Genomic DNA, 144,179 nt, shown 5'->3' with positions numbered 1-144,179 from the left:
TTGTGTGTGTCAAGATGACTGGAAATTATTTTAAACAATGTAACACTATTGGATAGGATGCAGCACTGATTCCACTTTATATTTCACTACAAAGCTTTGAGGGTTCTTGGTTGTGGGTGTTTGTTTATTTTTTCATCTAATATACAATGGGCATAGTTAAGAAGTTCATTGATGTTCACAGGTTGCAGGCTACCAGTTCTGGGACTATTCTGCATTTTAAGGGAATCCCTCTGAAACCTTTACTGCCTCTGAAACTAGAATGAATTTTCCAAGTCTGCCAATTCTATACCTCTTTCTCAGCAAGAGATGCAAGTTATAAATCATGAGTTAAAAAAATAAAAACGCAGTAAACTATCTTTCATTGAAAAGGAAACCACAGTTCTTACAGAGATATTGCTAATCAGTATATTCTTTTTTTACAATAGTCCCTGCCCCGATGAGTTAATAATCTAATATGAGCCAGCGCTTGATCTGGGACTCAAGAGACCTGTGTTTAATTCCTAGTTCAGCCACAGACTTCCTGTGTGACCTTGGCCAAGCCATTTAATCTATCCTGTGTCTTATTTCCCCATTGTAAATGGGGGTAATACTTCCCTTCCTCACAGGGGGTGTTGTGAGGACAAAATCCACAAGTGCTTTGTGAGGTGCTCAGTTATGGAGAGAAGAACCATATTAATACTTACTAACTAGACGATGCAACAAGTCAGCGAAGAGAGATAATGTAACAGTAGGGAAAAATTGATAGAGGGAGCAAAAGCATTGTATGGATAGTCACTGTAGTCATGTGCACATCTTGGTGGGTCAATAAATCCTATGTAAGTGGGCCCATTGCATTTAGTTATGTAAGTAAACACTTCTCAGCATGAGTTGCAGTAGTGGGCCCTTAATAACTGCCTGAAAATAAATGAGGACTAAGAACCTAATCCTGCAAATCATTACTCGTGCAAATAGCCCCATGGAACTCAGTGGGATTAACCTCTCCCTTTAGATAGTAAGCTTTTTAGGGCACACCTCATCTCATTTATCATAGAGTGCCAAATTATAGGTGGGGTGTTAGACAATTATTTAATGACAGTAGATGCTGAGGTTCAAAAAAAAAAAAAAAAAGCTTTATAAACCGTTAAAACACAAATTGTCAACATCACATGCCAAAATATACAAAGTATATAACCTTAAATCAAATTCTAGTAAGTTTTCAAGCAGCATTTGTCTTACTTTGTCTATCTGTAAATTTTGATTAGTATCAATGGAATGTGTTTTCATCCTTGTGTGTGTGTACACAGTGAAATCGACATTTACCGATAAAAATAGAATGCTTCCAAGCTTAGCTACATGGAGGAGTCTCAGGCTGGAGCATGCACTGTGCTGTGCCACTCTGGCTTAGTCCTAGATTCACCTGGCAAGCAGCCATAAAAGGAGCAATACTGCGCACAGATAGGCAGAGATAGAATAGGCTTAAGGTAACAAGACATTCATTGACTGGTCATGTAGCTAGTTAAGGATGGACGTTTGCCAGCATGCCTAGAACAGCAGAACCCCTAGAGACAGCCCTGCCCACAGCTCAACATGCTCATCTATCTATGAGTTGAAACTATCATATAGGTTGCTGGCTGCATCTGGTACATCTTTTTATTGTGCAGCATTTCCCAGACCTGAAGAAGAGCTCTGGGTGAGCTTAACAGCTCATCTCTCCCAGTAACAGAAGTTGGGCTAATACAAGATATTACCTCGCCCATCTTGTGTCTACTGTATAGTTACTCATACAAGCTTGCCTCAGTGTATGATTGCCTGAGCCAAATGCTACTGCTAATGCTTTCTTCGCTTCTGATTTTGTTTCTTGTCAAAACAGTCTCCTAATAGCAGATAGTCTTTGCCAAAAAAGGATGGTTAGCAGCTAGAATTCAAATCCAGGAGTGAGGGTACAGCATGCACCTTAAGATCCCTACACATAAGATTGGGATAATTGGTAATTGATTATTAGTCTTCCACCCCTTTCTAAGGAGCCTGAAATACTGTCTCCCCAGTCTCCTCAGCAAGTTGCAGCAATTCCTCTATAGTAATGCTTTGCAGTGGGCATTAGGGGCAAATGCAAATGTAGAATACCTATGGTTAAGCCTTCTCTTGTCAGATGGACTTTGTAAATAGTAAATAGTAAAATTGTGTCCATTAAGTAAAATAGTAGTAAGAAATTGCGTATGTGTGCACATGCTGCCACATCAGCAGCATCATGCCTTTGCCAATCTGTTATATAAAGGATTTGTTTGTCTGTAGCGATATAAGAAGTGGCATAAACTATAATCAGGTGCAAAACCATGTACGCATGTGAGCTTTCAGAGTAAAGCCAACAAAAAACTGTGACTACTGAAGCAAATTCCTTTTCTGTTCTGCTCTGCCAAAAGCAACTCAACCCTCTGTGATATGGTGGATTCAAGTCTCAACCAGTGTGGTCGCCTTTAAAGAGCAAACTTTTGGAAACATCCTGCTTAGAAACAATTCAGCCTATAGCACCAGTGTCTTCTTACTGAGGATATTTGTATGAAAGAATGTGGTTTTTTTCACTAAAAAAACAGTACATATCTAGTCTTTTTCAATGTAAATGGAAACTGATATTAATTGATTGCTGAGACTGAAAGGTACATGCAACTGGGCTCTATTGTTGCAGAAACAGAATGGGGGGGATTTTAAGATTCCCCACCCCCCCGGGGGGGGGAGATACATAAGAACGGCCATACTGGATCTAACCCAGTATCCTGTCTTCCGACCATGGCCAATGCCAGGTGCCCCAGAGGGAATGAACAGTAATCATGAAGTGATTCATTCCTTGTCACCCAGTCCCAGCTTCTAGCAAACAGAGGATAGAGACACCATCCCTGCCCATCCTGGCTAATAGCCATTGATGGACCTATCCTCCATTAATGTATCTAGTTCTTTTTTGAACCCTGTTATAGTCTTGGCCTTCACAACATCCTCTGGCAAGGAGTTCCACAGGTTGACTGTGTGTTGTGTGAAAAAATACTTTTTTGTTTGTTTGAAACCTGCTGCCTACTAATTTCATTTGGTGACCCCTAGTTCTTGTGTTATGAGAAGGAGTAAATAACACTTTCTTTTTTCTTTCTCCACACCAGTCATGATTTTATAGACCTCTATCATATCCCCCCTTAGTCGTCTTTTTTTCAAGCTGAAAACTCCCAGTCTTATTAATCTCTCCTCATATGGCAGCCGTTCCATATCCCTAATCATTTTTGTTGATCTTTTCTGAACCTTTTCCCATTCCAATACATCTTTTTTGAGATGGGATGAATACTGCATGCAGATGTGGTCAAGATGTTGTTTGGGGAGATTTTGGAAAACCAGTAAAGTGCCTAAACCACTATTGTGTATTGCTAACAGTTGTGAAGTTAACAGGCCATACTGAACCATTCTTGCTTATTGCTAACAAAAATAGCTAAGTCAGTAGGTCGTAAATTGGTCATGCAGCGGCCTCAGTGTAACCAGACAGGAGGGGCAGGGGTTTCGGGTGCCACAGACAGGACAGCTTGATCCTGCACCCTTCCTGCTAAGAGTGTTAAAATTGCTGATGCGTGTATTGTAAAAAAACCAAGAAGTCTGTTTATATGTGCCCCCGGGAATGTTTGTCAGGGCCCAAAGTCATGGACACTCTGAAAAAGAAATATCTCTAGTTAATTGGCAATCATAAGGAGTCTGACCTTTTAACTCTGCTTGCTTATCAAGTTTTCTTTAAGGGATATGTCATCGTATTACTAACGTATAATTAAGGGGAAAAAGTTTGAGGTAATTGGACTTCTCAGGAGGGGCTCTTCAGGGACGCTCCCTCTGGATGCATCTTCGGGTCCCCACCGGCAGACGGAAGCCTGGCCAGCTGAAGCCTGTCACAGTGCCACTCGAAAGCCACACTCAGGTTCGGTAATTATCGAGGGTTGGGGGTGTTTCACTAAACTGTTGCGGACGTGTGTAAGTGCTTGAGACTAAGTAAAGTTTAGCTTTAAGTAAAAGCACTCTTGTGTTGTTCTGTTTGTGCCAGCCATCGATCGGTCAGACGGCCGTGTCGCCCTTGATTTATTTCCTAATACCGCCTCGCACAGAGTAAAAGTTACCAAGAGCTTTGGGTTAAAACAATTCCGGGTAACAATGTGGGCATACCATGGATTTAATACCATGGTAGTTAAATAATCATCTAACTGATCCTCCCCAAAAATCTTTAGGTCAGCCCTGAGGAAAGCACTGTGATCATTATGGAGGGGAACTGGTTATGTTTTGGGGAGAGGCAGAAATAAATGGTTTGCAACCCACCCAAAAAGGCTCATGGCAACTCTGCTTGTTAAAATGTTCAGCTCTTTCCAAGTATACCCTATTGCAGAGCTGAAATCAGCTGCAAGACCATTATTCCCACCCCAAGCCCACAGGAAATGTATGATTTATACATTTAATTGCTTCCAATTTATTTTCCAACGGTTACCAATAATCACTTGTCATTATTTAACATTAATTTCTAAAAGTTCTATTCTCTCACAATTTCACTACATTGACACAAAGTACAGATAAAATCTGTAAGACGCAGCTGAAGTGAAAGTTATGCAATTTTTAATGCACTGAATTTATTTTTTTGTAAAAATATAATAGTTATAAGTGAGGCATTTAATCTTCATTAAAGTTTGGACAGAATATATAATCAATGTGCAGTACATGTGGTCTAGTTCTTAGAGCCAGAGACTGGGAGTCAACTCCTGGGGCCTATTTCTTGCTCCTCAATTAACCTACTGTGTGAGCTTGGACAAGTCACTTAATCTCTGTGCCTCAGTTTACCCATCAAAAATGCATATAATATTTACATGTGCTCTATCTCTGTGATTCTTGGATGAAAGTACAATGCAAAGCTTTGCAAAATTGTCCTGAAAATGTATCAGCCCAGGCACAAAAATCTTGTTGCCCTTTACTTTGAGGATAATGAACAAACAATAACTTAATTGCCCATTTAAAAAAATACTTACCCTGACTGTGAGTGGAAGTACAATTTTGCAAAGCTGCAAAAGTATTATTATTAAAACTGCTATCTAGGCACCTCAGTGCCTTGCTGCTATGAATTATATGTCCTTTACAAATATCTAAACTGCAAGAGAAATCGGTTTTAACACACACAGAAAAACAAAACAAAAAACAATCATTTTAAATCTATTTTGAAGTTTATTATCCTCAGCAATTTTGAAGTCAAAAGTACTGTACACCGTGAAAAAGTGCATAGCACTGAAATCATCACTTTGGCCAACACAGCTCAAAGAGAAAAATTAGAAGACTTTGCTTTATATACATCTTTACAGAGTTTGTAACATCCATTGGTAACATTTGCATAGCAATCTATATACAAATAAGGTCTACAGCATCTTCAGCTACACCAAGTACAGAGCATTGCATGAAATACAAGTCAGAAATTGCAGTTGTTTTCTTTTGCTCTTATATACACTATATAAAATCAGAGGCAAATCTAGAACGGTATGCAAGAAGTAGATCGGACCAAACTTTCAGTAACTAAGAATTTTACCAATACTCTAGAATTCTATTATCTTATCAGCATTTTTTATCCTGTACCATTTTGATAAAGAAGTTGCACCAAGATCTCCATGTTTCTGAACAGTATTCTTCAGCCACCTTTTGCTGATCAATGTAATCTATATCTTCAACGCAGTCATTGGAACTTTTCCCTGGCTGATTTTCAGGTGTAATAGCAGGTGCTGAAGTCTGTGTGATCTCTTTTCTATGGTGAGCAGTCTTGCCTTTTCTGGAGTTTTGTAGCGTTATCAAGCTTGAGCTGGTCAAGGTGAGATGGGCACTTTGTGGCCCCTTCTTACATACTTTAGATTTTAAAATACCTTTTGGGTCTTGACAGATATTCTTCTGTTTCTTTAGAGATCGGGAGATTTGTTTCCAGTATGGTTTTTGATTTGCTGCAAATTGAGGACAGGTGGAAGGACTTCCTGAAAAATCACACCGGAAGCTGCTTTCACCTTTCTTGCATTCTACTTTTAGGGTAACAGTGTCTACTTCAGTTACTGCCCAGGTGCATTCAGAATTATCTTTGGCTGTAAACTTGCCTTTAAGTGAAGATTTACCTCCTTTGGATTCCTGTCCCTTCTCATTCTCTTGTTTAGTTCCAGTTTGTTTTTTTCTACCTTTTCCACCGTTTTGTCTTTCTTTTTTTCTTTCCTTCTGTGTTTCACCATTGACTACTAGTGTCTGGGAGACCAGAATCAACACACAAAGAAGTGCAAAACTTCTGATGTTCATGATCTCCGCTTTTCTTGTAACCTATTTTGAAAATAACAATTAATAAAAAAATCCACACACAATGTTGGAGTTCATCCAGTTGCTGCATTTTTAAAGTTTTTAGGAATAATAGCATATTGCTCACTGACAATGGTATTAAAATGACACGTTACTGGTAAAATCTACAAAATTGTCTGGAAATCATCTCAAAGTAAGTTCATATTGTATTTGAGGAATAAAGCTATGCATGGGATGTACCCATTCACACCATTTAATTAATCCTTTCCTAATGGGCAGCACATAAAAAGCCTTAACCTCGTTCTTGGGAAATTGGAGTCTGATCCTGCAACTCTCACACAAAGGAGTAGTCCTATTTACTTCAATGTGACTACTAGAGTAAGGGCAACTCATATGAATCAGGGTGGCAGGATTGGGTTACTAGACAGTGGCTGTATCATGAATCATTGGGTCTTTACTTTGGAATAAGAAATAGATCTAGTTTCACTTTTGAATATGTTTGCAATATATTGAGTCAATCTAAAACTACTCAAATCTAGAAAATATAAATTAATTTATTATGCATAACTTCAATTTTAAATGTAGATGTCCAGCAAATTCAAGGTGGGCCAAACACAATTTTAAAATTAAAGTCCATATCCTGCAAGCTGCTCTGTATAGCTGGATCCTGGCATCTGCACAGAGTCCCATTCATTTCAATGAGGTCCAGCTATATTAAGCAGCTTGCAAGGTCAGGACCTAATGATATGATGGAATTTACCATACGTGTAGGTAATTTATAATCTGGTCTTCAATGGATGCGATTCCTAGATGAACAGTTCATATACTTGCACCAGACCCCCGTCCAGTAGCTAAGTTTCCATGTGAGCAAGCTAGATATTCTTGGGAGGGCATTCCATCAAGGAAGGTATTTCAGCATTTACTTATCTGTAAATACTTAAATTTAATCCTGCAGATTTACTCATCTGAATGTGAAGACCCCAGAATATGAGAGAAGCGATCACTTTTGTACATCTCTTCTTTTCCTTGTCCCATGCCTAGATACTACAGAGATTGTCACGGTATGAAAACCTATGATAGCTAGATCTCCATAGAAAACATTGCACATTATTTACAGCTCTAATACTTCTTAACAGGCAAATCAAATGATGAAACCCCCAAAACCTTGTTTATAAATTATGTGACATTAACATTCTACTGCAAATTTAATACTGAAAATGTAAGATAAGTAGAACACATACCTTGCACAGTGCTTGGATTTATCCAACTGCAATTCAAGTGGAATATTGGCTCTTTCAAAAGTGTCATGCTTAGTTGTAAAGCAGTGTGCTATTTATAAAGGCAGAGACACACCTTTATCCCTCCAACAAGGTTATTACAACACAATTGAATGCTTCAGTGACTTATTCATTTACTCTTGACACACCTTCTTGAAAAGATGCCAGTGATTGCTTATAGCAGTACAAACGAAATCAGCTACAGTGGGGTGACAGAGGTGTGGTTGAATAAATTAGATGTTACACCAGCCAAGTCCTTACCTTTTCTCATATAGTAACAAGAGTTTTGTTAAGTCTTTAAATAACCTTTCCCTATCCACTAAGGGCTGGATCTTGCAAGGGGCTGAGTACCCTTAACTCTCACTGAGTTCAATGGGAGTTGGGTGCACAGCACCTTATAGGATGAAGCCCATCATGGGCAGGTTGCTACACTGTTTGTGGTAGTTTTTATAATCTATCAACCAAAGGCTTAAAATATGCATTTAATAAAAGAAAATGTTTCAATGTAATGGGTAGATATTATCTTTTATATTTGAGATCTGAATCTGGGAATTTGGATCAGCCCATTAGGGAGAGCAAGGAGTCACAAAGTCCAAATCTAAAACTTTCCCCTAAATCTTGGGTCATTTGGTTATGGAGTTTCAGTATGGGCCACATCTCTAATTTATATTAATCTGCAAAAGAATATGAAAATAAAGTTGTGAGCATCTGACAAATGCACAAAAGCAAATAAGTTAAGAGTTAGGAATGGGACTCCATCAACGCTATCATAAAGAACAGACAAAGTGGATAGTGGGCACTCTAGCTGGAATGCTTCATGGAAGCTTTTTTTGAATGGGCAGAAAGGCATTTGACATATAGTGGGAAGCAGGTATTTACAAGGGTAAAAAGTAGCATGGGTGATGGGATGAACTGGGAATTGGTGTAAGGGACAGGAGGCATGTCTTCTGCTTCCCCTCCTCACCTTCAGGTGCAAATAGAATGGGAGAATAGGAGGAGATATAGATCAAGATATAGGTGGGGCCAGTGTCTGAAGTGGTTTGAAGGTAAGGACATGTTTGTGTGAAAAAGGAAGGAAGCCAAGGCAGAGATACAGAAAAGGGAGAGACGTGGGAGTTCAATTTGCTTAATTTTTTGCAGCACATCAAAAAGAAACTGGGGAAGGGGACATGTTACAGCATCCCAGCTGTTAGCCCCCAACTGCCTGCCAATGCACCCACTGATATTTAGTTACCTTTGGTACATCTTTCTGGCCCCATTCAGCCTTCGGAGCTGCAAAGTGCACCTCTGAGGGTACGTCTACACTACCTGCCGGATCGGCGGGTAGCGATCGATCTCTTGGGGATCGATTTATCGCGTGTAGTGTAGACGCAATAAATCGATCCCTGATCGCTCTCCTGTTGATTGCTGAACTCCAGCTCGGCGAGAGGCGGAAGTAAAGTCGACGGGGGAGTGGCGGCCGTCGATCCCGTGCCGCAAGGACGCGAAGTAAGTGATTCCAAGTCGATCTAAGATACATCGACTTCAGCTACGCTATTCTCGTAGCTGAAGTTGCGTATCTTAGATTGATTCCTCCCCCACCCCCACCCCCCCCCAGTGTAGACCAGGCCTGAGTTTGATGAAGCAATTGGGAAGCTAATCATACCACTTAACTGAAAATGAAGTAATCAGAAAGGTTTGTGGTTAGTGCTGAATTCCCAACAAGAGTTAATGAAATGAGGCGAAGTTAGGCAGACTCACAGAACCAGTTGAGATTGTGAAAGTAGCTGGCACAGACTGGGAATCAGAAAAAACATAGGAAATGACAGATTAGAAGCAAGGAAAAGGTGTGGTTTGGGAATCTCACTTGACCTAGTTCTCACTAAAATAAGTTATACTCTGGAACTAAATAAAAACATGGCAGATCTGGCACCTGTAAAATCAGTCAGTCATTCTCTATAGTCCTTATACAAAGTCCATTGCTAGAGTTGACCTTTGGGGCCTGCAGCCCCCATGGCCACATCCACACCTCCCCCTAATTCAATGATATACACATATCATCATGGTCTAGTCTAGTGGACTAAGCACAGGATTAAGAACAAGGGATTCTGCATTCTAATCCTGTCTCTGACACTAATTTCCTCTGTGGCCTTCATCAAGTAACTTAATCCCTCTGCCATATTTCCTTCAGTCATAAAATGAAGGTAACACCACTTACCTCACAGAGGTGCTGTGATGATTAATTAGTGGGTATTTGTAAAGAGTTATTTAAATGCTAAAACTCACCAGCTTGTAAACAAAGCCCCCAAACTGTTTGCTGATTTTGACAGTTTTCCCTGTCATGGAATAAGTTGTCATGGGATAAGAGGGAAGATCCTTTCATGGATTGAGAACTGGTTAAAAGACAGGGAACAAAGGGCAGGAATAAATGGTAAATTTTCAGAATGGAGAGGGGTAACTAGTGGTTGAACAGTTTGTTAATTGCAACCTATGGGTTGTCAGCAAACTATACACTTTGACTATTTCCTGATTACTTGTGGTGTCACCTACCTGACATGCCATTGTTCCTGTTCACAAGTGGATATGTTTTTAAACAGGAGAATAGCAAATAGTGAATAATGGATGTTTTTGTTTGAGAATGCATGAATTCCTTTAACCACATGCAAATATTAATTTTTATATGAAGAACAGCTATTCCCCAATCATTTATGCTGAACCTGCCCTCCCTGCCATTCATGCAAATATTCACAAATAGCAAATTCAAAGGGACACAAATGTGAGTGAAGTGAACAGCCATTTGGAAGTTAAACGAATGTCCACGAATACTGTTTTGCAGCATTTGAGCAGCTCTAATGATGGCACAATATGGTCTGTGTGAGAGTTAGTCACCACATAAGGTGTCTGTTTCAAGGATGTAAAAGGAAGCTTTTACTCTAACAGGACGCAAGGGGCAGCTTCAGGAATAGTCTCTCTACCACAAAGCTTTCCTTTTAGTTTAACAGGTTTGCATTAGGTTTACTTGAAGGCATGGGCACCTGGGGCGATATATTTTACAGCAATGCATGGAGGTTACGCACCCAAATCTTGTTAAAAGAGAATGGAAATGCACATATACAAGTATCTCCTACACATCACTTTAAAATATACAATAAATCCTAGTGTGTTTTTAAAATTTGTTGAGTGACCAGAAGGAGGAATGACATTCAGAACTGTACAATGCATCCCAGTGTGCCTTTAAAATTTATTGGACTGCCTGAAGGAATGACATTAAGCAGCTGTCTAATGTTAATGTCAAGATTTTTTCCAAAGTAAATAGATTTAATTTATATTTGAGGCACACAGAAAACTGTCCTTAGAATACAGGCACTGTTATAATATGTGGAGCCACTATTAATGTCACAATTAAAACAGGCTAATCTGTTCATGTACTAGTAATTAAAGGGGTTTAATTACTCAGTCAAGAAGGGTGCACTACTCCACACCTATCTGCTGAAGACATTTACAGAAAGACTAAGGCTGTTTATACTTTACAAATGCCATTGGTATGTTTAAATCCAAGAGCAATATCCTTCCTATTGTGGAAATGTATGGATTTCTGGCATCTCTCCCACCCTGCTCAGTAAACAAGTTTAAAACAAAAAACTCTTTTTTTCTTTTTATTAATTCAAAGAATTTAGTAACCGTGACAGACACTGGCTTGACAACCCTAAAGACTGAAACCCTCTTATCTGGCCTAAGAACATAGTAAGGCTGCTAGCCTCTCCCCTTGGACCCAGGTCTCTTTCAGGCCCTTTCCTCAGGGCACAGTTTTATTCTTTAAACATAACACTTAGACAAACACCAAATCGAAGCAGTTCCTTGAGCACTATGAGCTACAGGTCCCTGCGGTGTTTCCCAGTGCTGAAAGGACACACCCTTTCCTTCAATCTCCCTGCTTCAGGGCCCACTACAGGAACTCATCTCCCTTTTGCAACTCTCTCAGAACTTTATAGGGATCGTCTGACCCCTTCACTTCTGGATCTGATAATTGAACAAGCTTGGTTGGCCCCAGACCTCTAAAGGGGCAGACCATCCTGTTACACATGGAGGCAGCAGCAGCACAAGCTTCTCTACATTTCCATATTGATAAGGAACACTGCCAAGATAATTCAGACTCCATGGCTGATTCTGCCCATTGTCCTATCTGCTGAAGCTGCTAACACAGGAGTTAATTAGTGTCAACTGTGGTAATGACTTTGTACAGGACAAGTGTCCATTAGTAACTGCTTTAAAATCAAGGATACATTTCACATGGAGACCACAGAAAAATCTTCAGATAGCAACCATTTTCAGTCACTTTTGATCTGGGGCTGGATTCATATTGGTAACATAAGTCAAAAAAGACTCTAGAGCCCATTGCCAATTCCCTGAGCCACCAGTCCCTCTTAATTTCTCTTTAGTCATGTCCACACCTTTCACTAAATGACCATAAACTAACCAACCGCCTCATATTTTCCAGCAGAATGTCATACAAATGGAGAGGAAATAAAAAGCAGAAAATAAAACAAAGACTTAGGCTATGTCTACTCTAGAGAGCTTACAGTGGCACAGCTGTACCAATGCAGCTCCACCACTGGAAGAGCTCTCGTGTAGCCGCTCTGTGCCAAAGGGAGAGGGCTCTCTCCTCGGCATAATTAAACCAGCCCCAATGAGCGGTGATAGCTATGTCAGCTATCTGCTGCTCACATAGCGCTGTGCATACTACCACTTATACCAGCGAAACTTATGTTGCTCAGAGGTGTGTTTTTTTCATACCCGAGCAACATAAGTTTTGCCAACATAAGTGGTTGTGTAGACATGGGCTTAGTAGTTAACATGTTTTCTAACATGATTTTACATGAAGTAAGCAAGAGCAGTTGTGTTTTTAAAAAGTTTTTGATGGTTGTGGTGAACCGTAAGAGACTTTAGGGTTATCAATAAATCACAACCAGCTAGGATTAACTCTGACCCAGCTAAAGCATTTAAATATGACTGTCCTTGTCTTCACTAGCTACTAAGTCATGTCTAACATGCTAGTTACCATGTTTACTAACATTTGTATATCCCCAGTGTAAGCATACCCTAACAGCCTTGCCCATCCTTATTTGCATTTGATGATGCCACAAGATCACTGAATTTATGCTATAGTAGGATGCAGCTACTATAGTTCAGAGCTTTTTGTTTCAAAATATGAAACAATGTGATATTTGTTCAGAATGGTATTCTCTAAAGTGCATCTGTTTTCCCTCCTCAGGAATTTAGCAGCACTGAGCAAGAAGAAAGGACACTGAAGTAAAAGTCATGTGCTACAGATAGATGTAACACAGAATTTCGAATAGATTTGTTATTATTTTCCCATATGTAATTGGTTCTAATTTTAAAATCTCCATTTTTGTATATTATCTTCAGTTTGGACTCTGGTGGCAATTGTGACCTGATAATACATTATTTGTTTCATATATGACTAAATATTCTCCAATTATAATAATTTTAATGTCTTATAGGTTTTATTTCAGTGACCATGCTGCTTAATTTGTTAGGATAAGTTTACCATTGTTATGGCTCGCTTGAGCTGTTTTGGCAGCCAGGGGAGATTAACTGTTGACTAGTTGCTATCTGAATTATTTAGTCTATTGAGATTTTTATGGTTTGGTGCAACATGGGTGACAGCCTGTCTGACCAAAAGAGCCTTATGGCATAACTTCTCTATATGACTACAGGCTGCATTTCGAACAAAGTCGAACACTTTCACAAAGTGTACTAAAAGAAAGAATTATAAAACGGACCAGAATAATAAATAAATAATAAAGGCTAGACAGCTGGAGAGTGCTGTGTCTGCCCCCAATGCCTGCTAACTTGACTATCTGACTCCTGTAGTTGTCCAAAGAGGGTCGTCCTCCAGGCACCTGAGGCTTGATGGTTGTTGATCCATATTAGGATTCCCTCAGCTATTTGAGCCCTAACTGTTCTCCCCACTGTTGATGAAAGGTGTACACCTAGATTCACCAGTCCCAGATCCAGATACTAGATGTTTAGCCCAGATGAGTACCTATGGGAAAGGCAGGGGTGGCCTCCAGGGTGAGGCTCTAGGAATGGGATTTCCCCTTCCCCAATGGCTCTCTGTTGGATAAACGTGATAGCGTCCCAGAGCATGCATCCTGATAGGCCCCACAGGTTGCACATAAAACTATTCTGCATGGACAATCTACTAATATCAACAGTTTCCACCTTCCCAGTACCTCACCATCATCATTCACCAACCCTTAAAAAAAGACTCATGGCATTAGTTTCGTAGGCAGTGCCGACAGGCCTGAGAAGCTGGAAGCCGGTAGCCAATGATCTTCACATAAGCGTCCTAGGTGTGATGATCGCATGATGCTCACTGGGACCAGGGCAGGCCCCACCTGGCTCAATCCAAGGAGGCCCCTAAAATTTTTGGGGTAAAAAAGGCTCACATCTCACTGACTCATATATATATGGGGGGGAAGGATAGCTCAGTGGTTTGAGCATTGGCCTGCTAAACCCAGGGTTGTGAGTTCAATCCTTGAGGGGGCCATTTGGGGATTGATCCTGCTTTGAGCAGGGGGTTGGACTAGATGATCTCCTGAGGTCCCTTCCAACCCTAATAATCTATGATTCTATGACTCCTGGATGGTTTTCCACAATCAGCGGGCTCTCCATTTCTAAGTGGGAGAAACAATCACAAAAACGGACAGAAACTGACAATCGGATGTTGGAACGTTTACATACTACTCAACTCAAAGGAAAATTGAGCCCGCAGAACTGAATTAGTAGCGAAAGAGCTACACAGCTATCAAGTAGATATTGCTCCCTATCCAAGACTAGGCTACATGACGGTGGCGCACTAGAGAAAAAGAATACACTTTCTACTGGTCAGGTTATAAGGTAGATCAAAACACCAGCCTACATAGGATAGGTCTCACAATAGAAAACTCCATCACTAATAAAATTCCGCAGCAACCTGTGTTAATAGCTTAGCGCCTAATAATATTGCGGATACGACTGTCCCACAACAATTTTCTGACAATAATAAGTGCCTATGCCCCAAGGCAACTTGCTCCCGAAGAAATGAAGAGACTGTTCTATAGCCAGTTGAGTGACACTCTAAGAAACATACCCAACAATGACAAAATCTTATTACTGGGTGACTTCACTGTTCACATTGGACATGGTTATACCACCTGGAACAGAGTCATGGGGAAATTCAGACATGGGTCTTTAAATACAAATTGAGAACTACTCCTAACACTCCGCACAGAGTTTGATCTTGCTGTTACAAACATCTCGGTCAAAACGATGGCACCTTCTACACTATGTCATCACTCGTTGTAAAGACCTGAGGGATGTTTACATTACCAGAGCTATCATAGAATCATAGGACTGGAGGGACCTTGAGAGGTCATCTAGTCCAGTACCCTGCACTCACAGCAGGACTAAGTATTATCTAGACTATGTAAGGTACAGAATGCTTTATGGATCACCAGCTTATCCATACTAAACTGAATATCAGGATTCATAGTTCTAGAGTGAAAACTGTCTGAAAACCGAACTGACATGTTGATGTTTTGAAACTTTGCATGGAAGAGGGGAGACAGTAGTAGGGAATGTAGACACGAACTTGTTCTGGCACAGCTCCTGAACCTTACACGTGGAAACTGATTTCCAGTTGTAGTTTTCCTTGAATATGAGTGACAGGCATTATTATTAATTATTATAATGAAGGACTTGTGCTGAATTCTGTCCTCAGATTGGTACGTGCAACCACTATTGACTGCAAGAACAGTTGCATAACATGTCCCTTATTCTCAATAGAATCTGGCCCATTGATATCAATGAGTTGTGGATCCCTGGTACCTCTCAAGACCAGGTACCGGGTGCAGTAGCAACTTCATAGAGCTTACTGTGGAAACAGCATTAAATTTAATTATGTGCTTTTTTATAATTAGAGCAGGGGACTGGGACCCAATGGGCTGTACTGCTACCTAAGACCCTGATCCTGCAAACACTTGTGCAAATACTTAACTTAAACATTGATTTCATTGGGAGCACTCCTGTGAGGAAAGTTAAGCACACATGTAAGTGTTTACGTACGGCAGCTCACCCTCCTTGTACCTCAGGTTCCCCTCCATAATTAGTACACATAACGTTTCCTCACCTTTGCATTGTGAGGCTCAAGCTGATGTTTGGAAAGTAAGTTGAGATGCTCTGTTGAAAGCACTATAATTTCAAAGTATAATAAATATCGAAGTTTTTAGCTATATTATGGGCAAATGGCTTGCACCATTTTAAATGATGAAAAATAGGTTTTTGAAAGACCCTGCAGTGAATAAATGAAAGGGAAATGAGAACATTTTTCTTTGAACTTTTCAAATATGTCCATACTGAGATATTCCAGAATTTGTTAAAATAAAGAAAAAAGAAAAATTACAAAAAATATTGCTGAGTAAGGTCATGTTTTCCTAGTTTTAAAGCAACTTGTTCTGACCCATTAATAAAACTTAAACAACTCCCCCTTCTAGAGTTTGTAACAGAGATGCTTTGGGTTTTCAGTTTCAGCTCACTACAGTTATGGAAGTCAAAGCTGCTCTTTTGTTATAATGTTTCTTTCAAATTGATTAACAATTTTTTTCTACGATCATTTTTAACTCTACAGCTCCTTCATGTGGAGACCATTAACAATCAAGAAATGAACAGTCACTCACATAGTCCTAAATGTTAACTTACCCTTTTTTTTATTTAAGAACATAAGAACATCCATACTGGGTCAGACCAATGTCCATCTAGCTTGGTATCCTGTCTTCTAACAGTGGCCAATGCCAGGTGCTTCAGAGGGAATGAACAGAACATGTAATCATCAAGTGATCCGTTCCTGTCGCCCATGCCCAGCTTCTGCCCATCCTGTCTAATAGCTATTGATGGACCTATCCCTCCATGAATGTATCTAGCTCCTTTTTGAACCCTATTATAGTCTTAGCTATCACAAAATCCTCTGGCAAAGAGTTTCACAGGTTGACTGTGCGATGAAATACTTCCTTTTATTGGTTTTAAACCTGTTGCCTATTAATTTCATTTGGTGACCCCTGGTTCTTGTGTTATGAGGATTAAATAATACTTCCTTCCTTCCTTTCTCCACAACAGTCATGATTTTATAGACCTCTATCATATCCCCCCTTAGTCATCTCTTTTCCAAACTGAAAAGTCCCAGTCTTATTAATCTCTCCTCATATGGAAACTGTTCAATACCCCTGATCATTTTTGTTGCCCTTTTCTGTACCTTTTCCAATTCCAATATATCTCTTTTGAGAACTGTGACAGTGATATGAGATCAGTGGGAGTGTTTCATTTTGCTACAGGTGTAATATTTTTAATTTGCAAGCCCTTTTCCAACATGTACTACTCTGCATTTGTCAACATTGAATTTTCATGTTCTGTCACGTTGCCCCACTACCTAGATGGATTAGGTCCTCCCAGGCTTCTCCTGTCTTGAATTATCTAAATAATTTTGTATCATCTGCAAACTTTGCCATCTCACAGCTCACTCACTTTTGCTGTTTATTAATACATTTACTAAATAAAACCGCTTCTAGTGCAGAAACTTGCCCAAGCTGTCCATCACTGCAGTATCTGGGTGTGCAAAACATGAGCTAGTGATGCAATGCGTTCCTATAAAGGGAATGAATGACACTTTCCTTCCCTCCCTCATTCAGAAACATACATAAAGGCAAGTTATTCCCTGGCACAGCCATTTAGGAAGAGGGTACAAGGCTCCCATCGCCACACCTCTGCATGGCTCCATAGGATCCTAGACCTGGGTGTGGGGTGGGGAGAGCAGGGGTTGCACGCCCAGTATCTTTCACAAAAAAGCAAGAGATCATGGGGTGGGAGGTGGGAGAGGGCTAGTTGGAACCCTTCTCCTACATAGTTGTGCAGAGATTATGAGGGGGATTTTATGCTTCATCTGGTAAAGGGATGACTCAGCACATCCCCTCTACACACTGCCCCCCCTTACCCCCTCCAGCAGAAAAGGGAGCTCCAGAGGAACTGTGCCTCAGAGGCAATTCCTTCCCAGTGCTCTTCCTGAGGCAGCAGGACTATACACCATCCCCTCATCAGGGGTGAGCCTAAAGGCACGATCACCTTTAAGAGAGAATAGATCCATTTGCTGGATTCATATTGCTCAAATGATTCAACAACTCCTCCTCCATTAGGGGGAACCTGAGCCATGAAAGGTGTCCTGAATGTGGTAGGCCTCCAGCTCAGCTGGGTGTCTGGGGGGAGTGACTTCCAGCCACAGGCCAGCCTCAAAGAAAGCCTTAACCTAGTCCCCTCACATTCCATCCTGTGAACCAAGAGCCAAACCATCCCCAGTGTCTTAGCTGTCAAGATGGGAGTAGAGAGAGAGAGTTGATGTCTGGGGTAATGGCGTGCTAGAACATTCGGACTATAAATAACTTGAATTTGACCTGCATGTTGATGGTGGTTGAGGGCATGCAGCCCATATGAAAGGAACTAGAGAGACAACAAAACTGAAAGCTCTCTGACTCCACAGGTGGAGATTTCTGGAGACTAGCAACTACCAATCACAACCTTCTGGGATCCCTCCAAAAGGAAGATAATTGGTTTAAAGAGACAGTTCAGCCCCTACCAATTCCGGCAGGTGAGTTAGAAATACTCCATGGTCAGCATTCTGAATGGCTGCCCAAATATCTAATGATAATAGCATGAATATCTGACCTCTCTCCATAGCCGTGAGCACAATCAATTCCAGGTCTGAAGCTAGATAGGAAAGGATACAGATGAAGGTAGGTGCTGCTGGGGTTGTTGGCCTGCCACTAATGCCTCAAGAAATTTTCAGATATTATATAAGGATAGGCATGATTGTGGACAAAGTTATGGTTTCTTGAGCCTGGGCTGGGCCAGCCCATGTTCAAATGCTAAACTTGTCCTCTCTCAGCAAGGCATTAACGATCTTCAGATGCAATGGTCCCAGGCACTCCTCACTGCTTTTTGACCAACCAGCAGGGCAAGAATGCATTTCACATGCGATGGAACTGACTTTTCCCTATTACTTCCACAGTGTCTACCTGTGTGCTAGACCTCAGCACAGCCAGGGACAGTGACGGAATTAACTCTTCCTGCTCTGATCCTACTTCCATTTGTCCTTAAGTTTTTCAAACATATTTATCCAAGTACGGTTTTTCTAAAGATAGTATTTAATTTGTAACTTCAAGGGGAGAGGAGTTCCCAATTCTTGGCAGATCCCAATTCTTGGCTGTTCTGGTGCTTTTTCATTTTGCTAAAAGCCTAGAGTCGGAGGAGCTGGCCTCTCCCCACAGGAGGAGTGCAGTGCTTACTGGCTCTGCGCCTCCCCTGCTGCTGTGGCCAGAACATCTCGCAGTCCAGCAATACCCTGATGATTGCTCTAATTTACTCCAGGGACCAGACTAATGCCCAGGCAGTCCCAGGATTGGAGGAGTAAAAAGGGTTCAAAGATGAGCAAAATTACTCAGTGGCCTCTCAAAATATTTTTTAAAACACTAATTTATTATAAAGGTGCTAGATACAAACAAGAATTACTGTGAAGGGCAAGAGAGATTTAATCCTTTGATCCCTGCTCCTGGCTTCACATGTACAGTTTAGATATAGGTGCATACTGTACAGTCACAGACAGCATTGTTTCTTGGCTTTCCTTACAACTGTTGTGTCAGCCCATCAATACTTACTCTGTTTCTCTAACCATCCCAGAAATACTAACTCCTCAATGTTTGTACAATGGTTGAAAATGTAAAAAGTAGGTCTTAAATTTTATTATTACTTATATCCAGTCCTTATCAGCTTGTTTTTATACTTCAACATATCTAAAGTAATGAAGGATACTATAGGAAAAAGGATCAAAGGGTAAATGGTTTAATTAAATATAAACACCACTAACCCAAGAAAACACTGTTGCATTCAGATACATGAATTACAGTAATTTATATGCTAGCACACAGAAGAGTTTGTATGCATTGGGCATACTGTATATATCTGGCTCTGCTTTGCACCATGACAGATTTACTGTAGGAAGAAAGCATTAATGAGATGGAGAGAGAGAGGAGAACTGCAAACAGATGAACACATGCTTATACTTAAAAAATAAAATTATAGGCAGCAGGACCTGGGGAAAAAAACGGTGCTTGCGGTGCAGAATTCCTCTCTCATTTCTAATGTGCACAATCCATTGATTATACTATTGGCACAGTTCTGAACTTATCTTATTTTTTTAAGATTTCCCCTCTATGGAAGAATAGCACAGACACAATCAGAAGTTAAGTACTGTAGCCCTTCATCTGTTCATTCTAAAACAGAAGTGGAAGGATGTTTTGTGGCTAAGGACTAAGAGTGAGGAGACAGGAATTGTCGGACTGGATCAGACTAAGTTCAATGTAGTCCAGTATCCCATCTCTGATGGCAGCCAGTACCAGATGGCTCAGAAGAAGATGCAAGAGCCCCACAGTATGCAGATGTGAGGTAACTTGCCCCTCACATAGGTCTAATCCTGGTCTCCATATCAGATCCTATTCCTAGCTCTGCCAGAGAGACCATGGGTAAAATCCTAGTACCACAGAAGTCATTGGCAAAACTCCCATTGATTTTAACAGTGCCAGGGTTACATCCCCATGTAGCTTTGATTGTCACTTGTTTCAAAACATGGCCTCCACTGGAGAGCCTGCAAACAGATGCTCATTCATTTTTTTCCAGCACAATCATCTTCACATAGAGGCGATGTGTTCTGCTTGAGTGAATTATGTTTGTCCACATTTGTTTGCATATGCAAGTTCTGTCACCTGTGTGTATTAGTGAGAGAATCTTTCAGATGACAGTGCTCCAAAATGTTTATGCAAATATTTGCATGTACTTAAATAAAAGCCTAGTTGAGGTCCATTTAAAAATGTGGCTCTTAAATTTCTTTGTTCCTTGGTTTCCTAATCTTTACAATGTGGATAATATTCACCTCTCTCATAGGGGTATTAAAAAGCAAAATTAATTACTGCTTATAAAATGCTTTGAAATATGCAAATACTATAGAAGTATAAGGTATTGTTATTAAAGGCAATTTCCACAACTGAGCAATACCATCATCACCATAATACCATCATTGTCCTATTAAAATTATTCTCTTACCCTCTTTTGGAACTACAACTAAAAGTAATGTGCTCATAACAAAGCTATTTTCATAAAGCAAAATAATATTAAATTGTTTTTCTCCAGCAACAATGTACTTTTGCATTATAACTGAATTTGCTGAATAACTTTTGCATTATACTAAAATAAACAACAAAGAATGAACAAATACAAAATCAGTTACCTGATTTCCTTATTGGGGCCAACCTCTTCCCCTACCTGATATATTTAGAGTGTGCCACTCTTCCTGCAAATACTGGAGGCAGCGCAATCTTGCCCACGGGTTTCAGTGCTTATTCTTATTTGAAGATTAAACAAACTTGTAACTAATTCATCAGTCAAACATATTTAACTATATACACACCTCAGAAAAGGCCATCAGATATACATGAATAATTTATTATGTGGGTGTGGGTGTTGCGGGGCGGGGGAAAAGAGTAGAGGTCAATCCCAAAAAGAAATGATCAGGAAACAATTTTCCATTCTAGATCCTGATCTCTTCCCAAATTGGAAACATTTGCAATGTGGTGAGCAGTAAAGAAAAACTAGCAGTGAGGGAGAGCAATAGGACAAAAAAATAAGTAAAATGTTCTCCATTCCCTAAAATCAGTGCTGTTAATCTATTATGGACTTTTGCATAGAACAACTTCCTGCCAAAGGATGCTGCTGCACTGAGGATTGGAGGTGCAGCCTATAGTGCTTTATAAAAGGTGTTTAGGATGCCCAAGTGACAGCTTTGCAGATTTATGTGGTAGTAGCTGTTGACCCTTCTGCTCAGCAGCTGTTTATGCTATGGTGATAACAGCAGCATAAGCAACTCCAGACAAACATACTTCATAGATGTCAAGGCCAGAAGGGACCATTGTGATCTAGTCTGACCTCCTGTACAACACAGGCCTTAGAACTTCCCCAAAATATTTTCCAGAGCAGATCTTTTATAAAAACATCCAATCTTGATTTAAAAATGGTCAGTGATGGAGAATCCACCACGACCCTTAGTAAATTGTTCCAATGGCTAATTACCCTCACTGTCAAAAATGTATGCCTTATTTCCAACCTGAATTTGTCCAGCTGTAGCTTCCAGCCATTGGATCACATTATACCCTTCTCTGCTAGATTCAAGAGCCTATTATTAAATGTTTGGTCCCCATGTAGATACTTATAGGCCAACAAGAGGCTAGGAGGGCATCTAGGAGGAATGCTGAAGCAGATCCTGCCAGCTGAGAAGATGAATTGGAGGACTCCGGGATAGCTCTGCCAGGTCTGACAACCACAGCCATCATTTTAGGGTGTCAAGAATGACTGTCTTCCTCCTTTTCGATCTTCTGAATCACTCTTCATAGTAACAGAAGAGGAAGGAAAGTTTGAAGAGGTTGATTTGGCCATCTGTGAGCCAGAACATCCATTCCCAGTGATTTCTGGTCTGCTTCTCTGGTACCTAAGAAGTTGTGTTTCACATGTTTGAACAGAACTGCTTGGGAGTAGTCCAGCTCACTGACTACTGGAAACTTCCTGCTTCAGAGACACCCAGCGTGGTCTGTCAGTCTGCTGTGTGCTCAGTGTTGCTTTTATGTGGGTTGCCCTGTGGAGACTGAGTGATATTCCGACTAACAGAAGATCTATCTCACTTCAGCATTTACACGTCAGCTTTCTGTGCCTCTGGAGGTATTTCACAGTTTTGTGTTGTATCAAGATGTGCTTTTTCCACACATGAGCCTGGAAGTCTTAGCATGACCAATCCTCTCTATAGGAAACGAGCGTTCTGAAGCCTCTCTAACCTTGACCTCATTCCCTGTGTACTGTGGTATATCAAATGAGCTCCTCATCCATGGGCAGGAATTTGGGGTATGGACTGTGAAGAGAGGATTCTACTATTAGATATGGGCTTTCCATCTCCACCCAATGAGAGACTGTGTCACTCCAAAGGATATCTTCACTGTGCTTTGTATCTCATGTTGGAAATGGTTCCAGGCTCATCAGAGCAATCCCTAATGTACCTGCACATGCTGTTTTGTCCATGGAACACTCTTCTATGCATTATACTAGGAGACCCATTTGCGGCAGGTAAAATGGATGTATGAAACTGTGGGGATCAGCGTCTGGATATTGTTAAACCTTTTCTGTTACAGGAAGACTCTGGCCTTCCTGGTGTCTCTTGACTCATAGGTGGAAAGTTATCTGAAAGGGGAAGATGGATCTCTTCTTTAATCTTATCAGAAACCCATGTGCCACCAGAAGCATGGAGAGGACCCAACATTATTACATGCATAGTGCAAGAAGAATAGGGGGGAAATCTCAATTTACATGTTAATTTTTACTTGCAGCAGCAGTCACGAGTTGACAGCCTTCAAAATCGTAATGGACTAGCTTAGTTTGTGAGGTAGCCAGTCCTAAAAAGGATTCTTTGTTCTCTTTCTTGACTATAATCTTTGTAGGTCTAAAGGAATTGGAATTACAGCTTGACTACATACTGCAAGTAGTTTGTTAGGCAAACTGTTTTATAACATATTTCACCAACAGGCTCTGGGCTTCATAATTCAAGCATCAGCCTGATTTCCTAGCTGCCTTATACATACAGTAGGGTAACTGTTCTGAAAAATCCATAACTGGCCTCTTGCCTAACACTTACCCAATAAACTTTGTATATGCAAGCCGTGAAGAGTTTGAGAATAGATTGTCAGCACAACAATTTCTTTCCACTAGCTGACAATGGAGCTGTTTGATGATACCTATTGTCTCCTCTGTGCTTTGTCCCTAGTAGTGTGTAATTCAGCACACAACATGCAAGTGCCACTGTGAAAATGTATTTGTGATCTGAAAAGAAACAGCTGAGGCATTTTTGTTATTTATTAGAGAACGACAGATATGGCTAAAAAGTCTCTTGGGCTATATTCTATTTAACCCAAAGAAACAAAGAAAAGTGGGGAAAAAGCAACTGCATGACAGAGGCACGTCTAAACTACAAAGTTTTGTCACCGTAGCTATGCTGTGAAAAAACCTCACATTCCTTAGCCAACATAGCTATGCCAGCAACACCTCCAGGGTAGATGCAGCTCTCCTGACAAAAGAGTGCTTCTGTCAGCATGGCTGATATTGTTCAGGGAGACAGTGTTACTATACTGGTGGAAAAACTCCTTATGTCATCATAAACATTGCATCTATACTTGGGGGCTATACTAGAATACTGTATTGACACAGCCTGTGTAGTGCAGACTAGACCAACTGGAAAGAAAACAGAAAGCAGCAGCAACTGGAGACAGAAAGGAACATTTTCCCCAACCCCGCTTTCTCACACTTAGTTTCAGGGTATGTTTTGCGGATGGAAAAATGCCTTACTGGAAACGATAATATCAGTTGAAAAATTAGACATACAAAACACAAGCTTGTAACCTGATCAGCAGAAAAAGGCTGTGACCAAGAAGAACAAAATTAAACATGTCTCTCAAAAATCACCAAAGTGCACTATTGCATAGGCAAGCTAATTTAATGGCTGCTTAACAGAAAAACAGCTTGAAGCAATAACATGTTATCTAGGCATACACTTGAGCTGCATTTTAATATGAGGGGCCTAAGCACTGGCAGGCCCTAGCTTGAGAGTATGAATTGCCTCAGTGTTTGAATGCCCCATTTAAGAGAGCCAAGACTTAATTTCCAGTGGTGCTCAGCACCTGAAAGCCCTGCTGACTTCACTAGGATGTACAGATGCTCAGTACCTCTTAAAATCAGGCCCCGGTTGTGTCAAATTAGGCACCAAAATTGGAGGCATTCAAAATTAGGAGACTTTTGTAAACATAGATATTAACACCCAAGATCACATGAATGAGTCCATAGAACCGCACAGTATGGAACCACTGAGATAAGTGAAATTGAAGAAAATCTCTCCCCTACTCTATTCAGGATAAAACAGCTGATCCAACAAGTTCTTTGTGAATACACACAGATTGACAGAGGAATTCAATATTTAATAAGTGGAATCTTTAAACGCTCTCATATTTTCTCCACTTCATTCTCAATTACGTGTGTAATACACATATCCTTTCTGGATATTTTATTGTGCTTTTTAAAAATAGTTGGCATTTATTGAGTGCTTTACCGTTTCAAAATACTGCAAGTCTTCATGGCACTCACTCATGTAAGACTGTTACCAACCTCATTTTACAGATAAGGAGACACCCAAAGGTCACATAGCTTGCCTGACAACTCTGAGTCAGTGGGAAAACTATGTCTGGAACTCAGGTCTTCCTGGTTCCCAGCACTCTTCAGTTGTCTGCCAAGAAAATAAAGAGACTGCATCTCCACTTGTGTGGATTTCCCTGTCTAGTGTGGGGACCAACAGGTTAACTTAAAACAAACAAAGGAGGGTTCATTCATTCACAGAGTACTTGCAAACTGCACTGAACTTATAGCAAACAGTTTTGAAATGCTCCTTTCATGAATGAATGGCACTTTTATACCAAAATGGTAGCTAGTTTCATAACTGTGCATTTGCAGTTTTAAACACAAGCAATTAAATGGAAATTTATAATTGATACAATTATAATGCTATTAGAGAATGGAACATGGCCAATTAACAGCCAATTTTATAATGTTTGAAAGCAAGATTATAATAATTACCTGACTGCTGTGTACACGTACCATTGCCTAATGTAATCTAACTGATTGAAGGTGCCTACCACCTGGTATCAAAGTGCCCTCTGTTTTTCAGAACAAGGTGTTCAAATGTGTGTCACAGGCCCTACACTGTTTTACATCACACAGATCATGTGGTAGGGGCCTGTCTTGTCCTCCCTCCTGTTCAATGTATACAGGGGGAGAGAAGGCTTAATAGCATTACGGTTTCTTTGGTGAGTTGATGACACCCAGCTCTCTTCCTAACCTCTCAGGGTAATGGAATGTTCTCATGGAGATTGGAATGTGGATGTGGCTAAGAGTCCATCAGAAAGAGGTGGAGATTGCTTACAGACAGAGAGGGCAAGAAAGAAAACAGCCCCCCACCCAAAAGGAAATTTCATCTGCACCCCATTACAAGGTTCGTAGCCTGAGAGTCATCAACCCCCAGCTCCTTCTGGATAAGAGGATAGCTACAATTCCCAAAAGTACTTATTCATTTGCACTTGGCAAGAACAAGTTGCATCCTCTTCTTGCTGTGGCAAACCATGCTAGAGCTCTACATGCCTCCTTCACTACAAAGCTAGACGACTGCACTGTGACCTATATGTGGCTACATCTTCAGACCAACTGGAAACTGTAGGCCATGTGGCATTTGGCAGACTGCTTATTAATCAGTGTTTTCACACAAGCATAATACACTTATGAGCTGCACTGGCTGCATGTTGATTTCTAGATGCAGTTCGCTTTGACCTATAAAGCTCTATATAGTTTGGGCTTCTAGCTCCTTGTAGGACAGCCCCACCTCTCTAGATCAGATCCCAAAGCCATTGAAATTACTTGGAACTTCCATGGGCTTTGGATCAGGCCTTCTGAGCATACCACCATAGCAGCTGCTATCAATAGAAGTACTCAAACTAACAGGCCCACTTGCTTAATTGGGAGCATGCTAGCAGCAGGGTTTTCTTCTGTGAAGGGCTCCTGGCCGCGGAGCTCACTTTCCCTCCTACTTCAACAGAAGCTAGATTTGTTGACCCTTCAAGGCACTCTTCACTCATCTGTTTTTACTTAGACTTCTTCTATGTGGAGTTGAGGGAGGAGACAAAGGGATGAAGCTGTTGTGGCACAGGCCAATTTTTAGTAGATAGATCCTATCATCTTAATTTGTTTAATTTATTGATAGAAGTTGGTGCTTTTACATAGCCGTATGAAGTCTAGAACGCTCCATAGGAACAACAAAAATTCTATTCCAGAGCAGGGGACTCTCCTGTAGCTCAGGTGGTAGCAGCTGGACCAGAACTCTATTTCACTGCTTCTTTGAAGCTTCAAGTGGCCATCATGTCCAGCATAACTGTGAAGTTTTAGGAAGCCAGAGGTTTCATACAGTGCCAAAAATAATGATAATTCCAACTAAGATTGTGCAGTCCTCTTTGATTTGAAAGTTCAGTTTTTATTTGGACTCCTCTAACATTCAGTGATGGGTTCTTCACCCATTTTGGCTGGCTGGGATCTGAAAGGCAGACTATATGGAGTCCCCTCTGATTTCCACTTGCAGTTTCTTACTGGGACCAGCACTTCCTTTTCCTCTTTCCCTCAACTCTCACACTGGCATCATGATGGCATCTAAGCTCCTCTCAAGATGTGCTTGCTCAGCCAACCCTCTCAGAGTAGTTGCCAATGCTCTTTTGTAACCTGGACAGCCATCCATTTTCATTGTCCTGCACACTAACACTTCAGCTCTGCAGTTGGTCAATGTCATATTCACGCAGGAAGAAAGCTTCCTGAGAATGTGCCTGCAGCCATTAAGTCTGCAAGCTAAAGTAAAATTTTACACTGTACAAAGGGAAGGATGCCTGCCTTGCTAAAGAAAACACATTAACGTTGACTTTGCAGGTAGCAGGAACTTGGGGAGATGGGGGCAGAATTCAAGTTGCAAAGCTATAATATTAATATATATACACACATACACATTTTTGAAGACCACTTGTGGAAAGTGTTGGCATTCCCAGACTGCCATTCATTTCAGAGCAACTGTTCCCTGATGTCCCGCTATTTAGAATTGACAACTTTCAATTCATTCAGGTTCTTCTGCTCCTTTTCCTGGGCCTCATTTCTCGACCCTTCCACCCATCCTGTACCCCCACATTTGCATATATTCACATACAGAATCACTCGTGTCAAACACCTTGCTTGTTGGAAAATTCACACACATTCCTGGAATAGTTCTGCTATGTCTAAATATTACTTGAGAAGAAATGGAAGTTATTCTAGAGAGTATATATTGTTTGAGTACAAGCAGCCCTGTGCAGTCTCCAAAAAAAGTTTTAAAATATGATAAACACACTGCAGCCTAATTCTCTTTAAAAGATCATGTTTTGTTTCTTACCAGAGTTTACTTATATATTTATAAGTCTATTCTCCTAAAAGATTGCTCTGTATGGTGGCTCAAACACCGAGTAATAGGCAATAAAACAGTTTGAGAATTGGATATAAAACTGCATTCACCTCTCCCCATGTTTGGAGGTACATATCAGAACGCCCCTCACAGGAAGCAGAAAGCTAGGAAAGATAACTGAAATTACTGGTGATAGTTACAACGTTAACTTTATAACGGAGATCAAATGTAAGCTTCCTTGAGCACCTGTTTTATCAGAGTTCAGATCTGGCACATGCATTTACATCAAACTATTTGGCAAATATTTTCCTCCTTCTGTGTACTTGCTACTGTACTAATCCTGTACTATTAAGGATTCTCTCTCAATTTTGTCACTTGTTTTTCTCTCTCCAAAACTCTCCCCTGAAACATTAGTTAGCATTTCAGCATAAGACACATTTGTGGAAGTGCTCAGGTAAAGTTGCACAAGAGGCTAAATATTTGCAGAATCCGGGTATGAAACAAAGCTTATCCGCTTTTCCAGTTGTCTCTCTCAGACTCACGTAGGGGACCAGGGCAAAGTGGGGTACTTGTTAAAAACTATTTCAGAGGACTAATAATAGAGTAATGTGTTTTGTAAATTCTAATAGCCGAAAATGAAGACAAATTAATGCTTTCAGCATTTGGCTGGGTTTTTGACATTGATGTTTGCGTGGAAGTAATGTGTAATTTTGCAAGTGCACAGACCTGTACGTTTGCGAGAAGCTGAATATTCCATTATCCCTTTCCAAATCCTTCCTGCAAGTTCAGCATTTGGAGTCAAGAACAAGTGAAGATTATTCATTACATGTTCATAATAGCAATGAATTAAAAAAAAAAAAAAGCATCATTCTGTGGGCTGCCTCTGTTTTATATTCTATTTTGGACTATATTTATACTTTAATTTTTCCATTCAGTTTTTGCAACTGAAGTTTCTCAGCATCATAGCATGGGCAAGCACTTGCCACCTCATTCTGAGATCTGTGGTTTCCTCCTCCCCAGATATCTAACCCAGTCCTCAGACACTGGCATTGATATTATGTAAATCACTGTTTAGACACAGATTGCAGCAAAACACACAAGGACATTTTCAAAAATCATTCTTTTATTGGTTGCATAAACTGGAGCATTATTTACAGCTTTCATCTCTCTATAAATGCTCATTAAAATAAAGTTGCACAAATAGTAAAATGTAGCAAAGTACAGCACTTTAAAACCAAGTTAACCTGGCATCTCAGATTAAATGCAGTCATGTTCCTATATATTATATCTATACCTAGAAGAATCAAAGAATTTATCTAGGAGAATTTATCTTAATAATTTCAGTACAATCATTCCAATTTCATGCATCTTTGGTGATTGCCTTGAAAACTTGTTAAAATGGTTTAATTTTAGAAGTGCAAAGGAAAAAAAGTAACTACAAGATTTATAGCTATGGTACCATTTTGAAACTTAGTCTAAAAGAGTATTAAACAGAAACTCCAGTAGGGAACTCTTCAGCTGTAAGAAATTTGTTCTGCAAAATAAAAAAAGAAAATAAAAATTAGTCATTTAGCAATTTGCCTTATTAAGCACAGTTGGGATCTTCAGCAGTCTAAGCACACCTAAAATTAACTAACTTTCTGTCTCCGGCTGTACACATTTCCATTCCTGTGGAAAGTTTGTCAGGTTTTGTAGCCAGCTGTTGGTAGTCTCTAAGGTAAAATGTAAGTGGTACAACTCTGATTACTTCTGTGACGGCTTTGTCTTTACGCCCAAACTATAGCAGCAAAGATTTAGCATGTAATCACCTCTCATTTCCATGAGAAATATTCAAAGAATTGTCTGTTTTGGTTTATGTATGTAAATTAAGTAACTTTTCTAAACTCCATAAAATAGTTTAAAAGTTAATATTAATGAGTAGTTTTGGTTAACCTTGTGTTCTCAGAATTTGAATGTCTCTTTCTCTAAATTGTGCTTTTAGATGCATGCAATACATTTAAACTAATCAGATGGCATAATTTTTTAATCAAAGCAGCATGCATTTTGGGGGAAAAATAAATCCAGTTTATACAAGTGGAATTGATGAGCTTCTGGGTTAAGAATTGTATCACACACAGAAGTATACGGGAAAGTAATTCGGAAAATAGTACTATTTATTATTAACTAAGACAGCAGGCACTCTGTTTTAATTCTTACTAAAGGCCCATTCTTGAGGGGTACTAGGGTCCCCTGACTCCTATTGACTTCAAATGGGAGATTATGCTGTTCAACACCTCATGGGATTAGGCCCTAAATCACTTAACAGTCAACGAGTTTAAATCTTCAAGGTGAACAAATTCTTCCTATCTGATAGTTTCTGAATTAATTACACAATATACTACCCCTATCTATATCCTTTAAAGAGCTCTGAGCTTAATTTAAAAAAAAAAAAAAAAAAACGACTTGAAGAGATTCTGTTATGGCTGTATATTATTGAAGAGGGAGCTTTACCTGAAGCAATTCTTAACCTTTAAAGATGCTGATGATGTAGGAGCAGAAAGTGTGCAGTGATTCCCAGCAGTGCTCTCGTGCCAACTTCATTACTTCGGTATCATTTTCAGACCCTTGTCCGCGCTGTGTTGGTTTTACAAGAGGTAGTGTAGATGGTTTAGGTCTCCCTGCTTTTTTGGCAGAGCTTTTCCCTACCTGGGTTTCTTTAACTTGCTTTAGAGAAGCTGAGGGTTTCTGGATTGATTTCCCCTGATTGGCTGTATCTGCTTGCTGGCTAGGATTCTGGTTTGGCTTCATGCTGGAAGCTACTTGCTTCATGTGAGCATCTGTGGGAGCCTTTTGGCACATGCTGGGCTTCAGCACTAGGGTGGACTGGCAAGCGTTTGGGAGTTTTCTAAGTTCAAGGGCAATCTGGTTCCAATAAACCTTTGGGTTGTTATTGAAAGGACGACAAATTGATGGTTTGCCAGTATATTCACACCAGTAAGACTTTCCTTGGTTTTTGCATTCAATTCTGAGTTTCATTTCCCCATTACCACTCATGTTCATTGTGCAAGCGTCTTTGACTTTAGTCTGAAAATGGATTTCTTCACCATTGCTCCTTTTCTTTTGTGTCTGTTTCTGTCCCAATCCTCCCATGCAACAGACCATCATTAGAAGAAGGATGACAGTCTTCATGGTGAAACACAGACTAAGATCCTGAAGCAACTCAGTCCAAAAAAGCAAAAGAAACAAGCAACTGTCTGCTCACAATTTAAAGGTTTCGTGCACAAAGAAGTCTCTCTCTCTCTCGAGGTGGCCTGTATTTTTTTTTTTTTTAAATAAACCACCCTAGTGTAAGCATATGCCTATAATTTATAGCTCAAGGGAATGTCAAATAACCTGTGAACTCCCAAGAAGGTAACAAGACGCATCTTGCAGCTAAATAGAGCACGATAGTTGTATAACTTAAAAGCACATTCCTACCCAAAATGCACACATCAGCTTTGATTTTAACAGATATTTTCCACTCTCCCGCTATTTTATAGCTGTCTTTATGCCAGATATTGTATGACCACATGGAAGTAGTCACAAGAAGGTCAGCCAAATCAAACCTATGAGGTTTTGTCTAGAAGATTAAAAATTATTCAATTAATAAAAATGGATTTGTGGTACCCTTATGTTTTTTGTGGATGTGCACTGGCATGCATGTGGCTTTTATATTTCATTGTGCCAATACTGGAAACATGGAATACTGTGGAAAATCAACAGCACATTCCTTAACTAAGGAAAGAGTTTAGGACACACTGGGTATGTCTACATAGCAAAGAAAACCCCATGACTGGCCCGTGCCAGCCGACTTGGGCTCACAGGTCTTGGGCTGCTTCATTGCTGTGTCGATTTAGGCCGGAGGCCGAGTTTTGGGATCCTCCCACCACGCAGGATCCCAGAGCCCGGGCTTCAGCCTGAGCCCAGAAGTTTACACAGCAATGAAACAGCCCTGCAGCCCAAGTCAGCTGGCATGGGCCAGCAGTGGGTTTTTCTTTGCTGTGTAGACATACCCAGTGTGGCCAGGGGGTTTATGAGCTTCCCCACACAGGTTCATCAATGTAATCCAATACCTCTCATTCTATTTCTGGATTTCTCATCTTGCTTGGAGCCAATATTGTCAATGAAGTCCAACAGTACATCAGTTTTTGTAAGGAGGACAAAACCCATTTTCCAATGTGATCTTAGCCCATATCTTAACCCAGTGTGCCTCCTACACTTCTCAAACACACTTAAAATGAAATAAAATAGTGATTTATGAATCAAATAGAGATTACTTAACCAAGTTTTTGTTTATTTAAATGGATTGGGAAATTTTTCTCAAATTAAAAAATAAACTTTTTAAATTCTACAATTCTGAACACGCACACGCACACGCACGCTACATATTATCACATCGAAACATTTCCATTTCTGACCAAAGAGTGAAAAACGTACAATGTTATTCCACATAAAACTGGTATTGCTGTTCAGTTTTGTTTTGTTTTATGTTTTCAAAGGTTTTTGGAATTATCGTTATTTTAAGCCAAATGAACCTTTCTGGAAACATAGTTAATATTGGTATATAATCAGTTTGCTCTTCAGTTCAAGATACCCAATTCTTCCATCTTTCCTATCCCCTGTGCTTTATTTTTGTAGTGTAGACCTTTACAGTCCTTTAAGCGGATTTACGATGTCTCATAATCCAGCAGCACAACTGCCATGTCTAAATTCAAGGCAATACACTAAACTACAGTGATGTAAAACAACCTTCTAAAAGTGTTCAAATTCCTGTGTAGAAAGTTTAATTTAAAAATTAGTTAGCAAAAATAACCACTGCCTGTTTAGAGAACCACTGACATTTATTAGGAACTTGGTCTGGAGATGAAGTATTCTAAAAATTACCAACTTTATGACATCTCTCATGGTCTAATTAGAGCATCACTCAAACTCCAGGGAGCTCCATACCCTGCCACATACATAAAAGTTGTAATTTTAAATGAGTCTGTCTGCAAATACCCTTTTAGATCTAATACTTAATACATGATGATTTTTAAGTAACTCAAAAAAAGGGAGAAAAACCTTCAACTGAATTAATTTTTCAGAGACAGGAGATACTGCATATCCTGTACATTTAAAGTTCAGTCCAAAGTGGTCGTCCAAGAGCACCAAAAGTCAACACTGAACATGCTGATAAATTCCTCTGTGAAGTACATTATACAATATCAAAAATTTAGCTAAAACACTTTTAAGCTTTAAGAAAATGTATATACAAGAGACTCTGTATACAAAATGTATTATTTATGCAAATGTGTATATACTGTATTTAACACATTCCCAACAAAACGGTAAGGTAAGAACTTGAGTAATCATGGTAGGGCAGTTAATTTTAAGCAAAATCTGTGTAAGCCACATTAATATACGTACTGTGATGTGAAATAGAAACCCCAGTGTAAAAAAAGTAAAAAACAGAAACCACTATAGTTCAAGTCTTAAACAGTAGTGAACAAGAGGAAGTGCTCTGGTATTTTGTACAATAGTTAATGACATAACATTAAACACTGTTTTCTTGATTCAAGACTGATTTACTGTACAAGCCACATAGAACAAGTGGCATGGGATTTGGATGGTGAATTCAGATCCCAGTGTGGTTGGAAGAATTTCATGTTTCCTGTAGAAGAATCTTGAGCCTCATTTCTATAGGCTGAAAATAGATCACAAGAAAAAGAATCAGTAAAAAATTGATTAAGGTAGCAATATAATTTAGATAGAACACTATAAATACATGGTCTTCATGTGAAAGTCATGGGTGTGTCAACAGATAAACTTCTTTACCTTACCAACAATCATGCTATTATAAGTGTACAAGCCTTTGTTCTTTTACATTTTAAGAAGCAGATTTTAAAATGGGAGGATGTGCTGAAATAAATTTTAAAAGCTCATTACTTACCCCTGATGTTTCCAGTATTGGCTACCACTGTTCCACAGAGCTAAAGAGAACACAGAAATATATTTTTCTGTTGCTAACAAAAGAACTGAATAAACTGACTTCATAACTACAGTGCATGGCACTGTCAGCTGTCAATAGTGTGACCAGTTATCCCTGGGTCTGAAACCTATTAGTGCTATATAAATAAGTCCTGAGTCTTCTTGCCAGTTATTGAAGTTTTTAATTAGAGAAAATTGGTTTAATTTATTTTTAAGACTTGTTTTGGGGTGGAAGGAAATGCTCAGATAATCAAACACCATAGACCTGAGTTAGAAAAGGTCTTAACCCAACCTCCCATTTTGCTCTCACAAATAACTATAGATGCATTTGATTTTTATTTATCTCTCTAACTACCTGATCGGGGGAAAATAATCAGGTAGATTTCTAAATGCAACTGCAACCTGCAATTACTTGCATCCATAACACTGCAGGTGCAAAAGGGGAGGCTTCCTATTCCTGTCACTTTAAAAGGATATGGTTTCACTGCTAACAATCTCACTCAAAAGATGCTACAAATACTTACAGCCAACTAAAAAGATCTGTAGGAACTGAGAAAAAGTAGGGTAGCAGAAAACATGAAAATGGTGCAGTTAAGAACAGAAAACAAGAATCTACTAGAGTGGTATCCCTGGATTGTGGTAGCCCTGATCCAGTTTTTCCAAACTGTGTCTCAGGTATGAAATCATCAAAAAGAAGCAGCAGTTTAGAGTAAATTCTAATGTTAGTTATGGGGGGGAGGGGACAGGGAGAAGGGCAATCCAGAGAAAGTTCACTGACAGTAGGACAACTGAAATCAGAATCTAGTCCTTAATATGTTTGTGTCCATGTGGAAAGCTAGTGTGCTTTCATTTAACAGAGTATTTTTTATGTTAATGATTTTTGGCTTATTTCCAAATATCTTGTATATTCAGCCATTGAACAAGGATTTCCTTATAAAATTTTTTTTGAAATACCACACAAATAATGTGCCATACAGCTCAAGAACATTGAAAATCAATGTTAAAAAAGTCCAAAGATCAGAAAGTGACTCTAAAGTCTGGACGATTATTGGTTCCCTCTTACGGAAAATAACAAAAAAGTCTTTAATGTGGAAGTTCTCTGATGTGCCAGTGGAGTTGACTCTGGAGTCAAATACCTTATAGATTAATTTAAGGAGTCCCAAAAGCCTACAGTGTTATATAGGCTATGCCAAAATAATGAACATTATAACACCACTAATACTAGGGTGACCAGATGTCCCGTTTTTATCGGGACAGTCCCGTTTTTTGGGACTTTTTCTTATATAGGCGCCTATTAGCCCCCACCCCGTCCTGATTTTTCACAGTTGCTATCTGGTCACCCTAACTAATACCACTGTTATGAAATACTTCCTCCTAAAGGAAGCATAGGGAAGATACTTGGTTAATAAAATAATCAATGCAAAATAGACTTTTACTCAACTGATACGGCCCTGAGGGCTGTCAAAAATTTCGACTTCAAGCCCCATCAACATAGAACACCCCATCCATGACCCAGAGAGCAATAAAAATTAATTCTCTACCAAACATTCAATCTAAATGTGTTCTATATAAAAAAAAAAGTTATGTGGCTCACTATTCCTTATCTTTGTGAATTATTTATATAGCTTCTCATTCAAGGAACTCAGAAGTATGTTACAAAGCCTACTGAAATCTCACTACAGTCCTGTGAGGTGGATTGCATCATCCCAGGTTTATGGAATGGGAATCCAAGGCACTGAGGTTAAGTGACTTGCCAGTGTCTCATAGCAAGTGAGCCGCAGAGACAGGAGAAGACCACGCAACTCCCATCTTCCAGACTTGTGACTTAACTATTTGGTCATATAGGATTAGACTAATTTCAGAGGTGCAGTAACATCCATCTTCCCCGCTACCCCTTCCATCCCCCTGGCCCACTTGCAGCCTGCACATAGCAAACTTTGCCTTTCTTCAGATGTTTAAAGAGCTGCACCAAAGGCACAGGTTGGAGCAATTAAACATTACGTTAATTTGAGAGGTTACTGTAGCTACTCATTGCTTTTGTAAAATATGAGATTTTTTTGTTTCTTATCTTTCAAATCTCTAGTCCTGCTTGTTCTATGTAGCCTACTTCTATGCATTCGCATGAAAAAAATTCTAAAAACCAAACTAGAATTTAAAAAGGAATCATCTATTAATGCCCCAGGTTACAGTCAAAGTGGCATTTATTAGGTATCAATTTATAATTGGTCCTACAGACCTTTTTATAAGCATGAAGGAAAAAAAAACCAGGAAAAAGTGAACATGCACCCCACAGCCTTTTAATTTCTATACAGAGTACTTTAATAACTTTACCATTTTAGGGCCACCATATCAGAGAAGTAATATGGAATTATGTGGCTTTTAAGCTTACAAAATTCCATAGTTAAATGATTGGATACTATTACAATATCTATGGCTATGTAGGCATATTCAAAAAAATTAAACATACAGTACTTGTTATAGTGAGCAACCATGCAAAAAGCAAATAGAAAATTAAACTATTGTCGGAGAATAACTCTCTGCTTCCACACTATTCACTTTAAAACATGCAGAAAATTGGATAGCTAATTAGCATAGTACGCTAAACAAGGAAACGTGAAGGCATGCAGTTTCAGACTTGGTTTACCTTGTCATAACAGGATTGTGTATACCATATAAATGCTCTTTATGATAACCATTATTACCATTTTCCATACTGTAACAAAATAAATACACCAAAAAAGACTATGTTAACTATAAGATGCAATATGTACAAAATGGCTACAAAGACATGTAAATGGATGATGGTATTGTATGTAAAAATAAGTTGGGTCTGTTCAGTAGACAATATTCTTTAATTTTCAACCATACTGATACTGTATAATATCAAATACTTCTATGAAGTCTTATTTTAGCATGCTCCAATTTTCAATTATTTAATGGAGATATTTGTGTTCAGTTGTACCCTAACATTATAAAATGTAATTAAACCAAAATACATTTGTAATTCTTTTAAAAACTTTTAAAATATAAACCCTCACTCCTTAGTAAAATAATTTTAACAAATATCAGTAAAAGTATCTTACTTTTTCATGGGTATAGTTTCAACACTAAAAAATATAAAAAAAGGAGAAGCAATCAACTTAAAACATACTAGTAAGTGAACATTTGTCTTAGCAGTACGTCTTGCTGCTGCTCTATTCATTTGTGAATGTACAATGTAAATTGACCAGTGTGAAATAAAATGATCTGAAAAAAACGAAGTGCACAGGTTTACTGAACAACAGCTAAAATAAATAGGAAAAAATAGTCAAAATGAAAATAAGTAAAAACAGTTATCATAAAGTAAAATGCCAAGTCCCTGAGACAGAGGAACTGCAAGTGAAAAGGAAAGACTGGTTAGGGATAATCAGGATATTGAGCAAAAGAAGGAAAGAATTAACACAAGGAAACTACAAAGCAGGTACAAGTTATCTTAATGCTATAATTGAGCAAAGATGATCTACCCGAAATTGGGAATATTTTTAAATAAAGGTGTAAGAAGTTCTAAAGCCCTTAACCTGCAAAGAGCTTCTCATAGGCAGACCCTTCTACACCTGTACAGAGCCCCACTGAATCAATGTACGATATGGAAGTCCACCTACGTGGCACATATTGACGTATCAGGGCCCATACCTGTACTCTTTCAGAAGATACTGTGGTACTCATTTTGCCAATAGTGAAGGTTTAAACAATGCACCATATATTTCATGTAAAATACTGTGTTATGCAGGAAAGTATTCGTGTCCACTTTCTTTTTAGCCTATTTAAGATTATATACTTACTCATCATACACATCCTCTGTATCCATTCTACGATAGTATTTGGATAGTTTTATAGCACAAATTATTGCAGGAATTAAAAATATTGAACAGCCTCCCAAACCAAACCAGAAGGTATTCTAGAAGACAAAAATCAAGAAAATGACATTCAATAAAATACTGTATCAGCGTTTTAAACCACTGCTAGTTTCTTCTCATATTATTTCTTAGAACTGACCCCCCTTAGAGTCTTGAGTTGTAAATTGACTTTTATTTAGTAGCTAAAGTTGCTGCCCTCATTACTACTTGATTGTCAATTATGTTGTTTCTGAAAGCATACAGCTGAAGTCACTGGCATGGTCCAGGACATTGCAGGACCCTGTAATGAGAGGTAGCCATGAATTATTAGTTGTTGTGCCATCAGCAGAACATTACTACTCAACCAACCAACTCCAAGTTGGAAGATACTGTGTCCCTAGAGATGAACCATGTTTTTTTCCTGCCTTGATATTTAACAGTAGTAGCCTTATTCACGCTCCCTGTGGCAAGCTGAATTTTCAGCACCTGAGAGGTAGTTTCTGACTTGACAGCTGCAGTTCACGACTGTGACAGTAATTTCATTAGTGCAAAGATTAGCAGGCTCCAGCTGTTAAAATGGTATTTTAAACCTGATTCCTATGGGCTGGAGGCAGTTTTGACTTGCATGTGGGCCCAGCTGGGATCTTTCATCATGTAAGATTTTGACCCATCCACAGCTAACTGAAATGGTGAGTGGTATTTTTCCTATTCAGTTTCTGCAGGATGGAAGGAAGAGAGGTTCTGCAGTTCCTTTGTGGTGCTAGGTGATTTTGACTTGGCTCTGGCAGGACAGCAGGTTTCAGGATTTAGTGTTAGTAGGATTAGGGCACTTCAGACTCGATTTCAGAAAATTAGAGGTGGTTCTTGTATACGAGTTCTGATTATTGCTTGGTTCGGACTGATTGAGGAAAAGAAAGAATTGGTGGGAGAAGTTTTAGGTGGTTTACAGATGTGTGGTTTCTTTTAATACACACAGCCAACTTTTCATCCTCTGAGAGATGAGAAAATGCCAAATAGCACCTCATGGTACTACCAGCCATAATGAAGCTCTCCTCTGTACATGAATGAATCAAGATTTGTTTTCTGCACGCCACCTGAAAAAAGTTCCTTTTCCTCATTCACATTTTCTAGATTCCAGCAAGGATGTTTGTGGACATTTTTTCCTCAGTACTTTCATTATTCTTATATTCTCAGAGCAGAGATGGGTCAAAGCTGGAATGTCAGATCTGCTCCCCTTTGAATTTCACGGGAGTTCAACTCCCCAAAACAGAACCTCCTCCAAAACCGTTCCGATTCAAGTTCAGATCCAGAATGAGAATCGGTCTCTTTTCATATTCAAGATGGCAAAATCTCACAAGAACAGTGGATTTTGCAGGATTTCTGTGATTATGGGACAAAATCTCATGGGAATGTATTGAAACTCCAGCCTTGGAGTGGTTTCAGACCTGAGCTCCATACTTTTAACTAAATCTAATCCAGATCAGAACACTTCCTCCTTGGCCAATCTCAGATTTAGACAAGCTCCCTCATCAGAACATTTTAGTCAAAGGATGAAATGCAAAGAGTTATGTTCACAGTTTGGTGGAAGTACAAGCAAGAATTCCTCATTTAAGGCCCTAGTTTTGAAAAATGGGAATTATTTCTTACCACAGAATCAATTACATAGCTGCATAAAAATATATCTACTGCAGTGTCTATCACGTTGGCAATAGGCTTGCATGCGGCTACCTCCATGGTAATCTACAAAGATTAAAAATACTGTTCAAGTCATTCATTAAAAAAAACAACCAAACCCTGCAATACCCGGTACAAGCTTTATGTGTCATTTACCAAGGGCGTGTTCCCCCCTCCCTAAGCAAATTCCTGCAATATATTCTATCCTCAGAGTGCAAATCACACCTGAAGAATTAACTTATTTTGCTCAACAGAATTATGCATTTATTTTTCCTTTCTTTAAGAAAAGGGTGAGCAAAAATATAAAACAAAGTCAGGCTCAGTGCAAGAAAAGTACAAATGGTATCTCGGCCACTTGCACCCTAGAGAAACATCACTGTAATTAGAACTGCATTTTGCACACTGCTATGCACTGAAACAACTCATTGCTTCCATTCTACTTTAAATATAATGAAACTCCATTTATAGTAAACACACTAACAGTTTACCCTTTTCCCCCATTCTGAACACACATGATAAAAAACACTTTAAACAGAATAAGTCTTTCATTTTTAGATTCTTTACACGCTGTGTCGTATTTTATGGTAATTCCCTCAATGTAGTAAATGCACTTACCGACTCCTTGACCCACTCAACATATTGCTCGAAGTAGCCTATTATCATATCCATGTACTTTTTGGTTTCCTAAAAAAATAAAAATAAACAAACAACCAATCCCTCACATAAAACCTCTACTGCACCATAAATTCATTAAACTAATTTGAACAGAAGAAAGTTTACCTGGATGATAACCAGTGACGCATCGTTGCTTATGAGAAACTGAGCAGCATCAACAGCACTAAGCACATTTCTTACTTTTACCTGAAAAACAGACCATACATAAGATAGCTAAGACCTTTCCAAAGTTGCTATGACGACACTGCTGGTATTGTATTTTTAGTCCTTTCTATAGATAAACAAATATCACTGTCCCGAGAAAAATGTTTCTCTCAATATGGTGAGTGCAACAGTGGGTCCACAATATCCTGGCACCCCTAAGGCACAAGGATTCATTCTATACCAACATGGACCCCCTCACCACTGCCAGAGGCAGGCAATTTGCTGTACTCTCTTTCGTACTTCTAGAACAGGTTACCCTTCTTTTCTTTCCTTCCCTTATGAGTAGGGATTCTCTCATCTCCTGGGTCATTCCGTCACCACCTGGATCCCCACAATAACAGCCATGCACTATATAGGTAAAGATAAGCAAAGTCTTGCCTCAGAAAATAATTTCACACCCTGTATCATGGCAGAAGTATGCATGTGGAAGGGAAGCACAGGGTCAAACAATCTCTCAGCTGTGGACTACAATGTAGACTGTTAATGTCCTTAAAACATTTTGCCCCCCCCCCCCCTTTTTTTTTTTTTTTAAACCTGACAGCTTTTCATTATAAAAAAATCTCAATAGCTCCCCAATACACAGAAAGGATGATGTACTCACAGCCTTATGCTGTAGGTGAATTTAAGAAAAGCTTCTAACCTTCTGTTCCTTCCCCACAACAACCTCACGTTCTCACCAGCCCCTCTTACCTGCCCATCTAGGTCCAGGACATACAAGTTCTGAATGGATTTCCTGCAGCTGGTTTGCTGCCATGCATGGGTGTAGAAGTGGCAAGAAGAACTGAAGCAGGTAAGGTGACATAACTGCACTAGCGCTACTGGGGCTGGACTGTTGCTACAGGAGCCAAGAGAGGCTGGTGGTAACAGGGAAAGCTGCTGCCAGAAGGACTCTCCACCCTGTTGCTGAGTCTCATGAGACTAGCAGAGCATAAAGGCAGCTGCTCTCTTGGCTGTGCAAGCACTAGCTGCTATGGAGAAGGAAAGCAGGTGGGCTGCCTTAGGGAAGCCCTGTCAAGCTCAAGCTTCCTGCAGTTTGGCCGAGATTGCAAGAGTGAGTAAGGGGACAAGGTGGACACACTGTGCCAGAGGAAGAGACATCCAGCATTAACAAGACAGTGGAGCTCATTTCATTAAGCATACGTGTGGGCTAATTTTATTTTATTTTTTACATACGGACAGGTAAGGCAATCCTACCTCAATGACAGAGTAAAAGCAAGCTGCTGAGTAACAGGAAAACCACAGCATGTAAAATTGTACTGAAATTATTTTACTAAGTGAGAATTAAAACTTTCCAATGGCCTGTTTAAAAAATAGCCACAAAGCGTCTTTTGATTTGTGGCTGCTTCCTGGGCACTGTAACTACCTAGATTAACAATAAAATCAATGAAACTTTGCACATCAAGTGCTTTACAAGGGGAAATGAGAGAGATGAGGAAACCAAGGCACCTAGAGCTCTGTAGAATAGCGCCCAGAGCTTCAGACTCCTTGGTTCAGACTCAGACCTGCAAAGGGACTTGGACATTACAACACTGAGCGTCACAATGCCTAACTATTTAGGTGCCTAGAAAAAAAACAGAATTCACAGGAACAACACTGATACACAAAGCCTGAGTTAGACCCCTTGGCTCCCTACACAACGCATGGGGAGCCATAGGTGCATTAGACTGTGATCCACAAAGCCAGTGCACTAGTCAGGGTATTAACTAAGCTAGCCCAGGGGAGGTGCCAGCCAGATGGTGAGTGGTAAGCCTGGTGCCTATCTCTGCTGGCAATCCATGAACCGGGGGAAGACAGGTGTTTTGGCTGCCTAAGTTGCATGTGGAGCCCAAAACAAAACAACTCCTTTACTGCTCCAGTTAATATTTAATTATTCGGTTGTTTAATGAGAGACTGAGGGAGCACCACCATCACAATAGCCTAGTGGCTAGGGCACTCACCTGAGAAGAAGGTGAAGGGGGAACTTGAAGCGGGGGGGGGGGGGGGTGTCTCCTATATCCCAGGTGAGTTCCCTAACCACTGGTTTAAATGTTCTGAGGGAGGTCTCCTCCTCCTCCACACGGTTTTGTGTGAACTCACCAGAAGGGTCTCAGAGGCGATCTACCAGACGGGCCTCACACATGACACAGGCAGCCTAATGCCTGTTTTTCTGGGCTTGTGAACTGCTCTGAGGCTTAAGTGAGAGACAGCTGTCCGGACTCCTACAGTGAGGCTGCAGTGCACATGCCCAGAGGTAAAAATTTGGGAGCCACGTGAGTTTAGGTACCTACAGGATTGGGTGTCAGGCAAGCAGGAGTTTTATGGATCACAGTGGTGCCTAAAAATGTGACTTAGTTGCTCAAGTACCTTCGTGGATTCCATCCCTGGTCCCCAGCTCTAAGTATTACACTCTCTTCCTGCCCCCAAAAAGTTAGCAAAATAAAAATGTTGCAAATGTTATGTCCTGTATGCTTGTGGAAGGGTACATTTAAAGTAAAAAAATAAAATATGTTCTTATTGCCAGAAAGAGTAACCTACCATAAATTCAGATGATGTCCTCTGCAGTAATCTAATGCTCTGATTTAAAGTGCTCTGGTTTAAAAAAAAAAAAAAAAAAAAAAAAGATTTTACATAAGAAAGAATCCTCTTGCTTTAATACAATGTAGGTCTATAAGAACAAGTCACCTAGATAAATCAGAACCAATAATATATTTCAAACACATTAATATTAACAGATGCAAACTAGTTGCATTAGCTAAGAACTGATTACCTATTAATGAAACTAGTAGCCAGTGTGTGTAAGAGACTCTCAGAATGAAACAATATTTTTCTTAAAGCACAGAGCAGCCACACTGTGTGCTAGAAGACTTCAAATATAACTAAAGTTTGCAGCAATAAGGCTGGATATCATTTATTTGGGGGGTAAAGGAGAATAGTTAAAATTAAAGCTCATTGTGCACAGTATATTATTTTACAGTTCTGGAAAGGAAAATCACTTACCCTAGCTTTTACATATTTCTTGACAGTCAGTTTTGGAAAAAGAAAAAAAGATGAGAATAATTAAGAGTTAATTAGAAGAGAAACAGTGAAGGATGAGCAGAATGAAACAGAGGACCTAATACTTCTCTATAAGAGGAACACAGGGACAAATATAGTTCTGTATGGAAATATATGTATGAACTGCTAAATTAAGGCCCAGTCCTGTGAGGTACTGAAAGCCCCTTGGAAGATGTTGACCTCCTAGATTCCCAGTGATTTCAGACAGTTCCTCAGCACTTTCCAGGAGATGTTCATCACCTAACAGACCTGGGCCCTCAGACACTAAAATAGTATAAGCTGAAAAATTTAAGCAGAATATACAGAGAAAAACTGATATCTGGCGGAGTTGTGCTTTGAGCTTGCTTTTTTTATTTTTATTAAAGAAAAGGGTGCCTGGCGAAACCTGTTAGAAGAAACATTTCCATATCCTTTGAAAGGTCAAGGAAGAAGATTTTTCTTTGGCTGTAAACATTACTCTGTGGGATTTCCAACAGTACCAAACCCAGAAAGTAAAACTAAACTATTAAACAAATGTGAAAATTATAACTATCTTCTTTGGCCAACCTGAATGTAGTGCAAAAAATGGAAAATAAATGATGCAAAGTTAGAACTTGTGGAAGTTTTTTTCTCCCTGTCTTACTGTATTTCTATAAAATTGTACATGTAAAAGTGGAAAACAAAGGGTCAAAGAAAAGTTTGGTTTTCACAATATTATATAATACTAACAACAACGGTAATGAAATTGGTTAAAAATTTATCTGACTACTGTTTTAATTACATAAAATATATATATAAAACCTGTATTTAGATACAAATATAGATGTGCATATTTTGGAAATATACAATACATAAAACTAAACCTAATATGGAATTTGCACAAAAGAAAAAAGTCCTTAGCTGCACTGTAATTTGCTGATTTTCTAATCAGTAGTTTTGTAATATATATCTATATTTTTAATGTAACTATGTGTTCATAGTACAACACTTTTAAATAATTTTACCATAGCTTGCTCCAGTGGAACAACTTGTTGGTTATGAATCATTCGAATACTGTTTGCATGTCCTTTTAATGCATTTTCCAGTGCTCCTTTGGGCTGCAAATATAAACATAATAATTCAGTTTGCTGATCTGCTGTTTTTTTTTTTTTTTTTAAAGTGATATTTTTCCAAAGCATCAAGAATATTTCAAGCAAAACAAGGAAATGTGTAGCAATCAATAACATGTACATTCTGGTCATATTTTGCAAAGCAAACGGAAATAAGCAATATGATATGGCATTAGATATGCTACAGCACAGGGAAATCATCATAAAAAATAGTAGAAATCTCAGTAAGTGAAACAAATGTGCAATTCTAATATAGTCAGAGAAATGTTAAAATACCTGTACAAATTCAATAGTATGAATTTTCACATAGTGCACGGAGTTAGCCATCTTTTTCTCAACATCAAAAGCATAGGATAACCTCACTCTTTTTTGCTCTAATGTCTGAGAGGCTCATTAAGAATGATTGATCTTATTAAGGGAATGCTCCAGTTATTTATCCACTGTCTCTCAAAGTGCAATGGCGCCCTCCACTGGGATTATAATTTTCCTTTATAGATTAAACCAAAACATCTACATGTAGGATTGGTACAGATTTAGGGACATCTAGTCTTTTGAACTATTTACAATGTTGAATATAGCCAATTGATTTAAGGTATTTCCATTCAGAAATATTATAATCTTTGAGTGATTCTGGCTTGGGGAAGGAACATTTGCGCCTATGGTTTTTCCTGTTTAGTGGTTCTCTCTTAGCTAAAAAGTCAGGAAAATTAGAGCCTTTGCAGTCAATTTCTAGACACTGAAAAAAGGTCTGTCTACACTGCGATGAAAGACCCACAGCACAGTTACAGCTGGCCCAGGTCAGCTTGCTGGGGCTGCGGTGTTATAAAATTGCAGTGTAGACATTTGGGCTCAGGCTGGAACCCAGACTCGGATGATCCGAGAGGGATGGCGTAGGATTGCGGTTCACTTAACAGATGGGTCTAACAACTATTAAGGCAAAACACTCAGCAAGTAGCGATCAATTACTTACTTCACCCTCCTTTTGTTACACAAACTTATTTATAACTTGTTATCTTTCCTTATACATCATGTATTAGCTTCTTATTTCCATGTTAACTCTCCTCCCCTGTCAGTACAGGTTTAGTTTTAGTTCAAACCAGTCTTTTCTAGCTTTTTAGTTACTTTATCTTTTCTTTTCAAATACATGATTACTCTGCAATTTCTTACACACACACAGTTCTTCTTACACCTATGCTGTTAAATGTTATCAGAACAGACTTAATATCCACAGCAGGCTTCTATCAGGCCTAAACATGCCCCTTTGCTCCCAATGTTCCCCACCGTGAAGCTTTAGAATCCTAAGGCTTAATTGAAGCCTATATTTAATATACATCTCTTCTCATTCCCAACTGCCTAACCAAAATCATTAACCTTCCAAATCAATGCAATTAGCACAACTACTAGTATGGCCTGCACACTTACAAAGCCCATTAATATCATGCATACCCGCAGATGTTCCCCCAATAATATATACTAACTCCCACCATGGGGCATTTCCAAGTGCATCTATGTCACTTCGAATATTTAGACTCTCCTATCTTAAGGTCAACAAATGTTCTGGATGTTTACTCATTAAGGTCTGCACATTTAAATGTGGTATGACTCAGCTTAACTCTATCAGTCTAGGGCAGCACCAATTGGGGGGCATTAGCTGATACCTTAGTGGATCTCATTCTGGGGAACTGGAAAAATTACCTTGCCCCTATTCAGGTAACTTTTCTTGGAACCAAGCAGAACATTGGCCACTCATAGTATCATGTGGGTCACAGAACCCGGGTTCTAGCCCAAACCAGAACATCTCCATTGCAATTTGATAGCCCCACAGCCTGAACTCTGAGATGCCTTGATGCCACGGGTTTTTTAATCACAGTAAATATACCAATACTGTGTCAACTAGTTCATCCAGTAAGTCACCCTTTCTGTCCCACCCAAATCTCAATCCTTTGACTAAAATGAGGAAGACAACAACAAGATCTCCCTTTCCTCTCCCAGGCTGGATGAACAAGCCTGAGAATATTTTTTTAACTTTAGCCTGTTTTTCTCACTGCAGAGAGCAGAACAAGTGATTTTTTTTTTAAATAGTTTATCTGTCAGCGGGACAAGTGGGAAAAGAGACGGGCCTGATCTTTCCATGCAGGCTGGTAGAACTGGAGTCCCTGTCAGTGAGCAGCAGCCACTTCTTGTACAGGGAGGTGATTCACATACACCTAAAGCTTTGTCCACACCACTGACAAGAACCATTGCTGTAAATGGGTGTCAGCAATGTGTGCAGCAGAACCAGTGCCAAACATGAGCAATGAGTAAGCATAGATAAGAAAACTATATTGTGCACCAGGTCAGCTGCACCCATTGCTGACATCCATTGGCAGCAGATCTCTTTTATAATATAGACACGGCCCCAGAATCTGTGCTATCTAGGGACTTAGGAAGGAAAAGCAACCGTCAAACGATTCCTGAAGGGGCTGGAGAACTCAAGGTACTCAGACAGCAGGAATAACAGAAGCCAGAGCCATCAATAGTCCTAGAGCTCAACTGTCCTGGGGGAGACACTCCAGGATCCTAGATGGGACAGCTAACTGTGGACACACTGACAGAGTGAATCTGGAGGCCTGTAAAAAAACAACCCAACCATTCGGGGGAAGTGATATAGGGAGGCAAAAACAGAAGACTCTGCAGATGCCAAATTGTTGTGGTGGAAGAGCAGATGGTGAAGGAGTGGGAGTTAGGACCTGCCACATACACCACATCCTCATCGTTCCGTGAAATGTTCAGCCTCACATGGCACTAAGGGCTAATAAGCAGTCAGAAAACATTCTGCATCCTCAAGGGTGGCAGATTAATATGCAGACCTGCTGTTGGCAAGAGAGAGTTTAGCAAATGTAGTTTAGTTGAGCTCCTGAACTTTAGTTGCCCAGATAAGTTAAGTCCCCATTTATAAAATCTCCCACAAACAAAACTATGTTGCCTTCCTCCAAATTTCACCCTTCACCCAAACATCCAGAGTTATCCGAAACAGCGCAGGATCATAGACATTACATCCTTAGACACTAGTGTCAATTTCAAAGCAGTCTAGCTTCCTTGCACTGATTCTAACATGTTAGGCTGTCCCATCAATGATCTCATCCATTACACTAATCACCAAAATACACACAGAGGAAAAACTTTCACAATGACAAGTAATGCATTTAAACTACTGTATACTTTACATCACATTATCTGACTTGATCTTTTCTCTGCTTTTTATTAGGCACCCACACAAAAAAAATAAAGACAGCGTCACAGAACATCTTATATTTTATGGATGTATGTGGAATCTACCATTAAAGAACCCCGATCATGAGCAATTCCAGAGAAAAGAGTGTTGGAAGGTGCTGACTGAGGGACTTGGGAGCGTGTTGGAGGTGTCCCACTTTAGCTCACAGAAAATTGCCTCTGTAGTCATTCTGTTGGAATGCAATTCTTTGGCGGTTAAATAAATAATGAATGCATTGTCATAGCTTTAATGAAGATAAATACAGGAGCCTTGTGCTTATGGAAGCTGTACAAACAGAAGAGATTACATGTATTTTAGTTGCTTCTATGTAACATCTTCTGGGGGAAGCCATTCATCTCCTAAATTTTGCATAAAAAGGGTTCAGTTAAGGCAACATTGTTTTAAAGAGGAAGTGAATAAAGGAACAATGAGAGCTAGAGTCACTGAAAAGTCAATGGAAATCTCAGAGTACAATGAAGAATCACATTACTGTCATGTAATCAGAGTTGTAAATTCAAACCTAGTGTGAAGCCATTCCCATCAACCCTTGAACTTTGTCCACTTTCTTGTTCTAACTTGATCTTGCCATCACCAAAATACAAAACAAATCCTAACAGTTACCAGGGCTGGATGAAGTCAGTATTGACCTGTGTTTAAGGTGCCTGAAGTCATGCGATAACAGAGGAATCTCTGCTATCATTAAAAAGGTCTCTTGCTCTCATGATTACGAAGAAAAGCTGAAAACAAACAGTGTAACCAAACCACTGATATTGCCGGAGTGTGCAGACAGCCTGAATCAACAGCTACGAAAGGTTTGACCTGCACTATACATCTTAATGGGGTGTTAACTCCAAAACCCCAATGCTGGGGGTCCCTGTCTAAACAGAGAATGTGTGATAAGAAGAGAAGAGTGCAGCAGGCCTGGCCCATGCACCCAACAAGCTGGAATAAGTATTTGGGGCACTATGTTGCTACTCCTGCCTGTCTTGGGGAAGAAGGAGCTCCTGTTACCACCCCGGGATGCGGAAAGGGGTCCCATGCCACTGTCTCTTTGCAAGGAGGAGAACCCCCGTCACTGTACAGGGGCATACATATGGTAGGGCCATGGTATGTAGGGTACCTGATTGCCTTGCTTTGGCCCTGACTGTAATGCTTGCTGGCTATTTTCATATTTAAAAAAAAAAAAAAAAAAAGAAACTATGTATGAAAATATAAAACCAAATGTGCAATATTAGCCTACAAAGCTGTGCCAGTTCTTCCCTAGATTAATTTGCTTGTATGCTGTATCCACACCTCCTACCCACTTTCGACTGTAAGCCCTTCAGGGCAGGTACCATCTCTTTTGCGTGTTTGTACAGTGCCTAGCACAAAGAAGCCTCAGTCTCAGCTAGGACCTTTAGGAGCTAACATTTATATAACTGTTTACTAAAAACATCCACTACATAATACCTGGACAATGCATTCAAACGGCCTTTCCCCACCATGATTTGGGTCAGTTTTCTCGTTAAGCTGTGATCATAAAATATAAACAGTGCTTATCTGAAATACTGTAATGGAGTTTGCAGGACTTGCCAATTTCTTTTTAAAAAAGCAGCAATAAATATTACTATAAATGAAAACCAAGACAACAGAGGCAGAAATGATGTGTGGGGGGCAATACAGAAAAGGGGTAAAATGAAACACTATGTGAGAGTTACATATATATCTCCACATACCACATGGCAGGGTATATGCATGTGTGTGAGAGAGGAGCAATGACTTTGTTCACACATGAAATCCAGACGGGTGGATATTTACTGTGACAAAATACTGATTAAAACTACGAACTATGAATGTCAGAAAGCAGAACAACCTTTAGCAGTGAACAGCCATCAGTTCTATATTCTTTGCAAATAAAACTCACCAACTGGTCTGCTCTTGCTTCCAAGTCATTAGCAAATGACAAAAGATCCACTTTGGTAACACTTTTATTGATCTAAACAAGATACAAGCAACATTTTTATTGTCATTACTACTGCATTTACATTTACTTTAAAATTATGGCACTGCTATTACATAAACATAGCCCTTTCCCTAAATACTAAGTTATTTATGGACCTAATCCTAAAAAGCTTTCTTGTTCAAGTGTTTTTATCCAACTTATTGTGTCCCTTAAAAGCCCACACACACACACGGAACCAGCCTTTAATCTGTTTTGCCTGTTAAGCAAACATATGCTGCTATATTTTCTTCCAGATGTGCATGACCTTCCAGATTTGAGGTTACCATTATCTTACCTCTGTCAAATATGCTGCAAAGTTTATTCCATCTATTCCTGAAGAACTGAAATCCAGAAGGTTCCGCTTTCCGATTTCATCCAGCAAAACGATATTGCTAAGATTTACATTAATATGTTCAATTTTCAGTGATACATCTTCTGTATACTGAGGGAAAAAAAGACAAGAAGCAGTTCTCACTGAGTCCATACTCTTCCTGTGATAAGACACTTCTCACTTGAAAGCACTTGCTCCTGTTGATTTATCACTCATGTCACTTAACCCACATAAAAATTCAGTGATCAAATTCTGCTCCCAGCTACACCAGTGGAAGTCAAATTAATCTGGACATATAGTAGGTCTGATTCTTCCTTTCCCTGCAGCATCCCCATACTCTCATCTTGCAGTGTCCTAACCTGTCTCTACATCCTTTCGGCTCCTCTACAGATTACTCTATTTCCATGACCTATTTCAATGTGCTTCCCTCAGGAGGGTCCAATTTCCATCCAGAACAGATACTGGGATAAAATGCAGGAAATGTGTTTCTTCAGATAAAGCGGTCTTAAAATGGCCAGGCTATGCCATAGACTGTATGATAGATCTAGAGAATACAGGGCTCTAGCATTTTATCATCAACCTTGACAGAAATTCTGTACCATAATTGGATAAGGGATCACCAATTGACCATAAAAGATCCTCTAACGATTTATCAAGATAACAGAAAGGCCCCAGCCTACTACGTAATGAAAGACAAGTACTATATTGATTTGTGTCGTCCAATAGACCGAGCATTGGACTGGGATGCAGGAGATCAGAATTCTATTCCAAGTTTGCCACTGGATTGCTGAGAGACCTTGGGCAAGTCATTTCATGTCTTTGTGCCTTCATTTCCCCTCCATCCTCTGTCTTGTCTATTGTTTGTATACTCTTTGGGGCAGGGACGGTCTCTTACTATGTGTAGGCTCAATGCCTATCATAATGGGACACTGATCTTAGTTGGGGCCTCTAGAAGCTACTGCAATACAAAATTAGTACAGCTGATAACTAGTAATGATATCCAATTAACCTTGGCCAATTCTAGAAACCAAGTTGGGAGAAATCATTTTTTTCCTCTCTCAAATAATACAAGTTTTATCATGGGTTGTGGGGTGCATATAGGACAGCAATTCATCTCTTTGGCCAACTTTAATTCTGGTTCCTGCCAAACTGAACATGTCAGTATAGAGGCTTGCCATATGAAGAGAGAGACTGTATGTTGTCTTCAACTAATAAGAATTCTCAGCATCTCCTGGAGAATGCTAGACTTTGAGGTCTTTATGTACGTAAAATAAAAAATCGTGTCAGAGCTTAAGGCCAGAAGGGACTACCAGATCATCTAATCTGACCTCTGGTATATCACAAGCCATGAACACCTCCAGCAATGTTATGACTTATAAATAAGGCTATGATTTAGTCATGGAGGTCACGGAATCCGTGACTTCCAAAGACCTCTGACATCAGCCCTGGCAGCTGGGAGCTGCAGGGTCCCACAGCCTTCCGCAGTGTCAGGGAGCTATAAGCTTCCTGCGGCAGCTGGGGGCAGGGGGATCCCCTGCAGCTCCCTGCGGACACCACCACTGGTCGCGGGGGGATTTCCATGGCTCCCGGTGCTGTGGTGGGCACAGGGACCCCAGCAGCTCCCCACCACCGTGGGGGGGCGGGGGGGCTCTGGAACTCCCAGACAACCAGCATCTGCCCAGACCCTTCCTGTTTTATCATGGGTAGTTTTAGTAAAATTCATGGACCGGTCACTAGCTTCTGTGAATTTTTCTTTATTTCCTGTGACCTGTCCATGACTTTTACTAAAAATATCTGTGACAAAATCTTAGCTTTATAAATAAGTAAGTAATCCCATGCACAGAGCTCTCCATGCCCATGAAGGCCCTGAATGAAAGAATTCTACAAAGTTATTTACTAAAAATAAGACTTTCTCCCATCTTAACCAGGTTTGACTGTTAGAGAATATAGGAATGGATAACCCCACCCCCTACCCCCCAAAACCACCAGTACTGTACTGTGTTCAATAACACCTGAAAAAGTTAGCTGACAATGGCAATGTCCCTCCATACACTCCAAAATTAGGATCACAATCACAAACTTCCTTTACTTACCATACTAATGTTTAGAAACTCATTGATATTGAAGAGATTTTCTAGGTGAAGTGTGGTATAAATTCCTTTGTTTTCTTTGCAGTCACTATGAAAATAAATGATGTATATATCAATTTGAAAACCAACCTTGATGCTATTTTTTTTAAATGATTAACAATGCCTGCACATTTTAGGTTAGTCAATTTTTATAGAGTGCTAGCCATATCTTTTGGATGTCAGGCTATAGGAAGGACAGTATTTAACAATTTGCTTAGTTTTAAAGATTCTTTGATGCTGTAAAATACACAAAACAGCTTTTCACAAGGACAGCTGCTTTTGTTCGATTGTATTATACTAAGACTACCTATAATAACTGGTTTATATGTGGGTCACTCACTTCTGCTAGTGATTCCCCAGGAAATTAAGGGGTCACCTTATACAGTATATAGGCAATTTTTGGTGCTGGAAATCTAGAATATGGAAATTGCTGGTTTTTGAAGACAAAAAGGAATGCATGGTAACAGCTGTAAATCCTGGCCAAGATTTTTTTATTTTTTTTTTATTAATACCTGTAAACTTTTTCAAAGGTCAAATTAATATCTGGATTTTTAAGCACGATGGCAGAAAGGTAGTTTCTCCAATGTCGATTCAGTAAGTAGGGAGTATCCAAAACCTAGAACAAAGTGCACTGAAGTTATTTATCATAATTCTACATTTCTAAATTCCTGCCTGTATTTGTTTATGCGAGCCTTCAACGCACACATACGCCTCCCCCTCAGAGATCATCATCTGCTGATGGAAAAAGAAGCAGATACACAAGACCCAAGGATCTTTCAGGAGCAGAAAGTGAAAAGTGTAGCTTCACATGTTATCATGGGCTGCTGAGCTGCAGGGATTACCTCCAGGGTAGGCACACAATATTTGCATTGCCATTCTCGGTTGAATCTGCAACTGAGAATGGCAGAGGATGAGCCTCTCCATCAGAATGGACACTAATAGCCCCATATTATCATGACTGATGTGAGTCATCAAAAATGCCAAATCAGCACAAAAAATTACAAACATCTTAAAGACTTGTGGGTTTGGGGTGGGGTTTTTTTTTTTGGTTGGTTGGTTAATATTTTGAATATGAACAACTTCACCTTAAACAAAGTCCTGTCTTCAAAGGGTTCACAGACCAGCTTTTCTACATTTCCACCTGTAACGAAGGTGATGACCACTATGATCATCAGCACCCAGGAGAAAAGGAAACTGAATCCTACTCCACTGAAAAAGGTAAAAAAAAAAAAATCTAGTGAGAGTTTAAGAACACTGAAGTGCATGCAGTAGAAGCCAAAATTCAGTAACTATAGCAATTAACAAGAAGAGGCAAAGACTGTTCCCAGTAGTGCTGCATCAGAAGTCCCCAAATTATGGGACATGCAGATGAATGTTAAAGCAGCTTGGGCTAGCCCCCGCGGGGGGTGGGAAGGGCTCCCCCCCCCCCCCCCCCCCCATTTCCCCCACTGCTCCTCCCGTCCAGGCCTGGCTCCGCTCCCAGACCCACCTCCACCCACCTTACGCCTGTCCGCATCCCCCACCCAGAAGCTGCGGCTCTGCTCCTGGCCCTGAAAGGAGGGGGACGCAACTCTCAAAAGTTTGGGGACCACTGATTTGTCTATATGGACATTTAGTTTGTGGCAAGCTGGGGTATAAATCTATATCACACTAGCCTGCTGTGCACTACCTGGCTGCGTGGAGTCTGCTGCATGCACTCTTAGTTTACCCCACTTTGAAATGGGAGTAGAATAAAGCACACTAGGGATCAGAGTCTGAGACACAAACAGGCTGGCTCATTTCTTAGGTTGGAAGTGGAGCATATTGTCTCTGTAAAGAGTGAGCGCATTGCCTTTTAAAAATTTTTTTTAAATGAAGCCTCTAGTCTTCAAGAGTGGTTGTGCAAGTTCCAGCCCTCCTCAGCAAGAAGGATGGATTAAACCCAGTGCTAGGATCCCTAAGGATCATTATCACCCACAGAAAAAAAGCCCTCAGCGATCAGATAGAAATAGGCCATATTCCCCTATTCTTCTGATGCAGCAGATCTAATCTCTCTCTCTTTGGGAGCCCACTCCACGTTTAAAAATGTGTTCCATACATATTATTTTTAGAGGAAAACTACAGATTCCCTTTATAGTCTAAATAATTTGACATGTGTCCCAATTTTGCAATTCCCAAATTGGTTTAAATGGATGTTTGTTAGTTACAATGTTCTCACTATAAGAGATTAACATGGCTTATCTTCTCACATGATCCTCTAGTAAAGACATTACTGTATATTAATGCCAACTTAACATCTTTTAAAGCATCCCAAGGCTAGAACTTGCTTCCAGAGGCACTTCGTTTCCAAACATTTAACCTGTATTTTCATCTTAAAATCTATTTTTCCTCCCTCAGTTGGCCAGCGTATATATTTACCCGGGTAATAAAGCCACTGCTCTTCAAAATATACTTTCCACAATACAGTATATAACTGCAAGAGATATTTGTGTAATATTTAACTTATATTTGTTAAAAATAAAAACTCACGCCATAAGGAAATTGCCGCCAGTGTTTGAGATACAGCCTCTGGTTGTTGGAGAAGCATGTTTATCATAACCACAAGTACCACATAATAGTCCAAGATAGTAAAAGACCAGGATCAGAATCACCATGCAGCAGAGAATTAGACAACCCAACCATCTGATGAATCAATATAGACAGTTACAGGATTAATATGTATGGCACACCACAGTCCAAAAATCAATCATGAATATTAAAGAAGAAATATCAAAGAGATTAGAGGGTAAAAATATTATGCAGGGTGACCAATAATTCAGAAGAGACCCATCTCAAATGGGTTATAAATGGAGCTGTGCAAAAATCAACTAAAAATCTGTGAGTGTGGATTTGTTATAGAATTTCCAATTGCTCTTGTAAAGTTTACTTGTCTGAAAATACACACATACTACTTCATATCTGAATGTTGAAAGCGACAAGAAGTCCTGTGGCACCTTATAGACTAACAGACGTATTGGAGCATCAGCTTTCGTGGGTGAATACCCACTTCATCAGATGCATGTAGTGGAAATTTCCAGAGGCAGGTATAAATATGCAGACAAGAATCAGTCTAGAGATATTTATACCTGCCTCTGGAAATTTCCACTACATGCATCTGACGAAGTGGGTATTCACCCATGAAAGCTTATGCTCCAATACATTTGTTAGTCTTAAAGGTGCCACAGGACTCTGTCGCTTTTTACAGATCCAGACTAATACGGCTACCCCTCTGATACTATCTGAATGTTGTAGAACAATTCTGTTTTCAGATTGTTGGGGTTAAAACCTATGGTAAAGATACATTGCAAAGTGCAAAATTGTGCACTGCTGCAATTACAAAAGCACACAGTTAAATGGCATATAATCAGGGTACTGCAAGATTAACCCTAATTCCTACCAAAGTATTCTTTCCTTTTTACTCATGACAACAGAGTAATTCTGCTCAATCTACCTACATACGTAGAATTTATCCAACACTACTCCACTCTAACACCTTCCATGCCTCTCCATCCTTCCTTTCATTTACTCTGATTATTTCTCTCCTTCTCCCTTCAGCTAATTCCCTCCCATCTCCCCTTCTTTCTCACTCTTGCCCTACAAGACATTGGATGCAATAAAATAAAATATGCCAAAACAAAAATTAAAATTTCACAGCTAACCAAAAAGCAAACTGTGGAACTAACATGATATTTGCAAACCATCATGCTGCTTGTATGTTACATCCCTTATGCCCACTCTTTGTCTTGTCTAAATAGACTAAGTTCTTCAGGGCAGAAACTGTCTCTTATTTTATGTTTGTAGAGTGTCCAGCAAAATCCTGGCAGGGCCTCTACCACCAGACAAACAATAAATTACAACAACTTCACAATAGCATCAAGGCTCCATTGTAGCTCAGCGACCACACTTTTATTGTCCTGACAAAAACAAATAATTATTTCAAAATATTCCTAGACAGTGTTCCCCTCCTACCTCATATTACTTAAGTAATATGTACCTACCTGTAGAAATCATACTGTTCCACTACTGGGAAATAATCCTGAACATATGCCTCACTCTGAGTAAGATATATTGTTAAATCAGCTAGAACCTTCTGAACAGGAAGCATTTTAGTGAAGCTAGTGATATTTGAACCAATGAAGTCCAACAAATTTTTGATATCTGAAAAAGCAAGCATTGTGCGAGTACATCGTTACAAGTCCATAAAAGAAAAATTATATTCTACATACACCAGGTTAAAATACTCATTCATTTCAGCCATATTGTATATGGAGAAAGGCAAGCTATGAAGACAAGCATGAAACAGGACAGGCAAGCCACAAGGAATATTAGCTTTCAACATAAGATAATGGCATTTTAACACACACATACTGTAGTTTTAACATTCAACTTAACAATGAAAGATGTTGAAGTCAAGTCAGAGTTTTCTTGATTCTCTTGATTCATTTTAAAATGATTGTGTCTTTTTTAAATCCAGCTAACTTAAATCTTGCAATTTTTTTTGTAATATACCAAATAGCAATACTGAGCAAGGCAATTAGGTACTACATTTATGAATGATTAATAGGAGAAGTTTTAAGATTGTTTAAACTAGGGCTGTCGATTAATCACAATTAACTCATGTGATTAACTCAAAAAAGTAATCGTGATTAAAAAAATTAATTGCGATCAATCGCAGTTCTAATCGCATTGTTAAATAAAACACCAACTGAAATTTATTAAATATTTTGGATGTTTGTCTGCATTTTCAAATATATTGATTTCAATGACAACACAAAATATAAAGTGTACACTGCTCACTTTATATTATTACTACAAATATTTGAGATGTAAAAATGAAACAAAAGAAACAGTATTTTTCAATTCACCTCATACAAGTACAGTCGTGCTATCTCTATCATGAAAGTGCAACCCACAAATGTAGATTTTTTTTTTGTTATAAAACTGCACCCGAAAACAAAACAATGCAAAACTTTAGAGCCTACACATCCACTCAGTCATACTTCTTGTTCAGCCAATCTTTGTCTACATTTATGGGAGATAATGCTGCCCACTTCTTGTTCACAATATCACCAGAAAGTGAGAACAGGTGTTCGCATGGGAGTGTTGTAGCTAGCGTCGCAAGATATTTACATTCCAGATGCACTAGAGTGTCATATGTCCCTTCATGCTTCAACCACCATTCCAGAGGAGATGCGTTCACGGGATGGATCACTTGATGATTACCTGTTCTGTTCATTCCCTCTGGGGCACCTGGCATTTGCCACTGTCAGAAGATAGGATACTGAGCTAAATGGACCGTTGGTCTGACCCAGTATGGCCGTTCTTATGTTATGTTCATGCTGATGACTGGTTCTGCTCGATAACAATCCAAAGCAGTGCAGACTGACGCATGTTCGTCATCGTCGTCGTCGTCATCATCATCATCATGAGTCAGATGCCACCAACAGAAGGTTGATTTTCTTTTCTGGTAGTTTGGGTTCTGTAGATTCCGTATCAGAGTGTTGCGCTTTTAAGACTTCAGAAAGCATGCGCCACACCTCATCCCTCTCAGATTTTGGAAGGCACTTCAGATTCTTAAACCCTGGATTGAGTGCTGTAGCTATCCTTTAGAAATCTCACACTGGTACCTTTTGTGTTTTGTCAAATCTGCAGCGAAAGTGTTCTTAAAATGAACAACATGTGCTGAGTCATCATCCGAGACTACTATAACATGAAATATATGGCAAAATGCAGGTAAAATAGAGCCGGAGACATACAGTTCTCCCCCAAGGAGTTCAGTCACAAACTTAATTAATGCATTTTTTTTAAATGATCGTCATCAGTATGGAAGCACGTCCTTTGGAATAGTGGCTGAAGCATGAAGAGGCATACGAACGTTTAGCATGTCTGGCACGTAAATACCTTGCAATGCTGGCTACAGAAGTCTCACGCGAACACCTGTTCTCATTTTCTGGTGACATTGTGAACAAGAAGTGGGCAGCATTATCTCCCATAAATGTAAACAAACTTGTTTGTCCTAGCGATTGGCTGAACAAGAAGTAGGACTGAGTGGATGTGTAGGCTCTAAAGTTTTGCATTGTTTTGTTTTTGAGTGCAGTTTTGTAACAAAAAAAAAAAAAAATCTACATTTGTAAATTGCACTTTCACAATAAAGAAATTACACTACAGTACTTGTATGAAGTGAATTGAAAAATACTGTTTCTTTTGTTTATCATTTTTACAGCTCAAATATTTGTAATCATAATATAAAGCGAGCAGTGTACACTTTGTATTCTATGTTGTCATTGAAATCAATATACCGTATATACTCGTTCATAAACCGAATTTTTTTAGTAAAAAAAGGGAAACACCAGAGAAGGGGGTCAGCTTATGAACGGGTAGAGAGAGGGAGAAGTGGGACACAGCCCCTCCCCCCAACAGAGGCAGCACAGCCAGCAGAGACGGAAGGGAAGAGGCGGGGCCAGAGTCTCTCCGCTTCTGGCCACACTGCTCTCCACCCAGCCTCCGAAGCAGCTGCAGCTCCAGGGCTGGCAGGCTGCAGCCCGCCGGAACGTGCTGCGGCCGCACCGCCCGGTCTGCCAGAGCAGCTCCAGCCAGACCAGAGACATCCTCCCCTGGCCCTCCCCAGATAAGGTAGGAAGGGATGGGATGGGGAGAGCATGGGGGTCCTGGGCTAGGGGTGGGGTCATGTGGGGGGTGGTCACAGGGGTTACTCCCTTGACCCCCAGCTTCTCCCCCCCCAAAATTTCCCCACCAGTTGCTGTCCCAGCCCGTCAGGGTAAGCAGCTGGTGCACCGGGACACTTTGTTTACTTAGGTTTACCTCTGTGCCTGTGGACGCGAGGTAAACAAACCGTCTCGGCCCGCCAGCAGCTTATCCTAATGGCCCAGGAGCCAAAGTTTGCTGACCCCTGAATTATAGGGTCATACACATTTTCCATTTTTACTTATCCATCTGGGGGGGGGAGAGGTCAGCTTATAAACGAACTGGCTTATGATCGAGTATATGCAGAAAAACATCCAAAAATATTTAATACATTTCAATTTGTATTCTATTGTTTAACAATATGATTAAAACGGTGATTAATTTTTTTTAAATCGCTTGACAGCCCTAGTTTAAACACTACTTCCTCTGGCATACAACACACCCTGTTAAACAAATTAAAGATCCTATATTAACTTCTCAACACAGAAAGAGTTAAAAGTTATAATTTGTCTTTACAAAATCCATATTTTAAATAAAAAAGTCTTTCCAATTAGTTAGCAGCATTCTTCAAAAAGATGTGCTAATGAAGTAATATTTTGGTCATCTCAATTTATGAGGGAACATGCTAATCTGTTGGCATAATTTAAAAGTTATATTTAGCTGCACAGAGATCCTAAAATATTTCATACTTCCATTGTACTATAAATATATAAAGAAATGCATTTTTCTTCATTCCTTTTTCCTTCAAAATTCTGATGCACCCTATTCCATCAGGATACATCCTGTCAGATGTCAACTTGCCACATGAATTTGGTAATGGCCAGCACTGTCCCCCCACTCCAGGAGAATCAGGCCTTTTTTGCGCTTTGAAACAAATAGATTCAGGTACCAGGTTTCCTAAACCCAAACCCTCCTTCTCTTTAAGAACTAAACTGTTCATGAAATTAACTCTATTACAATTTTTTCCTCTATTTTTAACTTGATTTCTATCCTGCACTCAGTTATTAGTAAGAAACATCAAGCTGCTAAAATAACGAAAGCCTGCCTGGTTTTATGCAAATTAGCAGCTACTGGAAAGGAGTATTTTTGCATTTAGATCTCCTTAATGAAGAAAATGTAACATCATCATCTTAGAAAACTTTGACTTATTTTAGACAAGGACACACAGTATGCTATGTTTACATACATACTGTGTATTGTTTTGCCAAACTTACAAGGAACAGCTGTTTATATTGGCAGAACAGGTCCACAATGCAAGAACAAAAATTAAAACACATTAGTATACACATTCATATATTAAATGTACTACATGTTACCCTTTAATGATAACTAAGCTGTTAGCCAATTTAACTGTTTTAACTGTTTGATTTTTTGGGTACTTAAAAGGATAAAGAACAAGTTAAAATATTATGTAAGGCATGTGTTTTACCCACTAGATTTTATACCACTACATAGATCAGTTTCTTTTTTTATTAGGAGCTAAGCTTAAATAAATAATAAATACTGTATGCGTGCTTTTTCCAACCAAAGCACTGTCAACATTATAGCACAATAAGGATATAGTAACCCAAATGCCATTTAGACTTCAAGATTTCACTTGCAAGGCAGTAGTAGTCCAAGAAACAATGCATAAAACACCATATGTTGTATTCTTAGATTTAATTATGAGACAATAATACTGCCAATGGTGGTCTTCTCAGTCAACAAAAATGTGAACAAGTTTTAGATTTCATCTTTGATAGCATTTTCTGAAACATCACCAATAAAGAGGATACAAAAATATAACCATGGTAAAGGAGTGATACTAAACTTTAATATTATGCTCTAGAAAACAATTTATCAATCAAAATAAAAAGCAAATTCTATTATCAGTTTCACCTGATAAGATGTTCCTGGTTTGGTTCAGCACTAAATCTGGAGTATCATTAAAGGCTGCATAGCCCTAAAATAAATGGAGAGAGTTAAAAGAATCTCTCAATGCTGAATTGCTCACATTTGTTTTTCTGTTGTAAAAGGGCTAACATTATACACATCACATCTTATCTGGTATGTCAAACAAATTTTATGTCACCCATTAAAAGTACAAAATACTACAGAAAGCTTAATGAGAGAGTCTAATCCAGGTATTTTGCTCTCACAATTAGTCCCTGAAGAAGCAAACACAAACACTTTTTTAAACATATATCAGTCACATTTGCATGATTATGCCGCTAAGGTGCTTTTTGTCCGACGCACCTAATGCTTACAAAGCTAAGGACGCACGCACGTATTCTCAGTAAACAATGCTGAAATGCTGAACACCTACACAGTCTACTCCTCTCAGAGTAGTAGCCCATCCCAAAACAAAAATGTCATGTTGAGACTGGTAAGCAGAAACACCAATCAGGAAAGATGAACAACACTGTCACCGGTGCCAGAATTTCAATCCTTTTCCTCAGGCCTTTGTTTTATGGAGACAAAGGATTACAAACAAAAAACCCCCCAAGATGCTCAAAACAGTGGGTGCCAATTGCCAGAGAACTTTCCAGCATCTTAACCAGATGGGAAAGGAAAGGGCACACTTCACTCTACCTAGCCATCATCTACTACCTTTGTATCTCCCCCTCACTCTGATCACCCATGTGACAGGCAGGGGTCTAGATGAACCCCTCATGCCCTGGGGCTTGTGGACTGCTTTTCTATCTTTTAACAGGGCTCCTACTAAAAGTACCTAAGCTTTAAAATTTGAAAAGATATAATATATGCCAGTAGGCCAGTGGTCGGCAATCTGCAGCCCGTCAGGGTAATCTGCTGGCGGGCCGCGAGACAGTTTGTTTAAATTGACTGTCCGCAGGCACGGCTGCTTGTAGCTCCTAGTGGCCACGGTTCACCATTCCCGGCCAACGGGAGCTGCAGGAAGTGGCGGTCAGCACGTCCCTGCGGCCTGCGCCGCTTTCCGCAGCTCCCATTGGCTGGGAATGGCGAACCGCAGCCACTGGGAGCTGTGGGCGGCCGTGCCTGCAGATAGTCAATGTAAACAAACTGTCTTGTGGCCCGCCAGTAGATTACCCTGATGGACCGCAAGTTGCCCACCACTGCAGTAGACCCAGATTCTGTCTTTTTGCTTTTGAAGAATATCCTTTAGTAGAAAACTAATGTTAATTATGGATGCACAGAGCTCTGAAGATGTAAAGCCTTATGCAAGTATTATTACATATTAAATCTTAAGATGTGAACCAACGCCGGGACAGTCAGGAGAGAAACCCGCTAAGAAGCAGTAAGGGGGAGAAAGACTTCTACTTGGGAAAGCCAAGAACAAATGTCATATGTAATCATCCCATCCTATTATTTAATGTACCAAGAAACGTACCTTTTGAACCAAACTGGAAAGGTCTATTTTAAGGACGTCATTGACTTTGGCAACCTGTGTGCTCACACCTGGCAACTAGGATGGAAAAAAGCATTCTTGAGTTAAATCAAAATACCATATACACTACTTGACCATATATTTCAAAGGGGATAGTAAAAACAAATTGGGAGAATGTGTATAGCACAATATTGCTAGTGCTCTCCTTAAACCTTCGTCGGATGAAAGCAAAATTTATACTCAGCAATTATAGTTAGCAGATCATAGTGTTGGCCAGAGCAGCATTTTAACATCGCTGATTGACGTATATCTCTCTATCTTACTTTCTAGCGCACTCAAGATAAAAGCAGTGATTGAAATTGCATAGATGAAGAGATGCAGAATAGATCATTTTGCTACACAAATTATTCCACAAATTGAGCCTAAATCAGAGGAATATTACTGAGGTAATACAATGAAACTACACTGTGAAATGTTGAAAAAATATTCTTACCCCACTGAAGTTAGCATTGATATTCAGTTGATTTAATGAATTTCTGATAATGTTGCAAGTTGAAGCAGCTTGAGCAGCAGAGCATGCAGAGTCACTGAGTGTGTTGCTCAGGTGTATTTTAACATTGGTCAGGTTAGAATGCAGCCTTTCAGTACCTTCCTGCAAAACCTCCACAGAGACGCTTACATTTTCCAATGCCTCCTTTGTTTCTCTGATTGCTGTGATGATACAAAGATTTTAAAACAAGTTTGATTTAGAAGTCAGTCTAGTTACTCAGCAAGATGCATACATTTAACTACAAAAACCAGCTCTATTGCAGCAGAAAATATACTGCAAACAGACGCATGGCACATTTTGCTAGCACAGGCCAAACAGTTAATCTATTTTTACCAGGATTCCACCCACCCCCAAAATTTACCCCCTTTTATTCTTTGTTCGGTTCACTAGTTTGGGTGGATAGCAACACAGAAGTACGAGACCACTGTTTCATTATCATATACCAGCACAAGTGGGTCAAGTCATTAGCAACAAATCCAGGGCCTTGTTTTGCAAGCTCAATACGGTATTTTCTGTATTTCTATCACTACCATACACTTGGGGCACATCACTGAACTGTGAGTTTCAAGTGAAACAGAACATGTTGCACCAGCCATCACTAATGCTGGTTCAACATTTTCTGCCTTTAGATCTCAGCCCAGTCATACAAAAACAATGAAGTGCTCAACAGAAGGGTAATAGACAAACAGATACAGCTAAAAATGCACAAGAAAGTGCACAAAAAAAAATGAACCACACTTCACACAACACACAAGCTTTTGTCAAGTCTTTTACCTTTTATAGCCCTTTCCACTTTGACTTCAAGCCAAATAGAAAAATAAAGCAAAGAAAGGAGAATGATAATGGGTGATGAGAAAGGGGTCTGGTGATGTGTGCAAACAGTTTCATGTGCATGGGTAGAGCAAAAAAAGTGACTAAATTCAGTGATAATTTTCACTTTTGTACGTACAACTGCACCAGTTACAAATTCCTGAATTAGCAATCTTGCATAAAACAAGAACTGTTGAAATCATCTTTATAATGGACAAATCACAGCATCAAGTGTTACTAAGCCCCAAAGCATGTACGGTCAAGAAATTTTAGTTGCTGGTACCTTCACAATAAACTAGACAAATATTTTAACTTGATGGTGCTAGCCCACACATAAAAAGCAGCAACACACCTTTGAGGACTGAAGGTATAAAACAGTAGGACCTGCCTGAGAAGCAGATAAACTACTACTCATTAATTACAGTTCACAAAAAGTTTGAATGTTTCCTAATCAGCCTTTCCATATAAGAAGAAAAAGTCTGGCAACAGACATACAATTTCAAATGATGGGAACTTCACTACAAAGATCCAGCTGAATAGGCTCAAAACCTTTTGTACAATGCAATCAATCCACTGGCTAACTCTGCTGTGTAAACTCACCACCACTGCAACTTCCATAAACCATTGGTACTACTGGAAGAAGTAAAGCTGGGACGTTTACCTAGCCAAAACCTAGCATTCAAAGATGCTTATAAATACCCAGAAGGTCCAGTATCCATCCATCTGAAAGTGCACAGATGTCAAATACCTTTTTAAAACAGAAAGATACAAGGATGCATATTCTGAGGAAAAGAAAAATTAGCTCCTGCCACTGGAATAATGCTCTTTCCTCTGTAACGGGACCATGCTTTTCCCTAGTCCTAAGGCATGCACAACACTCTCAATTCACTTGACAAGTGTCACTGCCCAGAAAAAACCTCCACGTATAGACGGATTACAAAATTACATAAACTTTGGAATAGGAAGAGGGTGTCTCTCTTAACAAGGCAATAGAAGGTTAAAAATAAAAGTGGAGATGTGCATTTACCTCCTGCCATTGTTAGAGCTGCATCGAGTGCAGGACGCACTTCTTTCGCGAACCGCTCCTGAACTCTGCTGCCAAGCAATGGCCCAACATCTGTAGTAAGAGAAAATAAAAACCACTGCAAGCCAGTTCAGTGCAATCCTGTATCACTACCTATCAGAACAAGTATCTTGCACCAATTTTTACTAACTCCTAAAAAAGTTGCACTCAGGACTAAAATCAAAGTTCAGCGTAAGACTACTTCACTGCCCACACCTTCTTTGGCAACACTTACCTCTAAGACTTATGGGATTAAGCAATAAATCAAAAAGGGAGTGAGGTCTATTTATTAGTGCCTGCCTTGGGAAAGTGAAGACACTCTAGCAATGAAACAACAAACCAGAAATGCATACTCCAGTATTGCTTTTTGTTATCGAAGCACTGCTCCTTAACTTTACTTTTTTACGAAAAGTCCATCATTTTGCAGTGAATTTTGGGCAACAATCCTTTACTATGAACTATTTTTCATAGTGCACAAGAAATAGGGAAATTGATTCTTTGGATCCCTTTCTCCCTCCTTTTCCCCAAAAGCCCCAGCTGTGTTCTTAAAAGACAGTCCCAAAGATGCTTTAAATTTTCCATCAATCTTAGATTTTTGTACTTCTGCCCATCATTGTAGTATCTGACTATCTTCCACATAGAACAGTTTGGCAATAGTAACGTCCCTAGTGAACTTCATGGAGCCTCTGGCTTTTCTCCATTTTCAAGTCACAAAGCTCTTAGGGTAGGTTTTTTGGGGGGTGGGGGTGGGGATAGGGATGGGGGTTTGGGAGGTGTCAGGGGGCTATGGCATGGGAGCATCCAAGGTGGTCAATATTGTCAATTCTGGTTATGGTGGAAAGGTTTTATTAAATAGGAAGGTTTTTCAGTGTTTCCTAAAAGTGGTCAAACTCTGGATTTGTCTAAATTCCTCCCTAACTTCATTCCACAGCTGCCACCCTTATCTTAAAATGCTTTGTCAGCAGCTCCCATACACTTTGTTCGGGCTTTTCACTATTGCCCTAGAAGAGTACAACTCTCTTGGTGGTTTGCAGATGGAGATCTGGTCTCGTATGAGCTGGAACATGTCCCACTGATGGCTTTGAAAATAAAGACCCAGATCTTAAACTGGCAGTGGAGGCAGATAAATACTCAGTTTAGTCTGCAACTTCAAGAGCATGGAAAGCCATAAACGAGTGCTGAACATGCAGATGGCAATTTTAAATTATCCTCCAAATGCCCATTAGTCTTGTGCATGACCACCCTTTCTTTGAGACCAGCTGTGCATTCTGTGGCTTTGTCGAAACTAGGATTTTAAACGTGTGATGTTAAACAATGTGATAACATGTTTTAAAAGCCTAGCATAGACAAGACATGCTGCCTTTAACATGTGCTGTACTATGTTAAAGTACACACTGTCTCATCTACACAGACTTTTAAAACTTGCTTGCTAAAGGGTGCTAACACCACACCTTTTAGTCTAGTCTAGAGAAGATCCATATGTAGCTGGGCTTCTTTTAACTTTAGACACTGAAGTAAAAGCCTTGGGGAAAAAAAAAAAATCCACAATTTGGCCTTTTTTTTTTTTTTTTTTAAATTAAAAGCTTCAGAAATGTCACCAAGTGCCATAACTGTTCTGCAGAGGAAAACGCAGCAACTGCTTTAAGTTTCATGATCTGTGCTTTTCAAGTGCTAGTTATAAAATAATTGCTCTCAATAATTCTCTCTTGCTCCAGCCAAATATCTGAAAGAGTTTTACAATCATCAGTAAACTTATATCTCAACATGTCTATGTGTCTATTATAATGCCAAGAACACTGAAACACAGCACTGGACTTGACTAAGCTCAAACACAATCTGAATTCCAGCCAGGAGCCATGTCACTTGGCACCCAGTCCTTTATAAATTAAGAAATGCTTCCTCTGAAACCACCAGTGATTACTGAACTCAAAAAGGCAAAAATTATTAGTCTTTGACTTAAAGTGAAAGTCATTTAATGAAGAATGGAGTTTATTTTTTAGAAAAATTTATATCGTGCCACGTGTGACATTTTTCATGAAGAATTATATTTTTGTTTTATTGATTTGCTTGGGATTCTGGTTATAACAACTTGACTTTCGTATTCTGTTAGAAGTCATTCACGAGCTCTTCAGTGAACTCTTCACTGAATACACACATAACATAACACAGACATAGCTAATAAAAACTTTGATTGCTTACTATTAAGGTCGGAGAGTGCTTTGTTCTTGGTAGTGTTATATTGGCTCACCAAGTAGTCAATTTGCTAAAAGTTTAAAAAAAATATTTTTAGTCAAGAAACAGTAACCACCCCACACATACATATTTATCTGCAAAACCCCAAAACTGTTGAACTCTACCATTAATACTTTCAACAATGTACAGTACAATTCTCTTCAATCGTGAGATGCTTAATTGGGAAGTCTCCTAGGGAGCAGTTTTAAACCCCAATGATAATTAATAGCAGCAGTTGCTGCTTCATGAGGATTCCTTCAAGCGATCCAGTATGACGAGGGTCTTGTGTATCTCTGTTTCATGCTAGTTCTATCCCTCTGGTCATCTAACAATATTTAGTCCCTCCTTCACTGCGATATATGCAGAAAGTGTCTGAACTGCTTCACCACTTTTTATTCCTTTGTTTTCCCTTAACATGCTAGGCAGCTTGCAGGCACTTCCATTGCTGGTCACAGGAAGGGAGGTGGCTGTCCTTTTCCAATTGCAGACTGTGCCCTTTACCAATTCCATGGTTCTGTCCAGTGACAGTTTGGGCTCTGCACTATCCCAGAGAGCAGCATTATTATGATGACAAGGTCTTTTGTTAATCAGTTTTTGTTTGGTTTGTATTTTTATTTGGCTTGCATCTTCAAGTATTCAGTGCGGTAAATCCAACGTGTCACAAAAGCAGCAGTGATTAAATGGATGAAATCAACATATGCAGCATATGAAACATTTTGTGCCTGACTTAGATTATGTTTTTGCCTCTCTTATCAACATACCATAGTTTTCTAGGCTCTGGAGTCTGCAGAAGAAACTAATTTAATCAGTTCTTAGCAGGACTGCTATGAATTCCCAAACAACATCACAAAACAAAGTGAGATTTAGAATGACTAGCAAAACAAGTATAGATAACCTAGGGGACTGGTGTATGAGTTGATGTCCTTAATAGACAGACTGTCAATTGCACTGAAGCGTGCTGTTGATAATGCAAAACTTATATAGTCTGCAAATCTTCTATGACAACAGCCCTGAGCACTTGACATCTTCTTCAAATCCTCTATATATTCTGCACCTAATGCTGATTGGACGTGTTAAGTTAGTACTTCAGAAGTCTGTCTGCAATCTACAATCTATCAGATGGATTCTATACCACTGTCAACAAAACCTAAGAGCCTTCCTATTAGTCTCAAGAATTTCTGGGATTTGATTAGAGGCACATAAGTACATGATGTAAAGATGCCTTGCATAACAAAGCAACATATTAAGAAGAGTCGCATATGATAGAATAGACTAGACTATAGATAACATTTAGTTAATTATAGAGAGAAAGAACTAATAAACCTAGGTAAGAACTGGAAAACAATACATAACTGAGGCTTTGAGGAGTTTCTGCAGTTTCCATGAGCATTCTGTCAATAATACCCTGTACTTATTTTAACTTGGTGCAGAAGTACTTTTAGGAGTCATTAGCTTTTTAGATATTTCGTATATACACATCACGATAGCTGAAGGAAACAGGGCAGATTTTATATTCTGACATTTCCTACTGTAAGCACCCAGCTGCGGCTGATGCAAAGGAGTGGGGAGGGTTGGAAGAATTCTTAGTATAACTGGGTCACAACCACCAATGTCAGGTTCACTTCAACGCCCTGAGCCAGCTCAAAATGATTGTAGATTTATGAAAAGCACTTCATACTGAAAACCAAATGTTCATTATGTGACCTCATGTTTCCTTCCCCACATCTACCCCAAAGGGCTCTGCCACGACATTGTATCTACATACATATGTGCTGGAGGCAAAAGGGAATAATATGCCCAGATGTGGAGAGAATTAAGGAAGTGGTGGATGGAGATTTCCCTTCAAACAACAATATACTCCAGCCCAGGCTGCAATGTTGCAGAAGACATCCTGAATTCCCAGACTCCCAGATCATCATTACAAAGCCCTCAATCGAAAGAAAAGCAGTTCATACTCTATGATAGAGTGGGATTATGACGACCAATGCAGAGGGTTGTCATGTGACAGTATTGTCTGAACTGGCTCTGTCAAAATTTTAGCTACCAGTAAGAAGTGGGATATTTGTTTGCTTTCCGCGTGGTTTTTAAATAGTGTGGTTTTTCAACTTGTAACGAATTAAACATCCAACAACACAGAAGGGAAAAGCTATCATATAAAGTTCTCTAATAGGAATTAATCTTTCATTGGAGAAAGTCACAGAAGTATTTGGAGGACTCTTTGCAACGTAAAAGGAAGTGTGAAGCCATTAAGGACACTAATTCACATTTGGTATGCCTCAATATATGCATTAAAAAGCATAAAAGGTGTTCAACAAAAACAGAAAAGGCTACCGTTCACTCCAGAGGATATTGGCATAAAGAAAATGGATGTATGGCACTGATGCCCATGCATACTTTTATAAGAATTGCCAAAAACAGGAGGTTATTTCCCTTAAAAAAAATTACCTCTTTGGCAATGCACAGTGCAGCAACAGAAAAAAGGCAAAGGAGTGTCACATTACTGCAGAGCCCCTTATTTGTTCGAAGAATGCTGGTCCACAAGAATAACTGGCGGATATTTATTAACGTATGAGAAGTCCTTTATCTTTTATTGTATTGTGTGTTATATTTTATGCGATTGGCAACCAGCGCAATAGATGGGCACCCATAAAGAAAACACGGTGTGTTGCATGCATCACTAATACCAAATAGAAAGAAACTATTTTCTAGAATACTTTTCTTACATATACAACCACATATATAAAGAAAGCATCTCTTTACCCCTGGAGTGTTATTGAGGAAAATTCTCAGGTCTTTAAAATTACTGTGCACCAGGTTCTTTGCTCCCCGGACTTGACTTGTTAAGTGCTGGTTGGCAGCATAAGCACAAAGGACACCAATACTATAAACAGAAAGATAAGAGATATTACTTTACTACTGCAAATACCCATTCTGCCAATTAAGAACAAAAAACATAGCAAAGCAATCAACATTTATCTGGGTAATGGAGTCCCTGCAGACAAATTAATGTCTCCTTTTACTATAAATTTCATTTTTAACCACTAGGTGGCACTGAGGAATTAGCTAGAAGATTTGATATATCACTAATTTTCTATATGTTTAATAAAGAAATCAAGTTAACTCAAAAGCCTTCAAAAGGAACACACAATAGCAAGACACATTTGCAGCACTGCAGTTGTCAAAAATTTACAAAATGTATACAAGATATACTAATACTATGCATACTTGGTTATTTAAAAAAAAAAAACCACCATGATTTATGAAGGCTAACATTCCTTTTCACGAGTAATCATTAGTTTGACACATCTACAAGAAAACAGTTGGTAAAATAACTTATTAAAAGGAATTATACATGAAACATGTTTTTAAGTTAGAATTACTTCCACTGCTAATTTTTTCACTATGGTCCCAATCTTCCAAAACTTTACATGTACTTAACAGCACATAGTCTAATTAACTTCAATGACTTAAAATTAAAGGATGCCCACAGAGTTGTAAGAACTCCGGCCATAGGGCGAAATATATAAAACATAAATTAATAACATGAAAGATGGGAGGCAGATGGGAGTTTCAATCAGTGCGTTTGATGATTATTTTCCCAGTTTGGCCATTATGATTGCACCATTCTATCTTCAACAGAATAGATCTGTATATACAGTAAAATACGGTAACTAAAAGCCCATGACAAGCTTGAGAGAGTTATCTTAGACTATAAAATATTTCATTCTTTGTTCACTCTCTTTCCACATGGAACTACTTTTATCAGTTGCCAAAGTGAGACGCACTTAAAAAAATCCCTGTAATTACTTAAACCCTATTCTGCTCCTTTTAAGTATAGATCTCTGCTATTGTAGACTAAGAGCCGCACTCTGAAGCTCAGGTGGGAATGCAACAGTGGAGTCAAGAGAGACCGTCTCTATGGTAGGCAGAGAAGAAACCCACTTTGCAGGTTAAAAATTAAAACCTTAAATTTCAGACGGATATTACCTGGTAGCAGATCAGACCATGGGTGTAACATGCCCCTCTATGGGAAATGTTGCTTAAGAAGGCAGGCAGTTGCCTTCACTATCTGCAATTTCTGGATGGTCTTAAGGTGTAACCTCATGCAGTTTGCGTTGCAGTAAACCAGTTTGAGGCTAGCAATATCAAAGGGATATAAAGAACACCATGTAATGGGATCATGCTAGAAGATCACTAACACAAATGATACTGGCTCTTACAACTGGGGTCAAAGAGACCTGAGCACTTCATACTACTATTAAATCATTTATTTTAAAGTAGTGCCTAGAAGCCAGCCACGTTGAGGGCCCTATTGTGTTAGGTACATGGTAAATAACCGTTGTGACTCTAGAATTCATAATCTAGGGAACACATGATATAACAGGTAGAGGAGACAAGCATATCTGGTGGGGTGGAAGGGTAACAAATAATAAGACATGCACAATTCTTAGCAAATCAGGAGCACAACTTGCCATCTGATTAGCCATTCTCATGTTGCAATTTTCTGTATTTGTTACATTTGAGTTCAGTTTTGAGGAGAGACAGTATTGGACAGCAGTTTTTTTATATTAAAAAAAGTTTTTCCCATATATAAGGGGTGGCAAGGGACAAAGTAGGAAAGTTGCTTGTCAGAGGCGTGAAGAATCAGATAATCAAGGCAGGCATTGTTGGCAGAGCGAAGAGAGGAGCCAACCTTGCAACAAAGGTAATAGAGCAGGGATATAGTGGGAAGGGCTCTGAAAGAAAGAAAAAGAAGCAATGCACAAGAATCTTAGCCGCATGGGCAGAGAGAAGAGGTCAGATTTTGGAGATGTTTATTACTGTACCACAAGATGTAAATAGATACTCTAGATGCTGCTAGATTTGTTCTATTAGAATTGCATCACTAACCTTCACCTCGCAGAAAGAAGGATTTGGGACAGGATGACAACTGGAGAGTTCAACATCAAGAGATAATTTCTTAATCAAAGGTTTAACAATTGCTTCCTTAAAAGATGCTAGTGTCCAGCCTTCTCATGGGGAGCCACTGATGGTAACTGAGGGCTGTCTACACGGAAAATTAAAGGTGTAATTGTAGCGTGGGTAGGCATAACCATGCTAGCTTTGACCTAGCAAACGCTGGCGACAAAAGTAATGAAGATATGGCAGCATGGGTTAGCAACAGTGGCACCAGCATCATCTCACTTGTCTTTACTAACTGAAAGGTCATGGGTTCAATTCCATTTGCAGCCCACCGCTCCCTGAAAATCTTTCCTAGTCACATTTGTCAACGCTCAAGCAGAGACGTGTGTCTCCACCAAACCATTTAAAAAAACCCCAAACAGATCTGATAAATATATTAAGCATCTTTAAAAGGTGACATTCAAAATAAGGCAGCTGCATTTCTGGCAAACGTATACATTGTTTCTTTCACATCTACAAGGAGAACAATGATTCTGAATATCATTTTCCCAGTGAAAGAAAACTGATTAGCTGCTTTCTTTTGACCAACTGAAAAAGAAAAATGTCTCATAACTGTCATTCAAATGTAAAGTACAGTATTAGTGTGTAACTCACATGACTGAGTTTACAATGACATCTTTGTTCTTTGAAGGGGTTGTTTTTATATCCTTAGTGTATTCTTCTCACAAAGCAAAGAGGTCAGCAATTGCAACTCAACAAAAAAAAGGTACTTTGTAAATTCGAATGTGATCTTTTTCTCTTTAGCTTTCTGAGAGGAGGGTGGGGGAGAGACGGGAATCTTTAAACAGACTATGCAGTCAAACATTCACCTGTTCTAAACAGATACACGACATGAAAGGGAAAAACTCTACTTACTACCTAATGAGCTTTGACAAATCACCAAATAAAGGAAGAGAGAAAAGGAGAAGACATGACACAAGACTTGCCTTTCCCATAACAGACTGGAGTGGTGTATATCTGTTTAACTAGTGTCCCCGAAAGTCAGATATTTCGGTTTCAGTTTGTGAGATTTCATAAATGGATGCAAACACCATCAATCCAGTTGGGGACTGTTTTACTTGCAAAAGGTTCAAGTCACAGAAAATTAATATTAAACAGATTTAAAGAAAAAGTACTAAAGAAAAAGTTCTCCTCCACAATAATACAAAAATAAAATGTTGGGTCAGAGTTTTCTTTATGAACCCATTTGTCAATTCTTCTGATTCATGTTGAATCCCAGATTCTGAACTATCTGCATTACCAATTACATGAAGGCAGATGTTCTTCCTTGATACTTGAATAAGGCACTTGTCCACATAACAGATATAACCTATGTACTTTAGGATCTACATTTCTGAATAGGCACTTAATATCCAAAAAAATTAAAAAAAAAATATGACTCAACACAGAAGGATCAAAAACTCATGTGGTTTTCCCACCAAAAAAGGGAAGACATTTTCTGTAAACAGGATTAATTTTAGTATTATAATAAGCATTTAAACACACCCACCCAGCTAACCTTTCTGATACATTGCAAAGAGATTAAGGAAATGACATTTCTTCTACCGCGCACACATGTGAGTGAGTGTCCCAGCTTGCTGATGACTTTGGAATAAATAAAATATAAAATATCTTTGTCCCAAAGAGAGCAGTAAATATTTGAGTAGGAGCACATCACTTTTGGAGTGATACATACCGTAAGTTGTAGCCATCTCAATTCAATCTATATAAAATATGCTCAAATTCAAAGGTATATCTGTGCTCATTAACAATAGCTCCTGCTCTATAACCACAATATTCACATATCCAAACTCCCAGCTGCCAGAAATGTAACCAGAGACACAAGGAGGGTGAAGTAAAATATTTTATTGGACCAACTTCTGTTGGTGAGAGAGAAGCTTTAGAGTCACACAGAGCTCTTCTTCAGGTCTGGGAAAGGTACTTCCAGCATGACAACAAAATCCAAGGTGGAACAGATTGTTTAGCATAAACTAGTCAGCATAAACTGCAAGGGACCATTCATGGTAGAGTGGCCTGTTAACAGTGGGTTACAGATTGTTGGACTAAGCTATAAAATCCCATATCTCTGTTCAGTCCATGAGTTTTAGTTTCTAGTAGAGTAATGCATTTAAGCTCCCAGGCTCGTCTTTTGAAAGTGTTGTGCATGTTTCCTTTGAGAATGAGAACTAATAGGTCAGACAGAGTTATCGCTTTATGAAAAGTGGTCACCCAAAGGTGACAGGGTTTTTGTGTCTCATCATTTTCCTGTGACAGTTCATTCGAGAGCATAGTGATTGCCTGGGTTCACCCACATTGTTGTTCGTGGGGCATTTAGTGCACTGGACGAAATATACCACGTTGTGATAGGCATGTATAGGATCCATGGATTTTGAGAGGTGTTTTGTGTGACCACCACCTCTCAACAGAAATGTAGCTGGACATACTTCTGGCTTTAGAACATTTTCTCCCCTGGTTTTTAGTCAAATACAAAATATTTCATTTGTTTGAGAAAATACAATATGTCTACAAGAAGAGACTAGTCTGAAGCTTATTAAGCTGAATAAAGGCATATTTATGGACCAAAAACTGCAGAGCCACTTGCATCTCATGGAGGAAAGTACTTGTAAAGTGTAGTCTACTGTTAGAAAAATGATCTGTAGAACTTTTTTTTAAAACTTTGCACTTTTTTGCTTTCCATGAATCTTTCCACTCAACTCTGATTAGTTTACTAAAACAAGGTTTTAATACTCTCACCATTGTTGCATATCAATGGAAGGGCAGAGATAGTTTTCACTCATGGGGAACACTGCCAGTCAATTTCTGATTTTAGAATCTTTATCAGCAGTGATTATGTATGAATATTCCAGATTCATACAAACCAGCATGGGCTTACATGCTGCCATTTAGAAAATTCTTATTTTGACTTAAGAAAATTTGAAGGACAAACACAATCACTTCTGACCACCACTTGACTATTATCAAAATGTGTTAAAAAGTGTTGCATCCTAACACCTCTTCTCAATGGGATGGCATCGGAGCACAAGACAGATAATCTTTTGTTCGTGAATTAGCAACCTTAAATGGCCATTTGGATAATTTGATTTAAAAACAAAAACAAGAAGTGATCTCCCTGGAAAAAGGCTCATATGCCAAATTCCAACATAACGATGTTTCACATCTTAAACCCCTCAAAAAGTGGGTTCATTCATTAACATGACATTAACCATATTAGCACTACTGTAATGCCTTTGTAAAATATCTTTTCTGAGTAAAAGTAAATATATTATTTTCAGCCTAATAAAATCATTTCAGCTTCTACAGATGATAAACTAGACTTAATATTCCTTGTTGTACAGTAATGCAATATTAGTATTGTGCAAAATGAGCATTGTGCAATTTATTATACTTGCCTGATAATTAAAGAAGCAACAAAAAGAAATGTTGCAAAGCAGCCTCTCCGACAGTCAGCATTTTTCTTCTGTCTTTGGTGCATTTCCCCACCACAGTTGTCACAGCAACGACACATACAGAAGCACAGTCCCACAAGAGGCAGTAACAGAACAAATAGCAATCCCAAAGCAGCAGGCACTATAAAGCCGATTTCATAGTAGATTGCCTGCAATGCAGACAAAAATAACTGTAACAGCAGATATTATATAGTTGTTGAGATTCATATACAGCCACTGCTTAAAAATGAAATTAAAGCTACAAGATCCACTAGTTACTGTAGTCTTTGTAATCAATGTTTTCTAAGTCATCAATACATATCTAACAACTTTTCCATCTCAAACAGATAAAAACATTGTAAATGTTGACAACTAACCTATCAAAAAGTAGTTTAAGCAGCATATTTAACAAGTAAACATGCTCATGATATTGATGCAACTTGCATTATAACGGATTAAAAATGGGTACATTTGATTAGCAGGCCCACAGTTTGATCTGTCTCTCATAGCTGTTCCAAAAAACTATTTGAGAATATCAGCAACCCTAAATATACCAACATACTATACTGTGGTGGGAAATTATTTGTTTTTGTTCTTAAAAAACAGATTTATGTTATGAGCAGAAGTCCTGATTATGAAAACTGAAGAGAAATATTAAATGATGAAGGACTGTACCCTCTTCAAAACAAAATGTAAAAATAGCTGAAAGACAAAAAACATCAAGGGATGGATTTTAAGCTCTGTAGGGCGGAGACTCTTGATCTCTGTGTCATGTACATTGCTATGCTCAGTTGGCAACAAACTAACAGCAATTAAAGGAGAGATTTTTCAAAGGCACAAAAGGCAGCTGGGAACCCAACTCCCTTTTAATCAGTGAGATGGATACTTAACTGTCCTTGGTGCCTTTGCAAACCTCCTGATAAGGCTATGTCTACAAAGCAAAGAAAAATCTGCAACTGGCCCACGCCAGCTGACTTGGGCTGCAGGACTGTACCATTGTTGTGTAGACTACCGGTCTCAGGCTGGAGCCCAACTCTGGGACCCTCCCAGGGAGGCCAGACACAGGTTTTTCTATGTTGTGTAGACATACCCTAAACAGTGGTTCTCAACCTTTTGGGGCTCAGGATCCATTTGTAAATGTTTATGGCCTGTCACAACCCAGTAAATAGTTTGGGGGCGAAGGCCCTGGGGTGGTTTTGGAGGGGTACTGCCTCCTGGGGTCTTGGGCCCTGCCCGGCACTCACCTCAGTGGCAGCTCCTGTGCTGTGGGGCTAGCCGGGCTTGGCTCTCCATTTTGGGCGTTGCAACCTCCAGGGTTGCAGCGCCACTCAGTTTTGGCCTCATTCCCCTGACTGGACCAAATTTGTGTAAGTGGAGTTGTGACGTGGCTCACGGAGTTGCAGTGCCACTCACTCAGATTTGGCCTACCCGGACTCCCATTAGCATGACGGCTGGGCCAAACCTGAGTGGCGCTGGGACTCCAGAGTTTGCAGTGCCTGGAGCAGGAAGGCGAGCCCAGCCAGCCCTGTGACACAGGAGCCACAGGAACTGCCACACGACCTCCGAAACATTCTGGCAACCCGAAATTGGGTCCTGACCCATGGGCTGAGAAGCCCTGTCCTAAAAGGCTATTAAAGTCACTTGGAAAAGTCTGTGTTAACTTTAAGGGTACTATAATTATTAAAGACTTACTACTTTGGCTCATCCTCTATCTCTTGTATACAATCTGTAAGCAGCAGTATCTTGGCAGTAACAAGATGGAATTCATGTTGTATTTTCGCCGAATACCAGTTACAAGTCATAATTTCTCACTAGCTATCCATCATCATACTTCAGTTCTAGTCATACTGAATCTGCCTCCAATCCCACCAGTCCTTGGGGGGGGAAAATTGCTCCACATGCAGTGTCAATAGTAACCCATTATCATTAACATGGTTGCAATCTCTGACCTAATTGCCAATCCTAGAATAAATAGGAGACTAGTGATGGTTTAGAACTGCTACTCTTGCTTTCTGAATAAGAACAACTAATGTTCTGGAAGATAATTTTGGTTGGATTTTACAAGTCAAATCTTGTTAAAGCCAAAATTTGTTAAAAAGAAAATCAGAAAAGATTACAAAGTAACTAAAAATGAATAGAAATATGTTTTAGTAGGTTACCTGAACAATCTGGAACATAACCAAATCAAAAGTGGCTTAGATGAAAAACATCAACACCTTCATTTAGAATGACATGAAAAATAGTAATGCATGTTTTGACAGGAGTAGTGAATATAATCCCTGCTAGTTTTGAAAAAAAAAAAAAAAAAACCAAGACACAGAGCACATCTACCAGATACAATGGAAGGCATTATTACCTGAAGAGTCAGGACAACATTTTCTGGCTGTGGAAGTCAAAGCAGATGGAGAATGTGTATAATGCACAGGCAGCATGCACAAAAACAAATCATGTGAGTAATGAATAATTAACTGTAATTGAAACAATTAAATACCCCAAATAAAAAAATAAAAGCCACTAAAAAAATTGCATAGAAGCAGTAAATAATTAAGCCAAATTAATTATTTAAAGAAAATATATTATGTAGTAGAGGATTTCTGATTGCCTTGGTAAATTAAAAGGATTCAGGGTTTCTTTATCCACCATAAATAGCTCTCAGTCTTAAAATGAAAACAGACCAGTTATTTTTGTATGGACCATCATCAGTTATATTTCCCAAGATATTTCAGGAAGAGGAGGGTCAGATATTGTATTAGTGTGCAGTTTCTCAAAGAATTCCAGCTGTCAGAGCTGTTCCCCTATATTTTTGCTTTTTGAATTTACAAATTGTTTTGGCATTGGGAGAAGCAGTTCCAATAGCAGTTTCCGTGCCTTGGCACATTATACAGAAAGTTCATCTGCACTTTAAAAAGTCTGTAGGAAACTTAAAACCTACAAAAGTGGAAAGGGGGGGGGGGAAGAGAGAGACTGAAGGGAGAAATCTAATTTAACAGGTTCATAAGCGTTTCTGCTACCCCATTTGCCTTTTGAGAAAACAGGGGGGGAAATTCAGTCATGGGAGTTTAAGAAGCTACGCTCTTCCCTCTTGTTTTCAGAGCTTATGCACAGATTAAACAAAGAATTTCTTAATATTAATTGTTTTTCTGCATCTTCATATGGCAATTCATACCCAACAGGGGTTTCCTCTTTTCCTCCTAAGTTAGAAAATAATAGCAACTCATCAGTTGTGAGTTGCTATATTGAAAGTGCAAAAGTCATTGAAAAGAAAACATTTCCAAACCACCCAAAGACTTGAAAAATTCCTGACACTATACTTAAAATTTTTGCATCAGAAATGCCAGTTCATCAGAACAGAAACTTTATAGAGCTGTCCGGATTTGATGAGAGGTTTCTCAGGTTGAGAGAGACACCCACCCCAGAATAAGCAACAGATGAGTGTTTAGGATGCACACCGGAGATGTGGGAGACCCAAGTTCAAGTCCCTACTAGGGTTGTCGATTAATCGCAGTTAACGCACGTGATTAACTCAAAAACAGTAATCACGATTAAAAAAATTATCGCGATTAATTGCTGTTTTAATCGCACTGTTAAACAATAGAATACCAATTGAAATTTATTAAATATTTTTGGATTTTTTCTACATTTTCAAATATATTTCAATTGCAATGCAGAATACAAAGTGTACAGTGCTCACTTTATATTATTTTGATCATCATTTTTACAGTGCAAATATTTGTAATCAATATTTTCAATTCACCTCATACAAGTACTGTAGTGCAATCTATTGCGAAAGTGCAACTTACAAATGTAGATTTTTTTTTGTTACATAACTGCACTCAAAAACAAAATGCAAAACTTTAGAGACTACAAGTCCACTCAGTTCTACTTCTTGTTCAGCCAATCATTAAGACAAGCACTTTTGTAGCTGGCAATGCAAGGTATACGTGCCAGATATGCTAAACATTCATATGCCCCTTCATTCTTCGGCCACCATTCCAGAGGACATGCTTCCATGCTGATGATGCTTGTTAAAAAAATAATAATGAATTAAATTTGTGACTGAATTCCTGGGGGCAGAATTTACCCAGCACATGTTCTTTGTTTTAAGAACACTTTCACTGCAGATTTGACAAAACGCAAAGAAGGTACCAATGTGAGATTTCTAACTTGACCCAACATTTAAGAATCTGAAGTGCCTTCCAAAATCTGAGAGGGACAGGGTGTGGAGTACGCTTTCAGAAGTCTTAAAAAGGCCTGCACAACATGCAGCCCGGGGGCCACATGTGGCCCGCGGGGGCTCACTGTGCGGCCTGTGTGCGGGGGGGTGAGTAGGCAAGTGGTGGGTGAGGGAGAGGGGCTGAGTAGGCGAGCGGGCGGGCAGTGGCGAGGAATGAGTAGGCGAGCCGGGTGGGTGGAGGGCTGAGGAGACAGTGGCAGGGGGGGCAGGTGAGCCGGTGGCGGGGGAGGGGGGGCTGAGGAGGCGAGTGGGCGGGCAGTGGCGGGGGGCCAGGTGAGCCGGCAAGCCGGAGGGCTGAGGAGACGAGCGAGCAGACAGTGGCGGGGGGGTGAGTAGGTGAGCCGAGGGAGGGGGGCTGAGGAGGCGAGTAGGTGGCTGACCTGTTCTACTGATCTGCTCTGGCTCCCATCCCCTCTCCCAGGGCCGGCTCCAGGCACCAGCAAAACAAGCAGGTGCTTGGGGCGGCACATTTCTAGAGGCGGCATTCTGGTGCCGGCCATCATAGGTGCCGACTCTGGGGCATGGAGAAAAAGTGCCCTCGCTGCCCCAGCTCGCCTGTGCCTGCTCCCCTGAGCGCACCACCGCTGCCGCGCTTCTCCCTCCTCCCTCCCAGGCTTGCTGCGCGCGAAACAGCTGTTTCACGCAGCAAGGCTGGGAGGGAGGAGAAGGAGGTGAGCTGGAGCGGGGAGTGGTTCCTCTACCCCCCCGTTACTTCCTGCGCCCCCCCACCCTACCTCACCTCTGCTCTGCCTGCTCCCCTGAACATGCCGCTGCTCCACTTCTCCCCCCTCCCTCCCAGGCTTGCCATGTGCGAAACCACTATTTCGTGCAGCAAGGCTGGGAGGGAGGAGAAGCCGAGCGGCGGGCGCTCAGGGGAGACGGTGGTGGTGGAGCGGAGGTGAGCTGGAGCGGGGAGTGGTTCCTCTACCCCCCCATTACTTCCTGTGCCCCCCCCCACCCTAGCTCACCTCTGCTCTGCCTGCTCCCCTGAACGCGCCGCTGCTCCGCTTCTCCGCCCTCCCTCGCCTGAGAGGGAAGGGGGAGAAGCGGAGCGGCGGCACGCCCGGGGGAGCAGGCGGAGTGGAGGTGAGCTAGGGCAGGAGGTCACGGGGGGCCCACAGGAAGTAATGGAGGGGGAGAAATGCGGCACGCCAGGGGAGGAGGCAGTGCTGGGGATTTGGGGAAGGGGTGGAGCTGGGGGCAGAGGGGCATGAAAAAGAAAGGGGAGGCAGCCAAAATTTTTTTTGCTTCGGGCGGCAAAAATCCTAGAGCTGGCCCTGCCCTCTCCAAGGGTTTCAGCTGTCTGGAGGTGCCTGCCTTCCATGCCTTCCTCATTCACACCTCATTCATTCAACAGGGCAATTGATTACAAAAAGAGGGGGGAAGATCTTATTCTACTTCTAGCAAAAAGACATTTTTCTTTTACCTTAATTATACTACCTTAGGGGCCCGCTATAACATATTTCCGAGGTTCAATACTGCTGTTTCGGTGTGGCGGTGCTGGGGAAGAAGGGTTTTTTCCCCGCAGGGCAGGCGGCGCGGGCGGGGGGAGGAGGAGGGGGCGTGTTTTGGCGGCGCTGGGGGGGGGGTTGGGGGGGGGGGGGTGGCGCGGGGGGGGGGGGGTTGTCGGCGTTCGGAGGGTTTCGGCCCTCAGCTGTTTTCTTTGGAGTAATATGGCACTCGCCGCTTTACGAGTTGTGCAGGCCTGAAAAGAGCAACACTCTGATGCAGAAACTACAGAACCCAAAGCACCAAAAAAGAAAATCAACCTTCTGCTGGTGGCATCTGACTCAGACGATGAAAATGAACATGCAGTCTGTACTGCTTTAGACTGTTATCAAGCAGAACCCATCATCAGCATGGACTCATGTCCTCCGGACTTGTGGTTGAAGCATGAAGGGACACATGAATCTTTAGTGCATCTGGCACATAAATATCTTGCGAAGCCGGTTATAACAGTACCATGCGAATGCCTGTTCTTGTTTACGTCACCTGAAAGTAAGCGGGCAGTATTATCTCCTGCAAATGTAAACAAAAGTATTTGTCTTAGGTGATTGGCTGAAGAAGTAGGACTGAGTGGACTTGTAGACTCTAAAGTTTTACATTGTTTTGTTTTTGAGTGCAGTTATTTTTTGTACATAATTCTACATTTTTAAGTTCAACTTTCATGATAAAGAGATTGCACTACAGTACTTGTATTAGGTTAATTGAAAAATACTTATGTCTTATTTTTTTTACAGTGCAAATATTTGTAATAAAAAATAAGTGAGCACTGTACACTTTGTATTCTATTTTGTAATTGAAATAAATATATTTGAAAATGTAGAAGACATCAAAAATATTTAAATGGTATTCTATTATTGTTTAACAGAGCAGACAGTCCTAGCCCCTACCCTGTCATTCTCCCACATCCCACTCCAAAGCCCTGACCACCAAGTTATATTGGCCATTCGGAGGAGGGTCTCTCTCTGGTTTTCATGAAAAAACTGCAAAGGTCTCTATTTCTTCCCATTGTGGAACAGGAAAATTTTCAAAATCTCAAAAAGTTTTGTGGGATGGGAAACCTGTTTCTGTTCCAGCTCCAATTAAGATGCCCATCTACCCAAACTGTGAGATATGGATATTTATTATATGTACCGCCATAAATTCCATGAAACTCTTATTAGACATGTCATCAAATTTAGCTACAATTTATCTAAGGTGGCAATGGCACTGGATATATTTTTCATAAAAACAAATTTTATTCTTCGTTGTAAATGGGTACCAAAAATTGATTTAGAAAATAAAAAGTAAGTTCATCTGTCTCACAAAAAAAAAAAAAAAAAAATCCTAAAATCATGGCAGCATGATCAATTGGGTATCTGTGGGGACATTACCGCGGTTCCAGTCAATTTTTGGTTTATCCTGGCAGAAGGTGATTTATGTTCTAACATACCTGAGATCGTAGTTGTCCTAGCACCCTCTGTGGCTAAGACAATAGTTTAGTTTAAAAATTAGTTTATTAGGAGGGCTTACTACACAGGATTACAGCTGACAGTAGTTTCAAGTTTCCTGTGAATTCTATCCCAGTTTCTGAAGTAGCAGGGAATGACCTACGGATGTCACCGACGATCTAAAGACCTTGTTCAAAGGGTCAGTCAGTCCATGAAATTCAACCCCTAGGCTTCCTTATATGTATGCAAGGTGTTTTGTTTGGCCCTGCAGCCTCTAATGCATCATCACCACAAACCCCTCCAAAAAGAACTTGTGAGATCGGGAGGAACTTGGTACAGCCTTAGGACAAGTTCCAAGCATCTGGATACCAGGCAAAGAATATCAGGCTAGAAAGGCTTCCCAGAAAGGCCTCAAGTCAGTGAGCATGAGTCTAGGGACCAGATTTGTCTTCCTGAGCGCACACAATACTATCCACAGCATGCTCCAGTAACCTATAACCTAGCAGATGGTACAAAGTATCATGTCACCAATCTGGGCCCAGTTAAGTTCCTTACTGCAGAAATTCAACCCACCACAGTGCTTGAGTATGGCTCAAGGAAAAGAACTAGTAGCACATCCAAATTGGGTTGTATTCCCTGTTGCTGGATATCTTGAAAATGTACACTATTCTAGGGTAACCATGCCATAGGGAGAAGGTAGGGAAAACATGTTTCTGTAATCACTTTAAACTAAAAAATATTTTATCATCAGTAGAATGTGGAAACTCAGCTGTCTGGAGGTAGTAAATGAAACCAGCCTTTTTCTTAACACAAAGCCAGAGCTTAGTTTCTGTGTGACAGATACAATCACATTTTTATAGTTGGATTGCTAGTGAAAACTGCTGCTAAGACTGCCTGAGTAATTCTATTTTAAAGCCTATTTTCAGTCAGTTTTTGGACCTCCCATGACATCAAAAAAATAACATACATAGAAAAAGACAAATAATATATATTTTACAATAAATATTTACATGCAATCATTGTGTATGCTAAAAATAAGCATTATTATAGGGTGAAAATGATTCTGCTATCTGAAGACCAGCAGGAATTCCTTGTTCATAACTAGTAAAAATCTGCCCTTTTTTGTTTCTAAACATTTTGGCTTCAAATATTAGTTTTGCACAAAAGATTCGATACATTTCATGAACACTTTCTTACAAAAATTTTCTTAGTATTTTTCAAAAAAGATTTTTACATGGTATTTTATTTGAAACCATGAAAATAGTTATTGTCAGATGTCAATAATATATCCAATTGTTAGTTTAAATTATTCTTCTCTATTTATGGAAGAGAGTCTTAATGTTTCAACTAAATTATGAATACATGCACTTCCATTACTATGTGTAGACAAATTACCTTTTGATAATCGCCCTGCACATTTCCAAACTTCTGCTGTGTTAGCTTTTTGATGAGATCTGAAAATAAGCAAGAACATTCCAGAGTTTTAGATAACATAAATTAGAAAATGTTAGTAAATTATATTGCAGGTTAGGTGGGATGAAACTGAGAACGGAAATCAAAGATGACAGACAAATATACCCAAGTTTCTATAACTATTGTAGAATACAACATTTTTAAACCCACCTGTACAGTTTATGGGAATGTTGAATGATAACGAGGTTAATGAGGTCATACTGAGAAGCAGTCAAGTTATTTTTGTTGAGGTGATCTTATGTGCCGCAGACACCAGTGAAATGATAAATCGGATACTAGGTTACGTACTACCTAGGCATATCGATTTGGGTGATTTTAATGCACCTTGTTTGTGCCAGGTCAACCATATTTTTGTTGGAAAACCACCTACTCAGCAATTAAGTTTTTTATCGTAACAATCCTCTAAAGTATATATACATACACTCCCCCCCCCCCCCCATGGAATTGTATAACTGGTGCTCAAATATTCCAATGTGGATATTCAATGTAGCTTTTTGGGTGGGTGGGGGGAGGTAAGGGTGTGGCATGGGCAGGGAATCACTGTACTTGCAAACTTGCTGGAGGGAAGAAGGCACTCAGATCTCCAGTACTGCCCCCAATTTTCCACATCTCAGGCAAACAGTGTCCCACCTGGAGCTAACAGACTCCGGAGTCAAAGACCAAATGGGATTCTCAGACACACCTACTTAGTATTACTTACTTACTTACTTACTTACTTACTATCTGTATTACCAATGTCCATGTTGTGCTAGACCAGGGGTCGGCAACGTTCGGCACACGGCTCGCCAGGGTAAGCACTCTGGCGGGCCGGGCCAGTTTTATTTACCTGCTGACGTGGCAGGTTCGGCCGATCGCGGCCCCCACTGGCTGCGGTTCGCCGTCCTGGGCCAATGGGGGCGGCGAGAAGCTGCGGCCAGCACATCGCTCGCCCGCGCCGCTTCTTGCCGCCCCCATTGGCCCGGGATGGCGAACCGCGGCCAGTGGGGGCCGCGATCGGCCGAACCTGCCGCATCAGCAGGTAAATAAAACTGGCCTGGCCCGCCAGGGTGCTTACCCTGGCGGGCCGCATGCCGAACGTTGCCGACCCCTGTGCTAGACTAATAACTCAGCCCAGTGTGTTAATTTTTAATTGGATTTGAAACATACCCAACATACAGCGACAGCCAAAAAAATGGAAGAGAAGTTCACCACAATATATTGTAATGGAATGTAAGGTGACAGTTTAATTTTAAATTAATATTCTGTAAAATATGAGTTCACTTGTAAGCTCTTAAGGACAGGGACCCTTCTGTGTTACATGTTCATACAGGTCCTACCATGCTGACGCTTCTAGGCACTATTGCAATCCAAACAAAATTTTAGAGTTACATCAACAAATGTTGATTTTTTTCCAATTAAAAACAAAGTTAAGATAGCCCAGGATATTAACTATGTCTGGGATATAAAACCTTTCAACCCTACACTATCAGTTTAAATCCAGACCAGATGGCAGTGGCTGATTGTAGTTAATTGATGGCCATTTAATAGCCCATGTGAAGTACAGGAGGAGGAGTCAATCCAATTCCCAGTGAACATGTGGCAGTGTATTGATTTTGGCACATTTGGAAGGCTAAGGTCTCTTGGAAACTCATTCTCACCCTCATCGTTCATCCCTCCAGGTCAGAGATGTGATATCACTGGCAGACAGATGAAAGAAAGAAAGCTTACGTTGTATTATCTATTGCATTGTATTATCTATGCCTCTGTTCTGTAGCTCAAGGAGGATTAAGAGTTCTGAGGATTGAAGTCCCCAGAACTCTTAATCCAGCACTTTTCAAAAACAAAAAATTCACTACAAATTTTTAGAGGTCATATGATGTGCTCAATGGAGTTAGCAGGAGTATTTGTGGCTCCCAATTCCCCTCCAATTTTTAAAGCAAAAATCCTGGGGGGCAGGAAGGGGGAGGACAAAAACCCAAACATTCACTGACTCCCCAAAACAAGAATACGTACCTGCCTGATTTATGGGGAAAAATAAAATGAATGTTACTCAGAAAACTGCTTTAAAGAAAAGAAAGTGGGTGAGGTAATATCTTCTATTAGACCAAATTCTGTTGGTGAAAGAGACAAGGTTTTGAGCTAGGAACAGCTCTTCTTCAGTTGTTGAAGAGCTGTTCCTAGCTCAAAACCTTGTCTCTTTCACCAACAGAAGTTGGTCCAACAGAAGATATTACCTCACCCACCTCATCTCGCTAATATCCTGGGACCAACACAGCTACAACAACATTGCAAACATCAAAGGAAAGAAGCAAACATGCAATGAGCAAGGCAGCAGTGGCTGTTTCTAGCACACCAAGGTAGATGTACCAAGTGAGGAAACTGCACCTACCAAGATTGGGGGAGAGGGGGAGAAGAAGGGGAATTACTGCTAACTCATCTGTCATAGAAACTACAGAGTAAAGTGGAAATGCAGGATAGCAAAGCTATTACAATAGCAAAAGCCATATAAGAACATGGAGAGACTGGTAGCAATAGATAACCAAGGAGTTTGTACTGCAAAGCATCATCATTTGGGGAAAGACTAAAAAATGCTGGAAAAATAGAGCCGAATGCCTCAGGAACAGAGGTACATATAAAGGCTTCCTGGAAGGCAGAGAATCCTAATCAAGGCAAATATTTTTAAACATGGCTATTATACACTTTAAATGTTAGCAGACCTCTGATTGAAAGGACACAGAGAATTGCAGGGGCGATAAGCAATACACCAAAAGCTATAGTTGTGAGTTTACAAACATATTGGTATCAACAAGGGGTCCTTACTGCATCAAAATCAGTAACTGAGGCCAAGGACTCTGGGAAGAGAATTTATATTTCCCAAGATTTTTCACCTGCAATACAGAAACACAAAAGCAGAATAGAACCCATTGATGCAACAACTCCACACCAGACAAATTCAATGAACGGACTTAGCCAAACACAATGCAGATTTTCTACAAAAACCCTACACACCTTTCCCACATCAACAGAAACACTGAATTTCATCAAAAAACTTCCATATCTAAAATAAACAGGACCCACCTGGTGCATAGAAGTGTAATGTAAATTCCTGATTTCTTTGTAGACAAATGTCTTTTCTAATAATCAGCAATGGTTTAAAAATTGGTATCGCTCTACTGAACTAAATGAAGCTGTGCCAATTTACACTGATTATAAATTCAGCTGGTCCTTTATTTGTCATGTATTTACAGGGCCCAGCCTTGGACCATCTACTTATACAAAAGTACAATCAAGATCTCACGCAAGATTAGAAAAGCTCTCTGAATACAATACAAAAGCTTCTTGAGAATAACCAATAAGGGGAAATCAGCTTTTCACAAGGACTAACTGATTTTATATTCGGAACATGGGGAAGTATGGGCCTAGAAAGGATATTGGACTCTGCAAGAATAGGCACAAATAGCAGGTTTCCCATACTTGCAACTAAAAAAGTTTCATGCAAGCAATGGCTGTGCTACCTGCAGCTGAGAAACTGCATTTAAAAAAAATATACGTTGAAATTAAAAGGCCGCTGGTACTGCATCCTACTGAACAGTGAACCCCCTCCCCCCATTAAGGCTAATGCTGTTACATTAGCAGCTAATAAAATACTAGTGGAACCTAACTTAAGGGAATTTCATAGGAGAGCTGGACAAAAGTTTCCCAATGGAACAGTCTTCCATTGGAAAATGCTGAATCAACTCTCAAAATTTTGATTAAAAAAAAATAATAATTGAAGCCCTTTTTTGATATTTATATTACACAACATTACCCAATATAAAAGTGAAAACAATCTAAACAGAAACACTTCGATACGGTCATTTTGATATTTCTGAAACAAAATGTTTCCGAATTTTAGTTTTGTGGGAAATTTTAAATTTTTGTTCCAATTATTGGGGATGATAGGAGATTTCGAAACACCGGAATTTCCTGTGGAATGGAAATTACGTTTCACAACCAGTGTAACTTTGTAGGCACCTTTGCCTTTTGGAATTAAGAAATAAACAGAAATCAGCCAAATGCCATATGTTTAAAGAAACAAATAAGAGTCAACTAACTTATTTCTTATTTTAATGAATTTGAAAAGGCTCTGAATCACAGAAGTTTTACTCAGTTAGACACTATTACCTCACTATTAGAGCTGTCAGTCAAGACTGATGGAACTAATTAGGAAATACTATGAAAAACTGATGGAGAGAGTAGTTTTTCAAACTGTGTGAATTACTGCATACACTTCGAAGCAGGCCCAACAGAAACAAACTATCTTTAACATCATGATTATCAAGATTAATATGTATTATTTAGCAAGTAGTCATATTATGTCCCTTCAATTAATTAGACAATATAGGCATTAAATACTGTATGAAGTTCAGATTTCACTCCAATAATGTGATTGCTATTCACCAAATAATGTGAACACTACTTTACTACTACTTCTTTTCTCTATTATTAGAAAGCCCGTCATCTCTGCATTCTCTCTTAGTAGGGTTTCCAGATGTGCCACAGACTACTAATTCTCTCTGACCAGGTGTCAGTCATTTATGCAAACAGTTATATTCTCTATGATTTAACTTAATATTTTAGAAGTTCTTTGGTATCAACTGTAGTAATATCAGTCATAACGAACTCATTTGATATTAAATGTGGAAGTCATTAAACATTAAATGTGCATTCAGGAGCAACAGCATCACTGTTGTAAGTTTTTGACAAAACAAGTCGTATTCCTACTAGGTGACAAATCTTCTTTCTACAGTTTACACTACTCTATAGAAATCTATAAAATCGAAGGATTCGCCAACTTGAACGAACATATTTATCGAGTCCAATTCTTATTTCCAAAATAAAACTAACAGGAAGGCATTGTGAAAAGCACGATGACCTCTATTTACAAATTAACTGGATTAGTTTTTAAGTCTGTGACTGAGCAGATGTATGCATTGTTTCATATGACCAGTAATCCAAGGCTTTAACTTAGAACACATTTTATCACTGAGGTTAAAGAGCTTTACTTTATAAGGCTCGCTTACAATACTAATTACGTTAATACTTTACTCAGTCTCTTTCCTGCTTTCCACGCACATGCAAGATGCCATCTGCTCTAACAGACTGAACTACTGACTTATCACACCACCATCTTACTGATACTAGCACCTTCTTGCAGAGGTGCATATAAACACTCCTTTCCACGTGGTGAGAGTGTTATGTAGATGTTTCTAGGTATGTCTGTTCAATGTTGTAATACTCAGGACCATAAAGTTTGTTTCTTGGCACTATTCAATGGAAAGTGATGGTAAAAGACAATAGAGACTTAATAAGCTGTCTGGATATTAACAACCAATACAACAAACTGGAACACAATTCCCACTGCCAGGAAAGTTTTACAGGACTAGATGACAAAAAAAACAAACAAACAAAGTTGGGACAATACAATTGATAGGGGGTCTATTTAAATTGCAGAGAAATCACTTTTTTCACAGCTTGGTCACGGCATAAATAATTTCATGGATGTGAAATTTGCTATTTATGCTGTGACCAACAAAAAATGTGTGATTTCTCCACAGTGTTTCTCAAACTAGGGGCCCATGGCCCAAAAGGGGGTCGCAAGCCTCTTAGGGGGTCATGGTATTGCCACGCTAACTTCTCTACAGCTGCTGGCGGCACTGCCTGAACCTGCCCAGATGCCCAGCTCAAAAGGCAGTACTGCCACCAGCAGCAGCAGCACAGAAGTAAGGGTGGCAATACTACAGCATAGACGTAAGGGTGTGGCCAGCAGCTACCACTCTACCCTCTGCTTTCAGGGCTGGGCGGCCAGATACCAGATTTCAATACGTGACAATTTTCACAGCAGCAAATTTGGTAGATCCCTAACAATTGGGGATATTATTCTTGTTCTTAGTGCCTCTAAAAAGAGCATTTAAAAAAAAATGAATTACTTTGGGCCAAATTCAGTTCTAGTGTCACTCCAGTAAAGTCAATGAAGTTACGCCAGAAATACATTTGCCCCATTATGCGTAATACAGAATATTAGTCCCTGATTCTGAAAAGTAATTAAGCATATGCCTAATTTTAAGTGAGTAGCACCTATGACTTCAATGGGGCTATTTAAAATGTACCTTGCTGACGCTGGGACTCTAAGACAATGATGGGAAACTACATCATGATAAAGTTGCTCACCACTTTAATAGTGTCAAAATACTCTCACTCTTAACACATGTCCTGGTATTTCATTGTAATAACTCAAGTCAACAGGATTACTCATATGCTTAAAGTTAAGCATGTGCTTAAGTGCTTTTCTGGACTGGTATCCATGCGAGTACATCTAGTGTCAAAATAAGTAATTTCACAACACTTAGAAAATTTACCTATTAGCCTGAAATGAATGTATTACTGCTACTTCAAACTCATTGTTTCTTTTAAAATATGACTTGTGAAGGTCTGCCCCAGGTTTTAATGCAAACTTTCAAGATTAGTCAATGCACAGCAAGTTTCATGCTTATTGGAGATATCAAAAAATAGTTTGTGATTTCACAGAAAAGATGAGTGGAAGTTCAATTTGTCATCAATTAAAGTCTCTGTTTTGACTTCATGGGACCAAAGCCAACTGAAGTCAGTCGGAATCCTTCCACTGACTTCAATAGGAGTTGGATCTGATCCTTAGTGAAGAGGTCCCCTCAGTCTGGAATCTAGGCTACCACTCCTTGTTGCCACATCATTGCCAGATGGCTTTCAGCACCCAGCATAGCTCTTTACTCCAGCAGCCCCCTAAATCCGCTCTAGTTTTCTACTACCTCAGTCAGACAAGAGCTCCTAGTGGCAGGGGCAATGGCAGAAGGACCCAGCACACAAGCTGTTGCAGAGTGGGACAGGCCCCTCTGCGTAGGTCATTTCTGCCCTGCTTATGCCATGGAATCTTTACCCTCCTCAAGCAAGGAGAAAGTCCACAAGACTTAGCCCTCTCCCAGGGCAGACACCAGGCAGGCAGTCCACTTGATATAGGAAGCATCTGAGCTAAGGCAGGGATCCAGATGGGGACCAAGTGTTCCCTCTTTCCTCCCTGCTTATGTTCCTTGTAGCCTTCTGGCCTGTGTGTGAAGTGTCTACATTGCAGTAGGGGGTGAGTGGCCTAGCCTATTCCTCCCCATGCTCCAAGCTCCAGTGGTTAGGGACTCCGGAGCAGGTAAGAGAGCTTACTCCGCTTGTCACAGGGTCTCCTTTAGGCAGGTTACACCCATTTTCCCCAAGGATGAGGGAATTAGGGGTCTTTCCTCATAGTAGCCCTGTCCCTTTATATTTGGCAAGGTCTCTCTCCATGCAGTTGCTAGCTCCATCTTCAAGGTTAACTAGTTTCCGTAGTGATCAGGTCATTCAGTTACCATTCTTTTGCCCCCCTCTGTCAAAGAAACTCCTTACTTAAGTGTAATCTGGGCATTACATTCTTCCTGCATAAAACCTGGAAGTTTTGTAAATCAGACTTACTATCTGTACTGTTCAAAGGTACAAAAAGGAGGGAAAGGACTTGCATGAAAGAATTACTTAATAGTAAAGATACATGCCTTGTGTGTCAAAGCACATACCCTTTGTGAGCTGGCCACATCTTGGACAGAAAAGGTAGAAACCTGGCAATCATAGGGCATTACAGAACTGATGTCTGCAGACATAACTTTTGGGTGCATGTTCTGAGATCCAAGACCACACCTCCTACTTCTCTCTCAGGAAGAATGTCCAGGGTTATCAGAGGGTATGACACAACCTGTGCTGTGTCTAATTTGTTGGGCTTCTTGCAGGAAACGAAGATATTCGTCCTGCCTAGTAAATTGCCATTCTCTGGAGGAGCCCACCAGCACAGAAGTCACGTGACTACTCTGCATACAGCTGGTTTATCTAGTAATGTATTTCAGAGTTCTCAGTTTTGAATTAGTGACTGAGCATAAGGAAGCTTTGACTGGAGCAAAATGAGTCAGGACTGCTGGAAGGGTAGCTATAATGGTAATCAAAAAATTAGCAGTTTGCCAGTTGTCACTTGCAAATAGTCTTTAAAATAATTCAGATTATTTTAGATATGTGAATATGGGAAGTTATTTACAATACTGTTAAATAAATTCATGCCTCTTATGCCACAACAATTAGAATGTTTCATAGAACCCCCACAAAAAACATGCTGCCCTAGGGGATCCTGGAAACCGCCACAAACATCACCAAGTGGATCCAATGCTCAGCGGACTTAATATTTGTATTAAGGATGGGAACTCACATTGCCAGATTCTAAACCCACTCAAACATTGTTAGCTCATCACAGAATGGAGCAGCTAAAATTTCAAGCGTTTCTCCCTCTCTACTCACTCAAATCCCAAAATGCAGATCTGTCTTTTACAGTAGATGCAACACATAAAATGAACCATGGGGTAAGTGTAAAGTAAGTGCTTACAAAAAATAGCAAGCTTTCAGAATGTATATTGCTATCTTTGTAGTTGAATAGTTAAGCCACTGAATTATCTATCAAACTTAAAAAAAAAAAAAAAGAGTTGTATAAGAATATCAGGAGCACAGTTGGGATGGCGGGAAAATGGAATTGGGATGCAGTGTGGAATAAGAGATGGGGAGAACAGCAAGTGTGAGCGTGACAGGAAACTGTGTGAATGCTATTAAGAGGGAGAACTTTAGAGAGCATGTGTACTATAGGCTTTTGCTTTCAAAAGGTAATGCAATTCATAGGAATGTTGAGGTGTGATACAGCAAGAGTAGCTGGGTGAATGGGAAGCAGTAATGGGGACGTACAAATTTAATAGATCCCTCTTCTCACAAGCAGATCTCATTGAACTCCTGAAGAGACAAAATATAATTTATTTGCCAATAGACACACTCCTGTTCAATAAACGTTTAACTCGTACATGCACAAGAGCTCCTTATTTTCCAAAAATGGTAATTTTATAAACAGAAGAGCCTCAAAGTCTGTTATTAGCAGAACTAAGCAATTTAAACCTCCATTCTCCCACAAAAGTTCCTCAGTCTTTACAGCTGCCAAGCCCTGGGCATGCTCCCCTAACACTCTCACATCATCTATCTACACAGTAATCCATACAGACAAAAATTTTAAGAAGCATAGTCAGAAAGCAAATCATTCAAAAAACAAAAGCCATTATGTTGATGGTCAAGAAAATGGGACACACAGCATAAAAGGTTTTTCCTTTGAAAATAACCTTTTCAGGGATGTGGTGATTGTTCTTCACTACACAGAAAATTCTTACTTGTTGCAAATTTGCAACAAAAACCAAAAAAAGTGGCCTTCAGAAAAATCTTTGCTTAAAAATCTGCATACATAATTCAAACAATGTCAAGTAGGATGCACTTGAAAGAGTATTCTATACAGAAATTACATTCAATCGTTTTTAGTAAGACATTTTAAAGCTTAAACTAAACCATATTGTTTATAGCACTATAATTATCCATCACCATATATTTTTTGTCTGTCGTGGCTATATGAAGCTCTCTCTTCTAGGCCACCATCTGGTAAAGCTTTACAACAGATTAAGGGCAAGGGTTCAGCTCAGGGTGCTGTACAGGATTGCCTGTTTTAACCCCCTGCAGACGCTGAACAACTTGCTGGTACTTTATGGTTCGCATGTCCAAGGTGTACTGGAGTGACACCTTAAAACATTTAAAGAGATTATTTTAACACACATGTGTAACAAGGTTGCTTTACCTTAAGTGTCAGATTTCCAGCTCCCTCCCTCTCCTCTCAAAAAATGTTCCAGTATATTGTAAGTAAACTGAGAATAGGACAGAATTCTGCTTTCATACTCTAACTTGTGCCTATGGCAACATGAAAGCAGACAATTGAAAGGGACACAGGAGAGCCCTACTGGTATTGGTTTTTAATTACTTCAACAACTGGCTTTTTGGCAACCACAGTATGTTCTCAGAATTCCTCCTCTGTATTTGCCATTTCTCTGCAAGGGACAGTATACTCCATATGAACCTGAACCACGAAATATGCCATGGTTGCAGAAGTACCATAAGTCACAGACTGACTGAGCTCAAATGTTTAACATTTTTAAATAAGATCTGAATTATGCTGTGCCTTCTTCTCCCCCTTCCCTCACACCCGTCCCACTCAAAACACAATAGGGGCAAAGTTTCCTTGTTTCCTTATGAAACCAGAGTACTGTACATGGTTCCAATTGAAAAGTCAAGGAGTTGTGTTTTAGTATAAGATGTTTAATGAGGTACATAACATACAGTCTGCAGCAGATATTCTGAGGCAAACTCTCAAAAATCAGGTGGTTTACAAGACGCGCAGCAGATACTTTTGACAGAAAAAAAACAAAACAAAACTCCAATATAAATAAAGTTTCCAGAATTTCTGTTATGAGGTTGGCAAGGAAAGATTAATACATGTAGAATCCAATTAATCAGAGTTTGATTAAGTCTCCTGGAGTTCTATGTTGGAGAATGTTGGCTTTCTTGCTAGCATACCAGCTTTGATGAGACCACACAAACATTGCTCCTTAAAGTCGTTTGTTCTGTAAAAGAAAGCTAATAGTTATTTTTGGCCCTCTGGGTTTTATCCCTTTAAAACCTGCCACCATACTCATTCCAAGATGGAGAAAGATGCTGTGGAATCCAAAACTCTATTTACCCGAAGAGTTGAGTTTTGCCAACCCGTATTTGTTGTTGAAACATGCATGACTGCCTACTTATATTCAGCAGACTTCTTGAATGGTGAAGAGAAATCAATGCTAATACATAGTAGTCTGACTAGTGTCTATTCCAAACACATGAAATAATGTATTTTAGCTAATAAGAACAGGAAGCAATTTACAAAAGGCTACATCTTAAAAATATACCTGAAAATAATTTTTGGCACTTAGGTTCCAGATTTTGGAAGAATATTTTAAATATTTGAGTTCTCAAGAGCAGATGAAGTGCAGAATATTTCTGATATTTTTCTCTATTAAGAATAGTTAACTGCTGCTTTCCAAATCTATAGTTTCAGCTAAAAGGCAGAGAAGAGCATAGTGCTTATTCTTGCCTATCAAAGAGAAAGCACAAATTTTAGAAAGTTATTTCCACACTTATCAAAATCCTCATTTCATTAAATATGTTAGGAATATTGCAGCATTTTCTGACTTGGATCTGAATAGCTAAAAGGACTGTGACGTAGGTGACAATTTTTAAAAACTGGAAAGGAAATCCTACTGAGGAAAATAGAAAGGAGCATAAACTCTGACAAGTCAAGTATCATTAGGCAGGCCAAAAAAGATTTTGAAGAGCAACTAGCAGAAGACACAAAAACTAATAGCAAAATTTTGTTTAAGTACATTAGAAGCAGGAAGCCAGCCAAACAATTGGGGGGTGGGGGCGTCAATAGAGGAAGTTTTGGAACAAATTGATACATTTAACAGTAATAAATCACCAGGAACAGATGGTGCCTAAGAGTTCTGAAGGAACCCAAATATGAAATTGCAGAACTACTACTGTGGTATGTAACCAGCTGCTTAAAATCAGCATCTGTCCCAAATGACTGGAAGATAGCTAATGTAAGAATGATTTTTTTTTTTTTTTTTTTAAAAAGGGCTCCAGAAGTGACCCTGGTAAGCCTAACTCCAGTACGAAGCCAACTGGTAGAAACTATAGTAAAGAACAGAATCAGACATATAAACACGATTTGTAGGGGAACGAGACAAGATAGCTTTTGTAAAAGGAAATCGACTAGAATTCTTTGAAGGGTCAACAAACGTGAACAAGGGTGATCCAGTGGATACAGTGTATTTGGATTTCCAGAAACCCTTTGAACAAGGTCCCACACCAAAGGCTCTTAAGCAAAATAAGCAGTAATGGGAGAAGAGGTAAGGTCGTCTCATGGATCAGTAACTAAGTTAAGAGATAGGAAACAAAGGGTAGGAATAAATGGTCAGTTTTCAGAATGGAGAGAGGTAAATTGTGCCCAAGGATCCATACTGGGACCAGTGCTGTTCAACATATTCATAAATGATCAGGGAAAAGGGGTATAGACGCTCCCTGACTAACGCAAGCGTTCCGTTACGCCTTGCATAAGTCAAATTTTGCATAAGTAGGGGACGTATACCTGACAATTACCAAAAAAAAAAAAAACCCATGCTTACGGAACTTTTTCCGTAAGTGCAGGTTTGCGTAACCCGGGGAGCATCTGTAAACCGGGAGATTGTACAGTTTGCAGACAATATAAAATTATTCAGGATAGTTAAGTCCAAAGCAGACTGCAAAGAGTTACAAAGGGATCTCACAAAACTGGGTGACTAGTTAACGAAATGGCAGATGAAATTCAATGTTGATAAATGCAAATTAATGCACATTAGAAAACAATCCCAGCTGAACATACAAAATGATGCGATCTAATTTAGCTGTTACCACTTAAGATAGAGGTCTTGGCATCATCGTGGATAATTCTCTAAAAATATCTTGTCAATGTACAGCAGGAATCAAAAAAGCTAACAGAACATTAGGAAAGGGACAGATGATAGAAAATATAACTTAATGCCACTATATAGAACCATAATATGCCCACACATTGAACACTGAGTGTAATTCTGTTTGCCCCAAAAAGATACTGTACATTAGAATTGGAAAAGGTACAGAGATGGTCAACAAAAATGATGAAGGGTATGGAACAGCTTCTGTGTGAGGAGAGATTAAGACGACGGACTGTTCAGCTTGGAAAAGAGATGACTGAGGTGGGATATAATAGAGGTCTATAATATCATGAATGGAATGGAGAACGTGAATAAGGAAGTGTTATTTATCCTTTCACATAATACATGAAGCAGAGAGTCACCCAACAAAATTAATAGGCGGCAGATTTAAAACTACATAAAGGAAGTACTTCTTCAGAGAATGCAGAGTCAACCTGTGGAACTTACTGCTAGGGGATGCTGGAAAGGCCAAAAGTATAATTTGGTTCAATAAAGAATTAGATAAGTTCAGGGAGGATAGGTCCAGCATTGATGTAACCCCCATGTTCTGGCAGAAGCTTGGATCAGATGACAGGGGGATGAATCACTTGATAATTGCCCTGTTCTGTTCATTCCCTCTGAAGCACCTGGCACTGGCCACTGTTGGAAGACAGGATACTGGACTAGATGTACCATTGGCCTGACCCAGTATGGGCATTCTTATGTTTAGCATTTCAAATACATCCCAGGTCAACAGCAACTGAAAAAAGTTGTCATCTCACAGCCGTTTGCTGGCCTATGAGAGATGAGTGCATAGTCTCAATCTAGTTCCACACTGGAACTCTTATTAGTCACTTCTGCCTTTGACTGAACTTACAGAGCAGTTTAGAAATATTTATCATGTGTAAGACACCTATATAGTAGGTAAATATCCCTATACTATATTATAGATGAGGAAAAGTGAGGCTTAGAGAAAAGTAAATAACTTGCTTGAGGTCACGCAGCAAAGTCAGCGTACACCTCTACCCCCATATAACACTGTCCTCGTGAGCCAAAAAATCTTACCGCATTATAGGTGAAACCACGTTATATCAAACTTGCTTTGATCCGCCGGAGTGTGCAGCCCCGCCCTACCGGAGCACTGCTTTACCGTGTTATATCCGAATTCGTGTTATATCGGGGTAGAGGTGTATTAACTAGGATAAGACCAATATATTTATACCACAGTGTTTCATAGGCCAATCACTGTCTAACCTCTTTTTTTAGTGAGCCAATCAGTATAGTGGGCTAATGATGCTTAAGCTACATATAGCTGTGGACAACTTTTTAAATGTTTTGTATTTTGCCTGTGAAACATTATCCTGGCAAGGGTTCATCTTACAAAGTTATACCTCATAGATATTTCAGTTACTGACGTGTGTATATCTATCTATCTCTATATCTATATCTCTTGCTAAAAACCTAAATATCCTCTGAAGAGCTCTACATTTTGGGGAACAAAAATCAGTATTTTAACAAAATAAGTTCACATAAGGATACAAAAGCGATCACAGATTAAGAACAAACAACGTTGTCTGAGACAGAAACACAAGCCAACGTACGTATTGAATGTATACTCCATGCAGACAGGGGACCAGGCTGTTGGTAGAATGGCACAATATATCACCACATGCCCAGCTAGCATGGGTATAAATAGCTGTATAGACGATGAGGCATCACTTAGGCGAGTACAGGAGAGTGCCCTACATGCTGAACCCACAGGGTATACACCTTACACAGCCAGGCCGCCCACATCTAGACTGCTATTTTTAGCAGCGTAGTGTCTTGCTGCCTCCCCGCTGCCAGAGCCCTTCCTCATCACAGAAAAAGGATGTGGGCACCCCCGCCCAGCAGCAAAAATGACAAAAAAAAAACCCAAAAGAAACTTCACAATCTACAGCCCCAGCTGTCTTTTGTGCAGGTTAGGCATGCTCTGACCATACCAACTGATCAGCTCCTGCAGACAAGACAAATGGAGGAACATCTAGTTTGACAATCTCAGAGTTTAGGGGGTGAAGTATGGTGCTATCAGGATTTAGGCAGTTACCACATCATTTCCAGCTATTGACATGCAAGTTATTTTCATGCTAGACACAGACTTTAGGATTGTTAGCAGTCAGAAAGAAAGCCCCAGACGCCACTTTGGGAAACATCAAAAACGACTTGCTCTTATGTAAAGAAAACTGAACACCCGAACCCATAAGCTTTCGGACATTTCATACGTCTCTCTCTCTTGTTTGTCCTATGCCAACAACATTCAATGTTATTTATAATTAGAATTGGATATGGAGACTTAAACTGGGTATAATTGTTGACTGGTCCCAAAAAAGGACCCTGAATTTAGACCTCAGGGAAGGCAGAATCAGACACTCAGTAACAGTCAGGGCCACGCTCTTGTTCAGAAACCACACAGTTGTATAAATTGCCCAACTATACATGTTTTGTAGCGATTAGCTAGTAGCAGGATTTTACTACTCCTTTTTAAAGCTACATCATAATTCCAACCACAGCACTGGAGGAGAGGATGAAGGCACAGGATCATATGGCACACTTAAAGGGGTTGTGGAGTATATGCACATTTCTGTGACAATTTATAGATAGTCTTTTGCATCTGGACTGAGACAATATAAATGGAACAGTCATCTCACCAACTCTATAACAACACTCAGGGGATCTAAGTTTTCTGTGGAAAGAATCCAAAGACATTTAAAGTCTAAGGGCAAAACTTAGCTTTCAGATCTATACAGCTGGTTTCAACTTCATTATAATACTTTCCCAACATGCACACATCTCCTTGGATATCACTGGAATGTCTGCACAAATAAGGAGAGCTTATTAGAGTAAAGATCCACATTTTTGCCTACTCTTTGGCTGAAACTATACTAAGAAGAAAAATTTATTGGGTATGCACAAACTAATCAATTACTATACAGGATTAGGATGCCTACTACTTTCCCACGCCTTGTAACCTATCGCTTAAATCAGCCTCTGTACCAGATTACTGGAGAATAGCTAATGTAACGTCAATTTTTTTAAAAGGCTCCAGAGGTGCTCCCGGCAATTACAGGCCAGTAAGCCTAACTTCAGTACCAGGCAAATCGTTTTTTCCAAATATGCATTACTTTGCACGCAACACTGAATTTCATCTGCCATTTTGTTGACCCAACAAAGAAAATAATTAGATAATTTCATGGAGGATAGGTCCATCAATGGCTATTAGCCGAGATGGCCAGGGATGCAACCTCATGCTCTGGGCGTTCCTAAGCCTCTGACTGCCAGATGGCAGAACTGGACAACAGGGGATGGATCACTCAACGATTGTTCTGTTCAATTCCCTCTGAAGCATCTGGCATTGGTCACTATCGGAAGACAGGATACTGGGTTAGATGAACCACTGGGATAACTCAGTAAGGCCATTCTTATGTTATTAGGCAAAATTACCTTGTGCTACTGATTAGATCTGGTTGTCCATTTCTAGTTAACTTAATTTTGCTCCTTGTTAGTAACTGGTTAAAATTAACAAGGGAAGCAAAGAAATTAGTGTTGCAGCTCTACAAAGGTAACAATTTTAATCGATTACATTGAGTTACAATAGTTTTGTGTTAAGACTTGCAAAGAGATTCTGCTTCAATGCCGTACACGTAACACCATATCAAATGCAGTTTTCGGAATCGAACAATTCATAACATCTTTCCCTTTCCACTCATCATTTGAGTAGGTTTTACCGGTGCTTTGTTAGTTTACTTACAGTTGAGACAGTGTAAGTGCTATGCAGTTATAGTAAATTCTACTAAATGTAGTTATTTTCCTGAAATTTTTTTTACAAACATTATCTAATCATTGTAATATTTGAGAGAGATATGGAAGTTTTACAGATGGGGAAAATGAGGCAGAGAGGTTACAATGCTGAGCACTGCCACTTGCAAATCCCAATGACTTGAAAATCAGGGCATAACTGTCTTGCCTAACATCACATGGGGATTGAATGACAGAGCTAGCATTGGAACTCACAAGTTCCTAAACCCCAGTCTTGTGCTCACACTACTAGACAATAGCTCTCAAACCGATTGCACTCTTGAGTTCTGAGATTCAGTCAATACTGCACTTGGGAAACACAATATTTTATCCTCCCCATGGGAAGTAGTGTGTTTAACATGTTAAGCCATGTTTTGCCATGAAGGCATACGTTTGACAAGTTTACTTTTATGTTTAAACTTTCATTCCACACCTCCCCCACCAATAACAACTGGTTTGTTCTAAATGGTGCATATCTGGAAGGTAATGGTTGGAACTCGCTAGTCTTGTGCCTTAGCACCAGACAATGCAGTCACCCCATAATACACTGCCTGTACCACACTGGTGAAGTACAGTGGGCCATGCTTATAATTTTGTCTTATTTTACTGGAAAACAAATGGGTGTTTCTCCTTAGCCTGCTTCTCTTAACGGCTTCTCACTCTTTAGCTAGAAGAGGAAAACTTCTAAGATGAATATTTGCTGTGCACACCCTGTTGGCAAATGAATCCCAGATTATCATCATTTTATTGGAACTAATAACTGGTTTCCATAGGAACAGAGACAGAAGCCACTTTAAGATATTCGTAGCAATCAAATGATCATATTGACCATACCCTGGATACAACAAATTCACATCTGAAGGCTCATAGCACACCAAGTGGTATAAACAAGCTGTTTCACTAGTACCATGCTATCATCATAAATTAATTTAGTTTCACTAATAAATGATTGTTTCATCTTTCAACAAGTTAGAACATAAGAATGGCCATATTGGGTCAGACCAAAGGTCCATCTAGCCAACAGTGGCCAATGCCAGGTGCTTCAGAGGGAATGAAAAGAACGCGTAATCAAGTGATCTATCCCCTGTTGTCCACTCCCAGTTTCTGGCAAACAGAGGCTAGGGACAACATCCCTGCTCATCCTGGCTAATAGCCATTGATGGAGCTATTCTCCATGAACTTATTTAGTTCTTTTTTGAACCCTGTTATAGTCTTGGTCTTCACAACATCCTCTGGTGAGAAGAAAAAACCCAAAGGCTGTTTTCTTATATCTTGTTTTAGTCGAGTAACAAATTGTTTGTAATTCTCCTGGAACTGCCAACATTTATTATAATGTTAAGTTACATTACTAACAAAACATGAGATAATAATACCTACCATTTAGATAGAGCTTTTCAACAGCAGATATCGAAGCACTTTACAAAGGAAGGTAGCATCATTATCCCAATTCTATCCATTAGACCACAGCATCTCCCCACAGAATATTTATGTATCATATGCCTAAGGACAAATTCTGCTCTCATTTACACCTATGCAATTTCCAGTGAAGTCAATTGGATTTAGTGGGTGGAACTGAAAACAGACTTTCGCTCTCAATACTTATACTCACTACAGTCCTTCCAATCAAATACCAAAATGCACAATTTTTAAAAAACTAGAGGACTAGTTTCTTTCCCCACGGTGGGTACTTAATATTGCCCTTTTAAACTCAGCAACTTAAACAATTAGTGAACTGAAGAGGTGCTGCAATTCCCTGTCTTAATTCTGTTAGTGTGTATAAGACTTAAGACATACATTTGATCACATAACTAATTTTCCTATTATATAAACTTATGATTTTTAAAAGTTAGATTTATGGCCATGAAACTCTCATCGTGACCATTTATTTTCAATTATGAATTAATTTCAAAGAAACCAAGATACCATTTAAATTTTCAATAGAAGCTGAGTAAAACATTTAGAACTAGCAACTGCAAACTGCAACTGAAATATGATTGCATCCACATTTTTAGGCTACCATTTGGAGCATTATTTTTATTACTTACACGCACACACACACACACACACACACACACACACACACGTCATTCTGATATTATCTTTACTCAGACACAAACAACTTTCTCCTGTTTTCTTCACTTACAACGCAAATCATAATTACACAGAACTTCTTAAAAATATCTAAAATTATTGAAATATTACTATGCACCCACACAAGGCAATCTAGTAAAACAGCACTTTGCCACACAAATCTTATCCATGTTTCTACAGTAACCCATTTTGCAATTTCAATTATTTTTGTCAAAATAGCCAACAGAATTATCTGTTTCCTATTTTTATTCTGATCCCAATCACCATAACATTCATTAAACATGTCAGGATTTCTATTTTTATTTTTAAAAGATGTATACTTGATTTTTTTCTGCAAACCAATGACAGTTATCCACCTCTCTCACCTACACCTAACTTGCTATTATCTAGAATGCAAGATCTGTAACTTCTAAGACTTAGATTACTTTTAAAAAGAAGCTTTCTCTAACATAGCATCCATAGGAAGCCAATTTATTTCATAGACTGGAAGAAGAGCTATGTGTAAACTCAAGTTTGTCTCACTCACCAACAGATGTTAGTCCAATAAAAGATACTACCTCACCACCTTGTCATTCTAAAAACTTGGGACTATCACAGCTACACCACTGAATATTGTACCACTGCCATTTGCCATGAGGCACAAAGTTAGCAATAGCTTCCTTATTAATTGCTTACTGTTGCTTGAAAGCATGTTACATCTGCATTGGCTGGCCTTGAAACATTCAGCTTTATTGAACATTACTACAAGCAGATAAATGGTTTAAACACAGTAAGAATACATACATGCAATTTAAAATAGTAAGAGTCACTAAGGGCTAGTCTACACTGGCAGCGCTTTAACATGCCTTGTGTGGTCTCTCCCAGAGCTCTAAAAAAAAAAAAAACTCCACCTCAATGAGGGGCGTAGCTCCCAGCGCTGGGACACAGTTTACACTGGTGCTTTACAGCGCTGCAACTTGCTGCGCTCAGGGGGGTGTTTTTTCACACCCCAAGCGAGAAAGTTGCAGCACTGTTAATTGCCAGTGTAGACAAGCCCCAAGTCTTAAAACAGTACCTTTAAAGAAATCCCTCTCTAGCACTAACAAGGAAAATTAGCAGGCCATGTACTACAGGTGAACAAAGAGAAAGGTCAAAGGTGGAAGTGGGACTCTTAGCAATCTCCCCATTTCTCAACTGCTATTTGAACGGCTATGTTTTTCGGACCTTTCAATGATCATTACCATTTATTAATTATATTTAATTCTGGCTATAAAGCAACAACACACATTGATTACATGAAGGTTCAGGGGAAAACTAGGCTAATACCCACAGCTTACACTAAGATTTAAACTCTTCTGAAGCCTCTGCATAATTAGTAGCAACAAAGTTGACAGTTAAACACTCTGGAAGAGGTTGTGTAAAGGTATATGTGCACCTAAAAACTATCTGTGTTTTTCAACTCTTGATTGGACTAAGCTCTATTCCAGTGTCTTTTTTTTTTATGAACAGTTAAAAAGTAACCTCATAATTAATACATTAGATATGAAATAGAACAGCATATGGTAAAACAGATTATGGGATTAAACTAATTACATGATGACAACTCAGAAATCCACATCATCCTTCAGATCTAAATTTTGGGATGGGGGAGAACAAAATAGACTTTACATAATGCAAACATTAGAAACTATGTTTTGAAAAATATCAGGGGAGGGGGGGGAAGAAAAGAAAAGCACATGTTAAATAAGAACAAAGAACTTATGTTTAGGTATCTACTTGTTCTCCATGGGACTAACCTTGTAAACACCTACCACTGGGTATAGAATTTACTACTCTAAGTAGTCCCATAGGATTACAAAAATGGTCATAAACCCTATGCCTGGTAGTATTTACAAGTTTAGTCCCCATAAACTTACAATTTGCATCTATGTTTATAGGACCCATTCCTGGTACCCATATTCACAAGAGTAATTTCATTAAAATCAATTGGATAATTAATATGAGAAATGGATACTTATAAGGCTTGCAGGATCCAGTACAGTATTTATGTGAATTTGTAATAACTCAGAGGGGTAGTCAAAATGAAGAATTAGCCTATTCTTTAAGTTTTGGTTTGAATATAACATTAGAGACCCATTCAAGTTTGTTTTGACCACTTTCTTCCATAGGCATTGACATGGTTGTGGACTTTATATTTTTATACTGGAAAAAAAAATTATGGAAGACACTATACACAGCAATAACCAATTATGAAAGTTTTATCTCCTTGTAATTATACTGAGAAGTGTAGCATTTGGACTGACGTACAAACTACTGTCTTTCTAAATCTCAATTATTTGAACTGAAAAGGTTTCTAAGATATAATGCAGGTAGTATTTAAAACTAGTTTTTTTTGTGCACACCTATAGCTAAAAACAGACAAAGTAATTTGGTGAAAATCTGTAAGCAAACAAAATAAAAATATTGCTCAGATTTCATACACTAAAATTTCAGCCTGCTGTGAGTTTTAATGCCAAATTTATACAAACACTATTGACATTCTGTTTTAACACCTGAACTAGACGGTGTAAATGTGGTGAAAAAACCAAACCAGTAATAAAACCAGATCCACAGCTCCAAGAGCTTACTAAAGAGCCTTTCATGGACAATCTAGAAATCTTGAACATGTATACTTCTCTTTTAAGAATTTATTGTTTCTTTTCCAGCTTTGGGAACCAGAGTGGTGTGGGGGGGGGGAGAGGGGAGAGGGACAGAGAAATAGTCCAATAAGAGAGTAAAACCTTAAGTTTTTAAGGTTACAAAGCTAAACAAATAAGCCACAAGTTAGATGTAGCTATACAATTACTACTATAGAAATGCATGGTATTTACTTTGCTACTGACGTTCCTTTTGCAGAATAATCTCTAGAACAAATCTTGTAATTACATAGTAAAAAGTCACAGTCTGACAATGACCACTGCAAAGGAGAATAATTAAACTGTTATCCCAGATTAAAACCTGAGGCAAGGCATTTTATACTTTACTCTGAATCCACTGCTTCTGAAAGAGTGAAGCTGGGAACAAATTTCAGTAAAAAAATAATAATAATAATAATAATAAAATAAAATAAACTCAAATAGCTAAAGAATAAATTTATGAGATACAAAAAAATGTCATTGGCAGATTTCAATCATTGACAAACACCAGTGATTTCTACAGATTCATAGCCCCACTGCTTGCTGGTAATGAACCCATACATATCATCTATTTTTAAGTGGTGATGTCACTATTTACTATGAAAATTAATGTCTTAAAAGTAGGTCATTAAAATAAGTTAAAATTTTACATACTTACCTTGTGGAAAAGAATTTGGTTGCACTAAATAAAGGAAAGAATGGACTAGTCTAAACAAAATTCCTATTGGTCCAGGTTCATGATATGCATTTGTATCATATGTCTTTGCTGGCACAAACCCAAAATCCAAAGTTCCAGGAGGTGGTTTGTGTAAAGGCTGCACCTCTGAAACAGTACTTCCACAAAGCAACAACAGCAGTAAACAAAGTTCCACAGCCATGGCTAAAAGTATTCATAAAATATGAGGTAGAGATTTTGCTCCCCCAAAGTCTAGGAATCTTCAGCACATTAGAAATCTCTTCACTGGGAGTGAGATGTGTTAGCAGGAAAAAGCTGATGTCTTCAGTCCTTTGCTTAGTCTTGGATAATGTACACTGACTTCGGAATGGTGTGGAAGCTCTTCACAGAACTGAGGCAGTGCACCATCTCTGGCAAAGACAGAAAACAACTGTTTAATGAGCGCCTTCACTCCACGAGGATATGAAAATGTGAGATGCCTCCAATCTCATGTGGAAATATAACACAAAAATGATTATACTGGCAAGCTAAATAGGGCAGAATAGACCAATTTATTCCCATGTGTGAAAAAACTGATCCATTATACACACAATACTTGAGGAAATCACTGATTATTCACAGTTTTGACTGAGCCTTTAAAATAAAACAAATAAAAAAAAATCACAGTATTAGGACTGCAGCATAAAGAGCAAATGAAATCAAAGGAACAAATATTTACTTTACTTATAATTGTAATAAAGTCAGATGTATTGTATTTAGTCACAAAATAATCAGAGTGCACTTTATGAATGCTTTAACATTAACTCCAAATGCATGTAGACAGCCACACAAGGACTGATATACATAAGCAGATGATTAATACAAAAAAGAACTTCTCTGCCCTGAGAATTCATAACTTCCCAATGTTGCAAAACTTTTTTTTCCCCACATAGGTTAGCAGAGGCATATTTATCTTTACTCTTGTGGCATTATTTTATTGACGGAGAAGCCATAGATTACCACCTATCAAAGAAGGATTTAAACTTTCAATTCATTTTATAGTGTCAGTAACATATGGTCATGGGGAAAAAAAATTTCTGGCATACAACATTGTAGGGACATCAGATAGGGTATGTGGACTTTAAAAATAAAATATGGATTAAAACATCTACCTTGTGCATTTTCTAATACTAAAATTTAATATACTTAATTCCCTCAAACATAAAATACCCACCAAAAACCAATCCCCCACATATTTAGTATTACATATTTCCCTTTCAACATAGCAAATAATGTAATGTAAGTTATTCTGCACTTTCAATTTGTAACCAAAATGAAGCTAAATAATTTCACTGATGCTGAATGATCTAGATTCAAGAAACACCTTCTCTGCCAATTACTGAAAAAATCTGCTTGCCACAGGTAGACAGGAAGCTTTCCCTGTAAAGCACGAATGGGTCTCATCCACAAATTCTGGCTAACTGTAAGGCTTTCCACAAGGCTCTGTCCTTGGCCTCCTTCTCTTCTCTCTCAAAAAGTAATCTCAGCCACAAACACAAATTTAACTACCATCTGTATGCTGACGCTCACAAATCTACCTTTCTACTAAAGACCGGTCTTCTGTCCAAATTAAAAACTTGGCCTGTCTCTGATAGACATCCATGAAGAGCTCTCTGTCAGCTCAAGCTCAACGTGGCTAAAACAGAGCTCTTAATCCCCCACCCCACCAATCCTCCCTGCAGCCCCCTTTCTCAAATCACTGTGGAAAACACTACCAATCCTACCTGTCACTCAGGCCTGTAAGCTGGGTGTCATCTTCAACTCGGACCTCTCTCTGGGTTCTCATCATTTCACATCACAATTACTCCAACCTCCTTCTCTCTGGCCTTGACAAATGGCCACTGATATCCATTCAAAGTGCTGCTCCAAAGCTCATTTTCCTAGCCCATTGCTTTGACCATGTAACCCCTCTTTGCATCCCATCACTGGCTCCCTCTATCATTTCAAACATCAGTTATTTGTCTTATTATTGTAACCTACAGCCACCCTACCCATCATCTCTCATTCAGCATTGAAAAGTCGACTCCCACATCCGTTCAACCCATGTCAGCCTCCATCACCCACTTGTTAAAAATTTTCAAACACACACCTTTGTGCTTTCTTCCATGTTGCCCCTCATGCTTGAGAGTAACTCTCCATAAACATTTACAAAACTAACTCATTATCCTCCTTCAGAACGCTCCTTTGCTGTGAGGCCTACAAAAAACAGGAGAATAGACCTGAGACCACTGCCTATCTTGCTGGCCAATACTGTCCCATAGTTTCCTTTTAATTCCAGTCTGTCTGCTTCACCTGTTGTCGCTTGTCTTATACCTAGATGTAAACTTTTTGGGGTAGGAACAGTCTTTTTGTTTTGTGTTTTTACAGCGCCTAACACAAAGGGGTTCTGGTCCATGACTGGGGCTCTGATGCACTATGGTAATATAAATAATATAACAACATGAACCAATGAGGTATGGTCTTTTTGAGTAAGTGAACTCAACTCTAATGATTCTACCGCTGGTTGTAGCTTCCCAAAACAGTGAAATTAGCAAGACTCTGATCAATTCTACATCTTTTATTAAGAAACCTGAGAGCAGTAGTGAAAATACAAGAGTCATGTCAATTTCACTGCTTAGGAAGTCTATAAGCAAAAAGTCAATACTGTTCATTTCAAATGAAGCATATGAATTTGCCTGTGTGTCACTGAGGCCTAGTTAGACAACTCCGCCAACTCAGCCCTGGGCCAGTTGGCCGGTACTGCCCATTTAGTACAACATAAGCAGAAAAACAAAAACAAAAAAGATGAGGAGTGCCATTTCTGTTCTCCTGTGACTTCGTATGCCAAAAATGCTCTTTCTTAAAGGCTAAATCCTTCAAGAGCATCCATCTGTAATACAAATCCAAGCACAGGACAGATCCAGACTCCTGCTGGCGTACAGCCCTCAACTGACTGCAAACTCCTTACAGGGGCCAATCAAGCTACTGTCTAGCACTCTACTGGAGTCTCCTAGATTCCTTGCCCTTCAGGACATCAATACACATATAAAGGACACCTGTAACACCTTAGTCATATATTGTCATGTATGTCAACCACTAATTTCTTCTGAATTGTGTCTGGACCCATATGCTGGACTGAGCTTTGGCCTATGAGTGGAAATGAGGAATATAAGCAGCTTACTGTTTTCCTGGTCCAACAGTACTTTCTCCCAGCAGAGTTCATGACTTTCCCAATAGGGTGACCAGATGTCCTGATTTTATGGAACAGTCCCAATATTTGGGGCTTTGTTTTATATAGGCGCCTATTACCCCCCAGCCCCATCCCGATTTTTCACAATTGCTGTCTGGTCACCCTATTTCCCAAGCAAGAGGCGAACCACCCAGACTGGCTCATCCTTGAAGGGTCATGAATCTGGTGAGCTTCTAGAACGTCCTGGAAGAAAAGAACCATCCACCTGGAGGACCAACGGGTAAAATAGTAAAGCATGTGTATTGTTTGTATTATCAAACAACCCCTGTCTCCCAGATCTCCATGGTGCACCCAAGTCTGATGAAGCATGAAGGCAGAAAACTACAATGGTGTTGGTGGTGATGGGTTCTCTTGCAGAAGTACACCACAGCTATGGGGAAATCTAAGAACCTTTTCCCATCCTCCATCGCCCCTGCTAAATTACACACAGCAAGTGTTCTGAGGAGAAATCCAGTTTATCAACCTGGACTACACCAAGCTACACCACAGATCCATTACTTATTGTTGCAAAGAGCGATAAACATGCTTTGTTCAAAATATCAGTCAAAAGCTAGAGGAGCTCTCTGAGACCGAATAATCCAAAATCAGAGCCAGGAACAAAGACTATTCCTCCCCTTCATGGTGTTCAGCTTCTATTTCCTCTCAGTAACTGGCCTATCTTTACTAGAAAAAGCCAGGAAAGAACAACTCTAATAATACTCTAAATATTTGAAAAACCCTATGCCTTATTCAAAAAAGGCAGTCTTTCCAACTACCCTGAAGCATGACGCTCAATACAGTAGTCTAAAAGCTACACATATAAATTCAAATATTTCAATGTTTTCAAAGCAATAACTGATTGTTGCAAAGCATCTATGCTATGAACGAAACAGATATATAGGCCCAAAGGATATCTTATATTTCCCCCCCCCAATTTGTTTACTTCATTCTTTAGTCTTCAAAATTTTCTTCATCATGGATTGCTATCTTATCCCTTTATATACTGCCCTATGACTAAATGTAACAAGCAGCATACACTGTAAATTGCTTAGAATGCCTCTAACTATGATGTTCCTACCATTCCATAATTAAAGTTGGGTTCTATTTCACACTTAAAGTTAACAGAAGTTCAACCTCTTTATTTTGTATGAAAAAAAAAATAGTACTTTGGCCCCATGAATACAACTTCTGAGTGCAATTTGAATTTTCTGATAATTTTCAAGTAAATCTATTATTTAGCTTCTGAGTGCTAATCAATTAGAGTCTGATTCAATGGTTAATGAAGTCAGTGGAAAGGTTCCAATTGACTTCAATGGGTGATAAATTGAGCCCTTAATTGCCAAACCTGAGTATGTTTAGTTTCACAGAATTATGCAGACAAAAGTAAAGCACTATGAAGGTGCCTTCTTGATGGAGAAAAACAACTATTACCACCAGTGACACTCTGATGAAAATATTACGTCATACACTAACAACATTAAAAGATTAGTAGGCTTAACAGAAGAATGCTGTTGAAAATGCAAGGTCCAATCCCATATTTCAGGACACTAATGGCACCCTGCTATGAGGACATGAATATAAATGTTCTTCAATTCTACAGATGCCAATGAAATCCCCAGATGCTATCATTATAAATATAAATAAATTTAGCAACCACACTTTAGAAATAAAATAGTTTTCGCTCCCCTAGCCTCTTGGGAATCAAAAAGGAATACCTCTAGAATCCTTATTGGGGTCTCTATCCTCCCTCTAACAGGTGGTATTTCTTGCCACGCTATTTCAAAAAACAGAGTGTAAATTCTCTTCAAGACCAGTGCTCTGTAAAGCACCAGCACATTATGGGCGCTATATCAATAGTAATAGTAATAATAATAATCAGGAGCTTGCAGAAATGTTACCAATCCTATGGCTCAAAAAGCCAATGTGCATCTGAATAGGAATTGCACTCACTGAATGACAGCTCCCCTACTCAAATCACAAGGGATCTGGGCTATGAATGGGATCCTTCTGTTTTCCTTATCTTGCTACGCAAACAAAAACTTTTTGGAAGTTTGTTGCTAGCTAACGATGCTACAGTAGATTGACAGCGTTGGAAAAAGAAACCTATCCACAGAATATGTAATCAATAAAAACGCCACCAATCCCCAAGGCAAAGGTGCAAGAGCGACAAAAAAAATGCTACAAACATATATGAGAGTTTATTTCTATGACACTCTTCACCATAGCACAAGACCTTTGTATCATTAGAAACAAAAGGCACATTATACTCTACTCTTGCGCCTTGTGAACTACATTCATGGCCATACACAGATTCTTCATATTCAGTATGTGTGTGGGCAGGGGAACAGAGCTGTATAATATTTTAACAGATTTTTATTAATTAATTCACACGCTACCAGACATTCATTTTAATGTCCTTGTTTTCCATGAAAACCTTAAGTTCAGCTACATAAAATGTAACTGAATGGAATAATTTAGTTTATTTCTCATTGTAATTTGCACAGGTATTAGTTTTCATCTTTAAAAATACTAGATTTTGGCTTTTTTTCCCCCCTGAACTCCTCCTCATACTTTTCTATGTACAGAAGTCACTATACCAGAGGTGGGCAAACTATGGCCTTCGGGCCACATCCGGACCTTCAGACGTTTTAATCTGGCCCTCGAGGTCCCACTGGGGAGCGGGGTCCAGGGCTTGTCCCGCTCTGGAACTCCAGCCGGGGAGCGGGATTGGGGGCATGGTTTCGTACGGCTCCTGGAAGCAGCGGCATGTCCCCCCCCCCACACGTAGGAGCAGCCAGGGGGCTCCGCATGCTGCCCCCACCCCAAGTGCCAGCTCCACAGCTACCGTTGGCTGGGAACATACCCAGATGTGACCCTCAGACCAAAAAGTTTGCCCACCCATGCACTACACCCAACTCTAGGGCATCTGCGGTCTATCACTCTGTAGACCATGCCACAAACTTTTGTATAAAAAGTATGCTATAATACTAACTCCATATATATAGCACGTTTCATCCAAGATTCTCAAGTCACCTTACTACATTAGTTAAGCTTAGACATGCCTGACACATAGGTAGGTATCCCCTTGTTATACTGTGTGAGTCTGTATCCACAAAAACCACAGGAGTCTGGTGGCACCTTAAAGACTAACAGATTTATTTGGGCATAAGCTTTCATGGGTAAAAAACCGCCTTTTAAACATCAGGGACTGCAGAACACAGTAGCAAAACAATAAAGAAAACTAATACTGAATATTCTCAACTTGCATCTAACATGCATATTGTGAGTTCAAAACGGGAGAATGGCTTGAGTCACAGCAGCCAGATATGCAGAACATAGGATGGCATTTTCTGGATCTGTTTAAAAAAAATCAAAGATTTAAAAAGAAAAATTTAAAAATTGCGTTGTGTTTCATTGAAACACAGCAAAATCCTTTATAAGGAGGTGAGAATTTTAACAACTGCCTTAAAATTAATTCCAAGGGAGGCAGTCTCCATCCCCAAGAAAGAAAGACTTGGCAGCTACTCTAATTTTAGCCAGTTGACCAAATGTTTAGATTATAGATTCATTAAGTGGAACAGAAAAAAAAAAATCAGCTTGTTTGCTCTGATAATATTTATAAAGCATGCCCTACGAGGGCACTGTAGAGCAATAATAAAAGATTATAAAAACATTAAACATTATGAAGCCATTCCATAAAAAGGAAATCTGCTGTGCTGACAGATCAGAACTGGTGGGGTATGCTGGAAAGGTTCTAATGCAGAGGAAAATGGATTACAACAGATAACTGCGTACATAATATCGCACAAATGGGACAAGACCATCCCCCCTTCTTCCCAATTATATTTAAACAGTTGGGATTCCCCCCCTCTCTCCACCAGTTTAATTCTAAAAATTACATAGTATGATTTGTGGTTAAACTCTGTCTTGGTTGGAGTTACAGAACTGATTTTACGGCTTCTTTCTTAATTTCTTCCCTGGGTATGATGCATGGAAGGTGACAGAGCCAACTCCTCTCCCCCCGCCCCTTCCCTTCTCCACCCCACAAAACAAACACTTCATGATTGAGTTCACCCTGCTGGGACCAGAATGTAATCATTCATGACCTTTCAATAGGATTTGTCCTAAACTACAGTGACTAATGGTCAGTAACTCATAAGCTAACTCAACTCTTCACAGTCACCTTTGAGCACAATAAAATGTTGTAACATATATGAAGCTATGAGGTGAGCATGGCTGGGTCTCTGCTTCAAATCTGGATTCAAGATTTGACTGCAGATACGACAGCATAGTTTTGCTTATTACAACCACACCTCTTGAACCTGCTAGATGAAGTCGTTTCTAAAACAGCACCGTATTCATCTCCATAGTGTGGTTAGTCAGTGTGGTATACTAGTTAATCTCTCTGGAGGTCCTCATTTTTCTCCCACAGTACTGCCTTGTGCTTGTCTCACATCCAAACCCTCACACGCAGATTGACTCCATTTCCTTTGGAAGAGTCAATGACCCCAACATACACTACATACCCTTCTCAGCAAAATTCATGCAGACACAGCATTAGGGGGCCAAGGAATCATCTTCATTCACAGCAGAGAACATACGGTCCCACCACAATGCTTTATATAATGGGAAGCATGTTTCACCCTTCCATTATACACGCCTCACCCCTTCATAGTGTTTTCTATAGAGGGACCCTCTCTTCCCTCAATGCTTCCTATGGGGGGTCCTTCTGCTCCCCTCCACCCCACATCCACTGTTTTCTACAGCAAGGTCCCACTCCCTTCTCCCATGGCTACTACAGGGGATCCCTCTCCCGCACACTACAAATGGTGGCGCTAGGCATGAGCAGACTGAGCAATTGATTAGTGGCCCAAGAAGCTCAAAGGGGTCCTGATTTAGTATTACCCCCAAAATACTGTTCATGGTATTGAGCGTGGGCTTTTTAACAAACGATTAATATGTATTAAGTTGGCATATTTTTTTGGTTTGTACAAATAACACAATCCGTATTTTAGGGGTGGGTGAGGGATCAGGCCCCACCCCAAATATCCCTGCTTAGGGCCCCCCCATGGGCTAGCACTGCCTCTGCTACAATGCTTTCTATGGAGGTACCTCTCCATTCTCTACAGGGGTTACCTCTCTCCCGCACACCCCGATGTTTTCTATACCCTCTCATACCCCACGCCAATGGGCTGCCACACCACAGCCAGGCTTTTCTGGACCCCGACCGGCACTTCCTGCGGACCCCGCCACCCAGGGAATAGCAGCAACTCGCAGGGCAGGACCCGTGCACTCTGCCCCGCAGCCTAGGTGCAGCCCCCTCCCCCCTAGCTTCCCCACCAGGGGCTGCGCGGCGTTGGGACCCCTCCGCGGTCTCCACCCTCCCTGCAGAGCAGCCCGTCGCGCCGCACCAGCCGGGAGCCGGACCACGGCAGCCGCAAGTGGCCGGCGCGCGGGGAGAGCCAGCCGAGCACTCACCCCGGGGACAGCCCGCTCCTGCTCCGGCTGGTCCAGCGGCTCCCGGCTCGGCGTGCTGAGCCTCCCCACTCGGCCGCCTCCCCGCCAGGCCCCCCAGGCAGGCGCCGCCCTCTGCCGCACGCACCAATCAGCAGCTCCCCGCGCCCCACACCCAGCTCATGAATGATGCAGAGCGGGGGCTGCGGGACGCTGAAGTCGTGCAAGGGGGCCGCACGCTGGGTTCCCCAGCAGCATGCACAGCTCGGCCACCTGTTGCTTTCTGTGCAAGCCGAGTATGGGGGGCAAAGAGACCCCGCCCCCCAGAGCTGCACGCCCCGAACTTTAGGCCTCCTAAAACTTCAGAGCTGGGTCCAAGTTGTGCAGGTGGTTCTTGCAGGAGCCTGATGGTCTCCAACGGCCAGGGGTTCCGGATCCAGTCTTCACAGATCGCCCCTTATTTCTGCAGTGGGGCAAACCAAAAACCGGGGCCCAAAAGACACCTCTTCGCTGTGAAGAGTTCAAACTCAAAACGGATCCAATGGGACAGAATCCCAATACGTAGTAAGCTGAACCAAAATCTGAGCACCTCAAAAAACTGGGGAGAAACTAGAGTTTAATTTTGTCAGTTGACTCCAGCCTCCCACTTTTACCCCCTAGATTGGTGATTTGTGAATGCCCTTCTGCCCCTATTCTGGGGTTTAAGAAAGCAGCACTTAATATTCTTTTGCAATCCCACAGTTATGCTTTCCTGTAAATTACATTATTAAAAGCCAATTCTATCTTTGGCTTTTGGAACAATATCTTATTTTATCTTTTCTGAGGTTGCCCTGGTTTCCTAACAAGATTATACTTTCTACTCCCAGGACTCATGTCCTTGTTTCTAAGTGGTTCCTTTGGCTTCTAAAAGAGACCAGTGATTTATCAGTAGGACAGGGAGCCAAATTAATTTCCCCAAACTCTCTATTTCCTATATGTCAATCTGCAAGAACTTCCATTCTCTAGGGACTGTATTTGTGTGTTCCTTGTCACACATCGTGTATTTTTTTATTTGCAGCTTTGAGATTTTAGCTTGGTTTTAAGAACAGAAGAATGGCCATACTGGGTCAGATCAATGGTCCACCTGGCCCAGTATCCTGTCTTCCAACAGTGGCTGTTGCCAGATGCTTCAGAGGGAATGAACTGAACAGGGCATTTATCAAGTGATCCATCCGCTGTTGTCCAGTCCCAGCTTCTGGCAGTCAGCAGTTCAGGGACACCCAGAACATGGGGTTCCATCTCTGATCATCTTAGCTAATTGCCATTGATGGACCTATCAGCCATGAATTTATCTGATTCTTTTTTTGAACTTGGTTATATTTTGGACCTTCACAACATCTCTTGGCAATGAGTTCCACAGGTTGACTCTGCTTTGTGTGAAGTAGTACTTTCTTAGGTTTGTTTTAAACCTGCTGCCTATTAATTTAATTGGGTGACACCCAGTTCTTGCATTGTATGAAGGGGTAAATAACGCTTCTCCAACTGGGTTTTCCCCAACTGGAATATCAAAACATAACTGGTAGGAATAATTCTTGTGCACTTTTCACAGAGTCAGTCTCACTTTTCAGCACTCATGGCACAGTAAGAATTTACATTGGTGAAATGAGATCAGAACGCTGCCCTAGATATCCCTAAAAACATTGAAAAAAAATAGAAGGTTTTTATTTCCTTTTTTCACTCTGTTTGCAGATAGAAATAACTGACAGAGGTGGAAAGAAACCAAGGACACAGCTATCTCAAAGGACAGGATCTACAGCAGTAAAATATCCTCAGGGAAAATAAACGTGTAGCAGCCAAATTGGAAGCATTCAAGAATGAACTAGAGAATGAGGAGTTCAGATTCAATAGTACATCACCTAAAATAGGCACAAATGATTGGGCAACATTTGTTTCCAAATAGCAAATGCAGGTCATGAGCACCCAAAACTTTTTTTCAAACTATCTACTGAATTTGATTCCTTTGCCCCATATAAAAATAAAATGGAAAGGCAAAATTTCAGTGCAAGTTTGATTATTGTACCTACAGGCTACAGAGGTAAGTCATACAGTTACAGAGATAAATAATTGCAGGGATGCATAGGGGAGAGTTCAGAAATTTGGAAGAGAGAATGTATCACCCTGAGGGTGAGGGTGACATGAGAAGTCAGATATAAATTAAATTTAGCTCTGCTTGGCCAGAAGAAACTCAAGTTTTCATTTGGCTCATCAATGGTGAGCTACAACTATACTATTATATGAAAAACAACAGTAGTTCGCATATCCCTGTAAGTGGGTTGCTTCTGAAGTACTTACATGGAATTATAGGCAGATATGCTAATTTTCACAAAATAGAGTTAGTTTTTTCAAAAATAAGTTTGTCAATGAAACTAATTTGCTAATGTTAGGCAAGTCCATGCCTTCCATTCAAAATGAACAATGCATAACATCTTTCCCAGCTTTTGATGTATAGGGTGGTGAATGAAAGAAAGGTATAACTTTCCAGTTATGTTTGGGTTTCCTTATACTACAGGTGTCTAGTCTTGAGGCACTTGAAAGTGACTGTCAAGATAATTTGTATTGGACTATCAATTGAAAATGTGTTTGCTGAGTGACACACTGATTTTTAAATGGAAATGTTTGAATTAGCCTTATCACCATGAGATGGTGGATGGGGGCCTGACCTCACCATCTGCCTTCTACTGCTTTGCCTGCAACTCCAGGAGCAGCTCTGATGTGATCCAAGAGCACTCTGAACAGCTGCTGACCTTTCCCTGCTACAGCTGCTCAGCAGTTTCCCTACTGATTCCTGCTGCACCTCAGGGGAGGGAGAAGAGAACAATTCTGATTGCTCTGTTCCTGTTGGATGAGGGATAGCAGGGTGGGAGCTCAACTGGTTCTGCCTGAGTCTAGGAAAGCGCCTAGCAAGTGATGGCTCCCTTGCCCTAGGCAGCTCCCCAAGTGCAGCCCAGAAGAGTGGGGAAAAGAGAAGAAAGCTGAGAACTAACAGACAGTAATGTCCCCCTGATTTTCTGACCTGGAACAAGTTTAAGCAGCCTAACTTGGCAAGCACCAACTTACAGCAGCTCGCAATGGTCCTCAAGGCCCAGATCCACAAAATGACTGCCCATGTTAGGCACCTAAGTCCAATATTTAAGCAGCACTGTGATCCTCAGAACCCTTGCTTTACTGCTGCCCAACTCTGGAGGCACCTAAAATCTCTCAGCACCTAAATTTTCACTGTACAAGTTCCCTAGGCTTCAGCGCCTATGTGTCTGCCTCTGTGCATGAGCACTGCTCGCTCAGGCTGGTGCCTGGGCACCTATCTCTCACTTGAGTCCCAGCATAATCCTCAAGCCATAAGAACATAAAAACTGGGTCAGACCAAAGGTCCATCTAGCCCAGTATCCTGTCTTCCGACAGTGGCCAATGCCAGGTGCCCCAGAAGGAATGAACAGAACAGGTAATCATCAAGTGATCCATCCCCTGTGGCCCATTCCCAGTTTCTGGCAAACAGAGGCTAGGGACACCATCCCCCCCTACCCTGGCTAATAGCCATTGATGGACCTTATCCTTTGAGAATTTATCTAGTTCTTTTTTGAACCCTGTTATAGTTTTGGCCTTCACAACATCCTCTGGCAAGGAGTTCCACAGGTCGACTGTGTGTTGTGTGAAAAAATACTTCCTTTTGTTTGTTTTAAACCTGCTACCTATTAATTTCAGTGGGTGACCCTTGGCTCATATGTTGTGTGAATAGGTAAATAACACTTCCTTGTTCACTTTCTCCGCACCATTCATGATTTTATAGATCTGTGTCATATCCCCCCTTAGTTGTCTCTTTTCCAAGCTGAAAAGTCCCAGTTTTATTAATCTCTCCTCAAATGGCAGCCATTCCAGACCCCTAATAATTTTTGTTGCCCTTTTCTGAACCTTTTCCAATTCTAATATATCTTTTTTGAGATGGGGTGACCACACCTGCACACAGTATTCAAGATGTGGGCGTACCATGGATTTATATAGAGGCAATATGGTATTTTCTGTTTTATTATCTATGCTTTTCTTAATGATTCCTAACATTCTGTTTGCTTTTTTGACTGCCGCTGCACATTGAGTGGATGTTTTCAGAGAACTATCCACAATGATTCCAAGATCTCTTTCTTGAACTAATTTAGACCCCATCATTTTATATGTATAGTTGGGATTGTGTTTTCCAATGTGCATTACTTTGCATTTATCAACTTTGAATTTCATCTGCCATTTTGTTGCCCAGTCACTCAGTTTTGTGAGATCCCTTTGTAACTCTTCGGAGTCTGCTTTGGACTTAACTATCTTGAGTAGTTTTGTATCATCTGCAGATTTTGCCATCTCACTGTTTGCCCCTTTTTCCAGATCATTTATGAATATTTTGAACAGTATGGGTCCCCGTAGAGACCCAGGGGGTACACCACTGTTTACCTCTCTCCATTCTGAAAACTGACCATTTATTCCTACCCTTTGTTTCCTATCTTTTAACCAGTTACCAGTCCATAAGAGCACCTTCCCTCTTATCCCATGTCAGCTTACTTTGCTTAAGAGCCTTTGGTGAGGGACCTTGTCAAAGGTTTTCTGAAAATCTAAATACACTATATCCACTGGATCCCTCTTGTCCACATGCTTGTTCACACCCTCAAAGAATTCTAGTAGACTGGTGAGGCATGATTTCCCTATACAAAAACCATGTTGACTCTTCCCCAACAAATTATGTTAATCTATGTGTCTGACAACTTTGTTCTTTACTATAATTTCAAGCAATCTGCCTGGTACTGAAGTCAGGCTTACCGGCCTGTAATTGCCGGGGTCGAATCTGGAGCCCTTTTTAAAAATTGGCGTCACATTAGCTATCCTCCAGTCATTTGGTACAGAAGCTGATTTAAATGATAGGTCACAGACTACAGTTAGTAGTCCTCAAAGTTTCACAATTGAGTTCCTTCAGAACTCTTGGGTGAATACCATCTGGTCCTGGTGACTTATTACTGGTTAGTTTATCAATTTGTTCCAAAACCTTCTCTAATGACACCTCAATCTGGAACAGTTCCTCAGATTTGTCACCTAAAAAGAATGAGTCAGGTTTGGGAATCTCCCTCACATCCTCAACCATGAAGAATGATGCAAAGAATTCATTTAGTTTCTCCCCAATGGCCTTATTGTCCTTGAGTGCTCCTTTAGCATCTCGATCATCCAGTGGTCCCACTGGTTGTTTAGCAGGCTTCCTGCTTCTGATGTACTTTAAAAAAAATTACTATTACTTTTGAGTCTTTGGCTAGCTGTTTTTCAACTTCTTTTTTGACCGTCCTAATTTATATTTTTACACTTCATTTGCCAGAGTTTATGCCCCTTTCTATTTTCCTCATTAGGATTTAACTTCCACTTTTTAAAGGATGCCTTTTTGCTTCTCACTGCTTCTTCTATTTTGTTGTTTAGCCACGGTAGCTCTTTTTTGGTTCTCTTAATATGTTTTTTAACTAACCTCCTCATTTTTGTGTAGGTCCCCTTTCTGAAATTAAATGCTAGTGTTGGGCTGCTGTGGTGTTTTCCCCACCACAAGGATGTTAAATTTAATTATATTATGGTCACTATTACCAAGTGGTCCAGCTATATTCACCTCTTTGACCTGATCCTGTGTTCCACTTAGGACTAAATCAAGAATTGCCTCTCCTCTTGTGGGTTCCAGGACTAGCTGCTCCAAGAAGCAGTCATTTAAGGGTTCAAGAAACTTTATCTCTGCATCCTATCCTGAGGTGACATGTACCTAGTCAATATGGGGATAGTTGAAATCCCCCATTATTATTGAGTTTTTTATTTTAATAGCCTCTCTAATCTCCCTGAGCATTTCACAGTCACTATCACGATCCTAGTTAGGTGGTCGGTAATTGTCATTCCACCAAGTTTCTGTGATGCCTATAATATCAATATCCTCATTTAATATGAAGCACTTTAGTTCACCCATCTTATTATTTAGACTTCTAACATTGGTATATAAGCACTTTAAAAACTTGTCACTTTTTAGCTGTCTCCCATTACATGATGTAATTTAATGAGACTTTTTTTCATTTGACTGCTTCTCATCAGATCCTACCTGTATTTTATCATCTTCCATCCTCTTCTCTTTACTAGGACATAGAGAATCTCCATTAGTAGATCCTCCCCTAAGGGATGTCTCTGTCCGAACCACGTGTTCCTCTGCACCTCTCAGCTTTCCCCCAGCCCTTAGTTTAAAAACTGCTCTATGACCTTTTTAATTTCAAGTGCCAGCAATCTGGTTCCATTTTGGTTTAGGTGGAGCCCATCCTTTCTGCATAGGCTCCCCCTTTCCCAAAAGTTTCCCTAGTTCCTACACCCCTCCTCCCTACACCATTGTCTCATCCACGCATTGAGACCCTGCAGTTCTGCCTGTCTAACTGGACCTGTGCGTGGAATTGGGAGCATCTCAGAGAATGCTACCACGGAGGTCCTGGACTTCAATCTCTTACCTAGCAGCCTAAATTTGGCTTCCAGGACCTCTCTCCTATCCTTCCCTATGTCATTGGTACCTACATGTACCACGACCACCGGCTCCTCCCCAGCACTACACATAAGTCTATCTAGATGCCTCGAGAGAGCCACAACCTTCGCACCAGGCAGGCAAGTCACCATGCACTTCTCCCGGTCATTGCAAACCCAGCTATCTATGTTTCTAATGATCGAATCGCCCATTACTAATACCCATCTCTTCCTAATAACTGGAGTTCACTCCCCGGGAGAGGTATCCTCAGTGTGAGAGGATACCACATCATCATCTGGAAGGAGGGTCCCAACTATGGGATCGTTTCCCTCTGCTCCAGTTGAATGTTCTCCTTCCCTGAGACTTTCATTCTCCTCAAAAGCACAGAGGCTATCAGATGGGGGGTAGGACTGTTCTACTGTGTCCCAGAAAGTCTCATCTATGTACCTCTCTGTCTCCCTTGGCTCCTCCAGCTCAGCCACCCTGGTCTTCAATGTCCATACGCGGTCTCTGAGGTCCAGGAGCTCCTTGCACCGAATGCACACATACGCTACCTGCCCATAGGGCAGGTAATCATACATGCTGCATTGGGTGCAATAAACTGGGCAGCCCCCACTCTGTTGCTGGACTTCTGCCTGCATTCTCTTTTTACTCCTGCAGCTGGTTCCTTTGTTGCTGTTTTGTTTTTATCGCGGGTGTGTGTGTGTTTTTTTGGCTTAAGTTTAAAGAAGTTTAAGGAATGTTAAGTGTATGTAGCCCCCCCCCCCACTTTGCAAAACTCCCCTGTTAGCTGCTCCTGTTCGCTAGTGCCTCTGGTTGCTTAGGAGCAGGCTTTTTAAAGCCCTGGTCTTCCTGAGTAGCCTCGCCCCCTGGTTAAGGTGTTCCCCTGTCTATCTTGTTCCATCAGCATGTCTTTTGTATGAGCCCTGACCCACACTCTAATTCTCCTGGTAACTGGCTATTTAATTCTCTCGGAGGCCTAACGCATTTGTTAGGCTATAATTTCTTAAATTTTTTAAAAAGCCTCTTAGTCTAATAGAGTAACTAACTAGAAGCAGTAGAAGGCGATCTGCTAGTAGACAAGCTACTAGAGGGGGATAAGACATACACTTTGCCAGTGGGTTTCACAGCCATTTGCTAGACCACAGAGGAATATTCAGGCTCACAAATCCTAGGGTCAGTTCCAAGTTTTGATGGGGAGTGTGGTTTATTGGTTACAGACCTTGCTGCCCATCCCCTAGCATGTTGCCATTTCCCCTGGCACTAGCCTCCTCTGCCCCGACCTTGTTTGATTCTGCCTTGTTATTGCATTCAAGTCAAGTGGCTTCCTCATCCTCCACACTACCTAAGTACCTTCCAGGGAAGCACTGATTGCACAGGAGAAACAGCCTTTTTGCTTTCCCTTCCAGTTCCACATTGGCCTCTAGCAAACCAGAAGGAGCAATCTCAGGGAAGGTTCTTATCAAGTCTGAGCTGAAGCGCATTCAGGGCAGATGGAATTTTTGCAGACTTTTACTGCCAGTGTCTAGCAAACCTCTGAGTATGTGCAAATGATGATTTTCAGAGGCTTATAAAGCAGACAAATTTGAGGGAATTGTCACAAGGACAACAAGAAGGCATGTCTCTGACTCCAGGGTGACTCCCCTGCCAAATGTCAAGCTCTGCTTCAAAGCAAGGAGGGGCTAGAGCTCAATTAAATGGATGTAAGATTATTTTAACATTGAAAAAGCTATGTATTTTCCCCTACCCTTGGCCGACATGGATGAAGCATTTTTTGTTGAAAGTTAAAAAAAAAAAATCACCCTGAGGCAGAGACCTGGCCTGAAAAATTCCAACCCAGCAAAATTATAAACAGGGACTTATTATGGAAAGTGTTAGGCAGCCTTAACTATAGATGTGTCTGAAAACTTCACCTATAACAGATAGTCAAAATTAGCTGAATAGGACATGTTACTAGGAATCTTTGCCACGGGCTTTGTCTGTAACCTTGGGCAAATCACTTAACCTCTCTGTTCCTGTTTCTCCAATTAAAAACACAGATAATGGCACCAATGCATCTTCATCCAGTGTTTTCAGGCCTGTGGTTTAAATAATACTCTTCAGGGCTTACCACACTACCAATACTTTATTAAATAGTATTTCTTCACTCAATTGAAATATTTGTTCAGGTATTAAAGTGCAGATCTGGTCTGAAAAGTGACTTTTCAAAAATGGCACTGTGAGGTTCCATGTTTATTTTATTCTTCAGTATGCTTAGTTTGCAAGTAAAAATATGTTTTTCCTATCAGTTTTGTGAACTCAGCCCAGCCTCTGAGAGCCAAGTTGGCTCCTATTTCCATCTTGCATATCAGCAGCAGCAACAGAAGGTCGATTTTGGCCCTCACTTGACACCGGTGCAACTCCATGTTTTTCAGATTATGCCCACAATGACACCTGTGCAAGCACATTGTCTTCAAGGGGCTTGCACCAATGTAACAGTTTGCTAAATTCCAGTCAGTCCTGTTACTTATGCCTGCTCACTCGCGCTCTCAGTTTTATTGGCTCTGCAGAGCTAACAAGTAAAACCTTAAATACTTAGTTTTGCCACTAAAGTCAGCAAAAGAGACAGAACCGAGAGGGAGCAAATGTGATGAGTAAGGAGGTGTCATTTTTAGATAGTCACTTTTCAGCATAAAACCACACTTTAAGTCAGTGAACTTTGCTATGGCTCCACGACCTTTCTTACTTGTTGTTAATGAATGTCATGGGAAAAAAACGAACAGTCTATTGAGAACCCTCACATGAAAAATGCAGGTAATGTTCGACTAAGTTGGATGGACAGGGCTATGTGTTAATCTTCAAACAGCCACAGTAGGAGGTACTGAAAAGTGTGCAGTGGTGAAGAAGGTGATGGTAATAGCAGAAGGGGAAATGGTCATTCAGAAGTCTCTATTATAAAATCCTTTACACAAAGCATATATTTACACCCAAGATAAAAGCTGATATTGGGGACAGAAATTTTGTGATTTTTTGAAAAATGAATATTATAAAGGAGAGGTGAACAAACTGATTGCTCTGTAGCTTGCATTCTTTGTGATTAATCCACATATCTTTCTTATTATGTCTTAAAAGCAAACTGTGATAGCTTTGTGCAGTGTGTGGGCCACCCAAAATGAGTGTGCATTAACCACACATTTGCCTGTGCAACATCTGGACATAAGACTGTGTACTGCAAGCATAATTATGTGATTTGCATGCACAAAGAGAAGTGCAACCACTAAGAAAACTGAAAATGCACAAGTCCTTCAGTTTTATAGAGTGGGACATCAACAGGATCGTAAAAAATCAGGAGAACATGTTCTCCAGTGGTTGCATAATCTTGTATTTGTGGACCTTGCAGTTGGAGTTTTTGGTGCAATCTGAATGAGATTAATCAAAATAAATATTAAATTTATAAACTCCATGGCCAGAATTTTCAAAAGAACTCAGCACCCACAATTGGGACCAGATTTTCAAAACAGCTGCCAAAATCCCATTTAGGTACCTAAACAAGTGGTTGAACTTTAAAAAAAAAACTTAGAACAATAGGTGGTGCACTTTTTTGAAATCTGTCAATAAGTGTTACAACAACAGGATCTGCTCGATGTAGAACACATTTGAGAATCTGTCCCCAGTGGTTGGTGCTCAGCACTTGAAAATTTGGCCACATATCAACGTTCTGTGTTACTCCAGAAGAAAAATCAGAGAGTGTCACGAGGGTTAGCAAGGATTGTCATCATATAAATTTAGGATTTATCCAGCTATATATTACTTCACAGTTTCTTGAGGGAGCCAGTTTTTTGTCATCTACATATGTCTTGCCGATATACTGTGCTGTGCCCCTCTCACAACTGTGATAAATCTACACGACAACTCGTCAAGGAGATTTAAAACGATATTCATCTCCTTTTATCTGAGAAAGCCACTACTAGTTCCTATAGCAGATTTCACAGCTAACTAAAGATGCAAAATGACAAGGGATTACATGATGCATGTACTCTGTGCTAGTAGTTTTTCTAGTGAGATAGACAATCACGATTGTCTATAATCTCTGTGTTTAATTTCTGCCTCCAAGCTTTGACATGAGATTTTGACAAATTAGGACATTAGGATTGGAGAAATTAAACTAGGGAAACCATACAGGTTTTAGCACCAAAATGGAAGGAGAGTTTCCTCCATCAGTTGTGATTGCGTTTGATGGGAGACAGGAAGAATGGCTATGAGTAAATATTACACCAGCTCCCAGTCCCTGCTCCCTTTGTACCACTCTGACAGCAGAAAGTGGCTGGAAAGCTAATCTAGGATTGTCCCAATACAGGAGAATCCCCCAGTGGTGTAGAATCAGGTACCTGAAGTAGGACCATGTAGGGGTTGCTATAGGGCATTGTCAGAGCATCTGGGGGACCATTACAAGCCAGCATAATCGAGAACAGCCTTAAAGCTCTCTAAATTACACCAGGGGCTGCAACTAGCTTTCAACCAGTCCCAGAGTTGGGGGGACATAAAAGTGACATACGACCACTTTCATGCCCCCTTCCTCTGGACCTGTACAGCTTGGCTGGAGCTGAGGACTGAACACATTATAAATTATTCATGGCATATGACGGGAGGGACTGCCATCCCTTCAAAAGCACCTTACTAATGGAAAAAAATAAATATTGGTACTGTATATATCACAAGATACCTATTTGTATTATTCAGGACATTCTAAATTCAAGTGGGAATAGATGGGCCAGATATTTTATGGCATCTATTATACCTCAAAACATCATAGGGGTTATTACTGTGATTGTGACAAGCCTCCCCTTTGTAGTGGAACACACCATTATGGATTTTGAGGGGAAGATTTTTTTTAAACTATTTGGTTGTTTTGGGGTGGGATCCTCTGAAATTTAACTTCTCTTTTCCTGTTCATTTGCCCCCTTTCACCTTAACTTGAATAAACCCTCCATCTAGTGGAGAAGGGATGGATGCAACATCTCTTTCAAGTTGATGTGTTTATGTTTTTCACCAGCTCTTTTAATTCCTCAGAGAATTTATGAATCCAGAATACTTAAATTCCTATCAAGCCTTTAAGCCAAAGTTTCTGCACAGGAGGAAATTTCACATTGTCTGAAAAATGTTTGCACTAAAACCAAACAATTTTGTTTACATTATTTATATTGTGGTACTACCTAGCGGCCTTAACCAGGTTGGGGCCAGTCATAGGACATGGCTGCCCCCAAGCATCCCCACTGGCTGAGCATGGGACAGCTAGCACTCCCTTCCTCAGTTTCCCTCCCAGAGGTTGGTCTCCTCAGCTTTTCAGACACCAGTTTATACTGGAGATGTGGCTTAGCCCTCCAGCCAATTGATAAACTCAACCCCTTCCAGGATGGCAAAAGCCCAACTAAAGAGTCCTAAACAAACAAAGAGGACCCTCTGCCCTTTTCTTTAGTCCACCATCTAGGTCCTGCTAGGCTACCTTTGTCAGTCCTTCTCCTACTCTGGTATCAAAAACATGGACTTGATGTGTGCACACACCATTGTACTCCCTGAAGTTCCACATCAGGACTGAGCTCTCAGTCCTTTTATAAGTCCCAGGTGTCCATTAAACTATCACCTGACCTGCCTTAGTCCTGCCCCTTCAGGCTAATTACTTATGGCACAGGTGTGGCTAGCCCCATCTCCCCTTAAAAGGGCCAGTCACCATGTAACAGGGCCCCATTACACTAGATGTTGTCACAAGATTCACACCTAGCTGAATGTATTGCTCTTGTGTGTGGAAGTATTGAACAGATCACTGGAGTCCAGCACTGGGCCTCACCCTCCCTTGAGCTCATGCCCTATATTCTTGTGGATTAGGGCTGATGTACTGATCACCACTAAATATTGCTTGAGGATATTTTTTTTAATTACCCCAAATTGATTTACCACATCAGAAAGTTAGCTACAATGCAACTCAAGAGGAGAGACTGTAACATGCATTTTAAATACCTCATTCATTTAAGAAGGTACCTAAACACGGAATAATAAAAATTAAGGACAAAACACTTAACCACAAAATAATGAAGAACCATTCAAAGCAAATGCATGGCCAGCCAGAAACAGGAACCTAGCACAGAAGGCTATTCAATGACTCACATTGCCAACCATCTCTTTGGAAAAAGGGGTCAATTCCCATCACTGTTTATGATCCCTATTCTCTTGCTTATGGTAAGTGAAATTCACTCTGATGTAGAGTGACCATCCCATGCCCTACACACAGTGTAATCCTACTTTATAGGATTAACTGTTGCAAAGACCTTCAATTGGCTGTCTGCCCTGGGGCGAATTGTGCCTGATGTGAGTAAAGAAGACTGAGAGAAGGGTGAGGGTTTTTTTTTTAAATATGAATATGGACTCTATTCAGTAAAATAAGCAATGAAATTAATTCATTCACTATGTTTTCAGGGAGAATGATAATGCTACCTGCAAAATTCCTGTAGGGAGCACACACACAGCACACATCATGGGATTAACCTGACAGGGCCCCTCAGCTCCAGTTTCTATGATTAACTTTAGAGCAGTGTCATTCTCCCCAAATGAGCTATAAGAAAGATGCCTAAATTTGATACCAATCAGAACTCAGCTAGTTGAAAATTTACAATCTAGGTAAGCAGGAGGGCTGGGTAGGGTTCTGAAATGCTTCTCACAAAATATGGTAAACTCAGCTTGCTCCTCCTATTGGGGGCCCTGGCTGCTGAAGTTCTAATAGCTTGGAATGAATAGAGTCATTGTTATTGTAAAATGTAAAATGCATTGTGGTTTAGTTCCCTCCTCCCTGTCTCAGGCTGCCACCAGCAATGGATTTCTGCACCCCCCTGGGCGCCGCTGTAAAGGAAACCTACAAAGAAGCAGCAAGCTGCTAATGTATTTTCTATCAGATGTACAGAGCAGAAGCAGAGTTTATCCCCTTGGCTGCCTCACAGCTCTCTCCTTCCTCTTGTCAGGTTCAGCACAGGAATGTGCATGATGAGTACTAAACGAGAGAAAGTTGCAGCGAGGATGGTAAAGTGCTTCAGCCTTTAAACAACATTCACCTTTCAGTACTCTTAGTGACAATTTAACAGCAACACTTTTTCCTAAGAAGGGTGGGTGAATTATCAACGTTTTATGCAGTGGATTAGCCAGGCATTTTCCAGTGATTTTTCAAAAATGAACTCTTGATTATTTTCTGCATTCTAACTCCAACCTAGAGTATGGAGATTAAGAACGGAAAAACCTCCACAGTCCTAGTGTTCAAAGCACACAGAACTCAGTCCATAATTATGCTAATTTGCATATGTACATGTCCAAATTCAGAATGCTTTTCAACTTGGTAGCGATGTCATAGCAGTGGTACAAGTCTGAATACAGGAAACACATTTAACACTTTTTGAGCACACCTTAGGTTTGATGTCTTTGGCTTGATCGCAAGCTTACAATCTAGTAAGGGATAGCACATAGCTGTGCTGCCCTAGGAGCAGAATAAGAATTAGATTGTGAGAGTCACAATGTGCCCCCTGATTCACTGCTGCTTCAGGGGAGTAATAACCTGCACCTTTTGCTGGTGTAGCTTATTTACCCCATTGATCTGGTTCAGCTGTACTGGCTCAGGTGAGGAAGAGCCAAAATTCCATCCTGCACACCTACTCCTCACCCACCTGCATGGCAGGTGGGTAGCAGCCCATCGGGGTTGCTCCTGTCACTGGCAGGGTCTGGCAATATGGGCACTGGTGAATAAATGGACAACAAACACAAGCTGATTCGTAGATTTGAAGCCCTGAAGGGACCATTCTGACCATCTTGTCTGGCCCTCCGCAGAACTTTCCCAGTAGTCTCTTCATCAATCCCATAACTCTTGTTGGAGCTGTAGCAAATCTTTCAGAAAAGACATCCAGTCTTGATGTGAAGCCTTCAGGTGATGGAGAAGCCAACACATCCTTATGTAAGTTGTCTGAGTGGTTAACTACCTTCACTGTTAAACAATTGTACCTTACTTCTAATCTGAGTTTGTCCAGCTTCCACTTCCAGCCATAGGAGCTTGATTTGTCTTTTTCTGCTAGATTGAAGAGACGTATAATCTCAGAAATCTCTTCCCCATATAAGTACATGTAGACTATGATCATCACCGCTTAACCTTCTTTTGGATAAACTAAATAGATTCAGCATAGACTCATAGACTTTAAGGTCAGAAGGGACCAATATGGTCATCTAGTCTGACCTCCCGCATGATGCAGGCCACAAAAGCTGACCCCTCCACTTTCACTTAACTCTGCTGTTGAAGTCTCCAGATCGTGATCTAAAGACTTCAAGTTGCAGAGAATCTTCCAGCTTGCGACCCCTGCCCTATGCTGCGGAGGAAGGCGAAAAACCTCCAGGGCCACTGCCAATCTACCCTGGAGGAAAATTCCTGGATCATCTTCAATCTCCTATTATAAGACATGTTTTCCAAACCTCAAGTCTTTCTTGTACCTTTCCAATTTGTCAACATCCTTTTTGTACTGTGGACACCATAACCAGGCACAGTATTCCATTAACAGTCCCACTAATGCCTTCAACAAATGTAATACCACCTCTCTGCTCCAACTCAATATTCCCCTGTTTATGCATTCAAAGATTGTGTTCGCTCTCTTAGCTACAGCATCACACTGGGAGCTCATATTCAACTGGTTATCTGCCATGACTCCTAAGTCTTTTCCTTTAACACACAGAAGCTAGACTCTTAGTGTAACATTCTTCTTGCAGAGAAAGCTCATGCTCAGAATACAGCAACACCTTCCCTTCTTTTTTGAGAAATGCATGTTACTTTAACACATTAAAAATAACAATGGTAAGGAAGAATGTGTATCAGTGTCCAATAGCATTATTACCATTGTTCATATATTATATTACAGTAGCTCCTAGAAGACCAACTGATATTGGGGCCTCTGTGTTGAGCACTGTACAATCACATACCATAGTCAGAGACAGCTCCTGCTTTAAAGAGCTTACAACCTAAATAGACAAGACAGATAAAGGGTGGTGGAAAGGGAGTATTGTTATTAATGAGCTATAAGAATTCTAACTAAAATCATTAGCTACTGGACTCTATTCAGCATGTGAAATCTGCAAGCCCTGTGCCTTTCTCTCTCTTGTTGATGTAGAAGAGGTCTTTAACAGAGCTTCTGGAAGCTATTGTTTTCTTATTCCAATATTTTGTTCCATAAGTTTGAATCTGCTCCTTAATTATCAGTGAGTTGAATTGTAGAAATTTGGAGCATATATGTGGTTTAAAGGAGAGAGCCAAGATTGCTGGGGGTCTAGTCCCAGATTCTGCCACTGACTCACTGAGGGACCTTGTACAAGTTACTTAATACCTCTGTGCCTCACTTTAGCTATCTGTAAAACCAGTCAAAGGAGTCAGAGGTGGAAAAGTTCTATCAGGTCATCCATTCCATTTATCGGTCAGCAGGATTGTTTCTGATAATGTATCTTCTAGTGTTTTGTCTGGTCTACTTTTAAATGCCCAAAGTGATGGGGTTTCACCCCGTTTTTGGGAGACTGTTCTACAGACTAACAGACCTCAGTGTCTCAGTTTCATCCTGTTACTCCTATTAGGCCTGGTCTACACTACGAATTTGGGTCGAATTTAGCAGCGTTACCTCGATTTAAGCCTGGACCTGTCCACACGACGAAGCCCTTTTTTCCGACTTAAAGGGCTCTTTAAATCGATTTCTTTACTCCACCTCCGACGAGGGGATTAGCACTGAAATCGGCCTTGCCGGGTCGAATTTGGGGTAGTGTGGACTCAATTCGACGGTATTGGCCTCCGGGAGCTATCCCAGAGTGCTTCATTGTGACCACTCTGGACAGTGCAACTCAGATGCAGTGGCCAGGTAGACAGGAAAAGGCCTGCGAACTTTTGAATTTCATTTCCTGTTTGCCCAGCATGGAGAGTACAGGTAACCATGATGGAGTCCCAGGATCGCAAAAGAGCTCCAGCATGGACCGAATGGGAGGTATGGGATCTGCTCGCCATATGGGGAGACGAATCCATGCTAGCTGAACTCCGTTGCAGTAAACAAAATGCAAAAACATTAGAAAAAGTCTCAAAGGGCATGAAGGACAGAGGCCATAACAGGGACGCACAGCAGTGCCACGTGAAAATTAAGGAGCTAAGGCAAGCCTACCACAAAACCAGAGAGGCAAACAGAAGGTTCGGGACAGAGCTGCAGACATGCCACTTCTACACTGAGCTGCATGCCATGCTAGGGGGTGCAGCCACCACTACCCCAACCCTGTGCTTTGACTCCGTCAATGGAGTAGGGCACAACACAGAAGTGGGTTTTGGGGACGAGGAAGATGATGATGAAGAGATTGAAGATAGCTCACAGCAAGGAAGCGGAGAAACCGGTTTCCCCAACAGCCAAGATACATTTTTCACCCTGGACCTGGAGCCAGTACCCCCCGAACTCACCCAAGGCATGCTCCCGGACCCTGAGGGTGGACAAGGGACCTCTGGTGAGTGTACCTTTGTAAATATTACACATGGCTTAAAAGCAAGTGTGTTTAATGATTAATCTGCCCTGGCATTCACGGCCAGTACAGCTACTGGAAAAGTCTGTTAACGTGTATGGGGACGGAGCGGAAATCCTCCAGGGACATCTCCAGAAAGCTCTCCTGGATGTACTCCCAAAGCCTTTGCAAAAGGTTTCTGGGGGGGGCCACCTTATTCTGTCCGCCATGGTAGGACACTTTACCATGCCAGGCCAGTAGCACGTAGTCTGGAATCATTGCATAACAAAACATGGCAGCATATGGTCCCAGTGTTTGCTGGCATTCAGACAACATCCGTTCCTGTGTTAACATCTCTCTGTGTTAGCTTCAGGACGGTGATATCATTCATGGTCACCTGGTTGAAATAGGGTGTTTTTATTAAGGGGACATTCAGAGGTGCCCATTCCTGCTCGACTGTTTGGCTGTGGCTGAACAGAAATGTTCCCCGCTGTTAGCCACATGGTGGGGGGAGGGGTGAAGTGATCATCCCAGAGAATTGTGTGTGTGTGGGGGGATTATTTGGGTTTGTGCTGCATGCTAACCCGCAAACTGCAACCCCTCCTTTTAAATTGCAAACCCATCTTAAATGGCCAACCCAACGGCCGTTTGGTATGGGAAATGCGTTGCTGTTTGAAACCATTCCAACATGTTATGAAGGTTAAAAAAGCCAAAAGACTGTGGCTTACCATGGCTGCCTGCAAGCCGAATTCTGTTGCCTGGCACTGTGTGAGTGATCTCTCACACCAAACCGGCAGGCCCTCAATATAAATAAGAGGCAAGATGCGACCTTGTAACGAAAGCACATGTGCTGTGTAATGTGAACAGCAGGGTTTAATGGGAAAGAGTGATCCTATTGTTCTCTAAAATGTGTCTTTTTAACTACCAATCTTCTCTTTCCCCCCCACCAGCTGCAAATGTTTCTCCTTCGCAGAGGCTAGCGAAGATTAGAAGGTGAAAAAAAACGCACTCGGGAAGAGATGTTCTCAGAGCTACTGCTGTCCTCCCACACTGTCAGAGCACACCAGAATGCGTGGAGGCAGACGATGTCAGAGTGCAGGAAAGCACAACAGGAACACGAGGAGAGGTGGCGGGCTGAAGAGGAGAGGTGGCGTCAGATTGCTGACAGAAGGCAAGAGTTGATCCTCCGACTGCTGGAGCATCAAACTGATATGCTCCAGCGTATAGTTGAACTGCAAGAAAGGCAGCAGGAGCACAGACCGCTGCTACAGCCCCTGTGTAACCAACAGCCCTCCTCCCCAAGTTCCATAGCCTCCTCACCCACCAGATGCCCAAGAACACAGTGGGGGGGCCTCCGGAGGATTGCCCAAGCAACAGAAGGCTGGCCTTCAATAAGTTTTAAATTTTTAAAGTGCAGTGTGTTCTTGTCCTTCCCTCCTCCCCCACCCCACCTGGCGCTTCCCTCCGCCCCCACCCCTCCCGGGCTACCTTGGCAGTTATCCCCCTATTTGTGTGATGAATTAATAAAGAATGCATGAATGTGAAGTAACAATGACTTTATTGCCTCTGCAAGTGGTGATCGAAGAGGGGAGGGGAGGGTGTTTAGCTTACAGGGAAGTAGAGTGAACCAAGGGGAGGGGGGTTCATCAAGGAGAAACAAACAGAACTTTCACACCGTAGCCTGGCCAGTCATGAAACTGGTTTTTAAAGCTTCTCTGATGCGCACCGCGCCCTGCTGTGCTCTTCTAACTGCCCTGGTGTCTGGCTGCGCGTAATCAGCGGCCAGGTGATTTGCCTCAACCTCCCAACCTGCCATAAATGTCTCCCCCTTACTCTCACAGATATTGTGGCGCGCACAGCAAGCAGTAATAACAATGGGAATATTGGTTTCGCTGAGGTCTATCCGAGTCAGTAAACTGCGCCAGCGTGCTTTTAAACATCCAAATGCACATTCTACCACCATTCTGCACTTGCTCCGCCTATAGTTGAACAGCTCCTGACTACTGTCCAGGCTGCCTGTGTATGGCTTCATGAGCCATGGCATTAAAGGGTAGGCTGGGTCCCCAAGGATAACTATAGGCATTTCAACATCCCCAACGGTTATTTTCTGGTCTGGGAAGAAAGTCCCTTCCTGCAGCTTTTGAAACAGATCAGAGTTCCTGAAGACACGAGCGTCATGTACCTTTCCCGGCCATCCCACGTTGATGTTGGTGAAATGTCCCTTGTGATCCACTAGTGCTTGCAGCAGCATTGAAAAGTACCCTTTTCAGTTTATGTACTCGCTGGCTTGGTGCTCCGGTGCCAAGATAGGGATATGGGTTCCGTCTATCACCCCACCACATTTAGGGAATCCCATTGCAGCAAAGCGATCCACTATGACCTGCACATTTCCCAGAGTCACTACCCTTGATATCAGCATATCTTTTATTGCGTGGGCTACTTGGATCACAGCAGCCCCCACAATAGATTTACCCACTCCAAATTGATGCCCGACTGACCAGTAGCTGTCTGGCATTGCAAGCTTCCACAGGGCTATCGCCACTCACTTCTCAACTGTGAGGGCTGCTCTCATCTTGATATTCTGGTGCTTCAGGGCAGGGGAAAGCAAGTCACAAAGTTCCATGAAAGTGCCCTTACGCATGCGAAAGTTTCGCAGCCACTGGGAATCGTCCCAGACCTGCAACACTGTGTGGTCCCACCAGTCTGTGCTTGTTTCCCGGGCCCAGAATTGGCGTTCCACGGCATGAACCTGCCCCATTAACACCATGATGCGCACATTGCCGGGGACTGTACTTTGTGAGAAGTCTATGTCCATGTCTATTTCCTCATCAATCTCGTCACCGCGCTGCCGTTGCCTCCTCGCCTGGTTTTGCTTTGGCAGGTTCTGGTTCTGCATATATTCCAGGATAATGCGCGTGTTGCTTATAGTGCTCATAATTGCCGCAGTGATCTGAGTGGGCTCCATGATCCCAGTGTTATGGAGTCTGGGCTGAAAAAAGGCGCGAAACGATTGTCTGCCGTTGCTTTCACCGAGGGAGGGAGAGAGGGAAGGAGTGGGGGCCTGATGACATGTACCCAGAATCACCCGCGACACTGTTTTTGCCCCATCAGGCATTGGGATTTCAACCCAGAATTCCAGTGGGCGGCGGAGACTGTGGAAACTGTGGGATAGCTAGCCACAGCTACCCACAGTGCAACGCTCCAGAAGTCGACGCTAGCCTCGGTACAGTGGACGCAGTCCACCGACTTAATGAACTTAGAGCATTTTGTGTGGGGAGACACACAATCGACTGTATAAAAACGATTTCTAAAAAACTGACTTCTATAAATTCGACCTAATTTCGTAGTGTAGACATATCCTTAGATGCCTTTCTCCTGCACTAATTAGTTCCTGTTGCACCTTAGCAGTTACACCCTGCAATTTTGTTTTGGAAAGGAGTGAAGCTGTAAATTAATATGACATGACTTAAGTGTACAAGCAATCTTCCCATAAAAAGTCAACCACAGTAAAGAGTAGTGATACATATTAGTGTGCGCCTATGTATTATTTGTGAAGGCAGATAAAATGAAAGCATCCAGTAATAAAGTACATATTTTAAAAAAACCTTTGACATGTATTTGACATCTATTGCATATTACCAAATGTGCATATTGCTGTCTGTTTTATAGTTCGGGTTAAATAGCTTGCAGAATATCTCAATACATCAGAAAAACCCACAAAGCATAATGAAAAGAAATGCAAATGTGAGTGACTAAGAGCAGGAAGAATGTGTGACAAAAATTCCATTGCCAAAAGAAATCTTTGAAAACTCACCAAACACTAGGGAATGTTATCTGCTCTCAGATGGTATGCTGTTCACATTGAAACCAACAGGAGATGCACACACATCTGAGTGCCAAATTTGGCGTCTCATGCACAGAAAATGTTGATAGTTCATAGTTTATAGCAGAGTTGGTAACATACATTTTATGACCCTCTAGCCAAGTTTTCAGCACTCAGTTGCTGCATGTTAGAACTAGTCAAATACATACTTATTTTCAGTTGCTCAAATTTGGGCATCTGAAACACAGCACAAATGGGCAAAATGTGTTGCCTACTAACTTTTGACTGTGAAACCCAATCCCTGGTCATATTGAGGCTCTCTTGGGATGGATGGAGTCAGAAGGAGTGAGTCAGGTAACATTTTTATAATTGGGTGCTTTCAAGTTTTAAATCTGTATTTTCTCACCAACGTATATCCTCATTAAAGAGATAAAAATCTCCCGCAACACTTCTGCTGTCAACGTGGGATTTGAAATAGTAGCAGGGATTGCTGTTATCATTGTGAGCTAATATTACTCTCATCGAAATGGATCAACTCCCTAAGGCTCTTAAAATTCTTTATGTCCTTTTGCCAAATATATGTCAGTCTCATATACTGGTATTTCATGAAGCAGAAACAGGAGTGGGTTTACATCTTTTCTATGTGCTGGAGTGCACTATACATCACTCACCATTTTGCCAGTGGTAATGTCTCTGATAGCTACTACGGGACTGGGGGTCAACATTCGTAAATCTAAATGCTGCTCTATTTCTGTCTCTCTGGGCAACCTTGGGAAAATCACTTTACGTGCTATGATGCAGTTTGCCAATCTATAAAATGGATGTAATAATATATGCTGTCCTGGCAGTGCTTTTGTGAACACTCTTTAAAATTTGTGAAGCGCTTTTAGAGATCATCATCTGAAAAGTGCTATAAAATACTATATTAGGAAGCTGGGTGAGTATATGCACTGTTTGGAAACTACCGTACTTGTTTAATGAAGGAAATTATATAAGCAGCTAAATCAAGGACTCTTTGCCTCTCATATTAGATAAACAGCCTTTTTCTTGCAAGTATGTCTCATCTTCCTAAATCAGTTTCAGGAAACCCTGTAATGTCAGTCACTATTAGCGTTTGGAACAGCATTAAGAGGTTTATGGGAGCTCATATTAATCTGCCTGGGTTAACCTTTATATCCAGGCTCCTCAGTTGTATTTCAGGTTTGCAGAATGTCAGTCCTTCTCATTGGGTAGAAAAGAGTTTAGTCCAGATTTAACTCTGCTTTGATCACGGCGTGATGCAGTAATTTTGAGCTAATTTTTGACCAAAAAGGAATTTCTCATGAGCAATTTATGTCTCATCAACTAAGTTGCTTAACTAGTGGAAGAAAACTCTTAGACTCTTCACGCCTGAAAGCTGAGCCAGAGCAGAGATGCCAATCTGCAAAGATTATTATATTGCATCAGGATATTATTATTTGGGAACTGAGAATAATGTAATAATAGATTATGATGTGAACAGAATTTTAATAATTCTACTTCACTGGGTAAAAAGAAGGGAGGAAGAATGGTTTTGTGGTTAAGGCACAGAGTGTGAGGTGATCTGGATTTTATTCCTGGTTCTGCAGCAAACTTCCTGTGTGACCTGGGCAAATCAACTTCACCGTGCCTCAGTTTCCTCATCTGTAAAATAGGGATAATGAGCCTAACCTACTAAACAGGGTTGTATTGAGAGCCCGAGAGGGAAGGTGCTATAGAAGTGCAAAGTATTATTATTAATTTGTGTGGGTCTGATCCTGATATCACTTAAATAATTAAGTAAACCCACTGGTTTATGTCTGAATACTGGTGACATCATAGCAGTTTTCAGAAGCCTTCATGATCCATCACTAACTTTGAGCACCCAGAAACTGACCACCTAGTGATTTGCCACACATCATCCATCCATCTTTTTGCTGGTCATCTCCTACTACAATGACCTTTCACCATGCCTTCTGTGATAGCTTTTTCAGGGTTATTTCTATTGCTACGCCTAATGTGATCAAAGTACTGATTTCTGATATCAAGGTCTGCTTCTCTTCAATAATAGTTCTAAAATAAGCATTTGTCTTCTTTTTCATCCAGGAGAGACACAAGATCTTCACCAGCATCACATCTCAAAATCTTCAATTTTCTTCTTCAGCCATAAATCACAAATAAGGCTTTACACCAGATACACCTTTGCCCATTTTGAGATACCATGTTTTTTCCACACTTCTTAAAGGAGTCCATAGCTGAACGAACCAGCCCATGTCGTCATCCAGTTCCTTTGGAACAGCCTCCTTGGTTGGATATATGTGATCCCAACTGAGGAGGCTGTTCCAAAGTTATCATTTACACTATTTTAAATGCAAAGTAACTCCACCGAATTCAATGGAGTTACTGCAGATTTATAGCAATTTATCTGAGAGCAGAATCTACTCCTGTATTTTATTGTCTCTAGTTTTATAAGAGTCTTTTTTTTATTTTCCTTTTAATAGTTCTTTGTGGCAAGGAATGTGTGTTTTGTGTTTCTACAGCACCAACAGTGTGCCAGGCACTGATGGAAATTACGCTTCTCAGTGTGTTTGTACACTGGCATAATCCATTCTACTATATACAATGTGAATAGGTTGTGTACTTGCTAATGGCTGTTGGGATGTTACTTGAGTCACCCCAGAATAGCTGTCTGTCTGTTTGTTTTCTTTTCAATTTTCTGGCAAGGGGATAGTCAATTTTGTTAAAGATATTTTCCGTTAAAGGGACATAGTATTATAACACTTTCAAGGTATAGCTAGATTGTGATTTGCAGAGGTTAACTAAAGTCTCTTCAAAAAGAAAGTGTGGCTGAAATATCTGCTACAGGGTTGTGAAAATAATCTGGTAACAGTTTGAAATGGTTTTAATAAGGGCCAGCCCAGCAGACGGATGAAAGCACAACATGCTGCTACCCAGGTCATTTGCATTTTGGCCCTGAGCTTGGTTCTAAGTTCCCTTCCAACTGCCCTTACTGGCAAAGACTAGGACTCGCTGCTGAGCTGGTGTGTTCAACCCCCACAGTGATCTCTGCTGGTTAGCCTGGCAGAAGCCACAATCCCCTAGACTTAGCTGAGAGCCATGGTGTTGTTGAGCCTTTGAGGTTGGTGGAAAGGGAAAAATGAAGAGGATCCTGAAGAGCCACCGCTATCCAAAAGAAACGATGATGATAGACTCATAGACTCATAGACTTTAAGGTCAGAAGGGACCAATATGGTCATCTAGTCTGACCTCCCGCATGATGCAGGCCATAAATGTTGACCCCCCCACTTTCCCTTAACTCTGCTGTTGAAGTCTCCAGATCGTGATCTAAAGACTTCAAGTTGCGGAGAATCTTCCAGCTTGCGACCCCTGCCCTATGCTGCGGAGGAAGGCGAAAAACCTCCAGGGCTACTGCCAATCTACCCTGGAGGAAAATTCCTTCCCGACCCCAAATATGATAAATGTTGATGTTTGTGTCTGGCTGCCTGTTTGCTATTTAAAGATGCAAGGAGGCTTCTGATAAATATTTGAGTGGCATTAATTTATTTAGTTCTGTACATGGTTAACAGTCTGAATACTAAGGAGGGGAAATAGATGAGAATTTTAAATGAATAGTTTTGCTGTATTGTTTTTTAGGGTCTGTCTATAGCAGGGATATATCATATTTGTACCAGCATAGCTACATGACAGAGCTAAATCAGGCAACCCTCTCAACATGTATAATACAGGGTATCCATACTGGAGCAAGCTCTGTTTTACATCAGTGCACTGTATCTAGGGCTTTGCATGGCTTTGCTACATTGATGTACTAATATTCCTGGTTCAGATGGGGCTGTAGATGCAAAGTTTTCTGCATAACTGCTCTGGCTGTCATGCGGATGATCTCTATCCTCACCTTCGAAAGAATTGCATCTGTGTGAACACAGTTTTAAGGCCAAATATTGCCCTTGGCTATGTGCCCACAATTGTGCCCACAGTTACACAGCTGAAGTCAGTAAGAAGTGCATGTGTATCCAAGGGCAAAATTTGACCCCTAAGTATTTCTACATCAGTCACATGTTATTGTTATATGAAAGTTTAATTGTAGGTGATTAGCTCAGAGTACTTTGCTGTGACATATAAAGACTCCCTAAGTATCACTTGATTAGTTCTCCTGTCTTGACCGCAATACAGAGGTAAAAATACTCAATGGCCTGCACTAAATTAAGCAACACCAGACTGAGATTCAGGTATGCATGACTAAATCTAGATCAGCAATTCTTGCACTTACAGTGTTGACAATGAAAGGGAATTGCATTAGAGAGAGCTGCTTGCAAGGACAGAATAGTTCCTGGATGCTTGTTTATGACAGTCACTAGGCAGCCGTATCATTTAAGGGCAGTACAGCAGCTGTAAATTTTTGTTTCAGAAATAAGAATACACATTAGAAATGAATTAAAATATCAGTGTCCTTGAGACCTTTTTCTTCGTGCCATGTTTTAGAGAAAGCATGGTTCAGCAAGACACTGACACTTGTACAACCATCATGGTTACTGATGTCAGGACAAAAGAATGCAAATGTATACATAGCTATTGTTTTATTCTTTTAGCTACACTTTTCCCTCAACGCAAGGAAATCTCAGCAAAGGAACCTGAAGTAGCAGTACATTAGCTACAAATGTAAGCCAATATTCTGCATAAAGATCCAACTTCAGCAAGAGTCCACACAAGCTCGGGGTTAGAGTCTCCACCGGCTCATGAGTTTGCCTCTCTGCAGAATTAGGGCCGTAATCGTTAAAATGTTATTGACAGTTATGACATCATATATGACAGATACATTATTGCACAGCTGTATATCATATATCATATTTACACATTGGTCCTCATTTGGTCTTCTGTGCAAAGTTATTTTCTCTATTAAATCTGTGTTTGCCAACTACTGTATCCATCCTGAATGCAGTGGAGGCATGTTAGGTTTCCATTTCCTACACATCACACTTATGGCTTCTTACAAAGATGTGAACACTCATTTGGTAGTGATGGCTGGGAGATATAATTCATTTGCCAATTCCATTATACAGATCTTCAAACCGGGGCAGAGCTTCGAATGCAGTACTATGGAAAGCCCTCTGCATATATTGCTCCAATATAGTGTAGTTTGTGGCAAGGAAAACTGTGGGAGATCCTTGAGTGTCAGCTTGAACGCTATGGAGAGGGTAAAGAGGGAACGGAATTTTGCCACATTCTCCACCTCCAAAACCCTGAGGCCAAAACAGATAAAGTTATAGCTGCTTATGTCACCGAACCCTCTGGTTTGGAATGCACTATCCCATTAAGAGAGATTCCAGGGGTAGCCAGTAGCTGGGGGGAGACTTTGGCAGCATGGCAGCAGTCTTGCTGTGCAGGGGACAGTGGGATCCAGGGGCAGACCAAGTATGATACTCTGGGCCCCAAAGCAACCCCCTGGCACCTCCATATTCACTACTGTCATATAATTATATGTTTTGTACAAAGTATGCCTTGTGAGGTATCATTTAAACGTCTTGAACTATTGAACATTAATATCCTGTTGGATTGTGTGTGCTGTCATTGTATGTGAAAAGTTATGAAGTTTTGCTATGTGTGTGTTACTGAAAGATGTGAAGTTGGAAACACCCACAACTACCCTTTCAAGTACAACAGTGAAGGAACCAGACAGTGCTAATGGCTCATCAACTAAAAAAATGGGCTATGTAAAAAGCTTATCGCCACCTGGTGGGCCTTCCTGTGAACACTTCAGTCAGCCTATCGATAATGGCTGCCATGAAAGCATGCAAGGGCAGGTGACCTGATCACATGATACTGAACTTCATTTTGGGACCTTTATTTTTCCACAAACTGAGCTGGAAACTTGGCTTGGAACAAAGGGTTCCCGCTATATGGAAGAAACTATAAAAGGTGGAAGTGACATCACCAATGGTCTCACTTTCCCCACAATTCAACACCTGGAAATACCTCTGGAAGAACAAAGACTTTGAACTGGGGAAATGTTGGTCCCAGGCAGGAAAGAAGGAAACATCTACAAACTGCTTGTACTAGCTAACAGCGTGAGAGACTGATTCAAATCCTGTGTAGTATAGTAGGCTTAGATTGCGTTTTTGTTTATTTCTTAGGTAACCATCTTTGATCTGTTTGCTATCACTTATAATCACTTGAAATCTATCTTTCTCTAGTTCATAAATCTATTTTATCTTTTTTACCTAAAACAGTGTGGTTTGAGTGAAGTGTTTGGGAAAAATCTCAGCTCAGTTAACAAAGGTTTTTGTGCATATTCCTCTCCACATCAAGGGAGGGGCAAACTGGGTAACTGTAATAAACTTTACTAGTCGGGCTTTTCACCAGCGCAGGATGGTACAACTCTGGGGTCCTAGGCTGGGGAGCTGGGGGGTATTTTTGCTGAAGCTTCTCTATTGTTGGTTCATGCAGCGGCTGGCCACAGCATTCGTGAACACAGCTGGCTGTGGTCCCGGCCTGTGGATGTTGGAGGGCTTTGCAGATTGTCACAATGTCAGAGTGTGAAAGGGAACCCCGATTGTTAAGACAGAGGGCTCAGCTGTACCCAAGTTCTGGGAGGCACCCTGGCGGGGACCCATCACACCAAGGAGCCTCCAGGTAGCTTACTCCTGCTTGGAGAATCTGCATTCTTGGGGTAGAATTCCCTCAGCTTTATTGCTGGAGATCAAGGTGGAAGGCAGAGGAACCGTCCCGCTTCTCTGAAATGATTCACTCAGGGGATTTCTGTTCTCCTCGTTTCCGTGTTCTGGTCATTCCCACATGTGGGGGCCTGAGTAAGGATTGCAGGATTTGACTCTGTGCTTTGTAAAGGCCAGATTCTTCCTCATGGGGTAGCTCCAGTTAGTAACCCCATGGAAATCAATGGAAGTACTCAAAGTAGAAGGGCATCAGAATTTGACCCTAGGGATTGATTTGTGCAGGGAAAAATAATAATTTGATTGAGGTATATAACTCTTTGTTTTTCCACTTGTATTTGAAATATTTCCCCCCAAAATACAAACATTTCGATCTATTGCAAAGTAACATTTATAAATACTAAAAGAGAAGAACTGATCAGTGTAAATTTGTGGTGTTTTCTAGGGGAGACTTCATCAACACACAATCTCTGCTATTCTTGCTGTGAATAGCTTTCTTCCTCTTTCTAGTCCTGGGGTTAATTAGAATATGAGATATAGCCTTAAAAATATAGTTAATTAGCACTTCCAATGTACAGGATCTTATTTTAGCCAGCTGTTGTTTTAGATTCATCCACAGGAGATGCCTGTTTTTCTGAGATTTTATACACAAATTAGAATGTGTACTCACTTATTTTCATTTGTACACAAAAAATAGCACACACTCTACTTTATGTATCTATCCTTTGGCAATTGAGATTCAATACATAAAAAATTCATGCATCAGAAGCTCCCATCCAGGCAGCCACCTAAAAATTCATGAAGGTTGAGGGGAAAAAATCGTTGTCTTTCAAAATAAAAATCCCCGTTTGTCTGTCTTTCTTTTTAATGAATGCCAAGAAGTAGCTATATTCGGGCAGCTTAGAGACTTATTTTGAAATGGTAACACTAGACTCTTCTTGCTGTCATGTTCTCCTGTGTTTCAGAAGCAATGGGTGAGAGTCATTAAATGTTTGTACATTGTTTACACATACATTGTTTAATTTCCATAGTCAGCTTGTAGAAAACACCAAAATTCTGGGCACTCTCTAATAAACTAGCCCCCTACTTACTACGCAGATCTTCCTAAGAATCAAATCTACACTTTGGGCAGAGGTTTCCAACACAGAAGTTCTCATTTCCACTTAGTAATTTACATCTAGCTCACCCTGCAAATATATATAATTCATTTTGCATATTTTATGCATAATACAATTTTAATAGGACTCAGTTTCAAACGGATATAATTCATAATGTGAAACAACTGAAGGGGAAACGAGGACAGTAACAGCTACAAAGAAGGAATAGGGCTAGATCATGCAATTCAGGTACTCTCCTGAGTAGGGGACAACATGCAGCCTTCCCCACCACAAGGGAGCTCAGAAAATGAGGCTTAATCCCTCTTTAAGCTCCCTACTGTGCAGGCGTGCTGCACAGGCTAGATTATGCTTTAGCATAGTGCTATCTCTACTTAGTGCACCAAACCCATGCTTTGGGCCAGTTCAGAAGGGGGAGAGCCTTGTCATCCCTCCCTCCATCCATCCTCCCTCATGCTTCATCCTCATCTCTGGGCCTCCTTTGGCACAAGATGCACCTTAGAGGCATGCAGAAGGAACAGGCTCTCTCTGGTAAAGTAAATCACCAGCAGAGAACACCATGACCATCACTTTGCTTTAATTGCAGGGTGTCAGGTCCTTCTCTCGTTGACTGCTGTACTGTAGTAACAAGATAGGTATATTGCCTGAGCTTTGTTGAAGTCTGATCCAAGTGACAGCCAGGAAATGTAAGGTAGAGGACCTCCCATACCTGTTAAACAGATTGCTAAAACGCCCCGCTGTCCATTCTTAAGGGCTCCGTCTGTGGAGGTTGATGAGCCAGTGTGAGGAATCTCTAGAAAATTCAAGGTGCCAAGTTTTCTGCAGTTAGATAAATAGCCTGGGGACTAACCAGCAGTGTGTGTTTCCATTCCCACAGTGCTCTAAGATGGCCTCTGTCTCTTTGGGAAGGACTCTCCCCAGATTTACGTACATACCTGGTGCCTTGATCAAGGATTTGGACCACTCCACATCACATTAACTCTCTCTCTCTGCTCTGAAGACAGGCTGAATGACTATTGGAAATGCAGTTTACCTAAAAGATGAAAGAACATTGCAAATGTCTTTGTGTCTCAGGCAATCTGCCAGCTTCCTGCATCATGCCACGCCGGATCTTCTGTGCCAGCCAGAGAAATGTTTGGCAAATCACACTGTGGGGGGACTCTTAACAGTGGGATGGTCTGCTGACCAAATTCACTAAGTTAAAGCTGATCACACTTTGTTCTCAAGGGAATACTCCATTTTAGGAATGGCTTCTAGACAAACTCTTTAAAAGATATAGCAGATCCTAAGGAATACTTACAGGTAAGACATTGATAATCAACAAATACTTAATCTAACAAAGATTTGTAAGCACTTCTGCAGGGTCCAGGT

The 144,179-nt window shown here is 40.4% G+C and overlaps 3 protein-coding genes and 1 long non-coding RNA gene across 8 annotated transcripts; all 4 read right to left on the bottom strand.

Moving 5' to 3' along the window:
- Nucleotides 1–5,198: 5,198 nt before the first annotated feature.
- FGFBP1 (fibroblast growth factor binding protein 1) lies at nucleotides 5,199–7,609 on the bottom strand. Its single transcript, XM_024212281.2, has 2 exons — nucleotides 7,539–7,609; nucleotides 5,199–6,321 (listed from the first exon to the last, which is right to left on the bottom strand). The coding sequence occupies exon 2, from the start codon at nucleotides 6,298–6,300 to the stop codon at nucleotides 5,584–5,586; it is 717 nt and encodes a 238-aa protein (XP_024068049.2). The 5' UTR covers nucleotides 6,301–6,321; nucleotides 7,539–7,609; the 3' UTR covers nucleotides 5,199–5,583.
- Nucleotides 7,610–28,863: 21,254 nt separating this feature from the next.
- Nucleotides 28,864–31,013, bottom strand: FGFBP2 (fibroblast growth factor binding protein 2). The gene is made up of 2 exons (XM_024212280.3): nucleotides 30,250–31,013; nucleotides 28,864–29,293 (listed from the first exon to the last, which is right to left on the bottom strand). Exon 1 carries the CDS (start codon nucleotides 30,925–30,927, stop codon nucleotides 30,262–30,264), a length of 666 nt encoding a protein of 221 aa, XP_024068048.2. The 5' UTR covers nucleotides 30,928–31,013; the 3' UTR covers nucleotides 28,864–29,293; nucleotides 30,250–30,261.
- A 1,633-nt stretch (nucleotides 31,014–32,646) lies between these two features.
- On the bottom strand, nucleotides 32,647–33,948 carry LOC115271164. Its single transcript, XR_003899764.1, has 2 exons — nucleotides 33,707–33,948; nucleotides 32,647–33,460 (listed from the first exon to the last, which is right to left on the bottom strand). It is a non-coding gene; the product is annotated as an uncharacterized LOC115271164 (long non-coding RNA).
- A 1,090-nt stretch (nucleotides 33,949–35,038) lies between these two features.
- Nucleotides 35,039–114,239, bottom strand: PROM1 (prominin 1). 5 transcript variants are annotated; one of them, XM_029910657.1, is made up of 27 exons: nucleotides 114,162–114,239; nucleotides 105,419–105,846; nucleotides 83,661–83,719; nucleotides 77,455–77,481; nucleotides 75,063–75,268; nucleotides 69,472–69,592; nucleotides 66,679–66,742; nucleotides 64,444–64,533; nucleotides 62,550–62,767; nucleotides 62,060–62,134; nucleotides 60,589–60,652; nucleotides 56,004–56,163; nucleotides 54,496–54,648; nucleotides 53,073–53,196; nucleotides 52,500–52,603; nucleotides 51,952–52,036; nucleotides 49,823–49,969; nucleotides 49,450–49,521; nucleotides 44,189–44,281; nucleotides 43,149–43,166; nucleotides 42,687–42,740; nucleotides 40,074–40,154; nucleotides 39,909–39,977; nucleotides 39,267–39,359; nucleotides 37,566–37,681; nucleotides 36,828–36,851; nucleotides 35,039–36,457 (listed from the first exon to the last, which is right to left on the bottom strand). In XM_029910657.1, the coding sequence occupies exons 2-27, from the start codon at nucleotides 105,636–105,638 to the stop codon at nucleotides 36,385–36,387; spliced, it is 2,610 nt and encodes an 869-aa protein (XP_029766517.1). In that variant the 5' UTR covers nucleotides 105,639–105,846; nucleotides 114,162–114,239; the 3' UTR covers nucleotides 35,039–36,384. The 5 variants fall into 5 exon arrangements, with proteins under 5 accessions (XP_029766517.1, XP_029766518.1, XP_029766521.1 ...); XM_029910658.1 differs by lacking the exon at nucleotides 43,149–43,166; XM_029910661.1 differs by lacking the exon at nucleotides 64,444–64,533.
- Between the last annotated feature and the right edge of the window lie 29,940 nt (nucleotides 114,240–144,179).

Source organism: Terrapene carolina, unplaced genomic scaffold (assembly GCF_002925995.2).
Source record: "Terrapene carolina triunguis isolate 2854851 unplaced genomic scaffold, T_m_triunguis-2.0 Scaffold66, whole genome shotgun sequence".
Lineage (NCBI taxonomy): Eukaryota > Metazoa > Chordata > Testudines > Emydidae > Terrapene > Terrapene triunguis.
Note: the sequence above shows the minus strand (reverse complement) of the source record. Positions and strands in the feature narration are given on the sequence as shown.

Excerpts from the sequence above, each read along its gene's own strand:
- PROM1 (XM_029910657.1), bottom strand. The coding sequence starts at position 105,638 with ATGGCTGTGGAACTTTGTTTACTGCTGTTGTTGCTTTGTGGAAGTACT. Across the intron at positions 66,743-69,471 it reads TCCTCAATAACACTCCAGGG|CAAATTGACTACTTGGTGAG; the intron begins GTAAAGAGATGC and ends TTAAACTTTTAG. Across the intron at positions 54,649-56,003 it reads GAACAGTATGATTTCTACAG|ATGGTTGGGTTGTCTAATTC; the intron begins GTAGGTACATAT and ends TTGATTCATCAG.
- FGFBP1 (XM_024212281.2), bottom strand. The coding sequence starts at position 6,300 with ATGAACATCAGAAGTTTTGCACTTCTTTGTGTGTTGATTCTGGTCTCC.
- FGFBP2 (XM_024212280.3), bottom strand. The coding sequence starts at position 30,927 with ATGAAGACTGTCATCCTTCTTCTAATGATGGTCTGTTGCATGGGAGGA.